This window comes from Mercenaria mercenaria, chromosome 4 (genome assembly GCF_021730395.1).
Source record: "Mercenaria mercenaria strain notata chromosome 4, MADL_Memer_1, whole genome shotgun sequence".
Classification (NCBI taxonomy): domain Eukaryota; kingdom Metazoa; phylum Mollusca; class Bivalvia; order Venerida; family Veneridae; genus Mercenaria; species Mercenaria mercenaria.
In genome coordinates this window covers 25096988-25207412 of record NC_069364.1, presented here as the reverse complement: position 1 = coordinate 25207412, position 110425 = coordinate 25096988, and the positions used below count along the sequence as shown (strand labels likewise).

General features: G+C 35.3%; 2 protein-coding genes across 7 annotated transcripts; both read left to right on the top strand.

The window, feature by feature from the left end:
* Nucleotides 1-4099: 4099 nt before the first annotated feature.
* On the top strand, nt 4100-61122 carry LOC123552773 (adenylate kinase 9-like). The gene is given in 42 exon segments (XM_053540794.1): nt 4100-4238; nt 10022-10246; nt 10769-10889; nt 13063-13212; nt 13863-13975; nt 14554-14661; nt 16262-16327; nt 17009-17137; nt 17609-17683; nt 18226-18467; nt 19123-19303; nt 20028-20190; nt 20710-20754; nt 21996-22124; nt 24305-24463; nt 27104-27323; nt 28141-28371; nt 31314-31435; nt 32082-32138; nt 33305-33484; nt 39248-39304; nt 40224-40273; nt 40821-40998; nt 41502-41623; nt 42186-42398; nt 43057-43250; nt 44133-44235; nt 44906-45033; nt 45591-45810; nt 48106-48291; nt 48804-48920; nt 49544-49762; nt 50277-50490; nt 51298-51499; nt 51988-52134; nt 56215-56239; nt 56241-56433; nt 57161-57319; nt 57691-57892; nt 58449-58547; nt 58909-59126; nt 60085-61122. Coding segments are annotated over 42 exon segments (6195 nt in total). The 5' UTR covers nt 4100-4217; the 3' UTR covers nt 60297-61122.
* A 20142-nt stretch (nt 61123-81264) lies between these two features.
* LOC123551290 (copine-3-like) lies at nt 81265-101588 on the top strand. Of its 6 annotated transcripts, none has more exons than XM_045340118.2 (16): nt 81265-81418; nt 86474-86692; nt 88009-88088; nt 88993-89105; nt 90322-90446; nt 92184-92278; nt 93663-93746; nt 94996-95064; nt 95455-95559; nt 96242-96320; nt 96748-96804; nt 97431-97604; nt 98904-99053; nt 99741-99851; nt 100041-100169; nt 100797-101588. In XM_045340118.2, the coding sequence occupies exons 2-16, from the start codon at nt 86507-86509 to the stop codon at nt 101109-101111; spliced, it is 1872 nt and encodes a 623-aa protein (XP_045196053.2). In that variant the 5' UTR covers nt 81265-81418; nt 86474-86506; the 3' UTR covers nt 101112-101588. The 6 variants fall into 6 exon arrangements, with proteins under 6 accessions (XP_045196053.2, XP_053396770.1, XP_045196052.2 ...); XM_045340117.2 differs by lacking the exon at nt 81265-81418 and adding an exon at nt 81690-81916; XM_045340115.2 differs by lacking the exon at nt 81265-81418 and adding an exon at nt 81690-81954.
* Nucleotides 101589-110425: the final 8837 nt, after the last annotated feature.

Genomic DNA, 110425 nt, shown 5'->3' with positions numbered 1-110425 from the left:
ACACCGCATGAGTCCGTCAAACTCTTCTGACACCATTAAAGTAAACCCAGGGAGAGAAAATACCAAGGTCCCTACTGGGGCTCGAACCCCGGACCTCGAGATCTGTAGGCGGACACTCAACCACGTCGCTAAAGGGTTAACCCAACAGCAAGGCTGTTGGAAGTGGCCTATAAACCTACTATCACTACATGTATATACAAAGAAGTACCCATCCACAGTGAAAGCACCTATTTCATATATTCATATAATATTGCTTCAATCATTCCTACATCTGTAATGATAATGACAGATATGTGAGACTGTATCTATAATATGGTTGCTGATCAATCATTTCAAGAGGTATACGGTTTAGTAAAACGTTGTTAAATTACCGAACGATACTCGAAATTTCGAAAGTGATCGACAGTAGTTCTTAACCAAGGGAAACTGATCGATTTGAGAGAAAAAACTACAACAAAAAACCATACAACCCAAAGTAGCATAAGCTTGTGTACAGCAACCTTAACCCGAAACGAAATATATATATAAATATCTTAACATAAAAAACTGCTAGTTAGTACTTTTTTTTTAAAAACTTCTGCATCATACGGAAAAAAGTTTTCATATCACCAGCTACTAATTCGTGAAGGTAGAAAAGTGGTGTCAGTTCAGGAATAAGGTCAGTAATTCCGTCGAAAAAATGTGCTTCCCTGGTGTAGTCAAAAGAAGTCCAAAGTAAATAGATTCTAATTTTCCCATATTTGTGCACAAAATCGTTTAGTACGAGTGCTTATATCACATTACATCGTTTTTAGATTTACATCTCTCTATTTATGGCAATATTATACATACCGAAATTTATGACAAGAGGGATGATTTTAGTATTGTAAATGTTCCCCATTTGGATGGGGATGTACCTCAGGCTACATCTTATGGGGTATATATTTCTCAGTTAATTCGGTTTGTCAGACCGTGTAGTCATGTCAAGGATTTCAATGAACGTAATCAATACATTACAAGTAAACTTCTTCAGCAAGGCTACCGTTATTACAAGTTGCGTAAATATTTTGCTAAATTTTACTATCATAATTCTGATTTGGTTTTAAAATTCAATAGTAATTTAAAGACACTTCTGCGAGAAGGTATTTCAAAACCCGTTTTTTATAGGGATGTGGTTTACAAACTTCGCAAGATCTTGGGTCATGGTAATTTTCCAACTGTATTTGGTAAAATTATAAAACGTTTTATTAAAAGAGGTTACGACCCAACTGTTTTGAGACATACCGCATGTTTAGTGTTCAACCCGTTTACAGTTGGACACTACGCTTCCCTCTTTGATTGTGTCTGACGGAAGAGGGGGAGGACTCTATGATAAGCAGTTTTTAAATCCCACCAGGACTGAACTGTTTTGGTATCTGTCTTCTGGCCTGTTTCGTCGCGCCCTTAAGAGTGTTTCTCTTGTTGCTCTGTCTTCTGCAAAGGCATTGAGTACATACGTTTTTGGTTCTTAAGGTTTGCTTTTTATGTATTTATACACGAGCATTTTTGTGTTTTACATGCCATGCCTTTTTGTTTCCATTACGTGTGTTAGAGATTCACCTGGATGGCATTACTTTTATTTACACTGTCCCGTGTCTTTGGAACATTGTGGGGGTAAGAGTGAGGTTGGGTGTGCACCATCAACCGGTTTAAGCTCCCCAGTGCTGTTTTTGCCATTGACCGTTCAAAGGCGGTGCTCCACTGTGTTCCTTTGTTTGTTCGTTTTGTCCTCGTTTGTTGGCTTTGTGTGCGAGTGTGTGCGAGTATGTGTGTGCGTGTGCGCGTGTGTGCGTGTGTGTGTGTGTGTGTGTTGTGGTGTGCACGTCTGCGTGCTGTGGGTTTCGTTTTGGGGAGGCTGCGTTTTTGGTACGTGGCATTCCCTGTTTGATATTTGTCTTTGTTTTTTATGATATTTTTTCTGTTTTCACGAAATCCTCCATTATTTAGGTAAATATTCCATTCATTTCTGCGAAAGTTTTCATGAAAACTAACTCAAGTGATGGCATTTTTAAGCCACTACACATTTCCATGAATACCCATACAAAATTAATTGGCAGTGGTTAGGATTACGGTAGTTCCGTAATCCTAGACAACCCTACTGAGGATACGCTAGGATTACGGAAGTATTTCAGGTGCATTAAATATATGTTCGGACATGCATTAATAATGTTGTAAACATACTTATTTCACTTAAAATAGCAATTTTTCATGCCTGCCGTATTATTTCGTGTTATCGATCCGCCATTTTGGCCACACCACGAGAAGCCGCTCAGTTCATGACCCATTTTTTCTTCTTTTTCTTTTCAATTTCCACCAAAAATAATCGTTTTTAAAAAATTATTGTTGTAATTTTGTTTTTTGTTTAGGTTATGTTACTATTTCATATTAATGAATTTGCATTTTTTCTTTCATTTTTCATTGTTTCTTCTCTATTTTTTCTTTTCTCTTCCTTTTTTATTTAATTTTTTCTTTCTTTTTTTCTAAATATATCGTTTAAGATTATACTAACCCGAAAAGGCGGATCGATAACACGAAATAATACGGCAGGCATGAAAAATCGTTATTTTAAGTGAAATAAGTATGTTTACAACATCACTTATGCATGTCCTAACATATATTTGATGTCTCTTAAATACTTCTGTAATCCTAGCCTATCCTCATAGACTTCCGTAATCCTAGAATCGGAGGTTACCTAGCCACTGCCAAAATAATTTGGAAGTGTCTAGGGGTACGGATCCGTACCTCTAGAATCTGATTCTAGAGGTACGGATCCGTACCTCTAGACAAGCCTGTTAGGGGTTTTGTAGGGGTACGGACTTCCTTTTTCTAGATATGTAGGGTTATATATATCTTAAATTTTGTTGAAAATGAAATAAAAAATAAGACATAACCAGTGTTCACTTAAAACTTGGATCTAAATGGTTTTCAGATACCAGCGTTCACCCGATTGTTTACCTTCTCTTTCAAAACCTAAATAACCGAGGAACTCCAAATGAATACTCTGTTCCGTGTCGATAAGTTTGTTGTAAAATAAATTTTAACTGTTGATAACAGATAAATGAGTGCTTTTATAGTAGTCGCAACTTGACCGCGATGGTTGACCTTCGGCTGATTATTCATATCGAATATTTCATTGTAGAAATAAAGGGTGATGAGGGTAGCCATGTATATTTATATGGAATATGTTTGAATCCAGTGCAGTATCAAAGTATGTATACTTGCATTTGAGCAGTTAAAACTTTCCAATACACTAATTTAGAATTGCACAAATTTATATTTCCACTTTCTCATGCAGCTCGTGGTTTACGTACACTCCTTTTCAATAATAGGTTGTGCCTCATTATGTATTATAATACAAAGGTCAACCATCGGGGTCAAGTTGCGTCCACTATAACCCTTAAATGAATTCTATTTGAAATTCAGCAGAAAAAAATAAATTAAGCATAATAATATGCACCTATTTATTTTGTTATTTAGCCAGATATAATGATAATCGGCACGGAACTGATTGTTTAATAATCAATTAACCGACATTAAGTAAAAGAAACTGTTTGTGAAAACGTCCCTTGTATCTCGTAACGGCTACCAAATGTGTGGAAAACATAAATACCCTAAGGGTTAATTATCATTAAAAATAGTTTTTCCCCAAGATATTTAACTCTTTTTTTTTTTTAATCTTTATACTTTTTTTTTCTGCCAGTTTGAATCCTCATGATTTATTCAGTGTTCCTCGGTTATTTACATTTCGAAAGAAAATGTAACAAATCGGGTGAACGTTGTTATCTGTAAACCATTTAGATCCAAGTTTAAGGTGAATTCTGATGAAGTCTTTAATTATTTGTTATTTCATTTTCAACAAAATTTGAAATGTAAATGACCCTTAATCTCTAGAAAATCGGAGGTCCGTACCCCTAGAAAACCCCTAACAGGCTTGTCTAGAGGTACGGATCCGTACCTCTAGAATCAGATTCTAGAGGTACGGATCCGTACCCCTAGACACTTCCAAATAATTTGTGTGTCATGGGGTTACACAAAAAAATCCTCACTTTTGATGAAATTTCAAATCGGGCCCTATACTAAATGTAAACGTTTCCTATTCTTTGAAATATGGGGGTATGGTACGGTAGAGTTTTATGAAAACAGCGGTAGATACCGGAATTTAACGGACAAGAACGAATTTCCTTGGCTACCAAACAAATATGGCGGACACTGGCCAAACTGTAAGTAAACTTTTAAGAATTTTAGTAATATTACTATCATTCCCAACAAATATAAAATTTCTATTACATACATTGAAGAGGTAGAACTTCTATTTTATTTTGTGGAGTAGTTGGGATTATAATGCCGCGTGAAACACACCGTTTCTAAGCTAAAATGCATTTTGTGATGTGATCGTGTTTATGTACCGTGCAAAATGGCCATTTATTCTATGATACCAATCAATCATTTTCTTGCCATACTATTTGGGTAAGAGATTAAAACAAAAGTGTTTACTAGAATTGTTAACGGTCTGAGTTATGGAGACGACTGATTATCCATGTTGTGCTGGATGTCTCATTATCATAAAACCAAAGAAGTATAAAATACACAGAATGGCAACAGGAGATAATCTCGCATAAGCTCGTGTCAGCGCGTTATCTTATTGAAGCGTTTGCTGACAAAGAACACTTGTGATCAACAGAGGCTTATTAAAGTGTTACACTGGCGAAACTACCGGCAAGTAATAAACCGAATCGGGTCTAATTTTCAAATGACAACTGTTGATTTCTCAGACTTCCAATTATAAATTCATTCCATCCCTGTGTAGAAAATACTAATAACATTAAAAAGACACCATTATCATTATAAACAAATGATCTGATAGAAAGTTTTTCACGACACAAATTTTTATTCTTCTCGTTGAATCATGAGCCCTGATTGGCTCGAATGTCTCTCTGGTAGTCGGTCACATCGGTATTTCTTCATGGTATAATTTTCACTCAGGTAGTATTTCACTAAATTTAATTAACGTGAGGCAGTATTGTTCATGAGACGCTTTGTGGTACTTATGAAGCTGCAGAGCATCTCGTTCAATAAATGTCGCCATTCAGTGTAAGGGTCATCTTTCTTTCTTTGGAGTAGCAGTTCTGCATTGAACGAATATACTCCACAGTATCTAGCAAATTCTAGTCTTAATCTCTCCCTCACTTCTTCATGTAGCACACAGTCTTCAAGATAATGCTGGACTGTTTCAGCACCATGCTGACATGCGCTGTCTGTTTCATATACCGGTAAAACGAGATCTCATTCAGTTCCCACTTGATGTTGGCGAGATTTGCTCTATATGCCTTTCAAGTTGCCGATCTATTTATTTTTATAGCTCTTTGGATAAAACTGAAGCCAGTGAAGGAAACAAACTTAAACAAAATTCTATTTATTTTTAAGATTGAAGGATTAACACACATCGGGTTTCTATCACCTGCAGTGTATAAAAAAAATCACGAAGCAAACTAGTCCAAATAGGATGTTTTGGGACATCGTGATAACTTTTGACTTTCGCTGTCCTGTCACGTCCATATTTGAAGCATATATCTGGGGTATAATGCATTTAAGCAGTCCCCAGAAGTTGTGCTGCAAGTTGGTGTGTGTGGGACATGAGGGCAGCAGCCCCAAAACAAATTCATCTAAAAATAAAGTTACCCCTTATAACTTTTAATTTTTAAGACATAAACTTTTTTAAACTACTATTATTATAGGGACTGCTAAAGTGCAAGTGCTCCTATTTCTTTTTGGAAATTCCCAAATGAAATCTTTTAGGAATGTTTTCTGGTATATGTATAATGTATTTGTTATCATTACATTAATTAGAAGCATGAAATTTCCCCACTGACCTTTCTTAAATGTATATAAAATTTAAGTGTTTTCTTTCAGCAATTTAGTGTCACTTGTTCACGGATTTAAAGTCTCTTTGTCAAGAAATAGAGCTCAAAATAGTAGGGCTGTCATCGATAGAAACGATATCGATGTATCAACGATATTTTTTTGTCGATCGATTATCGATTCCCATTTTCAAAAATCGATATCTTACGGAGAGAAAAAACTATCCAGATAAACACTCAGACCCTCAAAAACAATTAAGCTTACAAAGTTGTAAATTTAGATAAATGCAAAAGAGAAGTGAAGGCAAAATAAAAATGAAAGATTTTATTAATTTTTATTTGTTTCTTTTATTTTCATAAATACAAATACAACACAATCAAACAGTAATATGAAAAGTAGGCAATAAAACTAACAAGAAATATCTTTAAAAATGATGGTCGGCGAATTGTAATAAGGAAACAAGTTTATGAATTTTTCATCTAACATTCATCTTTCATCTAACATTTTTCAAATTGCAAAACTAAACACCGCACTTTAACAATTTAAATGGTTCTCTTTTAATTTTTCGCAAAGGTTTCGTAGGGTTGCAATTTTGTTTCGTTTATCCTTAGACGGATAATTACAGCAGTAGTTTGATGAAGATCCATGAAGCGGTTCATGAGAAGAGGTCATTAAACGTGTTTATATTTTTAGCTAAATTGGTCCCAATCCCCATTTGTAACAAAATAGCAGGAGACCTTACGATATTGTTACCCTTACAGAAGAAAAAGGCCTGCTGCATACTCTTGCTGTGTACATACAGCGTATATGATGCGTACATGATGTGTACTGAAATCAAGGGCTTTAAATAGTACGCAGGATATACACAGCACATACACCGATAGTACGTTTGTAGTACACTTTTGACATGCAAATGAGCTCTGCCGCGTACTACTTGCTGCGTACATGCTGTGGACTACATAGTACACAGGATGTACGCTGGAGGAATTTAGTATGCGGGAAATAGTACGCAGCATATACGCGGCACATACATTTTTCACATGCATATGAGCCTGCGGTGTACTACCCCTGCGGCGTACATGCTGTGTACTCCTGCGGTGTACATGCTGTGTACTCCTGCGGCGTACATGCTGTGTACTCCTGGCCAGAGTCCTGCGGCGTACATGCTGTGTACTCCTGCTGCATACATGCTGTGTACTCTTGTGGCGAAACTGCTGTGATAATGTAAATTCCTTACCCCACCAACTTTCGTATGCAAATGCTGATCATTTGGACAGAAAAAAACAGAAAAAAGATAAGTGACATGCATCAATAAGTATTTACCCTTACCAAAATAACGTAGATTGATGTTATCAAATAAATTAGTATGCTTTTCTTCATCCACTTTTCAATGAAATAAATCAATTTTTGTAGCATGTAATTTGGTAAACATTTGAAGAAAATGGCGTAACTGCATCAAGGGGAAACAACTTTAATGCAACTAAATATAAGTGTTATGATTTATTATAGACTATGTGTACGTAGTATGTATTTATTTTGATTAAAATCCATCTGAGAACAATCGAGGACTGGAATTATTTAAGCATTTATGCACTTTTACGTCCGTAAAAAGTAGCACCCCAAAAAATTTTGGACTGATTTTTTCCAATGGGGCGAGCGCAATTAGCCAAAAACGTTCTGAAAATTTATGAGCGGCATATCCGATGAACAACTTTTTAATTTGGTGAGGCCCTAATGAGTTAACATAATGAGCACTAAAGCCTTTATAAAACATGATAGAATGGTGTTTTGCTTAAGAGTATTCAAATAACAGTGAGAGCTATTAATTATTCTCATTCGGGCACTGTTGAGGCATTATCTTGGTAATTATTTCATGTATTACAAAATGTAATGCAACGAAGTTCAAATAAGGCTTTTCAATTATCCAAGTTAGAAAGCTCCAGGATTAATTCAAAATGAAAAAGAATATATTTTTACACTGCATGCAAGGTGCAGCTCAGAAATCACTAAGATGTAAGCTTCACAAAATTTGAACATTGCAAATAGTTTGGCAAATTTTCATTGTTCAGAATAACGGTAATCTGAACTATTCTATGCTATTAAGATAAAAGTTACTTGGAAATCAAGTTCTTGCTTCCAAAAAAAAAAAAAAAATGTACAAATCCTTCCTGCATGAAGTGTACTTCAGACTTTTACCTAAAAAAATTCAAAGTATAAACACCAAAAGAAAATGAACAAGTCCCTCCCACGTATATGAAGGTTACTTCAGACTTTAACTTATAAAAAAAAACTAAGTATAAATGCCAAAAGAAATTGTACAAGTCTTTCCCGCATATATGAAGTGTACTGCACAAATTTCAAAGTATCTGCGGTGTACATGCAGTGTACTACTTTCTTGTACAAGTCCCTCCTGCGTACATGCAGTGTACTCCTTAAATTTTCAGAGTCTGTGCTGCGTACTTGAAGTGTACTAGTGACCTCCTGCGTACATGCTGTGTACTCGTCGAAATAGTATGCGGCATGTACGCGGCATGCGGTGTATGTAAAATGTACTCCTCTGGCGTACTACTGTGTTCGCGGCATATACACAGCAAATACGCAGCATGTACGCCACAGAGGCTTGCTTCTGTAAGGGTACACATCGAGTTGATAAAAATCCATTACATTTTAGTGTTTAATGCGAAGAAAGGCATATCTACTTTTAGCTATAGTGGTCCCTAACAGGGCCCAAATTCCTATATAAATAAATTTGGAAGAGGACCTTATAATGATACTCCAGACCAAGTATGACAAAGATCCACCAAGCTGTTCATGAGACGCTGTATAAAGGCATTTCTAGTTTTAGCTCTAGCAGCCCCTAAAAGGGATCAAATGTCCCAGCTGAACAAAGTTGGCTGCGGGCCTAATAAAGACACTACAAATCAAGTTTGAATAGAATACATGAGAAAAAATCAATTAAAGGATTTATTTATTTATTATTTTTATTTATTTCTAAAATAGGCCAACTGATCCCGCTTTAACAAATGCATATCCGCTATTCATGAATCTTTGGACAATGATGTCACACCTATAAAAAGGTGAAGGTCAAGCGAAACATACAATTGTAATTATTTCAATCTTTCTGTTCCATAAGCAAAGTTTGATCGTAGTCATATCACATAGATAAACTGTATGCAGCGTACCTTCATTTCAGTGTAATGAGATTTAGTCATTATATAGCATATATATAATAAAACAGATTTCAACTGAGTTCAATATTTGCATACCATACTAAAGAAAAATATTCATATATAATAAATCAGTTAAATAACTTATAACAAATATATCAAAGCAAACAAGTACTCATTTTAATATGCAATCTGAATAAGTCACAAAAGCAAGAAACCTTTTCATATACAGACGACAATTATAACAAGGAAAATCTTTTAAAAAGCACTTCTCTACATAAAAGACTCTTATCACACCCTTATTCATGTGATACGCAGACCGTATTCGGCTCTTTCTTTAATTTGATATATGTTGTTATTTGAACAGGTTTTTATCATATTTATTAAACTTACTTATCATTTTGAGATATATCAATATTCTTGCTAAATATACTGAGCCAAAGTTAGCTTTAAAACTGTGAACAGCGTCGTTTAGGATAAACGCTTTGTCTACATTTCACTCAGCGTAGCACAATCAACAGAGTGAAAGAAATTGACACTCTCGTCCAATCAGGCAGAGTGTTGCATAAATCTTCCATTTTGATAAATTATCTATAATGCGTTATCAAGTAGTTTGATTTGCAAACTGAAGTCACGAGGCATAGGTAACGAAAACGAATTTAGACGGCGTTCGCCGAAAAACAGCATTTACAGGAAGGTATATAGTATGCATATGAACAAATAGGTTGTTAATCTAACTTAATAATCGATATATCGATGTATCATCGATAATTGTCTTCTGATATATCGGTATCGTCGATATGCCTAAGACCCAATCAATGACAGCCCTACAAAATAGGCTTCTTTTTTTAAATTAATACTTAGTTTCCACTGTTTTGATTTATAGTACTGATACTTAAGTTGATTTGACTGAAATTTGATTGGAGCACTATGACCATATGAGCCCAGAAAGTTACAGCAAGTGTCTTTATTTACAGGACCAAGTTGGTCAGACCGAGGTTGCAGATCCTGGCCAGGTAGTACAAAGTACAGAGACAACAGCCCCTGTAGCACAGAATCAAGAAGTACAAAATATGGAAACAGGGGCCCAGGAAGGGGAACTAAGTATGGAAGCTGTCAGTGTATCAAATTCCTCACAACATTCTAAAGATATGGAGGCATTGTTGAAGAAAATTGATTATGATCCTTACAATGAAGATGAGGTAAAATCAATTTAAAAAGAAAATTTAATTATCATGGTTTCATAAAATTAATACAAATAAGTAGTAATATTTAGATTTTTTTGATTGAATATCATCTTAAAATGAATTGAAATTTGATGAGCATTGTAAAAAATGTTCAAATTATCTTTGAATACATTGATGCCATGATAGTAATTTTCATGAAATCTTAAGTCTAGTACAAGCCTGGCAAATTTACTTTAGACTTGAAAATGTAACTGTTAGTTTGTTGCCTTACAGTATATGAAGTATGTTTTTCTACTATTATTGTTCACAAGCATATTTTCAGTAATACAGTCAAACCCTGTATTATGCAGCCAGCAAAGGGAGCAACACAATCTGGTTGCTTAAGTCAATGAATGAAATTTAAAAAAAAAGTCAATTTAAGAAGTTACCTTACTGGCTGCTTGAGACAAGTTGATGGTAACTACAGGTGACCCTTAACACAGGTTCAGCTGTATTTTTCAATGATTCAACACTAATGCATGATGACTGTGATTTCAGACGGAGCTGAGATTCCTGCATTCAAAACCAACATGTTTTGTTGTGATTGGTAAACCTGGGGCTGGAAAGACAACTTTAGCGAAAAGATTGGCAATGGAATGGAAATGTGAACTTATATCTCGTAAGTACAAAATAATCATTTTAAGGTACCCACAGTGCCATTATTAGTCCCCTACTGGTTGAAAACCAGTTTCGGGGACTATAGGAATGCGCTTTTCCGTCATTCCGTCATTCTGTCCGTCTGCAATTTCGTGTCCAGTCCATAACTCTTTTATCCATGAAGGGATTTTAATATTAATTGGCATAAATGTTCCCCATAATGAGACGACGTGTCATGCGCAAAACCCGGACCCCTAGCTTAAAGGTCAAGGTCACAATTGGAGGTCAAAGGTCAACAGGGCTTTTTTCCTGTCCGGTCCATAACTCTCCAATCCGTGAAGGGATTTTAATATCACTTGGAACAATTGTACCTCATAATAAGATGATGTGTCATGCACAACTTTCAGACCCCTAGCTCAAAGGTCAAGGTCACACTTAGCAGTCAAATGTTAACATGGCATGAACAGGGTCTGTTTCGTGTCCGGTCCATAACTCTTTCATCCATGAAGGGATTTTAATATTACTTGGCACAAATGTTTCCCATGATGAGACGACGTGTCATGCGCAAAACCCGCGCCCCTAGCTCAAAGGTCAAGGTCACAATTTGAGGTCAAAGGTCAACAGGGCTTTTTTCCTGTCCGGTCCATAATTCTCCCATCTATGAAGGGATTTTAATATCAATTGGCACAATTTTACCTCATAATAAGACAATGTGTCATGCACAACTTTCAGACCCCTAGCTCAAAGGTCAAGGTCACACTTAGCAGTCAAATGTTAACATGGCATTGAACAGGGTCTGTTTCCTGTCCGGTCCATAACTGTGTCATTCATTAAGGGATTTCAATATTACTTAGCACAGATGTTCCCCATGATGAGACAACATGTCATGCGCAAATGCCGGAGCCCTTGCTCAAAGGTCAAGGTCACCATTGGGGGTCAAATGTCAATAGGGCTTTTTTCCTGTCCGGTCCATAACTCTGCCATCCATGAAGGGATTTTGATATTACTTAGCACAAATGTGCCTAATGATGAGGCAACATGTCGTGCGCAAAACCCGGACCCCTAGCTCAAAGGTCAAGGTCACAATTGGAGGCCAAAGGTCAATAGGGTTTTTTTCCTGTCCGGTCCAGAACTTTGTCATCCATCAAGGGATTACAATATTACATGGCATAAATGTTCCCCATGATGAGACAACGTGTCATGCGCAACACCCAGAACCCTAGCTTAAAGGTCAAGGTCACACTTTGAGATCAAAGGTCAATAGGATTTTTTTCCTGTCCGGTGTATAACTTTGTCATGCAAAACAGGATTTGAATATCAGTTGGCACAAACATTTCCCTGGATGAGACAAGATGTTGTGCGCAAGGCCCCGGATCTAGGTCTAAGGTCAAGGTCATACTTAGAGGTTAAAGGTCAAATTCAAGAATGACTTTGTCCGGAGCATTTCTTCTTCATGCATGGAGGGATTTTGATGTAACTTGGCAGAAATGTTCACCACTATGAGGCACACCTTTTTTTAGAATTATGTCCCTTTGTTGTTACTATAAATAGATTATATTGTAACTTTTTTATTACTGGCCGTAGGGAAAGATTGAGACCACTTTTCTGTGGTACAACATGCACGGTACATCCAAATTTTAGGTGTATTTTGATCTATCTCTACCTGGTAAAGAGTTTTTTATGGACTTATATTTTATAGATTTTTTCTTTTTTTTGGGGGGGGGGGAGTGTTAATTTCACTTTGTTGTTACTATAAATATCTTTTATGATAACATTTTGTATAATCGGCCAAAAAAAAAAATTCCAGATGAAAACAACTGTACGTTTTTATATATGCAAATTTTAATCCAAGTGCTTTGTTATATTATATTGTATATATAGTACAATATTGTTTATACATCATTGACAGATATCAGTTCATTATGTTATACTGCAGAAGAGAAAATTAGGTGCCTTCCAGTAGGGGACTTTGTATTGCATGGCAATACTTCATTCAATTGTTTTTTTAAAACACCAGGTACACTATGATTATAAAATGTAATTTTTTTAGTGTTAACCTTAATCTTTAGCGCTAATAAGAGTTGGTTTTATGATTGAAATTTTTACAAACATTAAATTGTATTATTTATGTTGTAGCAGACATAACATTATGTCCTATGATAATATATCTTGAGTCTGCCTTTGGTATTTTTCAGCGACTGACTTACTGCAACAGAACATTGATATGCAGACAGAGTTTGGGTTGAAATGTTTAGAAATTCTCCTCAAGGGTGAGGCAGTGACGGAAGAGATGATGATTAAAATGGTTGAAGATAAAATCAACTCACCTGAAGTTGCTCATCATGGTATGTGGCTAAACCAAATTTGTTCTTTTAACTTTATGTTTCTTGATTCTAGTTTGATAGATATTCCCCCATTTGTTTTAAAATTGAGAGTTATTTCATCTAAAGCGTTTGGATAAAAGTTTCTTTCTTTATAGACTCATGGCTACCATGAGTCATTTTTAGCTTGACTTTTCGAAGAAAAAGTAGAGCTATTGCAATCACCCAAGCGTCAGCGTCGCCGTTGGTTAAAGTTTTTTTTATAAAGTCAGTATCTCTTCTGTTACTATCAAAGCTATTGCTTGAAACTTAAAATAGTTATTTACTATCAAATTCTACACCAGGAGAAATAATCCCCATAAATCTGATTTGAATTTTGACAGAGTTATGCCCATTTTTAACTTTTTGGTTAAAGTTTTTGATAAAGTCAAATATCTCTGTTACTATCAAAGCTTTTGACTTGAAACTTAAAATAGTTATTTACTATCAAAGTCTACACCAGGAGAAACAATCTCCATAACTCTGATTATATATTTGATTGAGGTAAGCCCCTTTTACTGGCAAAGCTCTAATTCAGAGTCAGGCACTGAGAAAAGACGAGTGTGCTGTCTTACGGACAGCTCTTGTTTACAATAATAATGATTATTTAATATTTTCAACATCGAAATTTTCAGGCTATGTTTTGGATGATTTCCCAACATTGTCAGAAGCCACCCTGACAGCAAAAGATCAGCTCGAGTTTATTAGAAACTGGAAGCTTAAACCTGACTTTATCGTTAATGTGAAGGTAAAATTTACTTTTTTGTGAGACAAAGATTTTATCAGTTATAATGTATACATCTTTATTTACTAATTTTTATGCCCCCGAAGGGAGGCATATTAGTTTTCAACTGTCCGTCCGTTCGTTCGTCACAACATTAACTTTTTGCATGAAGGCACTTTACTCGCGAACCACTGCACCCAGGACCTTCAAACTTCACTTGCTGATAGTACTTATTGAGTACACGACCCCTACTGACTTTTGGGTCACCAGGTCAAAGGTCAAGGTCACCTGGTCAAAGGTCAAGGCGCTGCAGGGGCATTTGTCACCATTAATGACAGCTGTTGTTACTATGGGAAAATACAACTTAGGATTAATTATCACTAGAAAAGTACAAAAAAAAAAATCAAGTTAAAAGTCATTCGTAATGGATTGAGTAAATTCCTAGAAGTTTGAATCATTTGTGTTAAGCATGATACGATTCTGCAACATTAAAAAACTGAGTATTGAGCTCAGTTACAATGTAACCATACCATGGGAAAATTTAAAAGTACTGCTAAAATTTCAGTTCATATATATCTTTTTTAATTATGTCATTTTATCAGATACCTGACAAGGACTTAGAAAGGAGAAGAATTGGACAGAAAATTGATCCCATAACAGGTGACATATATACAGAGGAAATCTACAACCCAGATAGACCTGTCAAAGAGGTAACTATCTCTTTTATTTTCTGAAAATTACGGATAAAATATTAGTTCTTGAGCTTGTAGAAGCATTTCTCTAGCATTAGGGCAAAATTATACACAGAAACAAATTTCTAAGTTTTGTTTCTCAGATTTTAAAGATTCATTGGTATAATTAAGTTTCCATTAATTATCAGTCTATGTAATATCATTTTGCCTCACAAAAGAAACCATGGCTCTAATGCAGGAATTTTGTTACCTGTAATGAGCTGCTACTACATTTTTAGGGGACATTTTTTAAAGAAGCAAACAGTAACTTAACTCATGTGCACATTTACAAGTATCTAAAACATGTTTGTACATATCATAAATAATGCTACACACATACAGCATAATTATATCAGTACAGTCAGTTATTAAACGTATATATTGAAATGAGCACATGACTGTTTGGTTGTTCTGTAGAGGAAAATACCAAAGTTGTTGCTGGTAAGTCTAAATGGAGTGGTGTGTAAATGTTATTTATAAGAAACTTGAAATAAATTGATTATATTATTGGTGTCTACAACATTGTAATTTTTACGTTATTTTAAATTTATAATATCTCGGCCAAGTTCGATAACCAGCCAATTCGCCACAGGCACTCTTGGATTATGGCCCTTGAATTTCTTGAAAAACTGCAAATTTAGCATTGTCCGCTCTCTAAGTCGAGCAGTTTTCATCCGATCTTCACCAAAGTTGCTGACAATGTGTTTGGGATAATATCTCAGCCAAGTTCGATAACCACCCAAATCGCCCCAGGCATTCTTGGATTATGTCCCTTGAATTAGGCCAAGTTCGATGACAGGCGTATTTTGTGACAGTCTGGCACTCTTGTTTTGAATAGAAATGAAAGATTGTCTGCAAAACAAGAAATAAAGTTATGGGCATTTCTCTCATTTTTGTATTTTTGTGCATATTGTATCATTTGTAATTCTAAGTTTTTCCTAAATCTTCTGCACAGTCTTTCTTTTTTTTCACATTAAAGTTCTACTTTTTACCAACCTGTGTTTCATTATGGTAAAACCTTTACTTTTTGACACTAAAACTCACAATTTTTTGTCACAAAAGCTCCTACCTTTTCTCTTTATGAAAAGTCAAAGCTGATTATTTCTCAGCCTGTCGTAATATAACACAAAACTTTGCTGAGTAAAATGTTACATTGATAGTGATATGTTGAGCGTTCATTTCAACATTGAGCTACATACTTTTTGTTGTTTATACAGAAATGTCTTTGACTTATATACCTACATGACAAGTATATGCCTTATAACACTGGGCATTTCTTTCTAAACTGTCTTTCAACATTGATTTGTAGATTCTTGTAAACAAAAGCTTTGAGAGGAACACAGTTGGTTAGAACAGATCAAAGTCTTCTAGCTAGTAGTGGATCATGTTTGAAAAAAGTCGAGTGATCTATTTTATTACTGCCCATACAAACCTTTACCATGGTTAAGTACTACAGTTTACTGTGGGGATGGAAACTTGGCAACCAGTGTAAAGTGGAAGGATTTTTCTATAATTATGAGAGAGAGGTTAAAATATTAAAGATTATTATGTTTCTTATAACATATATCACGTATTACAGGAGAAAGATGGAGAGGGAGAAGAAGAAGAGGAGGAGGAAGAAGCAGAGGAAGAAGAATCTTCCGAGGTCAGTCTTATAAATGTTCTTTTTTTTTCCATTTTTATTACATATTTATTTGCCGGTTTGAACAGTTACAACGGTATGAGCTAAGTCAATGTATATGGAGGACTGAGCTCGATACTATTGTAGCTGTATATAACTAAAGAATGAAATACAACAGTTTCGCACTCAGGTTGTGATAGTGTAAGGGATTTATGTGGAAGTTACAACTGTGCTGTCATATACGTCATTAGTTTAATGACTTACAATTAAAATCTTGGTCAAATGTTTTCCTTTGATAACAAATTTTTAGGTTCTAACAGTCTAACAGTCATTTGACCAAATTGAACTTAATATCCGTGTTTTATACCTGTCAATATTTAGATATCTTATACTGTTTGAGTATATGGGAATATTCAAGTAAAATATAATTCACTTATGCATTTTCTTGCAGCATAACTTTCTTTATGTCTAACTGAATTGATTGAATTAGGGAGTGGAACGCAGACCTATGGTTATCTGTCACAACTGAAATACTAGTAAAAAGAGCATAAATTTTATCGTGGAAATTTTTCATAATTATTATGGGGAAGTGCTAAATATTAATGAAAAGGTTATCACAAATGAAAAATGTTTTACAACTGTTGAAATAGCTTTGTAAGTATCACAGACGTAAAGTGATTAACAAGACTTATGTATATTTGCTAGGATGAGAATATGATTCCTGAACTTCCCGCTGAGGTACTGGAGAGACTTATCACACGTCCCGAAGATCTCCCCGAACAAGTGGAGAAACATATACGCAAATATAAAGTCAACCTTCTCAGGATGCTAGAGGTCAGTTCTTATATAATTTGTACATTTTTGTATACTCACACCTGTCTTAATTACATCCCGATTTTAGAAATACAGCTGTCAGAAAGATGCGCGATGAAAGCAGATTTACCAGTACATCGCTGATTTGGGCGGTCGGAATTTTAGATGCTGGCAAGTTGTCAGTGAAAGATCTTATTATAGATATTTTCTGAACTCAAATTTTCATAACTTTTAATCATTCATACACATCATTATAGGAAGCTCTGATTTAGAAATTAAATTGTACTTATCAACTTTGTCTTTGGTTTATTCTAGAAATCACCTTGTCTGAAAATTTGTTAAAAGAAAATCTATGCGTGAGAATTTCAGTGAAAGCAGGCTTTATGACAAATATACTAGGCTTTTCCATTTTGTTGTTTCAAGGTTACACAATAGTTTTCTTTCAAGTATACCTACAAGTAATGAGGTTGTGATACTGATATATTATTTCAGGAGTACATGGCTGACCATGATCAGCAGTATCTCATAGAGATGGACGGAAACCAAACATCAGCTACTCTCTTTAAGGTAAACATAAAATCATTGATTCAGTTAGCTGTATAGGCAGTGTCATAAATAATGTCAAAGTGTTCAGTGTATTAAAACTTAAAAGAAAGGCAAACATATATTGTGAGATGATATTTTCATCGGCTTGAAGTTTCATGGAATTTGACCATAAGCCTTGATTTGTGGGGGCTACGTATTTATAGGTTTCAACATTTGATCATACAATGAATGGGGATTTTACTTGTTCACTTGGATTTAGTCTCGTGGATTGACACATCCATGAAATCCATGAAAATTAGCGCCTTGCAAATATTAATGTCAGTACTGTAACTAAAGATTGCATGACATATCTTTTGCCTGTTCTGGTTCTTAATGAAAGATCACTGCTTTCTTATTAATTATTTAATGTTTTCAGTAATGGCTTTTATATAAATCCAAAGAACTCAAAAGAATTTAAGTTTGTTAATAAGCATAGTGTGGTAAATTAATGTTTACAGGGAACGTCATTGTATTTAAAATTTTAAATGTATTTTATATCATCTCGATTTTTTATTGCTCTCCAGCAATTGCAACAGCGTCTGAACTGTTTTGTGCTGCGCCCGGCAGCAGTTCCCTTGCGTCTTCATGACCCTGAGGAGGAAGAGATCCCTGAGGAAATTGACACAGACGAGTTGATGAGAAGCCTGGCTCCTAAACAAATGGTTGCACCAAGGTTCAGATGGCGTCGCAGCAGGTGGTTGAGGAACTGTCCGGTTGCACTTCATGAGGGAAATATAATACCAGGAAAACCAGATCTTGCTGTCAGGTTAGTGGAGTGGAGTTGATACATAATTTTTTTTGCAATATGTCAAGGGTACCTAGGTAAATTTTTTTAAAAATTTGGCCATGCAGATAAATGTGCTGAATTCGAAATGCATATACTGTAGGCTCAACATGTGTTGATGTCAAGCAGGCTGGAGGTCACTTGTTCTAACCAGGTGCAAACCCCGGTCAGGATAGATGCTTGTTTGAGCAACTGAAATCTTTCTTTATTAAGGCAGAAAAGTGGCCATTTTCCATTAGTTCTTGGTCATCTTGGTTCAGATATCAATTGATCTTAGCTTGAAATGTATATATATATTGGACAAGCATTATTTTAGAGATGATATGTGTCTTTGTTTATATTACCCTGTTAATAAATAATCTATGTGTGAAGAATTTGAATGACATTATAAAGAGGGTAGCATCTCCATGTAGCCACAGTAAATAGTTGATGAAAGATTTGATATAAAACTTGTATGGAACCTAGGTTTTAGGAATGCCTAGCTTTACCAGCACACTTTCTTCAGAACATTTTGTCATTGAATTACTTGACAGCTACAGGATAAGATCTATCTTTTCCATTTACTGTAAATGCTTACAGATATAACTTGAGCTTTTTGATACCATTTATAATCACACATGTTTTAATTATTTTGCAGCTTTCTGGACAAGATGTATGTTCTATCCAGTGGAGAGGCCATGGAGAAGTTCCTGAAGAATCCTCGTCCCTACCTACTGCCACCTCAGCCTAGGCCACCCTGTAAAATATCTGTGTTGGGGGCTCCTTATGCTGGCAAAACAACATTTTGTCATCTGTTAGCACAGAAGTATGGTGCTAAGGTAAGTTATGTGGATAAGCTTTGTAGTAGAATGTTGTCCACATATGCTTACTTCGAGACGTGTGCTGTGCACATTTAAACTTGGACCTGCTACTGTGCTGTGTAAACCTTGAAAAAGGATTGAGTAATTGTTTTTTTTTTTTAATTTAAGGTAGTGTACCCTTGTAATGACACTGGAATTTCCATATGATTACATATTCTCGTTAGGCAGTTCGGCATTCTTCAGACATGAAGTAGCTTAACTCACACATAACTTCTTGTAAGCAATAGAAAATGCCGTAATCACATATGAAGGATACGTAATCTGCCAATTGTCATTATGGGTCCACTACTTTAATCTTTGTAACTTAACCCTTACCCTGCTAAATTTCTATAATGAACTTGTCCATCTTTCAATGTGGACAGTACAATTAACTGTAAAAGGGGTGCTTACCAAAAAGATACTGACTGAACGGCGAACAGCACAGATCATTATCAGACTGCACGGATGTGCAGGCTGATCATGATTTACACTCAGTCTGGTCGAAAAGGCAGATTCAGTTGTGTCGAGCATGATAAGGGTTAAGTGTATTTTAAGTATGTATCATAAGGCAAAGTAAAAAGTACTAAAAAGCACCAGTAATTCTAGTATTTATTGTATTGTTTTCCAGTTCTTGTTAAAGATTATAATAGTATAATATATGGGAAAAATATGCATTTCTTTATAAGACTTTCTGATGTTAAAGGTATTAGACATGGAGAAACTGATACAGCCGAGGTTGGAAATAGAGAAGAAAAAGGCAATTGAGAATGTTAGAAAAGAAACCACAGAGACAGCTATAAATCAGGTTCGAACCAAAATCAAGGAACAGATGGAGGCCGAACAAGCTGCGAAAGAGGCCGCAGAAGGTGAATATTACGTTAATGTCTTTATATCTTGATTTCGTGTTCTTGTTTTGTTTTCTCTGTTGATATGGGGTGTCTCATTCTACTCTAAGAAGCTGCTAAACAGACACAAGGCGTTCCAAAAAAAAATTCTAGAACAACAAGTTTACTGAAACAGAATTAATTTGTCCTGTAAGACACTGTGAAAGTATGAATATTCCTAGATTTATGTGCATTTAAATGTCCAGTGATATCCCATATTAACAGCTGAAATGATGTTTTATTAATGTTCGTATTTTTAAGTGTTCTGTTATGTGCTAAAACAAATGTTATTTATTTTTAAAGTTCTCAGATACTCACAGTAGAATAATGCATATAAAATGTGTTATATCCGTCATTAACTATGTACATATCTTACTGTATTTTCTTACATAACACTTTGTTTACATGTTTGTAAAGACATACTTTGTATATTTTCACATTTCCTCATATGCATAAAACTAACTGAAGTATTATATTAAAAAACCTGTATTTAACCAACAGCTGCAGAACGAGAAAGAGCAGAAAGGGAGGCAGAGGAAAGAGAAGGTAGACAACTTGAGTTTCACCCTGTAGATGCATGTTACTTTTTTCACATGCCCCCATCTCTTTTTTCCTTATTTGGTCAGACAGGAAGAATTTTTCCCCAATGCTTGGATATTTTTCACCAGATACACTTTGCTTTTGTGTTCTTGCGTGTGTGTGCATCAGTTTTCAGCACACATTTTTCCTAGATTAATTATCAAATGAGCTTTGCAGTCTTCCCATTAAATTGAGTTTTCCGGCTGTGATTGAATGATACATGTTACAACATGATGAATGTTGATGAAATATTTTTGACATACTGTAAAAGCACATATTTTTGCTGGGTTAAAATTTCACGAATTAGAAATTTTGAGTACTTTAGAGAGGTTTGATATTAGAGAAATTGTTAAAATAGTATCCTACTTTAATTTGAATTATACTTACGGTAAATATTTACGCGAGGATTAATTTTTGCGAGATGTAGGGCCTAGCGAATATAGCTAAAATTAAACCCTCGTGAAAATTTCTGCTTTTACAGTAAAGTTTTTTTAAGTGTGAAATTATAAGAGAATTGTTGGTAGGGGGGTTGAGATTTTACCCTTGTACATGTTTATAGACAGTTATGTAGAGGGATTTATTTCATATTCAGTGTATAAGATGAGTAAGCTCTTGTGTAATCAAAATTTACAACATTGAATTTTTAACACACTTAATACAGTTTAAATTCAGTGTTCTAATAAAGCCTGAATATGATGTTCAGAGGTGTAGATTTATGTGTAGCAGGCCACTCATGCCTATTTCAGATCTATGAACTTATATTTATGCAACATACAAATATATCTGTTACTACATATAGGGGTTTCTACATTCAGGCATATAGGTACACAGCCTCAAATCTCAACCTCTCTGTTGTTATCCAGTAGTAACATTTTTCTGACATTGAATCCTCAAATAAACAAGTTCAGTAAGGAAGCCATGATTCAACCAGGATTCAGCCATAACACAAGCCAGGGATGTTCACTTCCAGAATTATTTTGGCAGTTTGTAAAATGTTTACCATAGAATAGGAAGTATTCATGGCTACAGTGGAATTTTACATTTTCTAAAATGAGAATTGTTATTTATTTATCTTGCAGTTTTCAAAGTGTAAAAAATTAGAATTTACATTGTTTTTGATTTTAACCAAAATTTATTTGAGGAATTAATCTTTGTATTCACCCCATGTGATTGAATTATGCTACAAAGTTTCTTGGTAAATTATCTAGCACAAAAGGCAGAGGAGGAAGATGAAGAAGGTGAGGGTGAGGGTGAGGGCGAGGGCGAGGAGGGCAATGAGACCTCTGAAAAAGAGGCAGAGGCCAAGGCAACTACTGAGGCCGAGTCAAAACCTGAAGGTGAGGGAGATAACTCCCCCAGTATTCAGCTACAGTTACTTCCCTTTGTTACTTTATTTAGCTCTCCTATTTATATTGTAACATGTCATCTGTTTATATCTAGATTTCAGCGTAACAGTTTCATTTCTTATTCTTCTTATTAAGAACATCTTTGTTCCACATATTAACATATACTGCTTGTAGTTTGCAGATGAATGCTAGAGTTGCTGCTCTTTGTTTCTTATTTCTTACTCTATTTCTGTTTAAGAGATAACTCTACAGTATCCAGTAACAGTTACTTCCCTTTGTTGTAATGTTAATTCCTATATATAGTAACACAATATCTGTATTATCTGCATTTCAGCATAACAGTTCTTATTTTCTAGTTTTTCTTGCTCTTAGATTCAATAGATTAATTTTCTATGCTTTTAGTTTTCAGAAGAAAGCTAGAGTTACTGCCCTTTTCAACTTTAAAGATATCAACCCTTGCTTACCATGTATAAGACATTTTAATTAAATATTTATTGTGACAATAACTCTAACAGTTTATTATAGTGAAATGAAAGGTTATATTGAGGAGGGATATTTTCATTTAAAAGCAGAATAAAGAAGAAAAGTGGTGATTTTAATAAAAGTGTTTTTTTTTTAAACAATTTACACAAGTTTATGTCTGTATTTTGAACGTTGAAGTGCTCATTAAGACAATTAAATAAAACTGCAATATAAAACATAGTGGTAAAGTTCTGCAGTAATTTACTTATTTAAAATCTAAAGTTTTTAACCCGCCGTTACATGACTGAAATACTGTTGAAAAACGGCGTTAAACCCAAAACAAACAAACAAAAAAGTTTTTAAAGTTTATTAAAACTTAAAAGCAAATCTTGTAATTATGAAGATATTGTGCTTTTCTATATAAGCATGTGTAAGCTGCTTGTCTCCTCAGTTCTTCTAGGGGAGATAATCTTATTGTTCTGTTTACATGTATACCCTTTACAATGAGGCTTTATCAGAGATTTGAAATCCTTAAAATTTGCAGTTTCTTTAATTTAAAATTAAAGCCTTTTTACAGAATTTTGATATAAATATACACGAGTTTACAGTGCATAACAGTCAGAGCAATTTATCAATACATCTGAATTTCTTAAGAATAGAATAAAATGTATGTTTCTAGTTATACAGTCTTTGCTAATATTTATAACAGTAAATATTGAGTTACTTTGATTTGTTGTCAAATTTGGAAATTGGGTAACTAAAACCCATATTTTCAATCCAAATTATACAAAAAGAAAGCAGGAACAATTCTAAATTTTAAAGGATTCTTAAATCCCTTTCCGCAACATTCACCAGTAGACAGAATTGGAACCACTATTATCAAAATGACTATAGCATAATTATGTCTGGTTTTGGTTTACATTATTACTTTATAGTCTTTTTATTTTAGTAATCCGACTCTACATTTACTTTTATTTCTGTTACGTAGACAGTGCTATCTCTGTATTGGTGTTCTTTAAAACAGACTTGCTTCAAGATTTATATCAGAGTATTTGAATTGAGAAAACACTTTTAAGACTATGTTTATACTCATTAAATCATGTTACAACATTTGTCAGTGCTTAGAATTGCCATTAAATGCCTTTTTATCATACAGCAAAGATACCAACTTGAATCAAATTCATTTACAATTTTAAACTGAAGAAAAATGTGAAAAATATAATATTTTGATGTTGATCTTAAGGCGAGTCTGTTTTGATATAGTTTAATATGTATCCATCCATACTGATGCAAGTATATAGCTTAAATGTATTTAAGCATTGTGTATATAGTATTGATATAGCATATCAGAGTAAAAAGGTCAAGCTAGATGTTTAAATGAATGCAGGTGTGCATGCTAAACTAGACTAGATATTTATACTTCCACTTCGTTTTGTGTTCTTTGATTTATCAATAGTTCTCTATAGATTATTGCTAGCTTGACTTTGTTTGTTGTTTTAATTTTTTTATTTCAATAAAAAGAAGATTTTGCTTAACCTTTATATCAAGGGATTGGGGCTGTTTGATAGAATGCTTATGGTATAAGGATTTTTTCATAGAAATTATTCAAGAGATACTTTTAAAAAGATACAAGTACTGGTGAAAGTTTAGATGCTTATGAAATGGTGATTGTTTTAAATGTGTTCATTTTGCTACCCTAACCAATATAGATTCACCAACTACAAAGTCTGACACATCTAAAGTTGAGGAAGAAGGGGAGGCTAAGAAAGAGGAGGGAGAGGATGTGACACCCTCGGACAAGGCAGCACCCTCTGTTGGTGAGAGCTCACAGAGTGAAAAAGCCGATGATTCCGCCACGTCCACCCAAGGTGGTTGGCTAACATCTAATTGTCTTACACCACTAACAAAAAATCCTAACAGTTGTGAATTCTTGTCCATCTATATGATATTTACTAACATTCATTTAACTAGCAGTTAAATGAAAGATGTACAGCACACATTTTAGATAAATAATGAACATTGTATACTAATAGAACAGTTTGTAGATTGATAAATCTTCATGTCCTAAACACCTTTTCAAAGATTAAGTCCCCAGTTTCCCAGTCCAGGTATTGAGGCAAAACTTGTTATGGTCATTTTTCTGTCACAGCTGTTTAAGAATGGAAGTCATGTGGTTAAATGGGATCTCATTAAAATCTGGTTTGTTTCCACACTGTCTAACATAGACATTCTTGGGCTTTCAGGGTGATTTACAGCCTATTTCCCTACAATAGAATTTTTCAAAAGTTGTTCGTTGTAATTATGGCTCCTCCATGTTTTTGCCTTTCACTCAGCAGCTGTCCGTTCATCAGCATTAAGCTTGTCCGGTTTTCACAGGTCAAACTGCTGGCCGATTACGACGAAACTTCACAGGAGTAATCAGTACCAAGCCTAGTTTTGCATATCGCCGGCATGTTCGGCTTCGCTGCACAAAATGACCGCCTGAGCTAAAAATAGAAAAATCTTGTCCAGCTTTCACAGGTCAAACTGCCAGCTGGATTTCGACGAAACATCACAGGAGTGATCAGTACCAAGCCTAGCTGTGCATACCGCCGGCACGTTTTGCTTTGCTGCACAAAATGGCTGCCAGAGCTACATATAGAAAAATCTTTTCCAGCTTTTACGGGTCAAATTGCTGGCTGGATTTCGACAAAACATTACAGGAGTGATCAGTACCAAGCCTAGTTGTGCATATCACCAGCACGTTCCGCTTTGCTACACAAAATGGCCACCAGAGCTAAAAATAGAAAAATCTTGTCTGGCTCTCACAGGTCAAACTGCTGGCTGGATTTTGACGAAACTTCACAGGAGTGATCAGTACCAAGCCTGATTGTGCATATCATTGGTATGTTCCGCTTTGCTACACAAAGTGGCTGTCAGAGCTAAAAATAACAGGAGTGATCAGTACCAAGCCTAGCTGTGCATACCGCCGGCACGTTTTGCTTTGCTGCACAAAATGGCTGCCAGAGCTACATATAGAAAAATCTTGTCCAGCTTTCACATGTCAAACTGCTGGACAGATTTTGACAAAACTTCACAGGAGTGATCAGTACCAAGCCTAGTTGTGCATATTGCGGACACATTCCGTTCGCTGCACAAAATAGCCGCCAGAGCTAAAGGTATACATAGGGAGGAGACATATGTTTTTGTGACAAAAACACCTTATAGTTAACAGACTACCATACCTATCATGAAAGTGCAATGTAAGACAAAAATTGTGTCTTAGTAATTTCCATTCTGGCATGGAAAACATCGGTGTATCTGAAATGCAAGTGTCCAAAAGCCTCCATGTATACTTTTATCACAACTATGCCTTTCATTCTCAAATTGAAACTACATAACATGTGTTAAATGTGTGATTTCCACAGTTCTGTTTTCTTTTTCATTCAAATTGTTTAAGTTGATTGTGTGTTGCATAATTCTAAAAGTTATGGATTTGTAGGACAAAATCTGTCAAATTACATGGGTTGCTGGAATAGAAAATTATTGTTAGAATGTTGCTTTCCATGACCAACTTGTCAACTTAGTTGTCATGACCTCTGAAATGAGTCAGTACATTTTATAGGAATTGGTATGCAATAGCTGTATATTGATTCATCAAAGAAAGCTCAGTTGGACCGTGAATATTTCTTGCAGGTTTGACATGGGTCTGCCAAATTTGCCCACTAGGGAAAGACTATGAGATGACAATAAGTTAAGCTAATGTTCTCAACAGCACAGAATACAATATACCTGACTTTGGGATATTGCCATATTGCCACTCAGTTCAAAACAAGTCAGTGCTGGTACAGACTCTAGGAACTAATCTGAAATTCTGTTTCAAAATAGAAATATCATTGATGAACATTGTTGTCTACATTTTTAAAGTAATACTTAAAGTAAAGTTTAGATGCCTTTCAGGATTTCCCAGTGGTAGTTTTAGACAGCTACTTTAGTTTCCCCACTTTTCCCTTATTTTTGCATGTTTCTCTTTGCATGATTGCATGAATTTATTTCTTTGCATGGTTGTACTTTATTTTTGTTGTGGTCAAATTGTTTTCAATCAAGCACCACTTTCATTGAAAAAGCAGTATAGTTGTTATATTTAAATTATAAGTGCATAAATTGTAGTTTATGAGTAGTGATGTTATTTGCGCACTTAAAAAGGATTTAATACTTTAAACATTATCATTTCTGATAAATTCATTTATTTTGTCTGTATTTACAAGAAAAAAGGGAGATCTTTTTTAGATAATTGATTAAATAGTTGTTGTACAGTGATTTATGTGTAATATAGTATAATAGAATTAAAAATTAGACGGTAATGGGTAATAAATATGAAACTCTCTACAGTTCTTCATAACATCTAAAAAAAAAATAACATTAAGTGAAATGTTGGTGTTAAGTTACTTACAAAATTAATGGCTGTTTTATTATCAAAAGTGATTTACTTTTACATAGTATTGAATGATATAATTCAACATACTTAGGTCAAGAGTCTTTGGTATCTGCTGATGCTGGAAAAGAAGGTGCAGGTCTTCCGGATGTTGATGCCACACATCCTGACGTGATTGTGCTGGTGGAACAGGCGGTTAAAGACGCAGAGAAGAACCCTATCAACCTGACACCGGAGATTTACTTGGAGATCCTTGAGGAGAGCATACAGGAGGCAGAGAAACTGATGAGAGAGACCAAAGCTGATGGACCTGTGTAAGTTACAGTTGATAAGTACGTTTTAGCTAAGTCATTCGTGTTACTCTGGAAACGATTACACCAGAGATACACAGTTGGGCTCTGACTGAATTCCTCGTACGGTATGAAGGCAAATGTTTTTTTCCTTTGGCACAAGAATATCAAATGTAGCTGCATAGCTCAGAAATAGTAACCAAGATTTCTCTTAATCTATCTTTGAAATGAAATGCTTGTGAATTAGATAAGTTCAGAATATAAGAAACACAGTAAATGAATACTGTTAGTGCAGTTTTTCAAATTTCAAAATATGGCGACTTTCCAGCTTTGATGGTGGAGGAAGACCTAAGGTGCCCCTCCATGCATTATTTCATAATGAGCGGGCACCTGGGTAGAACCACCAACCTTTCGTAAGCCAGCTGGATGGAAATGTTCTCTTTTTCTTTAACATTCAAAGCAGGTTTATATAAAGGAGAAATGGAACAGATATGACAGTGTTTGACCACGCAGGCCCCCCTATGATTGTCTGACTCTAGTAACTGTTTCTGCTATTGAGATGATTATGTGACAGTTAGCCAATCATATCCATCAATACAAATTCCTCATTCCTGTTTTGCTTTTTTGCTAAGGTAAAGCAACCAGGAATAAGCGAACCTGTTCTGACTGTACCTTGGGGCAGGGTCAAACGTGTAACACAACTCTGTCAGTACATGCATTTCAATTGATCAACTGCCTATCAGCTTAACAACTCTGTGAGAGTTAAAAGAAGTCTGGACTTTAACCATTTAATAATAACATGTGAACATTATTACATTCAGTTTTGCTGTTGTTATTGCAGTCATGGTGGTTGGATCTTGGATAACTTCCCCAACACTCGTGACCAGTGGAACTTGTGCATTGAGAAGAACTTTCTTCCTGATGACGTGATTGTCCTCAAAGACAGCGGGGACGGCTCAAAGTTCTTGATGAAGAGATGGTACAACATGCACAAAGACGAAATTGATGAGAAAATTAGACAGAGGATTAAAGAAGAAGAAGAGAGAAAAATAAGGCTAGAGGCAGAAAGAAAGTAAGCAGGCTTCTGATTGGTTCTTTTAAATGATAATACCGGTACTAGATAAATGTTAAAAAAGATTTTTTTTTTGTATCTTGAAAAGAAATTACTGTGAAATCATTAATATTTTAGGTACTATACAGTTTCCATAAAATAAAACTTGCTGAAATAAATTATTACCGTAGTTTTAATTCATAATATTTTTCTGCTGGTTTGCAATTCTTGGCTACAAATTTCTAGTGGCATTCATAGCCAAGTAAACGGATTTACGGCATTTATTTGTGTATTTATCACAATATTTATATCTGGTCTTAAGTAATATTTGTTTCCAGTTTGGGTGAAGAATATTGGATAAGTAATAACCATATGATTTATTTGTTTGCAGTATTGATCCACGGTAGGCATGTGTTTGAAAAAAAATTGTTTTGTTTTTAGGGTTGGAAGTTGTTTGTTTTTATACATGAATGTGTTTTTGTATAATTTCTTTGTTTTTATAGTCTATACGACTTGAAAAAAAAATAGTATTTGCACCTAGCGGATGCGCGTCTGCGATCCGGCGTCTGGCCGGCGTTGCCTGGTTAAGTTTTATGTTTAGGTCAGCTTTTCTCCTAAACTATCAAAGCTATTGCTTTGAAACTTGGAATACTTGTTCACCATCATAAGCTGACCCTGTATAGCAAGAAACATAACTCCATCTTGCTTTTTGCAAGATTTATGGCCCCTTTTGTACTTAGAAAATATCAGATTTCTTGGTTAAGTTTTATGTTTAGGTCAACTTTTCTCCCAAACTGTCAAAGCTATTGCTTTGAAACTTGGAATACTTGTTCACCATCATAAGCTGACCCTGTACAGCAAGAAACATAACTCCATCTTGCTTTTTGCAAGATTTATTGCCCCTTTTGGACTTAGAAAATCAGTTTTCTTGGTTAAGTTTTATGTTTAGGTCAGCTTTTATCCTAAACTATCAAAGGTATTGCTTTAAAACTTGCAACACTTGTTCACCATCATAAGTTGACCCTGTACAGCAAGAAACATAACTCCATCCTGCTTTTTGCAAGATTTATGGCCCCTTTTGGACTTAGAAAATATCAGATTTCTTGGTTAAGTTTTATGTTTAGGTCAACTTTTTTTCATAAACTATCAAAGCTATTGCTTTGAAACTTGCAACACTTGTTCACCATCATAAGCTGACCCTGTACAGCAAGCAGCGTAACTCCATCCTGATTTTTGCAATAATTATTGCCCCTTTTGGACTTAGAAAATCATTTTCTTGGTTGAGTATTATGTTTAAGTCAACTTTTCTCATAAACTATCAAAGCTATTGCTTTAAAACTTGCAACAGTTTTTCACCATCATAAGTGGACACTGTACATCAAGAAACATAACTCTATCCTGCTTTTTGCAAGAATGATGGCCCTTTTTAGACTTAGAAAATCATGGGTAGGACAATATTTCTATTACACAAATAAAATCAGATGAGCGTCAGCACCCGCAAGGCGGTGCTCTTGTTATAGTTATATGAGCCGCACCATGAGAAAACCAACATAGTGTCTTTGCGACCAGCATGGATCCAGACCAGCCTGCGCATCCGCGCAGTCTGGTCAGGATCCATGCTATTCGCTTTCAAAGCCTATTGCAATTAGAGAAACCGTTAGCGAACAGCATGGATCCTGACCAGACTGCGCAGATGCACAGGCTGGTCTGTATCCATGCTGGTCGCAAAGCCACTATGTTGGTTTTCTCATGGCGCGGCTCAGTTATGTTTATATATAATAAATGAACAGTTGTTTGTTGGCAGATATAACAAAATGTGTTGTAAGGCTTTTGGTAGATACTGTGGTGATAAAGCTGTGTAAAAAAAAAATGCTTTATATGCAGTTGTGTTTGAAATAACATTTGAAATATGTTTGAATTATAGGATTCAAAGCGTTGCTTATTAAAAAAAGCTTGACATAAATTTGAAACTTTATATTAAAACTTAAAACCCTGAGTCAGCAGCGTTATTTCCCTGTATCTCAGTGGCAAGTGGTTGCTGACTTGAATCTTGCACCTTCACCTTGTGGGTTCAAACCTTGCAAGATTCAAAGTTTCATGAAAGGAAGTCATTCAACTGGTTCAAAAGAAGTTAAAGGCCATTCCAAGGTGTCCAGTCATATCCAGTACAACGGGTATTGTCTATGAAGCCACCTAGGATTTTTTCTCAACTGTTACATCTATCTCTGATGTTACATTTACCCTATATCAACCATTACAGCTTGAAATGGTGTCTATATTGACAGGGATGTCATTTATGCTTGCTTCTATGTCAGACTGACTCTTTTAATAAACACTTTGAAATTTTTGAAAAATTGTGTATTAAGTAGAGAAATGTTCCTGACTGAGTTTTAAAATGATGAACATGTAAGCACTTTAAAAGAACCTGAGGGTAACCATTGTAATTCTAATATGCTTGTCTCTGTTAAAACACTCTTACGCTAGAATGACGTCACGTTAACGTGCAGTGACATCAAAGTTTTTGTTGCAGTCAAGAAAGAGCGCTTCTATATTTTATCTACTGTTTTAGATTTAAGGCATATTAGAATCGAAATTATTTATAGCAAAAGAGTGTTTTAACACTATTTATACACTCGGACGGTAATACGTCGTACAAATAATTTCATCCCGGGCTGCGCCCTCGTGCAGTTATTACGCCCAACATATAACCGCCCATCATGCATAAATAGTGTTAAAGCACTCTTTTTGCTATAAATTATTTCTTAATTATAAAGAAATATCAGTTATGTCCCAAATTTTATGAAATAGTTTTTTTTTCTTTGTATTTTCCTAATGTTAATGTTATATAATTTCATCTAACAGCTTTTAAAACAAATGTAAGGACCAACCATGTGAAAGATCTCAAATATGCACATTTGTTGACGTTCATTTCCTGAAACTGTTTCACTTTGATGTATTTGTAGACGACAAGAGGAGGAGGAGCGAAAGCGAGCCGAGGAGGAGGCTAAACGGAAGGCGGAGGAAGAGAGGCGGAGAAAAGAGGAGGAGGGAGAGGGGGAAGGGGAAGGAGACGAGGAAGAAGAAGGTGAGTTTAATGCTGGGAAGTTGGTGCCGGCAATTGGGGAACACCATTGTTGTTGTTGTTTTATGTCTAATGGTTAATGGGCAGCTGTTAAATGCAGTGTAAATTTCTTAAGTGCCTAACTTCAGTTTTAGAGGACGGAACCAGTTCTTACATACCAAACTTTAACTTTTTGTGATCAAAAATACTCATTAATGAGGTAAATAGTTCAGGTAGGTTTCAACAAAGTAGCATATCTTAATTTTAATAAACACAGACAAATAAGAACAGAGAGCTATTTTTCACAATTAAAATATTGTTTTCATACCTACACTGCATTTAACACTGATAAATGTACATATATTTAGTTAGTTTGAAGAGCACAGGGGAAGAATTTATCCAAAATGAAAAATAAAGATAAAAACCCCAAGAAGTTGCATGTCTGTCAAGGAAAATATCTTCAATTTTATTTGCAAGTAAATACAAAAAACACACAGAAAGAGTATTTACTACAAAATAAAGGTTATATTTGGAAAATTTGAAATTTCAAAAAAGTTTTGAAATGATCCTTTTTAACATGGCATCTCGCCTTGTGAGAAAATATTATTTCAAAATAGTGATGAATGTCCCCCATCTGGCAAGGGTAATAACACATATTTGTACATGACAGAAGAGGCCAAGGGAGGTGATACTAGTCAGGATAAGGAGGAGCCAGAGGCTGAAGAAGGTTGGCAGAAATTTGAATGTTTTACCCAGAATGCATGGCTGCCATAATTATAATGTTCCTCTTAATTACATCACTGTTTTTGTTCTTTGATTACCGCATACAAGCATGCCCAGCATGTCACAGTTGCTGTGAATGGGTTTGTTTTATTTTTTGTTTTAATCACAATACAGGCAAAGCTTTATAGGAAAAAATGTATCTGCTTGACAATTTACTTAGGTTCATTTTATGCATAGTAGCATGGGATAAATTACAAAAAAAGCAATATTATATTGGTCTTAAATGATCTTACTTACAGTGAAATTTTGATAGGGCAAATGTGTTACTATTCAATCTGATAAAAATCATCCCCTATTAATGCTACACATAGGGAAGATCAAGTACTTTAGTCAGATCGTGTTACTATTTATACCAGTAAAATATTGTCGAAATACTTACAAAACTTAAACTATAGAAGTGTTCCTATCTGGATTCAAGAACTGTATTTTACAGCTAGATCTACTAGTTTCCCTGTAACTCAGTGTTTGGTATTTCAAAATTGAGCTGTACTGCATGTACATATATATTTAGTGAAATGTAGAAAAAAAACGGTATGGTCAGAAACACATTGAAAAGTGTAATCAGCAGAATTATTAGCAAAATAGAAAGCTTTGACTGTATGCTTTGTTTAACATACATTTTATGCATTTGTTTTGTTTGCTTTTTAACACAGTTAATTTTTGGTTTTATTAATGCATGTGCTGTACCACACTGTTACTGTAGGTTGGATATTTTTCACATGACTTTAATTCTGTGTAAAGGGTCATATTGTGCATGGATAAAGGTGTTTGATAAGAACAGTCACACGTGTGATAATGAGTGTCTTTTAAACAGAGATCTTTAGTTTTGTTTTCAAATTAAAGATTTTCAGACAGTTTATTATAGCTGTTTGAATAAAGAAAACCTGCAAATAAAGATATTTTTTATGATTTCAAAGCCAGTTGTTATAGGCAAGTTTGATTACATTTGAGATTCACCAAATTACAATAATAAAATTAAAAATAAAAAGAAAAAATTGACAAAACATCCCATTTGCAAATGATATCCAACCTGCAGTATTTCAAGTTCAGATGGTTGTGAAGCAGTTTAATGTTCAGTAATGCAAAAACAAAATGTCCCATTGAATATAGAGGGAGAGGGAGGAGGTAAGGTTGAGGAGGTACAAGAAACTCAGGAAGAACAAAAAGAGGAAGGACAGAAGGATGAAGAAGAAGAAGAAAAAGATGAGGATCAAAAGGAGGAAGGTGAGAAAGATGAAGAAGTAAAGGAGGAAGTTGAAGAAGAACAAACGGAAGAAGTAACCAAGCGAGGTACCTCCCGCCAGCTTAGCTACCTGCAGATGTATAAAGCTTTGCTAGAAACTACCACTAATTGATTGATGCTAACAAAGTTCTTACCTTGCACAAGTTACTGACACAGTGACACTGGTCACACTTGATAAGTTTTTAGCTAGACTATTCGAAGAATAGGGGAGCTATCCTACTCGCCCCGGCGTCGGCGTGAGCGTGAGCGTCACACAAATATTAAAGTTTGCGTACCACCCCAAATATTTTCAAAGTCCATTGAGATATTGCTTTCATATTTTGCATACTTATTTACCATCATGACCCCAGTCTGTAAAAAGGAGGAGGCAACTCTATCAAGCATTTTGACTGAATTATGGCCCCTTTTCGACTTAGAATAAATGTTGTTAAAGCTTGCGTACCACCCCAAATATTTTCAAAGTCCATTGAGATATTGCTTTCATATTTTGCATACTTGTTTACCATCATGACCCCAGTATGTAAAAAGGAGGAGGCAATTCTTGCAAGCATTTTGACAGAATTATGTCCCCTTTTCGACTTAGAATATGCTTATTGTAATGTTAAAGTTTTACTCATTGCTTATATTATACTATCAAGCACTGAGAATAGTCGAGCGTGCTGTCCACTGTCAGCTCTTGTTATTTTCTCTGATACAGCAAAACTCCGATCGCTCAGGGTCTTAAGGTATTAGGTCACTAATAGTAATGTTTACAAAATGGCCTTTGCTTGGAATATTCTGAAAGGTAACTGTGTTTTGCACTATTTTGCAAATTTTAAACAACTTTTACCGTGCCGTTTTAAAATTTTTTTGAATAACTTATGGTATCTCCTCAAGCTAAAGTCGAGACAAATTTCAAAGTGATAGCCACTATCCAAAACGTTTGCAGAGAACTCATTTTACCATTAATTTCAATAGACGAAACATCAAACTATTGGTAAACAATTATAAAACACAATATAAAAATGTCAATATCATTTTCTCTATGGTGCCTCAAGTAAACGGATTTAATGAGACGGAATTCATACTTCAACATTGAAAAACTAAGGTCGAATGATGTGTTTCTGTTTTGAAGTTTGCTTATACCATTTAAAAATAACCTTAGGGAAGATGTAAAACCTACCTAAATTTCTTCCACAATATATAATCTAAGAGTGAAAGCAAAATAGAGAACTTTCACCGTGCATAACTCAATATTTTTAAAGATTTGTAACTCTACCACTTCTGTTTTAGTAGAAAATTCTCTTTGAACACCAAGAAATTGCTTATAAGATTCATATTTTTCCATTTTTGAACAAAACATCAATAATAAGTCTTGAAAGAAGTAAAAACTTAGTAGTAAAAAAGGAAAATAAGTAAAAAAAATTTGGTCCCAGTAGGGCTTGAACCTACGCCCCCCTAAGAATTGCAGTAAAAGTAGATTTATGGTAGGAATTGAATACTCTTCAAAAAGGAGGTTCTCTATTAGTGATCTAATACCTTAAGGCATCGGTGCTCGAGAGAGCGGTGTTCCACTGTATTTAAAATTTCCGTATATTTATATTTTCCATTTCTCTATTTATCTGATCTATATATCTAACAGTTTTACATTTACATAGTCAAACACAAAGGAAAACCAGGTTTTACATTTTTCACAATTTAGCTGTCTTTGTAAAAACTTTCAAGTCTTTCATTAACATCATTTGCTTCTTCTTTCTTTCTTTCTTTAAGTAGAACAAATCTTTAACAGTTTCACCATTTATCTTCTGCAGGCATTTTCTATGTCGGAGTCTCCTTATTTTATAATTATAGCCTCTTCTTCTGTCATTTCTTATTATTTAAAATTATTAGTTGTAAAAGCTTCTATCTGTTCTAGAACTTTGTTTCCTGGAAGAAATGCTAAGTGTTCCAGACTACCCTGTGTTAAAAAATATTCTTGCAAAACAAATTATTTTTCATTTTATTTTATTTTCAGACTATTTTCATCTTTTCAAAGGTGTAAGATTAGTGATCTTCAAAATTGAAGGATAAATTATCTTTTTTTTTTCTGCATATTTTCTCAACATTTCTGTTCATTAGTTTAAACTGTCTAGTATTTTGCTTTTAAAGAAGAATATTTCAGATCCCTCTTTTTCTCTCTTTAAAGTCAGTTTAAGTAGTTTTCTGTGAGGCTAGTGTTTAATAATGAAGGTTATTTTCATTATAATATATATGTTTTCCTATATTATTCTTTTTAAGCAGTTACGAAGAAATTTTCAGATTTAAATGAACTGTAATGTCTGAGGTTTTGTGATGAAATAAGTTCTCACTTTAATTGATCTGTGGTATTAAAAATATGTTGAAAAGTACAAAAACTGAAAAGCAGTAATACATAATTGAGCCGCGCCATGAGAAAACCAACATAGTGGGTTTGCGACCAGCATGGATCCAGACCAGCCTGCGCATCCATGCAGTCTGGTCAGGATCCATGCTGTTCGCTTTCAAAGCCTATTGCAATTAGAGAAACTGTTAGCAAACAGCATGGATCCTGACCAGACTGCGCAGATGCGCAGGCTGGTCTGGATCCATGCTGGTTGCAAAGCCACTATGTTGGTTTTCTCATGGCACGGCTCATATATATCAGGTCATTGTGAATTGCTTTATGTTGGTGTTGATCATATAAAATATGTTTTAGAAAGTCATAAAAAAAACTTAATGTTTTGCTTCCTTAGCCTATTATAGTATTTGATAAGGATTTAGCCTTAATAAATGCTGAAATGAATGAAGTTTTTTCCAGAGGTTTTCCAATTTTTACATAAAAACCTCTCATTGAACTATTTATAAATTGTTCAAAACTTTCAGACTAAGTGTTACTTCAGTATGCTTTATTCCAGTTATATTTAGCCCTTACATAGAATTTGATTGGTTTTAACCACAGCTTAATTTTAGAGCTTCAAATAATTCTATATTCTGTTAAAATGTAATGCACCATGTAATGTTATGCATTTGCTTAGTAATACATTATAATAGATGTGTTCTTCTCTTGCTAGACCGTGCTGTCAAAAATGTGTTTTCATTTTTTTAGAAGATGATGATGCAACGGAAACTGACTTAACAAAAACAGAAATTACAACTGAAGCAGGTAAGTGCATGATCATATACTGGATAAATTCCATTTGTACTTGATATGGTCAATGTCACACTGCATATATACCGTATAAGAGAAAGGTCACAAATGCATATATATCTGATAAGGTCACAATCACTTTTTAGCTCACATGTCACAAAGTGACAAGGTGAGCTTTTGTGATCACGCAGCGTCCATCGTCCGTCCGTCCGTGCGTGCGTGCGTCCGTAAACTTTTGCTTGTGACCACTCTAGAGGTCACATTTTTCATGGGATCTTTATGAAAGTTGGTCAGAAGGTTTATCTTGATGATATCTAGGTCAAGTTCGAAACTGGGTCACTTGCGGTCCAAAACTAGGTCAGTAGGTCTAAAAATAGAAAAACCTTGTGACCTCTCTAGAGGCCATACTTTTCAATGGGTCTTCATGAAAGTTAGTCAGAATGTTTACCTTGATGATATCTAGGTCAAGTTCAAAACTGGGTCACATGCCTTCAAAAACTAGGTCAGTAGGTCAAATAATAAAAAAAAAACTTGTGACCTCTCTAGAGGCCATATTTTTCATGGGATCTTTATGAAAGTTGGTCTGAATGTTCATCTTGATGATATCTAGGTCAAGTTCAAAACTGGGTCAACTGCAGTCAAAAACTAGGTCAGTAGGCCTAAAAATAGAAAAACCTTGTGACCTCTCTAGAGGCCATACTTTTCTTGGAACTTCATGAAAATTGGTTAGAATGTTCATCTTGATGATATTTAGGTCATATTTGAAACTGGGTTACGTGCCTTCAATAACTAGGTCAGTAGGTCAAATGATAAAAAAACCTTGTGACATCTCTAGAGGCCATATTTTTCATGGGATCTGTATGAAAGTTGGTTTAAATGTTCATCTTGATGATATCTAGGTCAAGTTTGAAACTGGGTCAACTGCGGTCAAAAACTAGGTCAGTAGGTCTAAAAATAGAAAAACCTTTTGACCTCTCTAGAGGCCATATTTTTTTAATGGATCTTAATAAAATTGGTCTGAATGTTTACCTTAATAATATCTAGGTTTGAAACTGGGTCACGTGCGGTCAAAAACTAGGTCAGTAGGAATAAAAATAGAAAAACCTTGTGGCCTCCCTAGAGGCCATATTTTTCCTGAGATCTTCATGAAAATTGGTGAGAATGTTCACCTTGATGATATCTAGCTCAGATTCAAAACTGGGTCACGTGCCTTCAAAAACTAGGTCATTAGGTCAAATAATAGAAAAAGCTTGTGACCTCTCTAGAGGCCATATTTTTCAATGGATCTTCATGAAAATTGGTCAGAATTTTTATCTTGATGATATCTAGGTCAAGTTCAAAACTGGGTCACATGAGCTCAAAAACTAGGTCACTATGTCAAATAATAGAAAAAATGAAGTCATACTCAGTTAAAAACTGGGTCAAGTGGGGACAGATGAGCGATTCAGGACCATCATGGTCCTCTTGTCATAGTTTATTTGTTTATTCAAGTTTCATCTGTGTACATCACATAAAAATACGCAGGTATGTACATTTAAAATGTTTACCGAATATATGCATACTACCACTCAAATATAGAAATACAAAAGACTATATTAGCATAACATTACTACACATGCAGACATGTGACTAACACATGTGATTTGTACTAAAATAAAGGTTGAAAATTTAGATTTCATCTTTGATATTCCTGTTATTTGAATATTTTGTCTGATCATATAGGTTATTCAAATCTCGAATCCCTTTATGGTAAGGTCAGTGTCACTGAGCATATGTTACTGATGAAGTATATATCACAGTTACAATGAACTGATAAGATTAATGTCACATATCTATTAAGCAGTTGAAAAACTAGCATAAAAAACGAAATGTACACTGAAGCAGATGTTTGTGATGAAATAAGTTCTCACTTTAATTGATCTGTGGTATTAAAAATATGTTGAAAAGTACAAAAACTGAAAAGCAGTAATACATATATATGAGCCGCGCCATGAGAAAACCAACATAATGGCTTTGCGACCAGCATGGTTTTAGACCAGCCTGCGCATCTGCGCAGTCTGGTCAGGATCCATGCTGTTCGCTTTCAAAGCCTATTACTATTAGAGAAACTGTTTGCGAACAGCATGGATCCTGACCAGACTGCGCGGATGCGCAGGCTGGTCTGGATCCATGCTGGTCGCAAAGCCACTGTGTTGGTTTTCCCTTGGCACAGCTCATATATATCAGGTCATTGTGAATTGCTTTATGTTGGTGTTGATCATATAAAATATGTATAAGAAAGTCATAAAAAAACTTAATGTTTTGCTTCCTTAGCCTATTATAGTATTTGATAAGGATTCTAAGCCTTAATAAATGCTGAAATGAATGAAGTTTTTTTCAGAGGTTTTCCAATTTTTACAACTTTTATTTATTTATTTAAAAACCTCTCATTGAACTATTTATAAATTGTTCAAAACTTTCAGACTAAGTGTTACTTCAACATGCTTTATTCCAGTTATATATAGCCCTTACATAGAATTTAATTGGTTTTAACCTTAGCTTAATTTTAGAGCTTCAAATAATTCTATATTCTGTTAAAATGTAACGCACCATGTAATGTTACACATTTGCTTAGTAATACATTATAATAGATGTGTTCTTCTCTTGCTAGACCGTGCTGTCAAAAATGTGTTTTCTTTTTTTTTAGAAGATGATGATGCAACAGAAACTGACTTAACAAAAACAGAAATTACAACTGAAGCAGGTAAGTGGCCATAGCATGATTGTGTCTGAATATAATTCATGTCACATTCAAGTGTTTATAACATCAATGACAATGCATGTGCACTTGATAAGGTCAATGTCACTTATGCATTTGTACCTGATAAGGTGAATATCACACTATGTATGTCTTTGATAAGGTCAATGTCACACTGCATTAGTACTTTCTTAGGTCATTGTCACACTGCATTTATATGCATTCCATTACAATTCAGTATCACTCTAAATAATTTATACACTTTATAAGGTCAATGTTACAGTTCAAGAGGCCCAAATAAGGTACTGTGAAATCATTAATATTCATGGGGGACTAATTTTCATGGATTTCGTGGTTTAGTCAATCCACGAAATGTTAATACTTAACGAACAAGTAAAATCCCTTTATTCATTTTTATATTCAAAATTGAAATCCTTGAATTCATCTATCCGGCCGTTTTGCCAAAACCTACAAATTCATGCCCACGAAATTAAATGATTTTACAGTATATTACAATAAATGCACTTGACCTTCCATTTTAACGAGGACATGCTCTTATGATGTACTTCCCGGTGATGAATTATTGAATACATTCAATTTGGTGAATGCATAACAATTTTTGATTTGAATTTTTGTACTGACAAATTGTAAATAAAACACATAATCATAGACCAAAAAGCTTCATAAAAATGGCCAAGGTTATTTCTGTAAAAGTGCTGTAAGAGTACATCAATAATTAATAGATATGTAAACAGGCTAAGTTATGTTACATAATCTCTTTAATTAACTGATATTGAAAAATAATTTGCAATGATTACAGTAAATGGGAAGTTTAGGGGAAAAAATGAGACTGCTTTTAGCCTGGAAACAGTCCAGCAAAGAGCTTGTACTAAACAGTATATATTTATGCGGTTATATTTTGTAGGTGAGGGCTCAGAAGAAAATCGAGTTGAATTCAAAGAGGAAGAAGAAGAGGTAGGATTTATTCTCATACCATCTTTAATAGTAAATTAAACTTCAAGAGTTTTCTTAACCACTGAATGGGTGATCAGATTGGCCTCATTGACTTTAATTGACATAGATACATCTTCTCATATAAGTTTTTTATAAAAAAAATTCCAGAGGACACACTGCTATATTTCATTTAGACACAGTTATCAATGTTTGAATGAAATTATGCAATAAAAACATCACTCATTGTAGTATGAATAGCTCAAGCACTCAGTTCTCATTTGAGCAATTCCTCTGGTACGGGCTGTCTACCTTATAGAACAGATGTCTAGTTCACTCGAAATACCTTGCTTTAGCATATTGCTCATTCCCTTGTAACCTCTAATGATTGATCTTTATTGTACATATTTCCTTAAGAAATGTTTATCTTGCAATTGAGAAAAAGGTATTTATGCATATCTACCAATAAATTTTAGCATTTTAACCCAAATTCTGTATGGAAATTAAAGTCTTGATTGCCACAGGAGGACAAGAAAATTCCAAGTCTTACCATACATGTATTTGAATTTAGAAAATTCCTGATGGTCCAGAAATGGATGAATATAAAGAGAGACGCAAAGCTTTTGACCAAGACTTTCCAAATATTCTGGCAACAATTAGCGGTGGATCAAATATCGATATTGTACAGCTAGAAATAGAATCTGCGAAGGTTGAAGAACTTCTCGATGAGGCAGTCTCCAATGTTGAACGTGAGTAGTTTAACATGCATTTAGTAAGATTTTTGACCAAAGGACTTTCTAGTAGTTTTTGATATCGTTATAGCTTACAGAAAATAAGAATTAAACATTCCCATATATGTTTGTAATATGGTTAATAAAGTTACTGTTATGTATGCAGAATTTTGTTTGTCGTCGGTTTTAATTTCAGTAGATAAGGATTGGGACTGACAATATAGAGGTAGTGATTTCAGTTGTTGTTGTCCTTTGGATTGCCTGTAGATGCTTTGAGTTAAATCTCAGAATGAGGCAAAAGTTTTAACCAGTATGTTAAAGTATTACATATTTTCAGTTGTTTAAAAAAAAGGTGAAGAAGAGAACATAATAAATCATTTGGAGGAGTCTTTTGAACATGTTTATGGGTGACTTTTGAACATGTTTACGGGTCATAATATTTCCTGTCGAATAACAGTAAAAGCCTACCACAACACAAAAGCAATTTTTTATATTGTGAAGTTTTATAATTTTGTTATTAGGGCCATACAAGTACCAGGGCTGGGAGTATCAGGGTATGGATGTAGATGAGGAAGAAGAAGATCTGGAAGCAGATGCTGCTGCTGCACAGGACGAGGAGGAGGAACAAGAGGCAGAAGGGGAGGTAATCATAGATTTGTATATAAACAAGGCCTTGGCATATTGGATAAAGTTATTGCCACTTATTGGGGAGTCATATGCTGTTGTAATTTGGATGTTGACAAGGAGAGTAAAATTATGCTGTTGCCTCAAATGAGAATGTGGAACAGAAGACATTAGATGTGGACAAGATAGGAAAAATGTCTGAAAATTCATCAGGCTGCTGTTTTCTTCATTTTATCACAGGTTTAGAAATATGTGGCTTGAACTGAATTTTTAGGCGAGATCAGAGAATGATACAAAAATGGGCAGATATGCTATTTCAGAGTACTTCTGAGGAGTTATATACAGTAATTAAGTACATGTATGATTTACCATTGCTAAATTTAAAACATTTACTTGACAGCACAAGCAAGTTTGGCGTAAGCAGCATTCAGAGAACTAGTTGATAAATATGAATGTTGAGCTGTATTTCCTTTAATTGCATTTAAGTAAACTTGTTTCAGGATTTCAATATGCTTAATAAAGTAACAGACACTTTTGTGAAATAAAAAACAGATTCTAATCCAACTGATTTTAATTAACAGGAAGAAGATCCAAACCGCAGCAAGAAGAAACCTCTTGGTGATACAAACCACTACTGTCCAGTGGCCTTGAAGGAGAATGATGTTCTGTTCCCTGGAAATCCTGAAATTGCTTCCAAGTACCGAGAGAAAGTTTATTACTTCTCTACATCAGAAGCAAGGGAGAAGTTCTTGGCTTCACCAGAAGAATTTGTACCGAAATCTAGCCCACCAAAGGTGAGTTTCTCAAATTTTTGGATAAAAATAGCTTTTTTGTTAGTCATATTTAATTTTTAAAGTTGATTGTGGAAAGTTGGTGGTTATACATTGATGCCTGTTGATACCTGAAAGCACATTTTTCATTGTAATAGCTGGAATAACTTATGACCTGAACTGTATTAGTGTGATTTAAAATGAAGACAAATAATGTAAATAACCGATACAGGTTACCGATTCCTACACAGTTCTTAGTTCTACTCACATCCCTGCCTATAGTTGAAATAATGTCTGCATGGGCCTCTAGAGTTTTCATTCTGCAGTAAAACAGGGCAGTCACCACATTACCTTAGTTGTTGATCTGAATGTAACCAAACAGCATCAAAAATATTCTCTTGTAGTTTCCAGTTATTTGATGTCTTGAAAAAATTGAAAATCTTGTGCGTCAAACTTCATTATTATTGTGAATCTTTGTTTAACACTTCCAGAGTTGATAACAAATATTATTTGCAGAAAGTAATTTTTGATGGGGCCATGAATCATATTTTTCTCTGTGTAACATGTACGGAAATCACCTAAATGGGCAATCTTTTATTATGTTGTTTGCTGCGTCACGTTTTACTGTTAATATTTAATTGAAAGTATGTACAGATTATTGTTTGAATTTACTGATTTACAGACACCACCAATCAGAGTATTGATTCTTGGACCTCGGGGTGCAGGTAAGACGTTACATGGTCGTCACCTCGCCAAGAAGCTCGGTCTGTTCCACATCTCATTCAAGGACCGCTTACAGGAACTGATCATGCATAAAACAAAGAAAAAGATTGGACCAGAATATGAGGAGGACAATGAAGAGGAACCTCCAGAGGAGTAAGTCACCACTTAAACTTCTTAACTCTTACCCAGCTAAATTTCTTTAATGAACTTGTCTGTCTTCCAATTTGGACAGTACCAACAACTGTTAAAAGGGGTGCTTACCAAAAAAATACTGGCTGAATAGAGAACAGTGCAGGTCATGATCAGACTGCAGGGATGTGCAGGCTGATCATGATCTACACTGGTCGCAAGGGCAGAATCAGTCGTGTCCTGCATGGTAAGGGTTAACAGCTTGGAGTCTATCAAAGAATTCTTGTGATATTAAAACAAAATTCTGTTTATTCTTGTAAAATGATTATTATGTGGTTTTAACTGGCCAATGTAGTTACATCATATGAGAAGTTACGCTACATACTAAAGGTTGTAAAGAAAATTTGTTTCACACATTCTTTTGCCATGACAATACGGTATGCATGACATAGGTTCCATAAATCTTGTTGTCAATATGATGACATTATCTCCTTTTTTGTACTTCTAAGTTTCTTCTGTATTTGATTGTCAGTGACTTAACTTTCTAGTAATTACACATCATATGTAAGTTATACCTTACATGTCTTTGCCATCATAATTTCTAAAGTGTAAACTAAGTTACATAACTCTTGATGTCATTTTCATGAAATAATCTCCCTTCCTTTATTTGGACATTTTTTTCTATAGTCTTTCTTAGGTACATTTTGTTATTGTCTGCTATAAAGTGGAAAGGGCAATATAGAAATGGTGTTTGTACATCTGTTTGTCTGTCAATTTATCTTCCAGCTGCACACCCCACCTACCCAAAAGGCAGTCTTTACTTTTAGTTTCTTGTCTCTCTTGATGTTGTCTCTTAGAATTCTAAAAATACTCAGGTTATTTTTAACCAGCTGTTACTATTTATAGAGAAGATGAGGATGAGGAAGCAGCTGTAACAGATCCTGAGGGCAAACCAGTCAAAGAAGATACTTCCAAAGTGTCAGACCAGTCTGAAAGTAAAGAAAACCAGGTGTGTAAACAATTCAAGGAAAGAATATACCACTCTAAAAGATCAAAGAAATCAGATCAATCAGTCAAACAGGAAACAATATACATGTATTTATATTTATCCAATACATACATGTATGAAAGAAGCATTATTCAAAACTAAATATTCTGGTCAAAATACATGCATCAGGTGCAGATCCAAAAAAGGGAGGAAGTGTAGTTTTAACATGTTCTTCAGAATCTGGTGAACATACATTTCTGATAGCCTAAAATAGAGACGGCTGTCATGTTAGTCAAATGTTTTCAGCAGACGTCACTTGTAAAACTTTATTTCAGTAATGATTATTATTGATCAAGCAATTCAACCAAATTTAAACTCAGTTCAGTCAAGTTCTTCCTTTTGGAAATTTACAAATTCTGCTGACAACATTTTGTGAAAAATTCATGTTCAAACTATATATGTTCAGATAATGTAAGTCAGATTGCTCCATTGAGGTGTACATGCCAAACTTTTCTGAGCGGATATGCTTGAGGACCCCCACCCACCTAGAAACTGTGCACATTCAACCCCAGTATATGCACATTCAGAAAATATGCCAATCTAAAATAATAATTTTCAGTCCAGTGTTACAGCTTTAAATTGATTTTGAAATATTTGACATATCTCTACAGTCATCATGTATATGTTCCAGGAAGAAGATGAGATAGAGTACACAGAGGAAGAGGAATCTATAAAGAACAATCTGGAAAATGATGAACCTCTTTCCAATGAAGTACTTGACAGTATACTTCCTAACTGGTGGCATAAAGAACCATTTAAGTAAGTTTATTTATGGTAATTTTAAGGCTGGTCTGGTAAGCTCAGTAGGAAGAGCATATCAGACAACCAAGTGAACCAAGGTAACTGTTGCAAATTGATTGTCTGAGTGGACGAGCAGATGGACTTGTCAGTGAGCCTTATCCCCTGCACAGTATCTTTGTCCCAAAGTAATTCATTTGCATAGATACGTCTTTCCTATGAATGAAAGTTGCATCTTGTTGACAGAATAAGCTATAGGTGCTAGTCTTGTACTGACATAAATGCCAGAAACTGTACTACTTCAACTGGCTACACTTACGCAATGGAATCTTTATCAAAGAATGAACTTTTCTTACAAAATGTACTTCATTTCTGATTGTGTTTACTGAAAGTTATATTGCTGTTTGTTCAGACTTTCAGATGTTACTTCTGGGAGATAGAAATTTGTTGTTGGCATGAACCACAAAGCAGCATGCATTTTCACTTGCATGATATAATTTGCAGTAATTTAAATTTGTTTCAAAATAATTTGTGTTGCATAAATTTACCACAACCGAAATTTTGTGTCCACTGTCCAGATCAACAGGTTTCATCCTGGAAGGATTTCCACGTACCCCAGAGGAGACTCGGTACCTTGCTGAAGCAGGTTTGTTCCCAGATGCTGGTGTAATACTCACAGTAGAAGATACAGATGTCATTGCCCGTCTGCTGCCCCCACGTCTAGACAAATGGAAAGTAAAGAGAGATAAAAGATTGGAACGAAAGCGTAAAAAGAAGGAAAAGGCACAGAAGAAAAGGGTAGGTATAGGTTTTACTGATATAGAACTGTACAAATCTGGTTGATCATGAAAATATTTTGAAGGCTTATTATTAAAAATCTAAAACTTGACGATAAACTTAAAGAAAGGTGAGGAAGGGTTTGGAAGAAAGTTTGTAATGGCTATATTGGATCGCACTACTTTAAAGAGGTTGAATTTTTTATTATAAATCAAATAATAATTTTTCGTTATGAAATTCAAAATACAAGTCTTCTGCCAGTTTGAAATTGCTATAAAAGAGAGATAGATATAATGGATTGCTGTTAAAAGGAGATAATTATCAAATCATTGCACACAGTGAAAAAATCCTGTTGGGTTTTGTTTTGCTTCTGGAGTAATTATATTTATTAATTTCAAATGAAGCGATCTTTTATATATTATTTGTACCACTATGTGAAAAAAAATTTTGATTGAAATATATTTTACAACATGAAAACAGGAAGAATATATGGAAAAGTACAATGTTCCTTTGGTAATATCATAGCATAAACGAGATGTAAACAAAATGTATAAGTCAAATAATTATATTGCTATGTTCATTTACTATATCATGTACTTATATACAGTAAAACACTGAATGCTCAAAGTTGCAAGGAGATCAGTAGAAATGCTGAAGTTATCAAAGGTTGGGAGTGATCAGAATGTAGCAAATATGAAGAAAATAGCAGTAGACTACTAGTCTATACACAAACTGCTCAGCCCTAGAGGTCCTTTGTTGCCTAATGGTTAAGGTCGCAGATTTCAAATCAATTGCCTGTCTAAGCTGTGGATTTGAAACCTCACATATGGTGTAAAGTTCATCATATGAGAAAGCTATCTAGCTAACTTATGAAAGGTCAGTGGTTCTACCCAGATGCCCACCAATGCCTAAAATAACGCACAAAGGACTTAAATATGGGTCTTCCTCCACCATTAGAAGCTGGAAAGTAGCCATATGTTTTATGATTGTGTCAGCATGGCTGTAACACACACAAAGAAAAAAGCAAATCAGATCAGCCCTGCATGGTGCTCAAGTCAACGATGCTTAGGCGAGCTATGTTTTACTGTATTACTAATACAATTTACTAAATGAACCGCACCATGAGAAAACCAACATAGTGCATTTGCGACCAGCATGGATCCAGACCAGCCTTCGCATCTGCGCAGTCTGGTCTGGATCCATGCTGTTCGCTAACGGTTTCTCTAACTGTAATAGGCTTTGAAAGCAAACAGCATGGATCCTGACCAGACTAGATGTGGATGCGCAGGCTGGTCTGGATCCATGCTGGTCGCAGATGCACTATGTTGGTTTTCTCATGGTGCGGCTCAAATAATATCATATACTTTTGTCAAAACCTCTTACTATATTGACTATATCTGAAGAAAACAAGTATTGATTTATGTCAGCTTGTGATGTTAATCATGTCTTCTTATCTAACTCTTTTTGTTTTACAATAAAAAAGTTCTTTTTCTTTCTGTTTGCATTAATCAATTGTTATGTTGCATTTTCTGGCCATAAATACTGTTGCTTACCAACTGTTAAAGACAGTATAAATCTTTAAAAGTAAAATATATATATATAATACATGTATTATTATCATTCTAAAACATTTTAAATATTTCATGTATAAAACAAATATGATATTCTTGTACTAAAGCCTTTTATGTGATATTGGTTAATGCATTGGAAAACAAATGTCATTGAAAAATTAAATATAGAACATAATAGTAATAAACATGAAAGTTATATTGTGACATTTTGATCTTGGCTAAAAATAGATCTGTACAAGTGTCACATTATATTAAAGGCAATGCATATACATTCTGTAAGGATTTTCTGGCTAAAAATAGATCTGTACAAGTGTCACATTATATAAAACATTATATTAAAGGCAATGCATATACATTCTGTAAGGATTTTCTGGAGTAGCTTAAGATACTTCAGCGCACCCGGTTTATATGCTGAATTTGGACGGGAGTTTCTGGAGCAGTTATATTCAAGCACAAATAGTTTGAAGTTATGGCTATGCCTTATGTTCTCATTACTACAAGATGCAAACATGATGCTGTATTACTGAAGCAGTCAGATAGGTGAGAACTTGAGGCCATGATTTTGAACCCCTTGGTTGTGACCACAGCTTCAAATATATTATCGGTGCTGGTGTATCCAGGAAAACTGCTTGGAAAGTGATTAATATAAGCTTCAAGCTTCTGTACGAATCAAGCTAAAATGAATTAGTATAAAGTATTAGGTGAGAACTTAACTGAAACTGTATATGTTGAAACTATTCCACAGGAAGATGCAATGCAGAAGCGCCGAGAAGAACTCACAAAAGAATTGGAAGAAAAGAAGAAAGAACGAGCAGCACAGAAAGCAGCAGAGAAAGCTGAAAGGGATGAAGATGAGGAGGAGGAAGAAGAAGAAGAGGAGGAGGAAGAAGAGGATGAAGATATTGAAGCAGTCCTTGCTGAAGAGTTTGAGGTTCGTACATTTTTGAAGGGGCATTTTTTTTATTTTTATTTCTATTATTATTATTTCTTTATTTTTGTTTTGTGAATAAATTTAATCAGTTTTCTTATGACCATTAGGCTTAATCATAGCTTGCAAAAAAGACCATAAACATGTCTGACATTATATTGTTTAAAGTCCTATTATGCACTTAGCAAAGGCTGACTCTAATTATGGTGTAAGAAGACTAGTTGAATCTTGCCTATATTGGCTTCTTTTATTTGACTTAGCCATCCATATAGCATACCAAAAAGTGATTTTTTTTCAAGTTTCAAGGTGTTTGCCTTTCTTAGCCTGTTTGAAATTTTTTAAGTAGTCTTTGTTGTCTCCATTTCGTCAGGGTCTGTCACAAAAGTTTTGATATAAGGAGGTTTTTTTAAAACTACCTAATGCTTTAACATTAAACCTGACACATATCTTTGGCATCATTAGAACTTACATAACTCTGGCTTTCATTTTGTCAAAATTTGACTTTGACTTTCCAGGAGGAAGAAGAAGAGGATGAAGAAGAGGAAGAGTTAGAAGAAGATGCAACAGACAGAATTAGAAATGAACTGAATGATGTCTATGATAATGATACTAACAAACTTGCTGCTGTCACGGTAACCAACACTTCCATTATTAATATTTGAATAAAGTAACTTTGATATTTGATATACAGTCAGACTTGTATTAAGTGGCCCGCCAAAGGGGTGACTCTTTCATCCTGCTGAAGTCAGATGGCTGTTATCACACAGGTTGGAAGTAGATTTAAAAAAGTACAATTTGGGGGGTTAGTTGCTTGGCTGTTTAAGGCAAGTGACGGTTTAATACAAATGGCTTCTAAGGCAGGTTCAACTGTTAAATGTTTTATACTAATAATCTTATAAATCTTAAGTTTAACGAGAAATCGCTCAAACACTCGATTTGATTATGTTTTAGTATTTACCAGCTTAATTTTGGATAGTTTAATACAAAATGTAATTGCATTTTATTTAATAAAATTATTTATTAAATGATGGACTAACTGTTGATTTTCAGATTTGGATTGCATCTGAGAATTTTTATTTCAAATATATCAAATAGCAGATATTTCTGTTGATTTTTCCCTTTAATTCATACATTCCTGTTTAATTTATTAATGTGTCTTAAGTTATTGTGTGACAAAGCTTTAGGATTGCTAATCTCTTAAATTTGTCTGTTTGTCCAGAAATGTTTTTTTACTGACTAAATATTTTTGTTTTAGGATACATTTGAAGAGTTGTTGATTCCCAGGATAGATGTTGATAGCCAAAGGAAGCCACACATTGTGCGCTACATTCTCAACAAGAAGTTGAAGCCTGTCGTAGACTCTCGCCAGAGTGTCTTTGAGAGAGTGTATCCAATAAATGAGAAATTGGCTCTAAAAATGTTAGCTGTAGGCTATAAACAGCCCAGTAGGTTTGGAAGATGGTGTCCAGTCAAGGTAAATCACACTTGGTACCTTTCCTTTTTTTTTGGCTTTAAAATTTTACAGATTAAAATTGATGACATCATACGTATTTATGGCTTACTGCTAATTTTGTCAAAAATTGAAATTGCATACATCACTTTAATTTCATTTGGATTTAGAATTCTTAGACATGAATTTTCCTTATTAGTCATAACATACTGCAAATAAATTATCAAGTGAAGTCTAACAAGTGGTTCATCAGAATGACCTTTTACCATTGTAAGTTTATTTCATATTAAAGTTCAATAGTGTAACGACTATTCCATGGGGATGTGATTTCGTGGATTTTGACTTTAGATGATAAAATGAATAGAAATTATGTTTGGTCATTGGGATTTAATTTTGTTGATTGGCACAACCAAGAAATCCACGAAAATCTGTCCCCTCAGAAAATTAATGATTTCAGGTTGTTTATCTACATGCACTCACCACATACATGTACTATTTACCATCAGTTTAATATATCTTGACAAAATCTTAATTTCAGGTGAAGGATGGAGACTGTATCCAGACTATGAGTGGTCCAGGCTACACCACATATCCTTGTATATACAGAACTCATATCTATTTCCTATCATCTGTACAAGCTAGAGAGGAATTTGTAAATGATCCTGTGAAATTTGTAAGCCAGCCGACACCTAAACCTGTGGTACCAATCAAAATTGCGGTCATAGGACCACCGAAATCTGGAAAAACTACATGTAAGTATAGTCAAACCTCGTTAACCCGAACTCCCTGGTACTGACAAAATTTGTTCGAGGTATTGGTAGTTCGAATCATCAAACATTGTACATTATTCAGGGGCTTTGCTGGGATCTGACGATGAGTTCGAGTGAAGGACGGTGTTTGAATCATCCAAGTTTGACTGAAGTTTGACTGAAGTCAGTCATGCAAATCTGGTTGTCATTTCTGTGACACTTTTATACTTAAACCCCTGGTGTAGTATTTGTTCTTTAACCTTTTATAAATGCAATGGTCGTCATCAATGCACAGTAACCATTTATCATTGAAGGTGTTATGTATTTACTGATGAATAGGAACAGTGCAGACCATGAAGACGCACGATTCAGGCTGAACTTGTTGCACTGGTCGCAAAGGGCAGAATAACTTGCCGCCAGCAGGCTAAAGGTTAAGATGATTTAACAGATGACAGTGTGCTTGAAATAATGTAACTTCCACCTCTGTTCCATGTGGAGAAGTTGTCATTTACATGTGAAATCAGTACTGGTGCAGAATCCAGGAACACTGGTTAGGTAAGCCTTTTCATCTTTAGAATTTAGTTTGCAGATAACACTAGATCTTTATAATCTGTATAATGAAAAGCACATTTAAGTTGTTGAATTTAATGAAAATTTAAAGACATCATATTATAATTATTCTTCATAAACTTAAAAAATTGACAAATCAGTTTTGTTGTAGAGTGAACACTCTGTGTTACTGAATTCCTTTTCAAAGCATCAAGATGTATTCCTACATATGTAACATAAAAAATAATTATAAATTTACAGTGGCTAACAGATTTGCAGAGGAATATGGCTTGCTGAGATTGTCTGTGGGCGAGGCAATGAGAATGGTGATGGCATCTCAACCCAAGTCCAGTCTGTCAAAAGAGATGCAGCGCCATCTTGTGAAGGGCCTCACTGTACCAGATGAACTGTCAGTTCAAGCTCTGGAAATATGCCTTCTTGATATGAAATGTCAAACACGAGGGTAAATTTTAATTTAGATATCGCACCTGCAGTTAGTCTGTAATAGCAGTTTTATAGGTTTGACGGATAAAAGAAAGTGATAACATATGTCACAGCAGTTGTATTTCATGCACCATTTGGAACGCTGACTTGAATGCTTGTTACAGCAACAAATTTGTTATGGACTTCCATGGAAGAGTGGTTAAGGTCGCTGACTTTGAATAACTTGCCACTCACTGGAACAGATTCAAAACAGAATAGAAGTTTAAAAATCAATATTGATCATTACATTACTGAAAAATTTCAGGGAGTTCTAATTCTAATGAAATTCTAATAAAAATCTTTACAAATCAAAGGAATTTTATGTTCTTACATATTTTCTTAGAAGTCACTGTGAAAGATTTTAACAAAGTTTCTGTTTAAGGATCAATAAATTTGAAATCATGATAATGATACTTGCTAGAAAAATAAAATATAATCTATTTTGATATGTTTTCTTTTATGTTATAGGTATGTTTTGGATGGCTATCCACAGACTAAACACCAGATAGATTTAATGACAGAGCGCTGTTTGATTCCCGTCCGTGTGTTTGAACTTGATGTCAAGAGTAAGGAAATAATGGTGCGTGGAACCAAGGACAGAATTGCAGCCTCAAGGTCAGTTTTCAAGGAATTTCTATCAGTCTTTAAAGGCTTATAATGCCACATATTCCGTCATGAACACAAAATACAGTAATTTCTTGTTAAATCCTATATCTGATAATTACTTTTTTACACTGGTCAAAGGTTTGAAATATTGCTGAATATTCTAGAATGTTTTATTGAATCTGTTGTTTTTTTATTACCTCCCTTTATGGCTCTAACCAGAACAGTTCATGTGCAATATTAAAAGTAGTGTTTTTTAACCATGTAAGTACTCGTAAGATCTATTTGGAGAGCTGTTTTATCTGTTTTTAAGATAACAATTCAAAGCATTATGGGCCTTTAACCATAACGTTTAAAGGCCCATAATTACTTTTTTGTTAAAAATACATTTTTTTGTTTTGTAAAAATTGACTTTTGAAAATTGTTTTCTCAAATATTTGGCAAAGATTTGAATATTTAATTCAATAAGTAGGAAGTATTGTTGAATCTATTGTTTTTGATTACCTCCCTCTATGGCACTGATTGTATAAGGTCAAATGCTGTATCAAAAGGAGTGTGATTTTGTGTACTACCAATTTGGTTTGCGGCTTCATCATTAACATTCAGTTAAAAGCCTTATGGGACTTCCAAGTATTCGGTATAAAGTTACTGTGATATGTATCTGCCAAACAGAAAGGATTTCTTCCAAAAGAATTTTCCAGACAAGGCTTTCTTGGCTGAAATCCTACAAATATTGAAACTTTTACATCCGATATTCTATATTATTTATAGGTATGTAATGCTATATAAGAACAACAAAGTTAGAGTAGACAAGATCAAAGCATCACAACATAATGTTCTATCATTTAATTTTGTTAGCATTAAATTTCATAGTTTTATGGGTTTTGTGGTTATAGACGAACTAAATCTTATGGATTTCACTTTTTAATGATGAAATAAACAAGAACTTTATTTGTTCATACTGATCTGATTTCATTTACTATGCTGCCACAAAATCTATGAAAATCAGTGATCATTTTTATGCCCCCGGCATCTACTTATACGGGAGGCATATAGTGATTGTCCTGTCCGTCTGTTTGTTCGTCAGTTCGTCCGTCTGTACGAGGTTAACCAACCAGTAACGTTTCGTCTAGCATCAATACCCCTTACTAGAATGACTTAATACTAATGCAGATGTAACCTGTGACCATTCCTCATCTTCAGACATCACCTGACCTCAGTTTGACTTTGACCTTGACCTCGTTTTGGACTTAGGTTGCTTTGTATCGACAAGGATGCCACCGGGGGCATCAAGGATGCCACCAGGGGCATCAAGCGTTTATTGAATGCAGCTCCTTGTTTATACATTCGATTTCAATGCATAATAATTATAAACACAATCTGAAATTTTGAAGCACATAACATGCTTCACATAGTTCCTGAAAATCTTATCTTTTCTGTATATATTTAAAGGGAACGGGCTCTGAATCACCTATATGCTCGACCTAGGTAAAATTTAGACCTAGCCTTTACCCTGCTAAATTTCTAAAATGGACTGATCTGTCATTCAATTTGGGCAGTACCATTTATTTTTTGAAGGGGCATACACTGCAAATTTACTGGTTGAATTGTGAACAGTGCAGATCATGATTTGAGCCTGCACAGATGTGCGCAGGCTGATCTTAGTCTGCACAGGTTGCAAAGACAGAATCACTTGCCGCCAGCAGGCTAAAGGTTAAGCAATCTGTTTCGTTCCCAGCTTGTTCTGTTAAAATGTTTACATTTTTCTGCTGTTTAGTTTTGTTATATTGAATTGTTGGTACTTGTGATATCGAAAGCCTGGCATTGGTCAGGTAGATTTAAACATGTTTTTATGCTCAGCTGTCACAAAGTCGACAAGTGTAGTGTTTGATGCCGGGTTTTTTCCGTAGTGTGCGTACGTGCGTCCGTGCGTTGCGTCCGTAAACTTTTCCTTGTGACATCTCTAGAGGTCACATTTTTCATGGGATCTTTTTGAAAATGGGTCAGAATGTTCATCTTGGTAAATTCTAGGTCAAGTTCGAAACTGGGTCACGTGCCATCAAAAACTAGGTCAGTAGGTCTAAAAATAGAAAAACCTTGTGACCTCTCTAGAGGCCATAATTTTCAATGGATCTTCATGAAAATTGGTCAGAATGTTCACCTTGATGATATCTAGGTCAAGTTCGAAACTGGGTCACGTGCCTTTAAAAACTAGGTCAGTAGGTCTAAAAATAGAAAAACCTTGTGACCTCTCTAGAGGCCATATATTTCACAAGATCTTCATGAAAGTTGGTCAGAACGTTCACCTTGATGATATCTAGGTCAAGTTTGAAACTGGGTCACGTGCCTTCAAAAACTAGGTCAGTAGGTCAAATAATAGAAAAACCTTGTGACCTCTCTAAAGGCCATATTTTTCATGGGATCTGTATGAAAGTTGGCCTGAATGTTCATCTTGATGATATCTAGGTCAAGTTCGAAACTGGGTCACGTGCGGTCAAAAACTAGGTCAGTAGGTCTAAAAATAGAAAAACCTTGTGACCTTTCTAAAGGCCATATATTTCACAAGATCTTCATGAAAATTGGTCAGAACGTTCACCTTGATGATATCTAGGTCAAGTTCAAAACTGGGTCACGTGCCATCAAAAACTAGGTCAGTAGGTCAAATAATAGAAAAACCTTGAGACCTCTCTAAAGGCCATATTTTTCATGGGATCTGTATGAAAGTTGGTCTGAATGTTCATCTTGATGATAGCTAGGTCAAGTTCGAAACTGGGTCACGTGCGGTCAAAAACCAGGTCAGTAGGTCTAAAAATAGAAAAACCTTGTGACCTCTCTAGAGGCCATATATTTCATGAAATCTTCATGAAAATTGGTCAGAATGTTCACCTTGATAATATCTAGGTCAAGTTTGAAAGTGGGTCACGTGCCTTCAAAAACTAGGTCAGTAGGTCAAATAATAGAAAAACCTTGTGACCTCTCTAGAGGCCATATATTTCACAAGATCTTCATGAAAATTGGTCAGAACGTTCATCTTGATGATATCTAGGTCAAGTTCGAAACTGGGTCACGTGCCTTCAAAAACTAGGTCAGTAGGTCAAATAATAGAAAAACCTTGTGACCTCTCTAAAAGCCATATTTTTCATGGGATCTGTATGAAAGTTGGCCTGAATGTTCATCTTGATGATATCTAGGTCAAGTTCGAAACTGGGTCACGTGCGGTCAAAAACTAGGTCAGTAGGTCTAAAAATAGAAAAACCTTGTGACCTTTCTAGAGGCCATATATTTCACAAGATCTTCATGGAAATTGGTCAGAACGTTCAGCTTGATGATATCTAGGTCAGGTTTGAAACTGGGTCAAGTGCCTTAAAAAACTAGGTCAATAGGTCAAATAATAGAAAAACCTTGTGACCTCTCTAGAGACCATATTTTTCAATGGATCTTCATGAAAATTGGTCAGAATTTTAATTCTTGATGATATCTAGGTCAAGTTCAAAACTGGGTCACATGAGCTCAAAAACTAGGTCACTATGTCAAATAATAGAAAAAACGACGTCATACTCAAAACTGGGTCATGTGGGAAGAGGTGAGCGATTCAGGACCATCATGGTCCTCTTGTTTATATATAACTGTCAGTCTGATATAGATTAACACATCTATTATTCCTACAATGACCTGTCAGTAAGTAAAATGACCTGATTTATTTTCCTGATAAAGAGAAAGTTGTGTGTTATTATGCAACAGTTTCACTGTTTGTAAGTCACAGTTATTATGTCATAGCGCCAAATGTCATAGCCGTGCGATGGAAAGGCATTTCACACAAAACAGGCAAATATTTGGTGGATGTCATCAAGGATGTACATAATAATCTTTAATAACATGTTTGAATCCAAATAATATATATCTCAAACAATGATTTGCTCTTGAAAAAAATCACAGTTTGTCGTTCAGATTTGTATCATTATATCACACGGGCCCGTGTGATATAATAAATCCTTTGCATCTTAACTCCAAACAGTGATTATATTCAATGACAAATCACTATCACTGTCATGTTTGCTAATTTAATTTTTATCTCTTTGTTGTTTTTTATAGGATTATGCCAGTACATGACAGTGCTCATGATACTTGCAATGAAATTAGCAGCATATAATAAAACTATTGACGAGGTCCGAAACTGGTACGAGTCAGAACACATGAACTATAAACTGATTGATGGCGAGAGATCAAAGTGGTGGGTGTGGAATACAACGCTGGAATTTTCACGTGAGAGTGTACGCCAGATTCAGACATACCTGCAGAGAATCTCCGACGGTAAGGTTATGTCAAGAAAACTGGCATTTGTAGTAAACCGTTTCAGATTTATTTAATTTATCCATCTATCATTTGAAGAAAAAATTGATGACAAAAGGCACTGCTGAGACAATGTTTGGTCAATTTTATACAAGTTTTGTGAAAGGAAAATGAATGTTAGTGGCTTGTTTCTTCGAAATGTGGATAGATATTATATTAGATCAGGAAGATGGTACTGCATATATTGCAATATGGAAATTATTCCTAGTCTTGAAGGACCGATTTACCTGGATTTCCTGGTTACATCAGTTCACAAAATTAACCCTTAATCTGCTAAATTTCTATAATGAACTTGTCCATCTTCCATTTGGACTGTACCATTAACTGTTAAAAGGGGTGCTTACCAAAAAGATACTGGCTGAATAGCGAACAGTGCAGATCTTGATCAGACTGCAGGCTGATCATGATCTGCACTGGTCGCAAAGGCAGAATCAATCATGTCAGGCATGGTAAGGGTTAAATCCCAATGAAAAAAAAAGAAGAAAAAACACTAGAAAAAAAACAGATATTCATTTTATCTTCCAATTTGAAATCATTGTATTCAGATCTCCATAAAATATCACTATGGCCAAAAACAAATAGTTTTACCCCAAAGAAATAATTTAAAAGGTTCCACGGTAAACAGTGTTAATGTTTGCATCCTTCAGTCTATACTGGTATACAGGTATTTTATTTTTATATTTTGCAGGAAAGGCATCCCCTATTGCTGACTTGTGTATCACACCCACAGAGTTCTTGCAGAGGGTGGGAGACTTTGACCAGTATTGCCCTGTTAGTCTGGCTCTAAGAGGAGAACTTGTGGACTGCTCAACCAACACAACCCTCGAATTTGCTGTTGAATTCAGGGGTAAATATATGCACTCAGTTTTACACAGATGAATGAATGTTCCTTGAAATATAAATCAAGAAATAGGCCAACAAAAAAACAACAAAAATTTCTGGAAGAATTGTGGATCTAGTCTTCATCAGTAATGATATAGTATGATTCTGTGTTGACATTAATGAAAAACTGAATTCTGTTTTAGAACTTCAAGAGGGATATTTAGATAATTCCATTGACACATGGAGAATCTGACATACTGTTGAAAAATGGCGTTAAACCCAAAATAAAACATACAGATCTACTAGACCAGTCAAGGCCTTATCAAGTTTCAGTTAGGAATATGCTTTGCTGTTGGTCAAAATATTAAATCCTTTCTTACATAATACGTTTTTCAGGTCATTACTACAAATGTGCTGGCAAGACAGAACTAGGCCAGTTCCTTGAGGAGCCAGAGAAATATGTTCCACCTCTGGCACCACACAAGTTACCTCCTCCTAGCAGGTTACCACGGCGACGTAAACCAGAGGAAGTTAAGGCTTCAGCTAAGATAGAATTGAATGCGTACTGCCCAGTAACATACCTAGATGGAAAATGCAGGTAAGTTTATAAATTTATATTACAGTTAAACCTGCCTTAAAAGCTTGTCTTGTATTTAGCAGCCAGTTGCCTTTAGTAGCCAGTCACTACATACCTAAACTGATATAGTCTAGTGCAGCCACCTGATTTAAGCAGTCAGATTGACATGTGTGGCTGCCTGGGCCGGTTGCTCGGCACAGGTTGGATGGTAGTTTTACTTTTCTTACAAAGAAGGCTTATTTGGCACATAGTTTCATGGTATAGATCAGTGTTCTGAAATGAGCTTTCCATAACCAAAAACAGAAGCTCATATTGAAATATCTGAAATGCTTAGCAGTTAAAAGCAGTTAATACTTAAAAAGGGACTAGAGTTGAAATCAAAATTTCACGAACATTTGTTGTCAAGGAAATGCATGTGTTGTCTATGGAAAAGTGTACAGTTATTTATATAATATATCATAACCTGTAGATCATTATTGATGAAGTTTTTCTGTAGATGCCAGAGGACAAGTCTTGCCATATGATGAGGTGCCATATTAAAATATTTCCAATGGTTCAGCATTTCCATATTTTTCAGATATGAGGCCATAATTCCAGGGAAGCCAGAATTCATTGCAGAATACACAGAAAAATACTGGTATTGTGAATCCGAGGAAAAACTTCTTAGATTTATGAAGTAAGTTTCATCTCACTACCTTATACATTTTTATTGTTACTTAGTACGTTGTGAGTAAAAGCTGTTTTAAGAGGGAGAAATATGATCAGTAATGTTGCAATAACAGTTTTGATGACGTCCCCAAATTGGCATGTAATGTAGCCGTGTTTGTGCAATTTTCTCGATACAGGGCAATCTCTCTAGAGCAGACACTTCTGGTAATATTTAATTGTGTTTGTTGTACAAAGGCTGTTGGTCTGTAGAGGTTAATTTCATTTATTAAGTATTTTATATAATTGCATAGAAAATATCTATTATTATAGAGGTATACATTCTTTGGAGGTGATGCAGTCAGAGGTTACACTGTATTTTGTAATTTCAGATTACCAGAGCAATATTCTAGCCTCAAACTGCCACACAAGCTTCCACCCACAAAGGAAAACTTATCTATGACGTCACTGCCTATGCTGGGTTACATGGAGCAGAACGTAGCGACGGCCCTCATCAAAGCCATGACGTCAGCCGGAAATGCTAAACCCAAGTACCCCTTCCTCAGTGCTAGCAGATCCGCTCTCTTCTTCATTGCCTATCATTTAAAAGGTATTGTTATGATTGAAAAATCTAAGTTTGTTTCATTTTTTCTTTCTTTGATAAAGTAACACCTAATGCTCAAAGTCTCAAGGTGCAGCAGCAAAATGCTGCAGTTATCCCAGGTTTCAAGCTATCCAAACATAAAAAGTATAAGGAAAATGAATGGGGACCACATGTAATTGCTTGAGTTTGCCCCGGTGCCAATGAGCCAACTATGCTCGAGTGAGAGATGTTTCACAGTAGTTGTAACTGTTGGCCACATGCTTGTTTAAAAAAATAATATCTTTGTTAAAATCCTCAAACCATTGTTAAAGGTCCATTACTAAGGGAAAGTGAGTTGGCAATTTTTTTTATAGCCAGTGCATAGACTTCTGCAAGACACTAAATAATGAAGATTGGCAGGTCAAAATTTACAGAAGGTCTTTGGAACTCAAAGAAATGTATGTGTATTATGTTGAAATTTCAATGAATGACAGAATGACCCCCCAGGTCTTTTTAACTTTCTTCATACTTCATAGAAAAATAATTGTACATATACTGCGATTTATTTCGAATTTCTACATACCAACTTTCATTTTCCAATAAAATGAAATAGTTTCTGTGCTTTTTAAAAGAAATTAAAATGTTCACTTTCCTTAGTATTGGACCTTTAAACAGTTCAGCATGTTGTATATGTATATGTGAAGAATTAGTAAGAAAATAAGAAAAAACTAGCCCCGCAATTTTATCAGAGGATTTCCTTTTAATAAACCTTCTTTGGAAGTAAATTGAACTCGTATTAAAGGCACTGGCCTCCAGATCATTCGACAACAAAAAAAATATTTTTTTTAGGTATGAATTTAATGCTATATTTCTTAGGAATGTTTTGAAACTTAATTACTGACAGACTATATGTTATGGAAACATACGAGAATTAGGTAGGTTTTTTTAACTAATTTTAAGACTGAAAATTTTCTTTTGTTTTCAGCTTTCAACCCGAAAAGTTCAGAATATGTTCGTAAAAAGTACAAAAAGAAATTGGACCGATTCCAAGAAACCTGCGATCTGATAAAATACCTAGGTAACAACATGACCGTTAGATACAAGGAACCTGGCGAGAGACCACAGGACTTTGATAACAAATTACAAACATTCTTTGCACTAAGAGGCATTGAGCCCACGCCCACATGGATTTCATAGGAAGAAAATGTTGAATAGATTGTGATATTTGAAGCATTTAAATTGTTTATAGGAATTCTTGGATTTGCAAAAAAAGCTCTTTATTTGATGACATTACTTGAAATATGGACAAAATATTGTTATTAAAAACTGGTTAGATAATAGAAGAAACTTCTGTTTCATTTGAGAATTAAAAACGTAAATACATTTGTATATACATGAATACAGTATTGACCGTTTTATATTATACAAGTGATATAGTACTGTAAAAGAGTTACCCGTCCTGAAATGATGGAATATAACCATAACCATAACTTCATGAAACACTAGTAAGAGTTAACAGTCCATCTAAGATTGTGAAATACTCTACCCACCCTTGTATTTGTGCTGATCATTCTGTACTCAGCACTTGTTGCTAGAGAAGATACTACTATGAAGCTGAGTCTCAAAAGTTACCGATAAAAATTAAATTTATACACTAAAGCGGTCCCTACAGATACCACGTATTTTATTCCGTCCATATGTAGTTAACGTCTGCAAGTATTAATTTGTTATTAAGTTCAGTGTACATGTATATATATTAAATCATTCGGTCTGTGATAATTTTGTTCAAAGTTTGCACAGTGTAGTGCAGGGAATGGTCTCATTCGTTATATTTTATATAAACAACCCTAAATATCCATACAATAACGTACTGAGAGACTGTTAGAGAGCATAAGGTTATTTATGTTATTTTGTTTTGTTGTTTCCAGATATATGTTTCATATATAATTCTATGATGATGTTGTAAATTACATCTGTAAATTATAATATTTCTTGAGCTATTGAATAAAATGATAAACTTATAGCATGGCTTTGTAAAAATTGCTTATCTAGTGTATTCATAATGTCTATATTATATTGTAACCTGCCTTTCCGGAAGAAAAAAAAAGAAAATATAGAAATGAGCTGCGTCATTCGTTCACCTTAACCGCTGCCCGGTCTGAAAATCAGCCTTCTGTCAAGGCGTGTTTAGAGAATTTAAACGCTAATTGTAAACAACACAATGCTCATCACTACCAGACGATCGGTGGCTTTTAAGACCCAGGTCTGTAGTCCCAAGTTTAATTTATTGGTTTACAGGCTCTGATCTGTATCCAGTCTCCGCAACTAGATGCCATCCATCAAGTGTTTTTTAATTACTTTGCACGAATGTTAATCACACTGGATATTCGGGTACCTACTCGAGTGAGCGATACCGCCCTCGTGTGATTTATATACATGTAGGTTGTATAGGGTATATAAAAACAATGCCAACGTATCACACATACTTAAGCATGTTGAACATTTTAAAGACAGAATCGTCCGAGGCAATGCATTAATTCGCACTGGTGAAAATATCAGTCCTCAATAATACTGATATGACTACACAATTTGAAGAAAAGTAAGAAATTCATGTAATTTGACGTTTTGAGACGTATTTTTCTTTGTTCGAAGTTGAGATAACTGAATTTGCCACTCTCATTGGTAAAACTATGCATACTCAACTACAAAACGAATGGATCGTGTACCTGCAAGTTATTTTTGTTGATAAAATTTCAATTGTATGCATCCTGTCGCTGTTTTTGATGGTACCTCTGACGATGGATGAAATTAAACAATGATACCTACCCGTTTGCACATGGGTACCGTCCTCGTTATGTCAATGAACATTTATAAAACTCCCCGCAGCGTTACTTCCGAAATACGGTACACTTAAATGGACGCAATTAAAGGCAATCGCTTTGAGGATCTGGAAACAAGAACTGGAAATGTGAAACTCGACCTTTAGTAGATCTATTTGATTAGAATGTTAACTTTAAAAATGTAAAGAAGTGAGTTAGCAGTATTTCACCAATATCAAATCTTCCCTCATACCCACCCTCTATTCTACACATTCTATCATCTTGCCTACTTGGAGTTTTTCTTTTTTTTCCTTCAGTCTCATTATGAAAGCGACCGAACTTGTCGTCGCACCGTGCAAAAGTGCTTATGTTAAGACCTTCTCTTTCTTCCTGAAAGGGAAATCGGACCCTGTCTTTTGGGCATGTATTCGTATAGGGAGAGGCTGCGGCTTCATAAATCTGCATTTTATCGTATCTTGTAATTATAGGTGCGCCCTCCATTAAGTTCGTGCTAATTATGCGACTTATTTACAAGTGCATACAATATACACTACTGTATAAGTGTCTTACAGGTGACTAACTGAAGAAAAAGAAGCAGATATGGAAGTCTGGTTATCAGATTCAATCTCTTTTTAATGTTTGTTCACACACTCCTCACAGCGGTTGTAAACGTTAAATGTACGTCAAGGGAGGAAATCTGTGAGATTCAAGATTTCAAGATTTTATTTATAACTGAACCCATACGGGCATCAGTATTATAATAACAACAAATTTAACAAAACAAACACTTAAAGGGCCTGCATAAACTAAAACAGTATTTTAACGGTCATAATAGATCTGATACAAATATTTTGTAAGCTAAAAGACGGTGTACATTTAGAATTAACCAGGTTTGAAAACAGTGTTTTAACTGGCCAGCAAATAACTGCCAGTGACAAAAACCTATTCCTCCCAAAAAAATTGAAGTATTTTCTGTACAAACAATACTAACTTAAAAAGAAGAGTACTATCATTACTATGGAAAAAAAAACGTTGAAATGACATTACATTTGACTGTTGAAAGTCATTTGGGATATATTTTACTCTGTCTAAATTTAAGTACGAACATTCTATAGTGTAATGAAATTCATCTCCTAAAGATGTATTATTACACAGATAACAAGTCCTGTTATTGAGCTCAATATTCAAAAATATCCCTCTTCCAACTCATAATAAATTGTTCCTACATCGGAAAGGACACATGGATATTGCTGAATTTGTTGGTAAAACTTTAAAATATTTTTCAGACTCAAAGGCTGTTGTAAATATTCTGTAACACAAACATTTTCTGGAAATTTGCAAAGTTTTTTTTTTCATTCCAAGATTGAATAAACTGGCCTTCAACCTCTGTTGTACAATATTGCGGAAATACACTGGTGAAAATACTGATTGATTCAACCAGTATTCAGCAAATCCAAGTTGTTCTAAAAGTTCTTTTACATATGAAATCCAAGAACAATAATTTACATTTTCTGATGGACTCTCTACATGAACCTTTAAAGTATACAGTTTATCTTTTTTGTTTACCATTTATAAATTGTACACCAGTAGTTCAATATTCTCATGATTTCTAATTAAAACATCTATTGGTAATACACCAAGCTCGCCAAACAAAAAACAAAAACAAAAACATGACATTAGGTGTTGACTTTTTTAACCTTCAGTACCATTTTAAAAAAAAATTAAGCTGATGACTTTTAACAATGCTAACATCACCACAACCCAATACCTCTGATCCATACAATAATACAATAACTAGGACACGCTGTGGACTTGGTAGATACCCATTAGAAATCATTATTAAAAGTAGGGTTATTAAATTCTGGAGTAAACTAATTTCTGGAAACCAAAATAAGATATCTAAAATCTGTTATGACAATATGTTAAACTCCAACGCTAATTTTAAATGGCTTAAATTTGTCAGAGATATTCTGAACTCAACGGGAAACGCATACATTTGGATACAACAAAACACAATCAACCATAAATATATTGATAAAACTGTAAAGCGTACCCTTCTTGACCAATTTCTACAAAAATGGAATAGCCAACTTACAAACTCGTCAAAAGGCATCAATTATAGAATCTTTAAAACTGAAGTTAAACTTGAACCTTACTTAACCATATTGCCTAGCCACTTGCGTCTTTCGTTATTTCACTTCAGAACTGGTAACCATAAACTACCTGTTGAAACAGGACGATGGCACAACTCCTACGTCCCACATGAAGACAGGAAGTGCACTTTGTGTCCGTTGAATGAAATCGGCGACGAATTTCATTACCTGTTCAAATGTCCCCTCTTTAAGCTAGCGAGAGCCCGTTCTATTCCCAAAAAGTATTATAAAAGACCCAATGTCCCGAAGTTTAAGGAACTATTCTCTTTGGAATCGGCACATCTGCTTACAAATACAGTGGAACACCGCTCGCTCGAGCATCGATGACTCGAGCACCCGGGCTCGCTCGAGCAATTCATGTAGTCCCGGCCGATTTTCTTCTATTTTCTATGTAAAATTACCATGGCTGGGTCGAGCATCGATAACTCGATCGCTCGAGCATGACACCTGGTCCCTGTGTATTAATTTACTCTTTGTTGCTTATGGCAAACTCGAGCAGAGGTGTCAAAATTTTTTCACACCTTCGGTTGTCAGAATGTATTGGTTATTTTAAAATTTTCGCACACCGTGAGAATTGCATGGTCTTTTTCCCGACTATCGCAAATGTTTGTTTGTCGGTATATTTGACCTGATAATGAGATTAATTTTTGAGGAAAGGTGCAAGAAAAAGTTTATTGATCAAAATTGTTATTGATTATTACTTTTTTCTGCGGGATCTAGAAGATAATTATGAGATTTTAATATTTTATTCAACAGTTGTTTGCATGCAAATAAAGGAAATAATATAGCCTTTTCATAAAATTGAGACGATAATTATGAGATCTTAATTTGGAGAAGAAAATTGCGAATTCGATTACAGTATTTCATATAAAAAAATAAAATGTCTTAGCTGTTTCTTCACATGTGCCATTTACGATCTATCATAAAAAACGTTTGTAATACGTTTTTTTGAAAATGTCACGAGTGTTTTATTATTATGCATCACAGTTTCCTCTGCAAATGGTCTCGATGACAATTGGTAAAACAAACTTCAACTTTCTTCGTATGTTGGTCAATGTTTGGGCCGCTCGAAACCATGGATAACTCGAGCATATTGCTCATCCCCTTGCGACCTCGAGTGAGCGGTGTTTCACTGTATAACCTTTATGACGCGACTAATAATGAGACATTTTAGAAGATAAAGTGACTTTAAAAGTACCTAGATTCTAAATTGTGTTCCGTTCTTGCAAAGTCTGGTAACTGAACTGGCATAATAATATAAATATATAACGAGTTACCTTTCCATTAAGTGCATGTATACATCCCGCACGCAGACGTGACACATTAATCCAATGTCCACTTATTTACACACTGAACCCCTCTCCGAATAAATTATCTTTCCTGAGACCGTTGCATGGCAACACACGAAATTGGCCAATCAAAACTATCCATTCAAATAAAAAAAAAAATAAAAAAATAAAAAAAAAAAGAAAAAAAAAAAAAAAAAAATTCAGTAATTATAAACCCAGGTATGGCCACTCCCACGAAAACCAGAAAGTCGTGCTTTCCGTGCTAGACCGAAAGTTATTAGATTATTTTCCCACGCTATAGAGATTTTGTTAAAGACCCTTTGGAGATTTAAATTCCGCAATCTATTAAAGTCCCATCATGTTTCAAAGAATTTAGAATTACAAGAGACTATATTTTCTATAAGATTAACTGTACACCATTATAAATACTTACAATACAAACGTAGCCATCATGGAATTTTCATTACTTTTACTCAGTAAATAGCTAGCATCTACGATGAAAAAGAAGAAATAAAACTAAATAAATATACTTGACAACGTTACCTTACAACCAAATTTGATTAACTTCGTTGCTTTAGTTATTTTTCCTCTATGTAGATGAATTAAAAGAATACCACTGTCCCCATATATATATATATATATATATGTATTGTATTTTAAATATTGTATAACACCTTGTCTGTCCGAAATATTTTTGAATACCATATGTCTATTGTAATACACTCCCACAGTCTGAAGAATTTATTTAATCATGTTGTTACTATTATATGTAACCTGATTGCAAATAAAAAGTAATTGTTGTAATAACTAGGACACGCTGTGGAACAACCAAAATGTCCAGTTCAGTACCAATGCAAGCTACCCTGCTGCAATTTACACATCATGCATTTATAAAATAGTAAACAATCCTATTCTACCTAGTAAACAGCCTTAAATAACTTGCATTTAAATTCTAAGACGCAAACAACGGAAAAGGTTTTCTACTTTCGTTTTGAAACAAAATGGCCGATCGTCACTGTTATTTTGCAAGTGTCTAGACAATTTGGCTTGTTTGAATTTAAATGTAAGTTATTTAAGGCTGTTTACTAGGTAGAATAGGATTGTTTACTATTTTATAAATGCATGATGTGTAAATTGCAGCAGGGAAGCTTGCATTGGTACTGAACTGGACATTTTGGTTGTTCCACAGCGTGTCCTAGTAAACCTCAATAGCGTTACGGCAACACATGCACCTTTTCCATATGCATGAGTATTTATTATATACCTAAATAAATTCTGTAAAAAATCAGCTTGTATTTTACAATTAAATATGAACACACAGACAAAAATTCCGTATTGTACCTTTTGAATTCCGTATTGTACCTTCCGTATTGTATGCTGCCGGACTTTTTTCATTAATATGCATGACACGACACATTTCTATAAATAGCGCACATAAAAACTTCACTAAGTTCCAATTAATATCGATAAACATTGAAGATTTCGTTCAAGAACAAAACAAGAATCAAAATGGTAAAGGTATATAATAAAAGGGTCATTATAACAGTAGCTGGATCTGGGACTTTGTATTCGGCTCTCGTGGATTTTGCAAGGTCGGATCACACTCGGCGCTTGCGCGCCTCGTGAGATCCGATCTAGCAAAATCCACTCGAGCCGAATACTGCATCCCAGATCCAGCTACTGTTATAATAACCCTATTATATAGGGGAAAAAAAATTTTTTCAAACAAATTTTTTTTTTCGTTTTAGGCTTAAAACAGTGTTTTTAATTTTTTTTTTTTTTTTTTTTTTTTTTTGAGGGGGCGGCACCCATATGGGCACCAAAACTGGACGGGCACCTGTGTTTTAGCTCTGATTTTCAACATTTTGATGATAAGCAAATTCCTCGATGCTTGAATTGTTCGACAAACCTGCAAACCTACTAAACTTCATGTCCTCTTTACCTGTCTTAATCAAGCGCGTAGAGCTCTACCTTTTCGCAAATACGCAGCTGCGTAGTGAAAATCTGGCAACCATACACAATTAATTGGCTAGTGTCAAGCAACGGAGATGGCTTCATACACTATCACTGCTTACTTCATATTGTGTTTTAAGTACAGTAAACTCCGGTTTTAGCGAACTCATTGGGAGAAGCAAGTGCGTTTTCGTTATAACCTGAGTTTGTAATAAAAATAAAGCGAACCTGTTTCTTATAGACATTATTTGTATAGCAAACTGATATATATGATTAATTGATTTAACGTGCACTGAAATTCACCAATTGTCTTTGTAGTTTTATAACAATTTCAGGGGTGTAAAATTCCACTCGCCCGCTCGCATTGGCGAGTTAAAGTCTGAATAGGACGAGTGGACCTCGCTGTATACTCGACCGATCGGGCGAGTGGTTTTTTACGTCCTTACTTTACCAAAATTCAGAAATTACAACTCCAAAACAGCAACAAACTTTGAGATGGTTCAGTCGCTACCTGGATTGACTGGAATTTACCCGCGAGTCGTAAAGATATCAAAACGTCATGCCGGTAATTTTCCATTCCACAAGCACGTGCGACCTATCGTATTAAATATCTAATTTACATCGACACGTACACAAAAATCGTGCGTAGTGCATTCATTTTTTAACATTTTCGCCTCAAGTTTTCAACAACTCTTGAGAAATAATACTATTTGAATTCTATAATGATTTTAATAAGATATCGACAGAAATGTAGGCAAAATTCTATAAAAACGGTCGAATTTTCATATAATCATTTGTAAAATTCAAACAGCGCGATCTTAGTTACTTATTTCTTTCTAAAAGTAAATAAATGATGAATACTCTGGGCATAAATTCAGACTTTTGACCAGAAAGAACAAAAAACAGAATAAAAAAATCTTAAAGAATGAAAAAGCGGCAGCAATTACAATACATGGAGTAAAACGATTTTTGGCAAACAGATTTCTGTTAGTGCGGCAGAATAGGTTACGTGACCTCGTGAACGTAAATAGAATGCGATTTTAAAATAAAGCAATGTGATGTCATTGCGGTTTTTAATAAGTTCTAAATGAATCTTTGTACATGTATTTTTTGACCAACAATTTAAAAGTTTTTTTTGTCAACCAATAATGTAAATTCCTTGAGGGCAAACATGATCAATTACTTAGTTTATCAACTGAATAATTACCTTTTTTTTCATCTCTTTCAACACGGGTGGATGGACGATGGTTATTGTGTCCAAAATTTTTAGACACTTTTCAAAATAAATATTTTTCGGGAAATAATACTATTGTACATAATACTCCTTTCATAAAAGTGACAGTATTAAAAGTGTCAATTATTAGGGCGAGTGGCTGTTCACTAAGGGCGAGTAGATATTACTGGCTACTAGTCCTGTAGGGCGAGTGGTGTGAAAAATAATTTTACACCCCTGAATTTAGGTACAGGTTTGCAATTTATCTCGTAATCCTACTATCTGATTGCTTATTTTGTAATAATCCTGACCATTTGAAATATTACAATCACACGCTGTCTAGGAGGAAATTTCTATAACAAAATTATAATACAGTGTTAACAATTAATAATATGTTGGTTGAGAAATCGGAAAAAAATACATTTTCAAGGCTAAAAGCTTTTGAATATGACTTGTATAACACTGCAGACGTAATTTGTCTCGCATATTTACTTTATCTTGAGCTGAGCGCGAAACTATTGTAACGGTATATAAATAAAAAAAATATAATATAATAGCTTCACGCTCAGCCTTTGATATCATAGACATATGTTATAATTGTACTTCAGTGTATGAAATTATCAACTATTATTCCATAGAAAATAAAATTCAAAAGAAATCAATTCATTATACCTAGTTAAATCTTACGCTATTGACGCCGGTACAAGTCATACGATATTACAGTACACGGTGGCGATACCCTGGGTATGCAGGGGTGCAATATGGTGGTAGAATCTCTCGATTCAGGTAACAATTTTCATTACTACTGTCTTAATACTTAACTAATTTTAACGAAATAAAGACGAGTGCCCGCTCATAAGAATACTACACCCTCGGCTATAAAGCTTGGGCTCCTGAGTTTCGTAGTTTTTGTGAAAAGTGCAACGGCGCATTCTGACAGAAAAAATGCAACTGCTATGTAGGGGTGCATTTTTATGAAAATACCTAAACCAGCTATCCCCGTGTGTTTCGAAAAACGGCTTGTAGGGCGGAACCGGGCTTGACATGTTCCAAAGCTGTTGTAGAACTTTAGCAAGTGAAATCGCCAATTTTCGGCAATTCCGAGCGATTGAAAGGAATTGCTATGTGGGGGAGGTGTTTTCATTATGTTATGTGGGGGTGCTTTTGACATGTGGGGCTGACTTAACTGGCTGCTAGAGACACGCAATAATACGGACAAATACAGCCAGCGGAAAATAGTTTTAACTGTTAAAGGCATATTATATGTCAATCATATTGTGATGATGTCCGTCCGTTCGTCCTTGCATGTTTCTTCTCATACATCGTTGGCACTAGGAACTTGAAACTTGATCACGATACTGCTATGACCTTTGGAGGGTGCATTTTCATACGACACCTACATATAAAGCTATAGGTGTCACAAGGGGCCTGGATCTATTATATTAAATTTGACCATAACTTGTTCTAAATTAATACTCGACCGATCTGGCTAATAATCAAATAACAACCTTGTTGACAAGACGTTCAGTTATATTCTTTAATATTTGACCTTTACCTTTATTTGACCTATCACCTTTACTTTTAAAAGTCGGAACATAGTCATTTTGATGTCCATCTGATATTTGACATCTACTGTTTAAACGCTAAAAACAGTTAGTTTGCTGTAATGTTTTTATTACTTCACACATTTGACTCATATTCACAAATACCAATTCTTGTGACAAGATGTTCACTTTGATGTATTTTAAGTATGACACTGTCCTTCATTTTACTTTGATCTTTGCGTTTAAAAAACGGAAATAATGAAATTCCCAATAACCTTTGTCAGATTTTATAACCAACTTGGCTGTAATGTAAACTGAACAATCCATGCGACAAAAAAGCGGCGTATAGATATGCGATGGTATCATTGACAAATTCTAGTGATTTATTGTAGCCTTCCTTTAACACGGTGACGATACCTTAATTATGTAGGGGTGCAAAATTTAACCTCTTTTCATGGGACCTTCATTAATACTTAACCAATTTAAATGAAATAAAGACGAGTGCCGCCCATACGAAAACTACAGTCTCGGTTGTAGGTTTGGTCATCTGGGTTTCATATTTTGTGTGAAAAGTGCAACGGCGCATTCTAATGAAACAAATCCAACTGTTTACACTTTTCAAAAAAAAAAAAAAAAAAAAAAAAAAACAAAAAAAACAAAAAAAACGAAACTCGTGTGCCAAAGCCTAACCATCGAGGCTTTAGTTTTCTTATGAGCGGGTACTCCTCGTCCTATTTCGTTTTAAATTGGTTACGTATTAACAAAGTTATCATGAAAACAATATAAATTTTGTACCCCTGCATACAAACATTTCATGGTAACTTCATTAATACTTAACAAATTTAAATGAAATAAAGACGAGTGCCGGCCCATACGAAATCTACAGCCTCGGTTGTAGGGTTTGGTCATCTGGGTTTCATATTTTGTGTGAAAAGTGCAACGGCGCATTCTGATGAAACAAATCCAACTGTTTGCACTTTAAAAAAAACGAAACTCGTGTGCCCAAGCCTAACAATCGAGGCTGTAGTTTTCTTATGAGCGGGCACTCGTCCTTATTTCGTTTAAATTTGTTAAGTATTAACAAAGTTATCATGAAAAAATATAAATTTTGTACACCTGCATACCCAAGGTATCGCCACCGTGTTTAAACACATTGTGGTAGTGGACGAAAACACATATTACTTTTAGGCAGGTCAATAAAACTACAAAATAACAATAGTAAGTCATTTATAGTAATGTTACATACTCAATACTATAATATTAAAAAGTTGTAATCACTTCACATTTCCAAATGAATGCAATTCTGTTTCAGGTATGACCGAGCACGTGTGCCGGAAACGCGGGAAAACATTTTCGCGAAAATACAGCTTGACCCCATTTTGCTATTCACGCAAATCAGGGAAACTTCCATTGCTGCGGGAAAGCGTTTCAGGTAAATTCAGTTTTAAAAAACTGAACTGGTAAAGTGCCTTTATCCCAATCTTAAGAGAAACAAAACCAATGCAGACAACCTCAGCCATATCCATGGTGGCGATACCTTGGGTATGCAGGGGTGCAAAATTTCTATTGTTTTCATGATAACTTTGTTAATACTTAACCAATTTAAACGAAATAAGGATGAGTACCCTACAACCGAGACTGTAGTTTTCATATGGGCGGGCACTCGTCTTTATTTCATTTAAATTGGTTAAGTATTAATTAATAAAGTTACCATGAAAAAAAATGGTTAAATTTTGCACCCCTGCATACCCAAGGTATCGCCACCGTGTTAAAGGACGGCTACAATAAATCACTAGAATTTGTCAAATGATACCATTACGTATCTTTACGCCGCTTTTTTGTCGCATGGATTGTTCAGTTTACATTACAGCCAAGTTGGTTATAAAATCTGACAAAGGTTATTGGGAATTTAATTATTTCCGAGTTTTAAACGCAAAGATCAAAGTAAAACGAAGTACACTGTAGTACTTAAATACATCAAAGTGAACATCTTGTCACAAGAATTGGTATTTGTGAATATAAGTCAAATGTGTGAAGTAATAAAAAACATTACAGCAAACTAACTGTTTTTAGCGTTTAAGTAGCAGATGTCAAATATCAGATGGACATCAAAATGACTATGTTCCGACTTTTAAAAGTAAAGGTGAAAAGTCAAATAAAGGTAAAGGTCAAATATCGAAGAATATAATTGAACGTCATGTGTCAACAATGTTGTTATTTGATTATTAGCCAAATCGGTCAAGTACTAATTTAGAACAAGTTATGGCCAAATATGATATAATAGATCCAGGCCCCTTTATGACACCTATAGCTTATATGTAGGTGTCGTATGAACATGTACTCTCCAAAGGCCATAGCAGTATCGTGATCAAGTTTCAAGTTTCTAGTGCCAACGATGTATGAGAAGAAACATGCAAGGACAAACGGACGGACATCATCACAATATATATTGACATATGATATGCCTTTAACAGTTAAAAGTATTTTTCGCTGGCTTTATTTGTCCGTATTATTGCGTGTCTCTAGCAGCCAGTTAAGTCACCCCACATGTCAAAAGCACCCCCACATAACATAATGAAAACACCTCCCCCACATAGCATTTCCTTTCAATCGCTCGGAATTGCCGAAAATTGGCGATTTTACTGGCTAAAGTTCTACAACAGCTTTGGAACATGTCAAGCCCGGTTCCGCCCTACAAGCCGTTTTTCGAAACACACGGGGATAGCTGGTTTAGTCATTTTCATAAAAATGCTCCCCTACATAGCAGTTGCATTTTTTCGGTCAGAATGCGCCGTTGCACTTTTCACAAAAACTACGAAACTCAGGAGCCCAAGCTTTATAGCCTAGGGTGTAGTATTCTATTGAGCGGGCATTCGTCTTTATTTCGTTATAATTGGTTAAGTATTAAGACAGTAATAATGAAAAATGTTACCTGAATCGAGAGATTCCGCCGCCATTTTGCACCCCTGTATACCCAGGGTATCGCCACCGTGACAGTATTTGACAACCAATTCACAGTGAGATAAATATGCTCTTTCTATATAATTGGTGATTTAATATTTTCAATGCGTATTACGTAACTAAATTATATGTATAATATTTCGAAAGACCTTAAACAACATTTTTAAAAATCATCAAAACAAGATTTCAGTGTAATACTTGGTTTTAGATGTCGTTTAGATAATATCATATCAACAATCCCTTTACGTTTAAATACTTGTTTTATGATTCAATATTGTTGGTACGAAATCTGCCCAAAGCTAATGTTAAAGCCTGAAATTTTCATTGTTTCGCACTTCGCCGTTGTGATCTCGCGCTTCGTCTTTCACGCTTCTGTGTCATGGGAAGGCGATACCCGAAGCGCGAGATCAAAATGAAAAAGCACGAAATGGAGTTGATTTTTTTCGAAATTTTTCGCTTCACCAGCGTGATGTTTACCTTCACCATCGTGATTTCGCGCTTCACGCTTCACAATACGCAAAGTGTTCACAGCGCGAAATCACGATGGCTTCACCATCGCTATCTCGCGCTTTACAGCTCGTCAGAGAAAGAGATGCATGTAGCGCTAAGCGCAAGATCACGATGGCAAACTGCAAAATAATTGAAAAGGAGTAAGAAACATTTTGCAGAATACAATTTTAGTTGAAGAAAAGATAATAATACATTTTAACGAAGTTGACATAATGCAGACGTCGATGACATTCGCCGAAATATTTTCCCTATGCAAGGCATTAGTTTCTTATTTGGTACATTTGTAACAATATCATGAAACTTAGCATGTCTTTGTTTACTAGTATTCAGTTTGGAGTTATGGCAAAATTCCTTTTAACAACTCTCGAATATATACTTATAGACACATCTCTTGTTATCCAATCATAATGATGTTTTGAAAGTGTGTTACCACCAACCATCTGTTTTGAATACTGCACACATATAACATGGATCAATGAACCACAAATTGCGCGTGCAATATTACACGCATACCTAGTAAAATAATACATTTTATATAAAAGATTAAGAACGAATAAGGTTTTCGTGCAATGTTTAGCTTCAAATACACGCCAAAATGCACCATTTGCGGTTCTCAGACAAAAAAATATCATGGGGAGGATACCAAGACTCCTACGCATTTACTCTGCGTACTATGAAGAATGTCCTAGCTACGCGCCTGTTAATAGAACATCACTTTTTCCAACACCTATTTTTCATGAAAGTTCTATCATAACTTAAAGTAACGATGAAAATAAAGAGGGAGTGTAATAGTTCCTAGTAAAATGCCAGTCAGTTGTGGTCTGCTACCCTAAAATATGCTCATGTCCGCACTATAAACCCCTACTTTCGGTTTCGATCCGCAAAACTTGCAGTGTGGAGTGTAGGCCTATAAACATAAACCATCTCATTTCGATCGCAATAAAATATTTGACAAAAGTCATAGAATTTCTGAACAGATTTAATTTTGTTTTTGCTATGAACATTTTATACCCCGTAACAACTTAAATAACAAGACAAAATGTACGAAAGCAATATTCAATTGAAAATACACATAAGAATGTGTCTGTGTAGATGGATCTTGATACTAAGTTGATAGCGAATTTGAAGCGATGTGAAAAGATTTTCTCCGGATAGGATGCTTCCAGTAGCTGGAGGGTATAAAAGACCAAAATTTTATCTTTATCTTGACTGGTCATTGCATGTTATCGCTCAATTATAAAATGGGTCTGCCTCAATGTAATGCTCATTTCAATAACGAGAACGGTATCCGCTCGATTGACAGAAACAACGAGGATGGTACCATGGTACATCGTCAGATGTATCTTTTTTTCTACACACTGTCTTCGAAAAAATCGATCTAATTTTACTGTGATTTCAGTTTTTGTGAAATGAAAGTAACGACTAACACACAGAATGACTGCTTTTCATTTTCCTAACAAAAATTTCCTCATATAATCCGAAATAATACCATCAATCGTGAAAATATATACCATCGCCTTAAAATATCTTCATTTTCGCAGCATAAAAACCGTATTTTTTCACAGTTATTCAGATTATATTAGATAGAGATTTGACATGGATATAGTTAAGGTATGATCTTACACATTCAGTACTAAAACTTTTCAAATCTTCAGTTAAATACGGAATAATAACCTGTTAAAGGTGTGAATTTCCTGTTCACCAACATGTACATAAATCACACGAGGGCGGTATCGCTCACACGAGTAGGTACCCGAATAACCAGTGTGTAATGTTTCGCGCGCGAATCTAAGGCACGTAGCTTGAAGGCCGAGTCCACACATGTTAAAGAGATTATTTGAAGCGATTTTGATGCGCGATGGTACAATTGATTTCCAAGGCCCAATTAAGCTTCTGGCTCCAATGCCTGTGTCACATTTCGAGGTCAAAGGTTGTCTAGTCCGTAACTTCCTTTCGTCAAAGGATTTCCCTAACGTAAAAAAAATGTATTGCACAAGACCCAGGCCCATGACACCAATGCCAACTGTCATGTTGTCCGGCCCATAACTGCAGTCTATCCATTATTTATGTTATCCGTAACAGAGATCTCGTGTTGCATGCAAAACTCCCATAGGTTGTGAACGTCGGTCACTGTTCTATTAAGTATCCAAATAATGGAATGACAGGGAAATCAATGTATGCAATTAAATTGCATTTGTTACAATGTTTCTTTGTTTTGACTGAACATTTAGAAATAAACTTGCTTTGAATTTAACTTAGCTAATATATTATTCTAGAGATAGCCCATGCCATGAATATACTACCACTTTAGATTTCATACAGTTTGCCGGGTTGTAGTGATAAATATAGCCAGTCTATCCCTCTGATCCGTGACATTCCGTGCAAAGCATGATTGCAAATTATCTAGATACATGTACACTGCTGACTAGTGTACAAAATTAACCAATTACAGTTAATGCGGTCTCAATCAAATTGAATTTGCAATATTCACTATGAGCCTGTCATCAGTGCTTCCGAGGAATCCACTTTTCAGATTTTGATAATATATTTTGTTAGTATTACGTTAATTAGTATATATCTTTTTCAAGAATTTTACAAAAGCAGTTGATAATTTTAGGTTTTATTTATCAAAAACATTCTTACATTTTTATGCCCCCGAAGGGAGGCATATAGTTTTTGAACCGTCTGTCCGTCTGTCGGTCTGTCAGTCTGTCAGTCTGTCCGCAATTTTCGTGTCCGGTCCATACTTTTGTCATCGATGGATGGATTTTCAAATAACTTGGCATGAATGTGAACCACAGTAAGACGACGTGTCGCGCGCAAGACCCAGGTCCGTAGCTCAAAGGTCAAGGTCACACTTAGACGTTAAAGGTCATTTTTCATGATAGTGCATTCGTGTCCGGTCCATATCTTTGTCATCCATGGATGGATTTTCAAATAACTTGGCATGAATGTGTACCACAGTAAGACGACGTGTCGCGCGCAAGACCCAGGTCCGTAGCTCAAAGGTCAAGGCCACACTTAGACGTTAAAGGTCATTTTTCATGATAGTGCATTCGTGTCCGGTCCATATCTTTGTCATCCATGGATGGATTTTCAAATAACTTGGCATGAATGTGTACCACAGTAAGACGACGTGTCACGCGCAAGACCCAGGTCCGTAGCTCAAAGGTCAAGGTCACACTTAGACGTTAAAGGTCATATTTCATGATAGTGCATTGATGGGCCTGTCCGGTCCATATCTTTGTCATTCATGCATGGATTTTAAAATTATTGGGCATGAATGTGTACCACAGTAAGACGACGTGTCGCGCGCAAGACACAGGTCCGTAGGTCAAAGGTCCTAAACTCTAACATCGGCCATAACTATTCATTCAAAGTGCCATCGGGGGCATGTGTCATCCTATGGAGACAGCTCTTGTTTAACGATGTTTCAGCAAATAACTTCTTATTTACACTGCAGTATGATCTTTTTTTTATTTTTATGCCTCGAAGATGGGCATATTAACTTCACATTGTCCGTCCGTCCGACTGTAATTTTGTAAATTCTTGTCCGGGCTGTAACTCGATCTGCTATCCATGAAGGTATTTTGAAATAGTTTGGCATAAACATTAACCTTAAGGTATAGGTCCATGTTTCGGAGAAAAAAGTTCGAACGTCAGCAAATCATAGAAAGAAAGCATTGTTTTACATGAAAATTTAACAGCGTATAAAACATTTATATTATTCTACAAAACCATTGTCAATTTACTCATATATATATTGAATTCCGGAAAGGGACTGCATGAAGGGGCCAAACTTCTGGACAGTCCAGCGCCTTTAAAAACTCACCATTTTTTTTAAAGCTGTTACAGGTCTTCGTTTTGATGCATTTGCAACATCGTGCGAGTGTTTAAACTTTACATAACTGGATAAAACATCGTTTTGACAATTGTTTACATTTATTTCTTTACAAAAGCCATTCTTATTCAAGCGCGTAGTGAAAATCTGGCAAACATACACACTTCAAATTGCTAATCTATGTCGTTTCAATACGAAGTCTATATAATCCAACAGAGATTGCTGCATATACAATCATTGCTTACTTCATATTCTGTTTTTAAAAAAGTGGAATGGCGAACTCAATGGGACATGCAAAATGTGATCGTTAAAAATATATAATACATGTTCCTTACCAGTAGGACAATTTTTGTATAGGTTTGAAATTTATTTCATTATCCTTTTATTTGGTTACTTATTTTGTAATAATCCTGAACATGTGAAATATTACAATCTTACAATTTTAAACAGGCGAACTTGTATAATAAAATTTTAACACAATGTCAAAAAAAAAATTAAACAAATTTTGGCCTTCAAGTCTAAAAGGGATTTCGAATATGATATTTTTGTAATAGTACAGACATAATTTTCGCACATAATAATTATTAACGGTTATTTTCAGACGTCACAGAATATTTGCTATGTCTAATAATTGTACTTAAATGTATACAATTATCAATTAGTCCATGGTCACGTTGTTGTAGAAAATAAAATCCTATAGAAATCAAATAATTACGCCCGATTAAATCTTACGCTATTGCCCCACAAGTCGTAGGATACTACTGTGACATCCAGTTCACAGCGAGATAAATATCGTCTTTCTTTTATAATTGGTGGTTATATATTTTTAATGGCCTATTACTAACTGAATTATATATATTATATTTCAGAAGACCTTAAACTACATTCAGATCAAGATTTCAGAGTAATACTTGGTTTTAGATGTTGTTCAGATATATCAACGAATCAATATGTTATTACAATGTCTACCCAATGCTAATGTTAAAGCCTCGTATAAAACTTCTGAAAAAAAAACAACCTTTCTTTGGTTCGCTATATCTTAATATGTGTTATTTCAATGTATATATATTTTAACATTGGGGCATGGAAATATGTTCTTTACAAACCATGTTTGTTTTCATAGATCAAATAAGAGCTAAAATAGGGACATTTTCAATTACATTTTACCGAAAATTAAATAAATCAGTGTTCGTTTTAGTTGAAATTAACTGTTCATATTATTTCGCTATCGTGAAATCACAATGACGAAGCACGAAATCACAATGGCGAAGCGCGAAATAGTGAATTTTTCGGAATTTCGCGCTTCACAATTGCGCTTCGAAATCGTAATATTGCGTTTTGTGCTTCTCCATCATGCGCAGGTGATGAGGGAAGCGTTGGATCCGATCCATGACGGCAAAGAGCGAGATCACAAGCGCAAAACAGCGAAATTTTCTCAAAGTCGCACTTCGCCATTGTGATTTAACATACGACGACGAATTACGGAATTTAGCGATTTCGCAATTCGCCGTCGTGACCTCGAACGAGATCACGATAACTAAGCATGAAATCGAGAGTTTTTAGCAGTTTTTAGCAGTTTGCCACCGGTCGCACTTTACAATCATGATCTAGCTCTTCGCCATCGTCATTTCACTGCGCAGGTGATACATGAAGCGCGGAATCATGAAGGCAAAGCTACACTTACAGTAAAATTCATTTTACTATCGTATATTTACCTACAGACATATCCCTTGAATGATATATCCAATTATAATAATATTTCGAAAGTTTGTTACCACGAAACATCTGTTTTGAACAAATATTTTTAGCTTCAAAAATATCAGGAGGATACCCCGACCCCCACATACCTCTGCGTACTATGAAAATGCCCCAGCTACGTGCCTGTTATTTAAAGGGTGACAACTTATTTAGAATATTTTAAATATCCAACTCTGTGGGACAGAACAGTAAAACATGTATTGGACAGGTATGTTGTGTGTCAAGATGCTGTTCATTTACTAAAAAAATATGTTGTTTTGTGATATACTGCTAAACCTTAATGAGACGACGTTTCGTGTGTAATACTCAGACCCCTAGCTACAAGGTCAAGGTCACACCTAGAAGTCAAACGTTAATAGGGTTTGTTTCGTGTCCGGTTCGTAACTTTGCCATTCAGCAAGAGGGTTTGAAATTACTTAGCATGAATGTTTATCTTTATCAGACGACATGTCATGGGCAAGACTTAGACCCCTAGCTCCAAGGTCAAGGTCAGACTTAGAGTTCAAATGTTAACAGGATCTGTTTTTGTGTCCGGTCCATATTTCTGCTATCGATGAAGGGATCTTGAAATTCCTTAGCATAAATGGTAACCATAATCAGACAATGTGTCATGCGCAAGACCCAGATCCCTTGCTCTAATGTCAAGGCCATACTTAGAAGTCATAGGTTAATAGGATCTTTTTCGTGTCCGGTATATAACTCTGTTATCCATGAAGGGATTTTGAAACAACTTGGCATAAATGTTTACTATAATGAGGCAATGTGTTACGCTCAAGACCCAGACCTCTAACTCCAAGTTTACACTTAGAAGTCAAGTCAAAGTTTTATAGGTTTTATAGGGTTTGTTTCATGTCGGGTTCGTTACTATGTCATTCATCAAAGAATTTCGAAATTACTTGGCATAAATATTCCCTATAACGAGAAAACTTGTTATGCATAACAAACAGACCACTAGCTCCAAGGTCAAGGTCACATTCAGAGGTTGACAGTTTACTTGGTGTGTTTCTTGTCCATTCCATAACTCTTCCATCGATTAAGAGATTTTAAAATTACATGGCATAAACGTTCCCTATATCAAAATGACGTGTCAGACACAAGCCCAAGACCCCTAGCTCAAGGTCAAAGTCACACTTAGACTTTGTATCCTTCTTGTGCAGTCAGTAACTCTGCCATTCATCAGAAATTTCTTGTCACAATTTTTCCCTATGATGAACTGGTGTGTCATGCTCAAAACCTAGACCCTAGCTCCAAGGTCAAGGTTACCTTCGGAGAACTTGTTTAATCTGGTCGCAAAATGAGTCATACCTAAACTATGCTGGCATATTTTGCACAGACAACTAGCATTTTTGTTCACACTTCGTGACTTCGGGGGCGTTAGTCACTAATAGTGCCAGCTCTTATTTGAGCTTTAGTTTTAAATACTTAGTATATTTTGAGAGTTGTATATACTTGTATTTTCCCTATAAAATGTCAAGGTCAGTAGTGGCTATTGTTAAGTTACCTTTAAGACACACCACAAAATAACTATAATATTTTGTATTTCCATGATGGTAATTATACATTTTTTATATGAAGAAATGAGAAATAACAAGTATCTAGTTACAATTTGACAGTTACAGATATAGGGCTAAGACAATGTATTTAAAGCCCTGCTCCCGTCCTACCTTTTAACCTTGAATTGTCACTGAAAAAGCATGAAAATCCTGACTATGAACAGTGGCGCCTGTCAAAATTGAGTCTATTTTATAAAAAAATTCTATATGAAATACCTGTGGTTATGCGTGCTAAAGTGTGGCACGTGGCCGTTAACTGTTCCCTATTGTAATCATGGGTTGCATACACACAAAAGAATTTGAATAGCAGCGGAGCAGGGCTTTAATGTCTAAATATATTATTCAATGAATGTAGTAGTATGCACGATTATTTGCACCAAGTTCATGTGAGAGGAAAAAGTGGACCACTAGGTATTAGTGGGTCTTTAACACTCCTAATTTCTTGAATACCGATGGATAAAAATAAATGCTATAGCCTACAATTAACGGTTAATGCGAACACGATAATGTTACACACCGATAGCCACACGAGAACTACATGCAGTTATAGACTTGCCACAGTTCGTTACTGCGAAAATACAAAGTGGTAATATTGGACTGGGAATTCACGGCATGGATTACTAACAAGTTAATTTTATGATCATTTTGTCGGAGGATTTTAATTGTTAGTTTTGGTATCTTAACGAGCCAAGTTTGTGAATTTACGTATTGGAACAAGAAGAACGGTATGTTTTTTCTGTGTATTTTTATCTCCTTTCATCGTTAAGCCATGTTTTTCATTGCTAAACGTTTAGATACAACTTTTTTTGCCAAAATATTTACGTTTATCGTCTACTTAAGTTGTTAACCATTGTACTTATAACCTGATACCCCAGTGGGAGCGCGATCAATGGGGGCGATAAATCACCTGTTCTTTTATTGTATAATAATTTCATCTTTTGAAAGGTAATAATGACAGTCCGTAAACACCGCCAAACATTTGGATTTCAAAATAGAAACGGATAGATACACGCAGTCACAACGATTCGTCATCAGTGTCAGTTGAAAAGTTGAAATACCTATTAAACCCGATTTAACTGAACACATTATATTGGAATGAAAATGAAATTTCAAAGTCAATAAACATAATGAATAACATGAATATAAATACTGTCTATTACTGATGTGGTTCAGTTATTAAAGTGTGTTTAACATGATGGACGTGATTTAATCACCGGATGGAGGTACGGATATTTTTTTCTTGGTGCACGTAGCAGAAAAGGTATTGTATTAGTCACTTAACATTCATTTTAGTTTATTCTTTCTTTGATATGCCGTGTATGTAATAAGCTAAAACGTCTGGCTATGAGACATCATCAGTTTTAAGTCTGAGATTTAGGCTTAGAATTTAACCCTTACCCTGCTTAATTTCTATTATGGACTTGTCCATCATTCAATTTGGACAGTACCATGAACTGTTAAAAGGGATGCTTACCAAATAGATACTGACTTCAAATGGCGAACAGTGCAGATGTGCAGATCATGATCAGACGTCACGGATGTGCAGGCTGATTATGATCCACACTGGTTGCAAAGGCAGAGCATAATAAGGGTTAAAACTAAAAAAAAAAAAACTGTTATAACTTTCCTAGTAATATATCTATTGCCTTAATTTTGAATAGAATTGCCTTACATTAAATTACGAATGATATTTACATATGTAGAGCAAACAAAAATAATCATTTTTAATGATGAATAGAAGCTAGATGAATCATTTTCTGAAACTGTGTCATAACGGATTCGCCACAACAAATTTGTGTTATATACTTTATTTGCAGTATATAGTAATTTCTTTAGTTAAATAGAAACATTTAGCACCAAAGACATTTTTCGCTTTGTGGCTTAAAATGGACAAATTTAATATTTGTACACTATACCTAATCCGAAAACCGTTTTACCGTTTTAATGCCATATAATCTTGTAGGAAGTTATTGGTTCGATAAATCTTTATGTAAACATGCATTTTAAGTATGATAATCATTTAGATAGATCGCGCTATAAATTGTTAAATAAATTTCGAAGTCTTCAAATAAATATCTTTAAAACTTTTATCCCCTACAAAGTTTGTTTATCTCCCATTCGTTTTTAGCTCACATGTCACAAAGTGACAAGGTGGGCTTTTGTGATCGCGCAGCGTCCGTCGTCCGTCCGTCCGTAAACTTTTGCTTGTGACCACTCTAGAGGTCACATTTTTCATGGGATCTTTATGAAAGTTGGTCAGAATGTTCATCTTGATGATATCTAGGTCATATTCGAAACTGGGTCACGTGCGATTCAAAACTAGGTCAGTAGGTCTAAATTTAGAAAAACCTTGTGACCTCTCTAGAAGCCATACTTTTCAATGGATCTTCATGAAAGTTAATCAAAATGTTTACCTTGATGATGTCTAGTAAAGTTCGAAACTGGGTTACGTGCCTTCAAAAACTAGGTCAGTAGGTCAAATAATAATAAAAAAAACCTTGTGACTTCTCTAGAGGCCATATTTTCATGGGATCTCTATGAAAGTTGGTCTGAATTTTCATCTTGATGATATCTAGATCAAGTTCGAAACTGGGTCAACTGCAGTCAAAAACTAGGTTAGTATGTCTAAAAATAGAAAAACCTTGTGACCTCTCAAGAGGCCATATTTTTGATCTCATGAAATTGGTAATTTACTGGAATCTAGTAAATTGAATGTCATTGCGGGCAAAATAGGTCAGTAGGTAAAATAGAAAACCTTGTGACCTCTCTAAGCCACCTTTTCATGAGACTCATGAAATGGTAAGAATGTTCACTGTGAACTAGGTCAGTTAACTGGTCAGTACTCAAAACTAGGTCATCAGGTCAAAAAATAGAAAAACCTTTGACCTCTCTAGAGGCCATATTTTTCAATGGATCTTCATGAAAATTTGTCAGAATTTTTATCTTGATGATATCTAGGTCAAGTTTAAAACTGAGTCACATGAGCTAAAAAGCTAGGTTACTATGTCAAATAATAGAAAAAAAAACGACGTCATACTCAGTTCAAAACTAGGTCATGTGGGGACAGGTGAGCGATTCAGGACCATCATGGTCCTCTTGTTTCTCTTCTTTTATCACAATCTCTGTTTGATTTATTTCTTAATTTGAAACATGAAAGCAGGTATATTCTGTTTAGTTTTATTCTTAACTTGTAAAAAAGCGCAAGTAGAATTTATTGTATAGTTTTATTTTATTGTTAAAATACGCAAGTGGTTTATTCTAAAAGTAAAAAAAAAAACAAGTGGATTTATTCACAATGTATAAAACGCAAGTATTTTCTGCAAAGAAAAGCTCACAAGACAATAAAGCGAAAGTAATATTTTCTCGCCAGTCGTTCATATGGTTCAAGTTCTTGGATCCGAAAGATGATTGGTTATATCAGAGTTAGTATTATGTGTTTTCATTTTGCTATAATATTATGTCTTATGTCTTATCAGTAAGTGTAACAGCCTTGCAATGTTTGCATTTTTATATCAAGTGTTTAAGAAATAATATATCTCATCCAGTGATTTGTCGTTGAATAAATCATTGTTTGGAGTTCAGATGCGAAGGAATTATATCACGAGGGCGTAGCCCGAGTGATATAATAATACGCATCTGAACGACAAACAATGATTTATTCAAGAGCAAATCACTAAATGAGATATATTATTTCGATTCTAACACGTTACCAAGGAATTTTAAGTACATCCTTGACGACATTCATTAAAAATTTGCCCGTTTTCAATCGGTTTCTTTTCCAGCGCGCCGCTATGCCGTTTGACGCCATGACGTAATAATTGTGACGTCAGAACAGTGATTTGTTGTATAATAATTCACTGTTTTCTGCCTTCTTTGTTTAATAGGGAAATGAATCGGATCGTGTTAGAATATTACGTTTACTTTAGTCTATATCTGTTATTACATATGTGACATAATAACAATATTATTTCCTTAAATGTAATCCAACGCTTTCCCGTATTTTTCTCACAAAAAGAGTTTTTAGGGTTTTAGTGCGCGGATTACAAATAACATTTATTCTTTCACCACTTGTACATAATTTTATCTTATCGTAATCTCTGTTCATTGTACTACATACTGTTTATGCCACTAAGAATTAATTTGTTCTTATTACATGAGTACCTATAAATAGTAACAAATTTGTGTTGAAAATTCTCCCATTATCGCATTGCGTCATGCATTATCACATTATCATAATAAGCCCCGGGGCCATTATCGATAATGGCCCTGGCGTTAGCGCGGGAAATTAACGTCTGTAAACAGAAATGACGTCATGGCGTTTCGTGGAGGTAAAACAGCGAATATTTCCGTTTTATTTTATCATCTTGAGCGTAACATCGTGTATTCTTCGTGAAATATCGTATTTTATCCCTAAATTATGCAATAAGCAAGAAAGTACAACTATCCAGGTATTTGATTTTATACAGTAAATAGACTCTTATACAAATAATATAGAAACTGAAAAGCTGAAATTTATTGTGCCAGAAGATGCAAGTATCTACCCATAAAAATGACACACAAAAAAAAACATTTCTTACTATATTATAGGTAAACATGTAATAAACAGGTAAATACATGGGAGAGCGGTGCCTTTGAGTGATAATGGCCCTGGAAGAAGATAATAGCCCTCGGGCTAAAGCCCTCGGGCTATTATCACCTTGCCAGGGCCATTATCACTCAAAGGCACCGCTCTCCCATTTATTAACCTATACATAATGCATTATTTTTATTCATGTCTTTCAATTCACTGTATATATTAGGATGATTTTTTACATTATTATGTTAGAGGACCATATGTTAGACTGGCTATAGCCAAGTATGTTATCCTCTTTAAATAAAGTTATTATTATTATTATATATGTGTGTAGAAGAACTTTCTTTGTTTCAGTGTAAGATTGAAATATCTTTCATGAGTAAACACCAGATGAAATATTTTTCACGAGTGGCATAGCCACGAGTGAAACTGTAAGTCTATCTATCTTCTAATTAGTCAAACCTCTACTGGGGACCTAGACTTAACGCGCGTCAACCGACAAGAAATTAGTAACATAAGAAATAAAAAGATGATAAAAGACTGAAGGAAGGTTGGTTAAAAACGGGTTAAAAACAGAGCAGGTCAATTATGGAGAGATATGTTCAATCTGGCTTATGGCCAGACTGAACTCAGGGCCAGACAAGGTGACAACGTCCGGTGGCAAAGCATTCCAGTGGACAACGGTACAAGGGAAAAATAAGAATTTATGATGATCTGTTTTTGTCTGGATATACTGGAATGCTAAGGAATGACATGGACGTGAAGATCTGGAGACTCTTGAAGAGGGATGGTAACCTTGCTGTTCAGGATGTTATGGAACATGGGTAGGCGTTGGTCAATTCTTAAGTTATGGTGATCATGAGTGAAAGATATTTTGGTCTTACATGACGTACGCAACGTCACATACAAACAAATTTTCTTTTTATTTCATGTTTTGACTAAATTTACTAAAATATATTTGATTTTCTTGCTGATAAAATACCAGACATATTTCACTCGAATATTTCACTGTTAAAAATGTGTCAAAATTTGATTTCTACTGATAACACGAAATTTAAGGATACGTTTTATTTTTGTATAACTCAGAAAAAAAAGGAAGAAAACGCGCTCTTATGCACTTCCTATGTAAAAGCTGGAACGTGTATGCTTCGCTCAAGGTAAAGAAGAAAAAAATACATAAAATCTTATATGGACCTTTTTCTTTCAGGATGGACTGAAGTTTCTCATATAAACTAACACAATGAGTGTCTCGCCGCTGAATCATTTGACCGGAAGCACTATAGAGTTACTGATCAGTTGTACCGGACTGGCGGACCTTGATGAATTCACCAAGTCAGACCCGATGTGTGTACTCTTCTTTAAACAGTTTGGCCAGTGGAAGGAATTTGGTCGTACGGAAGCAATTAGAGACACTCTAAATCCCAGAGTATGACTAAGATTATTATATTGTATTTTGTTAATTATTTATTTCTTATGGGACTTATTTAATACGTTCTATTTTCTGACATAATTTTTTATACATATACTAAAACATACGAAAATGTAATTAAGTCTCGAGGAAATCAGTATGTTCAGAACAGCGTTCTGTATAAAATCAGGTACGAACGTTTCTCTAGTTCCTAATCCGCCAAGTTGAAATGTCCAAGACAACTTGGACTCCCGGAACAGTACCTGACCACATTTTCTAAAGTGGAGCTCTTCCTATACCGAATACATAGTTAATTCATAATGCGAGAATATTTTCAAAAACTGCTATAAAAGGAATATCGAAAAACCGAAATGATTAAATGATTAAACTAAAATATCACTGAGCGCATGTTAACCCTATCCAAAGTCGATGGTCGTAATAATTTGCAATGAATATTTAAAAAAAAGAAGACATTATTAGTACAAAGTCCCCTTTTACGTGAAAGATATAATGAAACGATCAAAGAGATAATAGCTTATTTCATCTCTTACAACATTTTTGTATTGCTGTTGTATACGAGGCTGTTGAACGGCGAACATCGCTTTTTAAAAGCTATCACCCGTTGGTCATCTATGAGTACTTTGGCTGGGCAAGCCAGACTGCGGAGCCCATGCACTGAACTGACTTGAGTAAATAAGGTTAGCACAACATCGCGAAGGCCATTTCAGCACCGTGCATGTATTGGCTATCTTGTAAAGATCGGGGTTACATCAATAATGTCTTGGCAACTGCCATATTGCCATTGTGGAAGTGTGCGTCCTGCAGGTAAACGTTAGGTATTCATTGATGAGCCGCACCATGAGAAAACCAACATAGTGCATTTGCTACCAGCATGAATCCAGACCAGCAGGTCAGGATCCATCCTATTCTCTAACGGTTCTTTAATTGCAATAGGCTTTGAAAGCGAACAGCCTGGATCCTGACCAGACGTGGGGGATGCGCAGGCTGGTCTGGATCCATGCTGGTCGTAAACGTACTATGTTGGTTTTCTCATGGTGCGGCTCATTTAGCCATTACGCAAAGTCGTTACTGCAGCATTATTTTTTTTTTCGTTTGGCACCGCAACGGTTAGGTAAACGAAGCCGCAGCCAAAATATTTACCATTTAGCTCGGTTGTTACTGTAATGAAATGTTATTGCGTAACTGTCGCATGAATCAGTGTGCTAGGATCGTGTCATCAACCGACCAAAATGATTAAATATACATTAAAGCTTTACAATACCCAAAAGGAAATTGGCTGATAGAGCTATATAGTCTTAATTTTTCTTTTTCAGTTTGTTGAATCATTTATGCTAGAATTTGACCCAGCTCTACAACAGACTTTAATGTTTCGAGTCTACGACATTGACAACAGGTAAGGTAAACAAATGTTTGAAGTAAATAGTTTCGAGTCTGACAATATCTCTTTTAGTTTTTTACATAGCTAGATTATTTGTGAAATGATCAAAACTTCTGTTAATCGCACACGATGGCCTTTCACTTCTCGTCACTTTGTGGGGTCGCAGTCTAATTATCTTCCCTGTGTGAATTAAACTCGTGACCCTTTGGTTACAAACTTTACGATCTTATCCAGACCCATTTACTTACGTTGGTGTTCATGATGTTGATGTTTTAAGATTTACATAGGTAAATTTAAAACTTGGTCCATGTGACGTAGCGTGTCCATTTTTGTCATGATACATTGGTTCGGCCATGTCTATTTGGCATCATAGTACTGTTATATGATTTTCATGAATAGTGTACATATGCTGTTGGTTTGGTATGGATGATAAAGATAGTAATAACCCAGTTCAGGTTCTTGTCAAACTACAGAGCACTATCGGACCCGTGTATGTCGTTTTAGTTCACCTTTACCGTTTGATAGGCTAAACACTGTCCCAACTGCACTCTATATTGTCCGTATGTATTGTCCTGGCACTCATGAATATTTAGTACATTTCCGTAAAATAATTTTCGGTGCAGCGATAAAACTATTGAAAATGCCACTGGAGCAGAAAGCTGTGCTAACAAAATATTCGGCTTCTGGGTCCGAGTCGTATGTCTGACCATATTTTTTTACCTATTGTAACGTGTATAGAAGTCAGGAAGCTTACCACAACGCCATCATGTATAGGCTGTTTTTGTAATACAGATATTTTCAGGATACAAATATTTCGTAAACTAACGAAAACACCTGTGGACACTTTTAGCGTAGACAAGTGAGTGGCAGGTCTATACGTACGGACAATAAGCACTTGATTTTTCCTCCTTTTTTGCAGGACAACAGATCTGAAACACCACGACTACGTTGGTTCAGTGGAAATGACTTTAACAGACCTTCTTGATCCTACGAAGAATGTGTGTACATCCTGTAAAACTCTCCGAGTTCCAGGTAGGATCAATTAATTCTTTTGATATTAATGTAAGAACATTCGTTATGCAACTATTTCAAAGAAAATTGAGCACGACCCATGGAACTGTGTGTCGTACTTTCTGAATAAATCTAATTTGGTTGAAGCCGAGTTCTACAAATTTGAATGTATTTAATGAAGTTTCAGGCAGATAAGAGCTATAGTAATCTTTTTTTTTTTAAAAATTGTGCTTTAAATTCTTAATTGTTTTCCCTAGCCCATTCATTGCCCTGCTGTTAGTAAGATTAAGGTTTCGATGGAGGCCTTGAGAAACAAAAATCAAACAACACCAAATCATAGAAAGAAAGAGTTGTTTGACATGAAAATTGAACAGCATGTAAAACATGTATATTAATTTACGAAACAAGTGTCAGTATACTGATATAAATATTGAATTCCGGAAAAGGGCTGCCTAAAGGGGCTCCACTTCCGGACAGTTAAACGCCTTTAAAAACTCACCATTTTCAAAGAACAGTTACACATGTTCGTTTTGATGCATTTGCAATAGCGTGCGAGTGGTGAAATTTCGCATAACAAGGTGGAACACAGTTTTCAGCAATTGTTTATCTTTATTTATTTACAAATAGCATTCATTTTCAAAGGGAGACAACTGTTCCCGATTATTTTAAGTACAAATGACATTCATTTTCAAAGGGAAACAACTTTTTCCGATTATTTTAAGTAATCTTTGAGAAAAAGTTGTCTCCCTTTGAAAATGAATGCCATTTGTAAAGAAAAAAATGTAAACAATTGCTGAAAACTATGTTCCACCTTGTTACGTGAAATTTCACCACTCGCACGCTATTGCAAATGCATCAAAACACACATGTGTAACAGTTCTTTGAAAATGGTGAGTTTTTAAACGCGTTTAACTGTCCGGAAGTGGAGCCCCTTTAGGCAGCCCTTTTCCGGAATTCAATGTTTATATCAGTATACTGACACTTGTTTCGTAAAGTAATATACATGTTTTACATGCTGTTCAATTTTCATGTCAAACAACTCTTTCTTTCTATGATTTGGTGTTGTTTGATTTTTGTTTCTCAAGGCCTCCATCGAAACCTTAAAGAACAGAAGATGTATTGTAATACCTATAAAAATATAAGAAGGTTTAAGTCATTCACTGAAACTATTCAAAATTCAATATGAATCTAATTGTCATTACCAGTTATAGATACTAGGATGTGCATGTATATTCAGGTGATCCGAGAGCCCGCGGTATTATCAGTATCACGTCCGAGGTTGTGAGGGAGTCTCGGGACAAAGTCTCGCTGCACGTTGGAGGACAAAAACTCGGCAAAACCGGCAAGATATTATCTTCAAAGGTTCGTAGCTTTACATATATTTAATTATGCATTGGTCACAAAAAAGTACGATGTCCGTACGGTTAAAAAAATCCACCAATTTTAGGATCCTTACGGTCTCTGTAGAATCGTAGCGTCTGGTCACAGTACTTACGGGTCCAGTACGCAGACATCGCAGACAAGTCGTGCGGAGCTCGCAGGGAGCCCGACCGTACCTCGTACGATGCTCACGAGTTCGTATAGCACTCGCACGGCATTCGTACGGTGTCCGCACGGTGTCCTTACGACATGAATATATCAGTTCGGCGACGTCGGAAAAATTTGCATTTAGTCTTTTAGAATCGTAGGATATCCGTACGGACATCGCAGACAAGTGGTACAGAACTCGCTAGGAGCCCGGTCGTACCTCGTGCGATGTCCGTTGGCTCGTACGGCGCTTGTACGGTGTCTGTACGGTGGCCCTGCGACAAGAATAAATTAGTTTTGCGACGTCTAAAAATGTCCTTTTGTAGCCACTCAGCTGATCGGAACAACCGTGCGGACATCGCACGTTCTCCGTACGGTGTCCTTAATACCGTACGGACATCCCACATTGACCGTGCGATTCCCCTACGATAGTCGTGCGGGCGTCAGCAAGCATCGCAGTTTTCCAAATCAATGCGATGCCCATGCGAGCTCCTTCAGGGCCCGTGCGGTTCCCGTACGGGGCTCTTGCGAGCTGCTCCCGACTTCGAAAATCTATACGAGCTAGTAAAGAACTCGGTTTCCGAGTCCTCTACGAGTTCAAAACATCCGCACGACGGTCGCACGAATCAACGATGTCCGTGCGGACGCCGTACGAGTTTGCAAAACTTCGACTGAAAACCTACTCGTACGAAGTTCGTTTGTGACCAGGGTATAAGTGATAGTGCTCATGTAATAGGGAAAACACGATACTTAAAAAAATCACGTTTGTATTTATCACCCTATAATTAGAAAATATAATTAAAGGTTTGCTATGCTTGACTTTATAAATATTTAATGCCAGCCACTTCGTTTAATATCTAAAATAAATCCTCGTCAGATGTATATGATTTGGTTAGATATTATATACTAACTGGATATATAAAACTGCAATAAAATTGAATGTCATGCCTACTTAGTTACAAGAATCAACCATTTGTAATAATATATTTTTGGTGATTTACATATTTATTTAGTAGTATTTAGTAAACGGTACTTTCATATATACACAGGCTTGTTTTATTTCATGTTAAAATATATGGTTAAAAGGTTCCATAACCAGAAAGACACGTTTAGTCAAATACAGCAAGTATTGCAGACGCTCTGTAGAACATACCAATTAAATGCTTTTACTTAAAACTTTAGAATCTTATTGTTTATGTTTAATTATCTTTTTTATGATAAGTGATGTGTGAAATTCGTAAGCGGATTGATAAAACCATGCGATTTTATTAGTTATGCTTGCATGCAAATGTAGAGAATAGAGAAGTTATAAAAAAAGTTGCTTACTTGTGTATCTGCACCATTTATCTTTTGGTTGCCGCTACGTTGACGTCTCGTATCCAGCGTTACAAACGTCAAAACGTTACATCATCTTCGTCAGAACGTCAATAATGTGTAATAGCGTCACAAGAACTACTAGTATTGTCATTTAAACATCAGGGTAAATAGGTTGCTATTTTTTTCACGAAACGAATGTTATGCTGCACAACGTGACTGTTCTAACTCTACGTTGATCGGCTTCATTTATTTCAGCCTAATGTGTATCTAGAAATATCAAGAAGTATAGACAACATTGCTTTTCATCCAGTCCATCGAACAGAGACTTTATACAAAACACAAAATCCAAGGTACGTCAAGGTAAACTCACTGTTATTCAAATTATAAAGTATCTCGGCGTTTGTATTATTAAGTGTGACGTGTTTAGTACTAAAATCGTTTTCCTTTAAAAATTCCTTCTTCAAGTTACTACTTAAGAGATCTCTATAAGTTATAGTCCGGAAACTATATGTGCGTCTTGTTCATGGGCAGTGCATGACCCCTATTGATTTTGAGGTTAGTAAGTCAAAGGTCAAGGTCACAGTGACTGTTTTTTCCCCAGTAACTTTAGGTTGCTCTGATCTATGAACCTCAAACTTGATTTACACTTTACTCATGGAGATTGTATGGCTTCTGTTGGTTTTGAGGTTAGTGGGTCAAAGGTCAAAGTCACAGTCACTGTTTAAACAAAAACTGTTTCTGCTCAATATTTTGACAACCCATTAACCTATGATCTTCAAATTTGAACCCGATAGGCACATTGCTCATTCGTAGCGACCGGCTTCTATTGAACTTAAGGCGAGCTGGTCGAAGGTCAAGATCACAGTGGCCGTTATTATCCAAAACATGATCAATCAATTTCTTGAGAACCTAGTGCTCGACGATCCTCTTACTTGTCAGACACCTTGTATATTGGCAGTAGTTGAGTACTATTGAGTTTGAAGGCATATGGTCAAAGGTCAAGGTCACATTGACTATCAGTACAGAAGCTGTTCCCCTCAGGTTTTGGAGAATGATACGAACTGCAACCCTGAAACTTTGCATGTACATTATCAGCAGACAGTATATGAACAGGCCAAGACCACAGTGATTTTAAGTACAAAAACCTTTCCCACTCAATATTATGAGAATTACTTGTTTTACGATCTTCAAACTTGGCAGGTACACTGCTCATGGGCATTGAATCACCCCTACAGACTTCGAGGTCAGTAAGTTTAAGGTTAATATTACAGTGACCATTAGTTGAAAATAATATAACCATGGACCTTTTGTCTTCGTGAGGTTTTGTTGTCATGCGATGACCACTGGCATGAGATCAAATCAGATGGACGTACATGTATTATGTCATAGGGCTGGTCATCAATCCATCTGTTAGAAATTTAGTTTCAAAATGCCTGGACCTGTGGTCTTCAAATTTGACAGTCATATTGCTTAGAATGTATTGTGCTCGTCGCAGCACGTTCTTGTTGTAAGGAACGCAATATCTTTTGCTGTTGCGCAAAAGTTCATCGACTTTATGTACAACTGTAGACAGAAAAGTCTGTGTAGTCCGTCTTCATTATCGTATTAGAAGTTGCGATGCAATTTTGATACTTTTTCAAAGTAAATGTTAGTTACATGAAAAATAAAAAAATAAAACATGTTTCTATGCGGAAGTTTGTGATGTTCTTCAGTTTTATGTGTGTTTTTTTTTAGATGGCGGCCATTCGAGGTAGGCCTACAGAGACTGTGTAATGGAGACTGGGACAGGCAGCTAGAGTTCTCGGTTTGGCGTCACAGGTTTGTAGGGGATGGTCCCCATTTCTACTACGTCTGTTAATAGAAAATGTGAACTAAACTATTCCTAAATGGTTGTGAATCACTAAATGTCTGAGCGTTTTGCATGTTCTGCCACGCATCTGGTAGTGTACTGGTATATGGTACGATATCTTTTGAAAACAAGTGGTACAAGTGTTACTTTCAAACATAATATGAGCCGCGCCATGAGAAAACCAACATAGTGGCTTTGCGACCAGCATGGATCCAGACCAGCCTGCGCATTCGCGCAGTCTGGTCAGGATCCATGCTGTTCGCTAACAGTTTCTCTAATTGCAATAGGCTTTGAAAGCGAACAGCATGGATCCTGACCAGACGCGCAGTCTGGTCTGGATCCATGCTGGTCGCAAAGTCACTATGTTGGTTTTCTCATAGCACGGCTCGTATCATATTTTGGATACATCTTTCAGAAAAATAAAACTGTACACAACTGAGTCGTTGCACAGTTGCACAATTTTCCTCCTCTTATGAGTATTGCTAGAAATTTTCGGCCCGTTGATATGACCTCATTCTGTCGTTTTATGGTGGAGATGTCAAATTCTCCTTATTTCCGCACTGCCTTCTTAGTCTTATTCCCTTATCAACCCCCCCCCCCCCCCCCCCCCCCCCCCACACACAAACACACAAATCACCTACCTTACCCTAACATCATGATAACTATTTTAAATTTTACAATCTCGAACAGCCAATACCTATACTCTCTACTCGGATTTTGTGATCATAGAGTCAAAGGTCAAGGTCACAGTGACTGTTAGTTCAACAAGAGCTGTCTGATGACAGCACGCTCTACTATTAGAAGAATAAATGGAAGTATAAGGGTCAGCCTTAAATTACTTCTTCGGATTTGAAAACTATGGTGACATACAGCCCAAAATGTCCATTCACAAGGTATGTATATCTTAGTTTGTTGTCCCATTTTCTAAATTTTTTGCACTAAAATTCTTGTGTTTCGTATCTCTGACAGTTCAACTGAATTGTTTTTCGAATCACTCACCTCTGATGCCCTAGATTTTAGTAATCCCAGGCCGCTTTCTTTCTTCCAGGTGAGCCAGTGGGAGTACGGTGTGGGAGAGAGAGGTGGGAGAGAGGGCGCAGACACAATGATTTAAGGAACCCCAACACGAAAACTGTTACGTCAACGTTTCAGCCCTTATATAATGTCGAATGTATCGCTTATAAACCCGTTACAAAATCAACAGTATTTTGTTTTCAGTGGCACTGGAGACTATAAGATGCTGGGTCGAAAAGTTACCACACTCAGAGAATTGAAAATATTAAAAACGTAAGTGGTTGTTGATATACGCTATTAGCTCGGTCCCTTGGGGTTCGAGATATCCTGTTTCGACTGTACTCTTATTGCAAGTTTAACCTACGTATAAAGTAGGATTGACCGATATATAAACTTCCGTCTTAATGTGAGTTTTTTTTACTCGTTATTGCTTCGGTTAAATTATGACTTCTAACTGCTTCTTACAACTTTTAAATGAACTAAATTTTCTCCTATTTATTTATTGCATACTAATAACGTTTTCATTTGAATATTATTAATCATTTTGTATTAAAAGAAGAATTACGTTAACTGTGCCACGTCATAACCGCATATTTCTACATTTGTAAAATGAACAATAAGAAATAAATAAGGATCTTTGCTTATTTTTTTCTGATTTTCTAGGAGCGGACATTATCAAGAAGTTAGTCTTGCACCAAGAAAGAAAGACAAACATAAAAGTAGTGTGAAAATTGCAGTGTGCGGTTATCTACGTTTTTATAGTATTCGGTAAATAACAACATTTAACCTTAGCCTGCTGGCGGCAAGTGATTCTGCCTATGCGTCCAGTGCAGACCCAGATCAGTCTGCACATCCGTGCAGTCTGATCATGGTCTGTACTGTTCGCCATTCAGTCAGTATTTTCTCTTTTGGTAAGCACCCCTTTTTAACAGTTAATGGTACTGTCCAAACGGGAAGATGGACAAGTTCATTATAGAAACTTAGCAGGGTAAGGGTTAACTTTTTGCATCCGTTGGGAAGCAGTCTTACTAGCGTATGCTAGCTATATACCCAAGATGATTCCAACCAATAAACCAATAAATTCTGGTTTTTGAGTCGGACACTTTACACTTGTACTGAAAAGTCTTTCAGTCCTTCACAATACATAAACTGGCCTATAACAGCATAAGAAAGCATAGGCTTGGTGCCATCACTTCGTAAAAAGTAAATAGTTTGATCATGTTCCCAATCTGTGACACTAATTAACTCCCCTGACGGCGGACGGAAACACGAACTCGTACAATGTCAAATATGATTATTACTGGTACATGATGGTTGTGAAGATAAATTGTGGATTTCTTACAGCAGTCCTTTACTTAATTACACATGGTATTTCGCATATGAAATTGTCGCACTAAGAAGAGAACTCTATCATTTCAAGATATAATATGTCTTTATATATCATTTTCAGAATAGATTGCCAGTACTCACTGATGGACTATACCCGTGGAGGGCTGAAACTCAACCTGACAATAGCAATAGATTTTACGGTAATTATCCAACATAACTGATCCGCACCATGAGAAAACAAACATAGTGCGTTTGCGACCAGCATGGATCCAGACCAGCCTGATTATCTGAGCAGTCTGGTAAGGATTCATGTTGTTCGCTTTCAAAGCCTATTGCAATGAGAGAAACCGTTAGCGAACAAAATTATGATGAAAAATTTAAAGAACTTGACAGATTTAAGAAATTAAGCTGAACTTTATGCCATACCTATTTAATTAAAAATACTATACTGAACATAGATTATTTTTGTTTACAATCTAGATGCAGATATGACATTTGCACCTCTATTTGCAGCCCGTCTGGGCGTACCTTATAAGATTTTAAGCACCGATATTCGACAATAGGGGTAAAATTGTGAACAGTATGTCTGTCTTAACATAATGCTGTCTCCTGTCCATTGTTTTTCAGTCTTCAAATGGCAAACCGAGTGAAAAGTTGTCCTTACACGACATATCATCTGACAAGGTATTTTTAGTTTTTGTTATTCATAAGGCAGAGATGTCGTTTCTTAAAAGGACTGACCGAAAAATAATTTCTCTCAAAAATCCATAAAAAGTGAATACTCTGAAAGTGACTAGTGGTACAAACTTACTGACATAAGATTTTTGCAAGATATTCTGATAAATAACCAAAAACATTATGCAGAAGGTAGTAAACCGTTGCAACACTTTTGAAATAATGCAGACAATCTACATTCTCCTTTAATTTTTACTAACATCTTACTTTTTTTTTTCACCACTTTTATCATTTTTCAGTATCATATATACATTCTATGCCAAACTTGGTGGAAATGAACATGTTAAAAAAATCACCCAAACTGTGGACGAGTCCCTTAAAATTTAAATGAGAGAATATTTTCGATTGTACGTTACTTTAAAACCATATATAAGGTCGTTACCGTACCAGTGAAGTGTACAAAAACAGTACTTGTACTGGAGTACAGTCATGAGTTGTAAAACAGTAAATTTTTAGCTGCATTTTTACCTTTGTCGTCACAATAATGATATTTTATGACCTCACTAATTTGAATATGTTTTGTGTCATAACCTAGAAACAACAGTAACAGAAAAAATGGTGAATTTTTATTTCAGGGAAACCAGTATACTGATGTAATAGAAAGTCTTGGGACACTGATATTAAACTGTAACCGGGAGCAGAAACTGGCATTGTTTGGTTTTGGGGCCAGGGTCGACAACTCTAATAAAGTATCACATTGCTTCCCTTTATCGAACGACTGGGATAATGTCCACGTCAATGGGATTTTTGTAAGTTATAACAGTATATACATGTATTAAGAAATTGAGCACTTGTTTTATTCAGATACATGTTCATATTTTTGTTAACTTTTTTATGTTATATTTACAGTTTGCATGCTGTAAACTTGCAAAATTGAAGCTCACTAAAACTGTCAATTTGTACAAAAGAAATGTCGAAAGACTTTTGTTGATGATATTGACCTTTAGAATAAGTGAAATCATTTTAGAAGGTAGTTATAATAAGCTTTGTTTCTTTTTCAATTAAATATATAATCATTTTGATGCATGCATCGTTTGAAACCATAAGCTATGGTTGCTGGTTTCTGCCATGTTGCGTTATCGTGTGGGCGCCCCGGCCAGAAAGAGGACACGGCAAGGGTAGGGCGATGATACTACAAATGTTTGTTGTGTTTGCATACTACTTGACCTGTCATCATGCTGCCGGGTGCGCCACGCGAAAAACGCGAAGACACGACAAAGTCGCATTCTGTTGTACCGTCGTACTGTCATGCTGTCGGAGGCGAAACAACGACAAAATAATGTGTCCGATTGACATGCACAGACGGGCATATATGACAAATTAAATATAATACTGATACCAGTAGAAAATATCTTTGTTCGTCAACTGCATTGGATAAGATCTTGGTTCTATGTGGTACAAAGCGGCGTGTACTTACTTTCATTTACCTACATACTTTGAAACTGCGTATGTGTAACTTAATGGTTCATGGCAACAGGAAGGCGATGCAGCTACAGAACAATTTGTCGTTTCCTTATGAGGCGCCTGAACGTCAACACGACAGAACGCTACTTTGTCAAGTCTTCTTGTCGCTTGGCGTCCTTGAAAGCGCGGGGACACGTGCTAACACGACAAAAATAATTATCTTGTCATCGCCCTACGTTTGCCGTGCCCACGGGCTGTCATGCTGACGTGGCGCCAACACGAGAAAAATGGTTTAACGTGTTGTCGTTCTGGCGGTGAAACCAACACGACAGCACAACGTGGCAGGAACCGGCCTCCATAACACGCAGATATTCCGCGTGTATTGAACATAATCCATTTTGTTTCGCTAGCACAAATACGCTTCAAAATGGTAGCATAGCATTTCTAAAGTATTACCATAAACTCGACCGTATTTGGATTAGTAGTGTGAAATTTTGTAAGACAAATTCCGTTGCTACCATTTTGAAGTGTAATACACAAAGGTGACATGTTCAAATATAACAAACATGCCATGGATTACGGCCAGTTAATAAAAAAACTAGTTTTTTGTGGGTTCCTTTTATTATCTTTTTTTTTTTCACCAGAGTGCAATAAATCTATATAAAAATGCTGTAAAGAAGATACGGTTTGCCGGTCCCTCGAAGCTAAAACCCATGCTGGCCATGGCAGAATCGATGGCTGTTCGAGAACCGAGCCAGGACAGCCAAGCTTACCACGTTCTTATCATTGTAACGGTATGTTTGTTTCTTTTTAATGTTTTGCGTAAATCTTTGGTGTTTTCTTTCCTATTTATTGACAAAGATGAATCATGCCAGCTGCTTACATTGATTCACTGGTGTGAATATTTCACGAGTTACTGCCTTTATATCCTCCGCCAGCATTCCAATTCACATTAACAGCTGAAACTCGTTATCTCGGACTCGCCTTTCTCAAAAGTCCGGCTAACTCGAATACATGTTTAAGTCCCGTACTGAGTAAACGTGTACAAAATAACATTTAAATCGAATTTCGGTTATCTCGAAGTAAAAAGATCGATCAATTTGAATTCGAGATATCAAGTTTCGATTATATATAACTATGTTCCTATCACTGATGCACGAAGTTCTTGACACAGTTAGCCTCTTAAACTTAAGATGAAGAAGTTACTTGCATTAAAATATATAATGAAAAAGGGAAAATCGAATCGCAAATTTCTGTCCGTGATCCACTCAATTCGTCAATGAATACGAAAGGAATGGTTCGCTCGTTCAGTCGTTGGTTTCCAAGATGAATTCGAACTAGGCCAATATGTTTTGGTATACAAGGATCATTTTATGTCAAAATACACTCGATAGTTTTTCTAATATTTATGTATAGATAAAAAATATTCATTTTGATAACAGCAGAATTAATAGAAAAAAAAAGTTTAATATTTTTTCCAGGACGGGATAATAAACGATTTTGATGATGTAATGGAACGCCTTATATCCATCAGCCATCTACCTCTTTCTGTCATCTTCGTCGGCGTCGGCCCGGCGGATTTCTATTTAATGGTAGGTCTGCTGTGAAATCTTTTCTTTGTGTATTGCACAGAGACGTTGGTCTTTGAAACGAATGTTACATTTTAAATAATAATTTTTGGTGGCAATTTGTTCTTTAACTTTTGCTTTAGGGGAACATTATTTTTTTTTTACATTTTTCACCATCCTGTGTCAATCACATTTGTAGTAATTTTCTTTCAGGAAATGTTTAGTCATCATAAGGTTGGACTACTGACCTGTCAGGAAACAAAGATGTGTTCAACAAGAAAACATACACATTTTGTATCTTTCCGTCGGGACTCTCAACAGTCCGTCGGTTCTGACGTGCAGGTACGCAAGCGTTTCATTCGTAATATTCAATGTCATTCAGACGTTTAATGGTTTAATGTTATTGAAGTTAATTCTTCAACTCTATGTGAAACTGAGCGTGAACAAATCGTTTCTTAAGTTAACGTATACTGGGTTATACATACATTTCATTTTTCTGTCATCATGCTATGGGAAAAAAAACATCAGAATCTTCTGTGAAAAAAGTACAAAAATCCTTCTTTGATCGACAACTGCTCAGTGAAACTCTGTTACTGCGATCAATTTTCTGTTCCCTTGTTAATGTTATCTCCCGTTTTTGTACTTTTTTTTAATTTTTAAGATTTTAGGCAACACTTCAGGACATGTACTGTAACTTTTCACAGTGAACGATGACAAATAATTGAAATTAGTGAAGAAGACACATAATTTTGCATGAGTATTTATAAAAGACCTCCACTTCCTTTTTTGTATTGGCTTTCCACGTCTTTTAGCATTTTATTATTTCATAACTTTAAATCCACTGAAGGGAATTCCATATACATTGTAATTCGAAACATAAATGGTCCACTCAGCGGTAATTAAAACACAGAGTGTAACTTTTTCAAAGGCTATAGTGATAGCTCTAGTTTTACCTCTGTTCGTTTGCAGGCGCGGGACGCTTTTGCCGTGATTTCTGCCCAGGTTACAGAGTATATGAAGAACAAGAATATCACACCAAACAAACCAAGCCTTTTACTTACAGAATCTCTCAAATCTGAAGAACTTTTGCAAGAGTTTAAAGAAGAAAGTGATACAGTTTCTATGCGATCTTTCGGCTCAGAGAGACATAATATATCTAGAGCCAGTAGTTATGGTAGTTTGTCTCGGATAATGTCATGTATCACTGGACCTAAGTGTCCCACATGTGGGTCCACACTCAAACCTGGAACATCGTTATTCTCGGGAATCACCAATATAGGGTGAAACAAAGTTGACTTCTTGTTTAAATTCGTCCAAATTTTTTTATTTTTTGGTTTTACCGGTTCTCAAAGGGCCAAAAACATAAAAACCACATGCAGCCGGGAGAGTAGAAGAATTCCATATGAAAAGAAGTCCGAGTAGATAAAAATATTTTGTGAGAAATTCAGTGAACAACTGAACCAATCCGAGTATATTATGTGAACAAAAAAAAAAAACAAATGATTGGAAGAACTCGGTGACGAAGAGGGGGAGTAATGTAGCTATTTCACTCTGAAAAAAAACTTTGGAGTGCCTGAACAGAAGAACCGGACATAGATGGTTTATACTTATGAAATACTACATTTGTATATATTTCCATCTTAATGGCAAATTACGCAACAAACAATGATTTTGTTAAGCAATATTATCGATGCAGGCATCGTGTTGCAAAAGTATTTACCATTTTTTCAAACAGTATAATAAAAACATTTGCTTACTTTAGTGTATATTATTTCATTTCTTACCGAACTTCTTTAAGAAAATAGATAATTTTCCCCGCCATTTCTATAATGTGTGTCTGGGTGCATGCGTGGTCACTTCAGAAATGTGTTCAAACAAACGACAGGCATTTATATTGCCGAGATCAATGTCTTTCACACTTTCTCTTAGGTCATGTATTGGAATATTTTGCATCCATAGCAAAAGTCCTTGCTGGATCATGCTTAAAATGTTTCTAAAAAGTTGCGGAGTTTATGTTTTAAAAGGAGATGTGGATCAAATATTATACCAAAATGCTTGTAGAATGTTCTTTTTTAAATATTAGGAATGTTTTTTTTTGCTAAATGTTCAATAAAGTGCATGTATACAGTAATTTTTCCAAGTTATTTTTACCTTTCGATTTGACACATCCATTCGCGATTTGACAAAGGCAAAGTTATATAACATTGAAACATGTATGGTTTTATCTGCGAAATTTCTGTGAATACAAGTATGAATAATATTGGAACAAATCATGTAGACGGTCATGCTGACTAGCTAAAACAAACTGTGCAACTAGGAAAATGTCATGTCGTGATAAAAGCGGGAAATGCATTGGGCCACAAGTATAGGAAATTACATATGCCAGTATGATTATTTATCGCAAATAGTTTGTTCAAGATTTGAAATATATAAACTAAACAAGACAAAAGCATTTCTGATCTGAGCCCAGTTGTTCGAAACTTTAACAGGCGATTAAGCTAACGGTTGATTAACTTTTAGATTTATTTTTCGGCATTTCAGACGACTTTGAAAAACAAATGTATGAGGTAAGAATTATGAACAATGAAAACTGTTTACAATAAAGTCAAAACATCATACTAGTGTTTCTCACCAAGTCTAGTATTTTGAATCAAAATTTAACAGACGGTTAGTTTAACAGCTGCTTAAAGTTTTGAACAACCGGCCCCTGGTCTTTAGTTCCCACCGACAAGTGTTACAACGATTTTATTTCAGATTTAACGGAGAAAATAGAACCTTTAACCGCTCTTCAGTCTGCAAAAGCGGACACGGGTGAAAGTTTTTTGCAAATCCAACATAGTCATCTAAGCCAGTTTGGTTGTTTCTTACGTTAAAGTGAAAAAAAACTTTTATTTTCCCCAAATTTAAATTTATAGATTTCCCTGTTTGGGGGTTTCTATGGGGGTTTTCCCATTTAAATCAAAAAAATCTGCGGGAAGTTTTTTTAAAAGGCAAAAAAGGAATGCAACCAAACAAAATAAAAAAAATTTTTGCAAAAACCATGCCCCGGGTTTAAGCGAATTTATTTAGTAATATTGGAGGGACTCCAGGTTAAAGGGGAAACCAAAAAATATAAAAACAATGACTAAGCCCAAATTTTGGGGTTGAAAATTCTTAAATTTGAATGTGTCGGAAGGTCATTTTTTTTCCCAGCGCCAAAAAGGGCACCACGGGAAAACCCGAACTCTTTTTTCCTTCTGGGGTTAAACGGAAAGGCCATCTTTTTATCGCCAAGGCACCACGGGAAAACCAAAACTCTTTCTTCCCTTTGTGGTAAACGGAAGGCCATTTTTTTTTCAGTCCCCAAAGAAGAAACCACTAAAAACCCGAACCCCTTTTTGGTGGACGAAATTTCACCTTTTTTCAGGGGGTTAAAAAGGGGACCTACGCAAAAAATTTATGTCATAAGATGGATTTTTCCTAAAATGTAGGGTTTTTTAAAGGAAACAAAAAAATTTGAATATGTTTTTAAATTTTCTTTTTCTTTTTTTTTTGTTAAACCTTCAGCTTTAAAAATCAAAAAATTAGTGACCTTTTTTAAAGGAGTCCTCTAAATTTTTAAAAACGTTTTGTAATGGGGAGAGGGAAAACTCAAAAAGGCCCCGCATGGGGGTAAATTTGGCGCTTGTGCAATTTTCCCTTTAAAAATAGCCCATTTTTTAATAAGCCAACCCAAAATTTACCTGCAAAAATTTTATTTTTAGACAGCACTGAGTTTTTGTATTTCTTGTAAGTGAATTAAAAAGGAAGTGCACAAAACTAAATTAACTTTAAATATTACATGAAATTTTACGTTTGGGTTATTTCCCGATTAGGAGGTTTTTCATAAAAATGGAAAAACCCGCGCTCGTGCTACAGTGTTCAGCACACGGGGGTTTTTTCATTTCATAAATGCCGATCAAAGGGAGGTAAAAACCCGACTTACACAACTTCAAATTTTTTCCCTTTTTCTTATCTTTTTTTTTTTTGAAAATGTCAGGGGGAAGGGGACTTTTAGGGAAAACCCTTTTTTTTAATGAAAAAATACATGTATCGGGAAAAATCATTTACATATTATCCCTTTATTTTGGGAAATTGCCCCGGGGGCGAGCTGGGGCAATGCACTGACCACTTGTTTCACGTATTATTTTAATAGCATTTTTTAATTTTTTGTATCATGCATGGGGGGGGTTTGGGTATCAAAAAAAGGGGGAATTTTCCCCTTGTCGCTGTTTCAGTTTCACATTCGATGGTTTTTTTGTTTTTCATATTTCAGTGTTACTGTTTTAAAATTTTTTGGGTTAAATATTGATATTTTTTTTCAAATGGTGTAAAAGCGAAAAATTCCATTTCTTATTTTGAACGATTTGTTTCATTTTTTTTAATGCCCTTTGAAATTTTTTTATTTAAAATCCCCATTGATAAAAACAATGAAAAAAATTTGATTTTTGGTTTGGCCCATATGTCCGCCAATTTTATTTATTTTTTTTTACTATCCCTTTTTTAAAATTTTATTTTACAAAAAAGTCGCTCAATCGTATGTGAATTTCAAAGTTTTCCCCTTGGAATATGAAAAAAAAATTTTGGTAATTACTGTTTTATTTGCTATTCTTTTTCTGCCCAATTTACCCGTTGCACCAAAAAACCTTTATTCTACTTGATTTTTTTTCGTATTTCTTTAAAATTTGTGAAGGGGGAAAATTTATTTAATTTTTTACCTTTTGATTTTTTAAAGTCAGCCAGAATCAAAATTTGGACTAAAATTTTTCTTCTCCATATTTAAATTTTTGGGGAAAATTTTATAATTTTGAACGATTTTTTATGAAATAATTTTCAAATTTTGGACAGTCGCAGCCCAGGGTTTAATTTTTTCCCAAAAAATTTTGGAGGCAGTTTTTTTGACATAAACCTAAATTTGTGTTTTCGGGGGGGTTAACCTTTTAATTTACAATAAATTCATGCCCCGGGCCAATTTCCATTTTTTAAACGCTACCCCACGGCGGGAAATTGGCTGAAGTCGCTTTATGTAAATTTTCAGGTAATTTAAAAAGTTTGGCTTATGCTTTTTTTCACGGGCCCGGGTTTTGGGTTTAGGGCCCCTGCGCACGTGGGCAGGTAGGGTTTGGGTGGGTTAAATTTTAGTTTTTAAAAACCGGTAGAAACTTAGGCATTTTTGTGTAAAAAATTTACCCCACCGGTTTCCCAAAATTTTTTTTAAAACTTTATCTTTCCCACAAAACAATTTCCCCAAATGTTGTACCCCAAAAGACACCCCTAGTTTTCAATGACAAGATCTAAAGAAAGTCAAAAATTTTTTGTTTTGTCAGAATTTCAAAGGGGGCGCTTAGAAAGAGTTTTTACATTGTTTCCCAATTGATATTAAAACATCCAAAACTTGTTTTTGTATACTTGTTTTTTGTTTTACTTTAAATTCGTCAGGGACCGCCTCCTGGCCCCAGTTTTTAAAGGCCCGTGACTTTTAATCACGGAATCGCTCTCTCGGGAGGGGGGGGGTTCAAGCCCGGCTACCGACCATGAACGTTTATGTGGGGAACATTTTGGTAGTTTTGTGTCGGAGGTGGAGTTTAGTACTGGTACTTCCCCGGAACGAGGGGTTAGGAAACTCCCCGGCCTGTATATGACTGAAAGATTTTTGGGAAGGGGCGTAAAACCCAGAAAAAAAACAAAAAAAAAAAAATTAATTCGTCATTGTTTAAAAGCCCGGGGGCCCAAATTTCTCCATCATTGTTCGTATCGAAATTTAAAAGGTGGGGTTTTACGGAATGTTAAGGTAAGACAAAGGTAATTTTTATTCCGCTATCTTAAACAGTACTTAACTTCCCTTTTGGGTTTACGATATCGTAACTAAAAATTGGACTCTTCCAGGGGTTTTTAAGGAAAAGGGTTGACCGAAAAATTTTGGTTTTTTAAAAATTTATTTTTTTTTTTTCGAAATTTAAAATTTTTAATCAACAATTTGAATTGAAATTTTTTTAAGAATCTGGGGTGGGAAATTTAATAAAAGGTTTGGTGGGCTAAATATATGTAAATTTTATAACCCCCCCGGGGCATGTTTCCAGAGATTTTTTCTTTCCTAGGGGACTTAGATTTTTGGCGTTACTGGTGTTTACGCCGTATCTTGTTTGAAAAAACAACAACAAAGAAAACAGCCCCAATCAACAAAGAAAAAATTTAAACGCCAGAAAGACAGAATAAAAAGTTAAAAACAGGGAAAATTTTTACACCGATTTTTTCAAATTTATTTTTTTAAATTTCACCACTTGTATTTGTATAAAAAAAAAAACACCCCCCCAATGCACATATTAAAAAAAATTTTTAAAAAATTTTCGGAAAATGAAATTTTAATACTTGCAAACGTATCATTTTCCCCTTCTTTTTGAGGGTAATATTCGCATGCTTTCGTTGTACTAGTACATGTAAAAACGTATTTTTTGGGGCCCGATATCAACGCTTTTTGGGAAAAAATAGCGCATATGTTTTTTTAAAATCTTGATACTTTTTTCTATGAATTGGGTTATAAATTTTTAATCACATATCCCCCGGGGGGCATTTCCCCCTTTTTTAAATTTGATTCGTTTTAATAAACTAAGAGCGGCAATGAAATTACTTATGACAAACTTTAATAAAATTAAAAATTTCCCTCCCAACCCCTATTTAACTATTTTAAAAGATTTTTTTTCCCCTTCAGTTTTAGTTTCCCATTGCGTGTACATTATTTTGGGTTTAAAAGGGGGAAATATTTTTAAGTATAATTGGCATTTTTTTACTTTGATCTTTAAGTTTTATGCTGTTTTTAAAAACAAAAATTCTCTGATAAGAATGTATTGGTGGGGCATTTCCCGGGCCCCAAACCCCCTTTGAAATTGCGTCTCCGTTTAGGGGGACAGTTCTTTAAAATCAAAATGGGGGGGAATAAAAAGGGGGTTATTTTAAAAACACTTTTGCACAGGTAATGTTTTTAAAAGGCTGTGGAAAAAAACAAGCTTTGTATTTTGGTTTTAAAAAGGTAAACTTTTTTAAAATAAGAAGAACTGAAGCAAAAAGTTGTTTTGTTATAAAACTGATAATATAAAAATTTTGGGTTTTAAATTATATTAAAAAAAAAAAATATTTTTATTGCTTTTAAATGAATTACAATCGGGGCAACTTTTTTTCCTTATCTTGGTTTTTTAAATCTCGACTTTTGGGGAAAGAAATGGAAATGAATCCCTTGACATCCTTTGTCGAAAACAAAACGGGGGCTGGGACCCCCACGCCCTTTCCCCAACTTAAAAAGATGTGTATTTAGTCCAAAAAATCATCGTGGTTCTACCAAATTTGGGTAAGTCTTTTTTTTAAATTTTAAAATATTTTCTGCCCAAAATTGGGTGAAAATTGGCCCAAAAACGACATGACCAGATGCAAAAATTTTTAAAATTACGATATACGACAATGCGAAACGACTGCGGCTTCATCCAATCTTTGTTATGAGCGTTATCAAAAATTCAGGGGCAGGCCGCATAGTGGGGGTTTTGTGGGTTTACCACTATTAAAGGTAAAACGCAGTCCATACCATACGATGCTTGGCAACACCTTTTGGGTGTGAAATGTCAAATCGACGGGAAAAACAATACTGAGATAGCGACAATAGGCCCGTGCTCCTTTCGTGTTTCCCCTTTTAATATCATTTTTTTATGCTCGTTGTACGTCTTGAGGGAAACTGTTTTAAATGCTAAAATTTTACAATATTTAATATTTTTATAAAAAATTAAAATTTAAGGGATCTCCACGAAAATAGGGCATGTAAACAAGACACCAAATAAAATTACAGAAATTTTAGATTTGTATCGAGTTTTTATGAAAGAGTTCTGCGCGATTTAAAGGAGCAAAATTTGCATTCCCCCAAAAAGAACGAGTGCTTATTTTTTAAAACCCAAACAAAATTTTTTTTTTTTATCACAAAAACCCCACCTATACAACATTATAAAAATTTTTAATCGAAGATGTGTAAAAAAAAGTTTTCATAAAGTGAGTGGTTTTTAATGGAAAAAAAGGGCTTGGGTGACGCTATGAATGACTCACCCCGGCCAGTATGAAAACTAAAACGCCCTTAGGGAAAAAAATTTTTTAACGTTTTAAATAACCTGTAAGAAATTGGGGAAAAGGGAAAATGATTAGGTGTAAAACATTTTGGGAGTGAGATGTCGTTTTGCCCCCGTATTTTTTGTCTGCCCCCTACATACGCTTTTTAAAGGGTACTTATATTTTGTTATATGATGTCGGGGGCCCAGTTTGTTAAAAAAGAGAAGACCCAAAAACATGGCATAAAACATTGTTAGTGTTATGTTGTTTTTTTTTTGTAAAAAAAGAAACAGGACACCATACAGGTAACTTATTTCTAAAAAGAACATACCTTTCAATACAAACCTTTAAAAAAAAATTAATTGTGCTATTGACCGAACATTGGGACTGGATGAATTTATGACAAAAAACTGTTTTTAGACTATTTCAAAAAATAAAAAACATCGTAAAATTTTTTTTTTAAAAAACCCTGTAAAGGAGATGCTTAAAAGATACGAGGGGTTTTAAAGGGGAGGGGATTTTGTCACCTTAATTTAAAGTGAAGCTTACAAGTTATAACTTACGGGGTGAAACAGATAGCAAAAAAAAATCGCTACGAAGGCCTTACGCCCCCTTTTACAAACATTTCAAGGAAAGGGTACCTTCGAGATGGGGGCCCCCCTGGTTTAAATAAAAAGCGGAATATGCGGCTGGACCCCCTTGTATTTACAGCAAGGGTCTTTAAACTTACCCCATTTCACTAGGTTTTTCTGTTTATGGTATTATTCCCTTCCCTTTCGAGTCAAGTAAAATTTTTTTACAAAGGAACGGGTTAAGAATGTCCCTTTTTTTTTTTTTAAATTTATTTTTTTATTTGTTTATTTATTTTTTTTAAAATTTTAAATCGAAAATTTTACATATTTTAAAGGGAAATAAGAGTAATATTGAAAACTGGTCGTGTTAAAAGCAAAATCCTGTAATAAAAAATAATACTAGCTTTTACTTTTAATTATTTTATATTCCCACCCAGAAACTTTAAAAATTTAAAAATTTGAAAAGGAAATAATCAGTTGAAGGTTGGGGGCACCCGTTTTAATTCTGCGCTAATGAGTGGAAATCGCGGGGTCGGGTGATAATACAATAAATTTATAATAACTAATGTTTGGGCCCCAAAGAAACAACACCTAAAATAAAAAAAAAAAATAAGAACAAACTGCTCCCCCATAAAATTTGGGCCATGACAAGAAATACCTTCACACGTTCGGGCCCTGAATGCATTTTTTAAGTTGAAAAAAAATTTTTTCTCCGGCTTTACTTTTATTTCTATATAAATAAAAAAGGAAAAGTCTATCTCTCTATCTTTCATTAACTTTCAAACCCCTTGGAGGAACTTTGACGTTTTGCTTTTCATGTGGGGGAAAGCCCCCGGGTCCCCCCTTTCGTGCGTATTTCATCCCAAGCGGACACCCGGGTAAACACCGCCCTTTCCCGAAAGCTAGCTGGGGGCTTCCCACATGAAAGATTCTCCCCCCAAAGCGAGGTTTTTTCAAAACCTACAGCGATGGGGAGGCTTATGGTTTTAAGAGTCGCAACTCAAACCCAAACTCGCCTTGGGGCCTCTAAAGTGAACGCTTAAAAAATTTTTTTTTTAACGGAAATTTTGGGAATTACAAAATTCAGCTTTTCCCTTTTTAACTTTTTACCCTTTTAAAAAAATTCCCCCTTTCCTGTTTTTCGGGGAAATTTCAGTCTTCTTGATTTACAGCGGTAGCCTGGGGGACTGACGGGAGGGGACCTATTTAGACAGGTGACAGTTTTACCTGGGCTGACCCCCAGCAGAGCTTGGTCTGCATCAGTACAAATGGGTTTAAATCCCCCCTCTCCCTTTTGGAAAAGATATGAAACAGCATTTGGGAGCCGGGTTTTTACATCAGTACTATAGATAACCAGGCCCGCTTTTTTGGAAAAGACTTGAAAACAACATTTGGGAGCGGGTTTTTTAAACATCAGAAACTTTTGATAACCATGCTCCCCCTGTTGAAAAGGGACTATGAAACAACATTTGGGAAAAAGCCTGGGAATACATCAGTACTATAGTTTCCCCGCCCCCGCTTTTTTTAAAAACTATGTAAAAACATTTGGGAGGGGGGTTTCTACATCAGAACTAAAAGAAAAACCATGCTCCGCCTGGGTAAAGTTTATGTAAAAAACAGTTGGAGCCGGGTTTCACTCATACTTTAGAAAACCCATGGCCGCTTTTTTTAAAAGACTATGAAAAACAACATTTTTGGAGCATGGTCACACAGTATTTTGGTAAGCTTTGCTCCCCCTTTTTGGAATGACAAAGTAACAACATTGGAGCCGGGTTTCTACTTTCTTTATTAGTTTAACCATGCTCCGCTTTTTTGGGAAAACTATTTTCAACAGTTTGGAGCAGGTTACATCAGTTCTATCGAAACCCCGCTCCGTTTTTTGGGGTAAGGGCCCATGTAAACAGTTGGGCATGGTCTGCTCAGTTT

Bases quoted from the DNA above. Each gene is read 5' to 3' on its own strand.
- LOC123551290 (XM_045340118.2), top strand. From the start codon at position 86,507: ATGAGTGTCTCGCCGCTGAATCATTTGACCGGAAGCACTATAGAGTTA. The intron at 86,693-88,008 runs GTATGACTAAGA...TTTCTTTTTCAG, and splicing joins GAGACACTCTAAATCCCAGA to TTTGTTGAATCATTTATGCT. The intron at 95,560-96,241 runs GTAAATAACAAC...TATCATTTTCAG, and splicing joins CTACGTTTTTATAGTATTCG to AATAGATTGCCAGTACTCAC.